Genomic DNA, 143,435 nt, shown 5'->3' on the forward strand with positions numbered 1-143,435 from the left:
ACAGCCCTGTAACACCCGCCTGGGGGAGGTGATTTACAGGCTTCCAAATCTGTAAACTGCCCAAAGCTACAAAGTACAAAACAAAACATGAGTCAACATAGCGGTGCAAGGTCTTTTTTGTCCGACAGATACTGGTTGTGTAGACCTCACTGTCCTCAGGATTAAAGTCCAGATTCCAATCATAATTTGCAAGTCTCTTCAAGATCTGGCCGCTGCTAAGGGAGGACATGTCTGTCAGAGGGTACAAACTTGCAGTTATGAGTAAGTTCTACAGATCTAGCATGCAGCGTGGCATTAATAATTAATCAGACTATATGAGATACTAGAAAGTTATTAGGAAATTTACCAGGAAATGTAACTAACAAGTTGCACTCTGACGTCATCATTTCATAATATATAAATGCGGCGAACCATCACGTTGTCATCTTAAACTTACACAGTATAATCTGTGAAATATAGCTCAGTACAGCTGCGAAAACAAAGATCTGGCTGCTGTTTTTACCTCTCAGCGCTCCCCTAGCCACCGTTCCTCTGTACCTGACACCTGGACATCAACTGTTAAACTTTTACTTAGAAAGAATTTCCAATTTAGAAACCATCGGAAAAACAAAAATAGCCCAAGAAGCACCTGTAGAGCCTCTACGCAGATACGCCTATTGTTAACATTATGCCATTGCCTTTATCATTTGGTTCTCTCTCCACATGCCCACACGTACACGTTCTGTATATACATTATACATACACATGTGCATGTACTCATGTTGTATGTCTACATCCTGTATACCACTTTATACTCGCACATGCACACTTTTCCTGAACCATGCCAGGGGGGGTTGTATACATGACGATTCTTCACTCCTCCTCTTCCATGTAGGTGAATTTCCTAAGCAGTGAATTCCCTAATTGGAGAGACATAGTCTTCCATTAACCATTAACCATGGTATGGCTTTTAGTTTCATATGTGCAACAGTGTTACAATGCTTTTTTTTTTTTTTTTTTTTTTAGGAGAGGGAGAGAGAGGAGTGCCTGGGTGGCTCAGTTGCTAAATGTCTGCCTTAGGCTCAGGTCATGATCTCAGGGTCCTGGGATCGAGTCCCGCATCGGGCTCTCTGCTCTGTGGGGTGCCTGCCTCCCCTTCCCCTACTCCCCCTGTCCCTCTCTCTTAAAATAAATAAAGTCTTTAGAAAAAAAAAAGAGGGAAAGAGAATGCTTGGAGGGGAGAGGCGGAAGGGCGGAAGGGGAGGGAGAGGAAAGGAGAAGGAGGGGGAGGGGAGAAGCAGACTCCCCGCTGAGCACGGAGCTCTTGATCTCACAACCCTGAGATCATGACCTGCGCCAGAACCCAAAGTCAGATGAGTAACTTGCTGAGCCAGCCAGGCGGCCCTACTGTCACAATACTTTAATCTACTGTCCGTATTGCAGCTTTGTCAGGTGACCCACTGATGCCCTTTAGAACATTTCTTCCTTTCCAGTATAGGAGCTGCTCAGGATCAGGTGTTGCCTGGAGTTGTTCTTTCTGTTCAGCTTGTGTTGATCTGGAACACCCCACGGCATCTTTGGGTCTCTTCTGACCTTGCTGTTTTTGGACAGATCACTTCCCCCTCCTGCCAATTTAAATATTCGCGTTTTTCTTTCCTGCCAAAATTTCTCGGCAGAATGCACCTCATGCTGTGCTTGCCTGGGGTTTCCTCATGATCAGATTGCTGCTGGCAATCTCTGCTGGCACACGGTGCAGGTAATAGGGTGTCCGATCCAGGGGCGCTTAGCCTAGATCTGTCTCTCCTTGGTGATGCTAATTTTGATCACCAGTTCAAGGTGGCATGGGAAGTCTCCACCCTATAGCTACTTTTTTTCCTCCCTTGCATATAATAAACAGTCTGTGGGGAGACACTTTTTAAGACCATCAAATATCCTGCTTCTCATTAAAGTCTCCACTGGGGGGCGCCTCGGGGGCTCAGTCAGTTAAGCATGGGACTCGAGATTTCGGCTCAGATCCTGATCTCAGGGTGGTGAGATGAAGCCCGCGTGTGGCTCTGCGCTGGTCATAGGACCTTCTTAAAGTTCTCTCTCTCCCTCTGCCCTCTCCTACCCCTGCTAATGAAATGAATGTATGAATGTATGAAACCTCCACTGGGCTTAGCATGCATAGTCTGATCCAGCCCTTACAATGATAGCTGCAAAATGACGAGTTTCCAGGGCGGCTTGGGTGGTTCAGCTGGTTGAATGTCTGACACTCTAGATTTTGATCTCAGATCGTGATCTCAGGGTCCTGGGATTGAGCCCCATTTTGAGCTCTGCGCTTAGAGTGGAGTCTGCTGAGATTCTCGCCCTCTGCCCCTGCCCCTCCCCTGCTCTCGTGTGTGCATGCTCTCAAAATAAAGTCTTCTAAAAAAATGGCAAGTCTCCTACTCCCACACTCCCTCCATCCACAGTCACCAGCTGGCCCTTGTGCTCTAGCCATTGCGAGCCACCGCCCGTTGGCCACACCTGCCAAGTACTCTCGGCTCTTATTTGTTCCTCAGCCTGGGCTGCCACAAAGGATGCCCAACTCCAGGGGCCCCAGGGGGGCGCCATTCACACTGCAGCCATGCCAAGTAGCAGCTGTGGGTCTTGATTTAGATGAAACTTCCTCCTGGAAGCTTTCCCAGATTCCCCAAGTGCTGGTCAGACAGCCGTGCTTTTTCCTCCCAAAGATCCACCTATAGACCCTCATCACACTCTATTAATCTTGTCTTTTTGCTTCTTTGCCTCCCCCATTGCGCTACACACTCCTTAAGGTATGACTTTTTCTCTCTTGTTCTCTGCTGTGCCTTGCCCAGAATATGTATTCAGCAAATGTCAGATCAGTGAATGAGTTTGGTCTCATGTTATAGTTAGTTAACTACATGTATCCATATAGCTGCCCTCTCTGGTAGAGAACAAAGTCCTTAAGGACAAGAACGACACTTAAGGGCGCCTGCGTGGCTCAGGTCAGGTCCGTTAAGCGTCTGCCTTCAGCTCAGGTCATGGTCCCAGGGTCCTGGGATCAAGTCCCAGAGTGGGCTTCTCCCTCTACTTGCTGCTTCCCCTGCTTGTGCTCGGTCTCTCTCTCTCTCTGGCAAATAAATAAATAAAATATTAAAAAAACCAAAAACAAAACCCACACTTAATTCATTTCTGTATCCTCTTCCCCTCCTCTCAGTACTTGGCACAGGGCCTGGTTCCTAGCAGGCACTCAACAAAGGCTCACTGAATAAGTCTGGATGTGTATTGCTTGGTAAGGATAAGCTCCTTGCCCTCACCTTTCTGTAGAACTGCACTAAACTTTGTTTAGGTGATACCTGGGAACCAGGCAGTATGCCGTTCGAAGCCCTGCTGTCCCGGCACAGGTGGGCTCGGCCCTGCCTGAACACAGGTAATGCAGGTGTATGAGGTCAGGGCCATGAGGGTTCCCATTACAGAGGGATGTCAAAACCTGAGTGAGTCTCCAAGGGTGACTGAAGGCTCACTGGGACCCATCCTTGAGGCTCTGAAGTTCTCCTAGATGACAGTCCCTGGCTCCTCCCATGGAACTTTCTAGGAGCCCCTGCAGAGCGGACTCTGGAAGGCTTTCTGGGGCTAGAGCACTTGGAAAGCTCACTGCTTGGGTCAGCATAAAACAGAAACAGGAGACCCAGCCCTTTGAAAAGCACAAGGCACCTCTGTTGTCTGGAGCCCAGCCTGCCAATTGGGCAGAATGAACTCCGATGCCCACCAAGCCCTGGACCTGGATTCTGCGCTGGTGTCTCGCTCCACAGCCCTGCAGGGCAGAGGCCCGTTGCCATGGCAGCACAAGTGCCTTTGGGGAGGCTAAATGCTTAGCCCAGCTCCTGGAAGGCCCTGGCTGGGGAAGTTCCCAGGAGGGCTCTTCTCAGCCCCCTAGTGATGGAGTGGGGTCCCAAGGGCAGCCCCAGGCAAAGGCCAGTGTCATAGGACTTTAGCTAGCACAGTCCTGCCTTTATACAGACTTTTTGTCTAAATAGAGGCTATTCTCCAGGCTTCCCTCTGTGTCAGAGATGCACCAAACACTCCAGAACGTTCAGCTTTTCCCAGGCACCAATGAGCCCCAGATCCATCAGGGGCAGCCTTGAAACTTACAGGCAGGGACTAGGGGAACTGGATCTAACACAGGAACCACTAACAGGAACATTTTCGTTTTTATTTCTAAAGCACGTGTACAGGGGGCGTCTGGGTGGCTCAGTGGGTTAAGCCTCTGCCTTCGGCTTTGGTCGTGATCTCTGGGATCACGTGATCCTGGGATTGAGCCCCAGGTCGGGCTCTCTGCTCAGCGGGGAGCCTGATCACCGCCCCCCCCCCCCGGCCTCTCTGCCTACTTGTGATCTCTCTCTGTGTGTCAAATAAATAAATAAAATCTTAAAAAAAAATAAAAAATATAAGCTCGTATATAGCATTGACCATAGGCCAGGCACTGTTTTAAATGCTTTGCGATCTGTTAATTCATTAATTCTCATAACCACCCTTTAAAGTAGGTCCAGTCATCATCCCCATTTGATCGTTGAAGAAACTGAGGCACAGAGAGGTTAAATAACTTGCTTCAGGTCACACAGCTGATAAATGGCAGAGTAACTCCAGCCCAGGCAGTGTGACCCCAGACTCCCATTCTCTTTACTCTTCTGTCCTGCTGCCTCCCTGGGCTTATCATCCTTGGGAGCACAGAGCAGGACAGGGAGTGACCTTTCCCTTTCCCGTTTTCCTTTCTTCTGTAGGCCCTTTTATATGAGGTACATGGGTCCAGCTTGTTCTCCAGTCACATCAGAAACAGAGAGAGGGAGAAAGAAAATGAGGACATTGGATGCTCAGATGCTTCTGGAAAAGTCAGCTCTGGTGGGGGCTGAGGTGTACCTCTGGGGTTTGGATACTCCTGCAGTTTATTTTCCGAGCCTAGATTCTGAGCTGAGTGTGCTGAGAGTCTCCCCAAAGACGAACACGGCATCAAAAGCCTTGTAACTCAGCCTCAGGCAAAAACAACCACCGAAAAGCGGCCCCAGCTAAGCTTTGGCTTGTCACCGAGCAGAAATGGGAAGAAGAGGAGTACACTGGGGTAGATGACAAGTTGTTTACAGTGAGCAAGGCCGTAGTGGCCTCATAAGTCTCAGTCCCGAGCAAGTACAGCCAGAATAGCAAGCCTGGACAGGTAACGCACTGCTGTTCCCGTGGAAATAGTAATGGGGACAGTGCCTGTGCCCAGGGCTGGGATGAGGGCAACATGTTTTTGTTTTTGTTTTGTTTTGTTTTAGATTTTATTTATTTATTAGACAGAGATCACAAGTAGGCAGAGAGGCAGCAGAGAGACTGGGGGGAGGGTGTGGGGAGGGAAAGCAGGCTCCCTGCTCAGCAGGGCTCCATCCCAGGACCCTGGGATCATGACCTGAGCCGAAGGCAGAGGCTTAAGCCACTGAGCCACCCAGGAGCCCCAAGGGCAACATATTTTGCAGCAAAAACCTTCAAGCACCGAACTTTTTTTAAAGGGATACTTGTATGGTGCTCTGCTGAGCACACAGGGACCACAAATAGGAGTAAAAATGCATAGATCCATCTGAGGAGGGCAACAGCAGTGGGAGAGAGACTGAGCAGTCACCACCAACCCCTTGGGCCGGTAAATTTGCTATCAGAGGCACATGTTACCTATGCAGACTATAAGTCAGGGGCACCCAGCTGGCTCAGTCGGAAGAGTCTGCGACTCTTGATCTCAGGATTGTGGGTTCTAACCCCATGCTGGGTGTAGAGATGTCATAAATAAATAAAACTTAAAAAAAAGTAAAGTGCCAGGGTTGGGGCGCCTGGGTGGCTCAGTCATTAAGCCTCTGCCTTCGGTTCAGGTCATGATCCCAGGGTCCTGGGATGGAGCCCCACATCAGGCTCCCTGCTCAGTGGGAGCCTGCTTCTCCCTCTCCCACTCCCCCTGCTTGTGTTCCCTTTCTCTGTGTGTCTCTCTCTGTCAAGTAAATAAAATCTTTAAAAAAATAAAATAAAGTGCCAGGGTTGTTGACAACAACGAAGGAACCAGGACGTATGGATGGAATTGACCAATTGGCCTTCCTGACTTGGGACACACTTCAGGCTTTTGCCATGGGGGTTATTTCCAAGAGGTCTTCTTACTACATCCTGGCTGAAAAAAGACACCCGTTTGCTAGTTGTTTTTCCAAACATGTCACACAAGGAGACCGATAATCTGGCAAGAACGCAGAGGCAGATGGAGCCCTGCCCAAGGCAGAAGCGAGTTTGTCCTTCCACAGGCTTTGACCGCGTCATCCGCCCTTCATGGACAAAAGTGACTCTGTGGGTGACAGCTCGTCACCTTGCAGACACGCCTCTGTCCCCAGCCTGGCCCTGGCCCTGGCTCAGAGAAGTGTTTCCCCATCGGCTCTGGCTAGCGGGCCAGGGGCCAATGCCTCCGGCGGGATGCCACAAGAATCTGCGGAGGGTCTAGCCCTAGCTGGAGAACAAGGGTCGGCTATTGGGTGGGGGCAAGGGGACAAGGCAGTCTTCTGGTGACGTGTGGTTTTTCGACCACCCTTTGGATTCCTGCCCTGAATTTCCTTCTGCACCTCACCCCAGGCCCCCAGGCTACCTTCAGGCTTGCTCTCTGCGAAGCGCATCCCACCTGCTGGGAAGTAGGTGCAAAAAAGCATGACCTTTCTGGAAGGTTTCCGGGGGTCTCTGGGCGGGGCTCAGCCCTGTGCACGCATTCTGTCTTGCAAGCGATCCTCCCGGACATGCTCCCAAGGAAAGGCTTCCAGCCGCGTGCCTTCTACGCTGAAGAAGCTCAGCCCCGCAGAACCAGCTAGAAAGTCGTGGGGACCCGTCGGAAATCAGTCCATGTGGGTACGAGCCCATCACGGCTGCGCTTAACCACTCCGGGCCGCTTTCTCTCATAAATTTAATTTTAATCTTCACCTAATCCGACTTTATTCAGGCAAGGAAAAGTGCTGCCAAAAAAATCACTTACGGTATCTTCAGGCTAAATATAGCATCTCTTGTTTGGGGCTCTACAGGCTGAGGCCTCCCCGCCCCCCAAGGGCCCGTGGGACCCAGGGTTCGCTGGGTGCCTACCATGTGGGCAGCCCAAGTCAAGGCCCTAGAAAGATCTGCTAACAGGGAAAGTTAAATTAAGCTTGTAAAATCAGTATGGAAATGAAAGCCTTAGACCAGGCCCTGGGACTCAAGATGTCAGGAACCTCCTTCTCCCCTCTCCCCCGCACCCCTCTTTTACCGCCCTGGGGGTGGGGTGGGGGGAGGGCGCTGTCTGGGGATGAACATTTGACAGCTGAAAGTAAGGCGTTTGTGGGTGGAAGCTGACTTCTAGGTCCCGCTGGGTCACGGTGGACGAATTCTAGATACCCGTTGGACGGCTTCATTCTGTGCTCCCAGTTTATTCCTGCCGGGTCTGCACCTGCAGAGAAAACACTGGGGCTCTTCTCTTCTGCGGCTTGCAGAACTGGTGAGTTCTACGTGCCAAGTAGGTTAAGGGAGGCTCAGCTAGCTGGTAAAAGGTGATTTCTGGGTGTGTCTGTGAGGGTGTCTCTGGAAGAGATTAGCGTTTGAATTGGGAGACTGAGACACCATTGGCCTCACCAGTGTGGGCTGCAGGAAAGGCACATTTGCCCTCTCCGCCCCTCCTTTTCTTTTGCTTGAGCTGGGACATCCATCTTCTACTGCCCTCAGACATTGGTGCTTCGGTTCTTGGGGTTTTGGACTTGGACCAGGACTCGTGCCATCGGCCACATGGTTCTCAGGCCTTTGGACTCGGAGTTACACCAGTATTTTCCTGAGTCTCCAGCTTATAGGTGGCTGTTCTTGTGACTTCTTGGCCTTCCTGATCTCACGAGCCAGTTCCTATAATAACTATCTCTTCTAGCGGCGCCTGGGTGGCTCAGTGGGTTATGCATCTGGCTGTGGCTCAGGTCATGATCTTGGGGTCCTGGGATCGAGTCCTGCATTGGGCTCTCTGCTCAGCAGGGGGTTTGCTTCTCCTTCTCCCTCTGCCCCTGTGCTCTCTCTCTCTCTCTGTCATGCACTCACGCTCTCTCTAATAAATAAAATCTTTTAAAAAAAACTATCTTTCTACCTTTCTATCACTGATCTATCTCTACCTCCTATTGAGAACTCTAATGCACTTGCTCTCTTGGATTTGCCTTCCTCTTCTAAAATGGCGAGGCTGGAAACCAAGAGACTTCTCTACTAATCACCTGAGACCCCCCCCTTTTTTTTTCCACATCACGTCCTCAGCTTCTTAATACTGAAATGGGGAGCCAAGCAGCCTCCCCAGCCTGGCAGCCACTGGGCCCCTATGAGGCAGCCCCACCCTTGCCAATGCAGACCAAGTGGGCCCTTCATTCAAGGCCACCTGTCAACCTTGAAGACCTCACCCCCTTCCCCTCTATCTGGATGCCCTCTCCATTCCGTGCTCACAACTCCTGCCTCTTCACCTTCCACGACTCAGGGTAAAACCCACCACCTACTACCTTGTCACTGTGTCTTCCAGGTTTTTTCTGTATCCAGTAGGTACCAGATTGCTTTACTGATGCTACGAACAGTAACAAGGATGACGGCCACCATTTATTAAGTATCATTTGCCCAGGCAATGGCTCACTGATACGTTGTCCCACTGAAACCCTATGAGGTGGTGGCTGTTAGTACTGTCCCCATTTTCCAGATGAGAAAACTGAGGTTGAGTAGCTTGTCCTAAGACATACAGTCAAGATGTGATAGAGCTGGGAGCTAGACCAGAAGCAGGGAGCCGTGCCAAGTCTGAGCACGAAGCAATGTCCCCTGGTATCAGTCAGGGCCTGCGGCTTCCCAGCACTCACCCTCGTGGCCACATCATGACTCGCACACCTCTGCTAATGAGGGCAGCGGAGGGGACTACCACCAAGGATCCTGCCTCCGCTGGCTCATTTAGGCGCCGGAGAATCTGACAAGGGAAGCTGGCCTTTTCATACCCCGCGTTTCTACGGTGACTGGACTCCCAGAGATAACATCTGCCCCCTTGTGGACTGTGCTTTTCTGACATTTTGGGAGAAGAAAAGAAAATACACGTGCCTCTCTAAAATTCCTGCGAAAATACCACAGCCCGAAAACGTGGCAGTGTCTGGGAATCAGCCACTGTGGCTTTCCTTGACCAGGCATGGCAGAAACCCCTGGGAATCTTCTGGGTTCTTCTGCTCGTCGCACTCGGTGCCCTGTTCTTCAGCGGTAAAGCCCACTTGGCAGGTCTCTGTCTCTTCCCGAGCTCATCCCTATCTCCCCACTTAGTTTGCACGCATGTACCCTGCGGTCTCCTTTTGGAAATAACAAGGCCCTTCGATCTTCCTTTCCCCATCAGCCCTTTCTCTCTGTCTCCCCTATTGCCAGCACCCGGAAACCCGCATCTGCTCCCTCTGAAGCGGTGTGAAGGTGAGGGCTCCCAACCATCCCTGCAGGTGGCAGCAGGCACTGATGCACGTTTTTGTCACTGAGACTTCAGGACAACGCTGTGAAATGGGGCTTACCATCAGAGGGGAAAATGAGACTCCGAGACGTTAGGCGACTTGTCAGAGGTCACCCGTGCAATCGCAGGCAGAGCCGGCCCTCAGACTCACAGCTCTCTTACTCCACGGTCTACACCTTTCTGCAAATGGCCACATTCGGCCACTCGCTTCACTGAATATTTGTAGAGCTCTTTCTGTGTGCTGGTTCCCGTTCTTGGTGCTGAGGATATAGGGAGGAACACGCAGGCCATGGCTCTGTCCCCACTTCTTAGAGCTTCCAATCCAGCCGGGGGGAGAGAATGTTCTCGAAAGCCGCTGCGTCCTTCTGGTTTCTGTTTGTCCGCTTGTCCTCACTCAGTGTATGGGAAACTCTGGTTTCCACTTGGCCAGATTCATTTGCTCATTTGTCGGTTCCTTCCACAAACGCTTTCTGAGGACCTACTATGTGCCGAGGACGGTGCTAGGTGTGGGACATGATAGTGAGCTAAAGCAGAGGTCTGCGGCCTCTGGCACGACCTTCCTGCCTCTGTCTAGATGCCCTGCCCTATGCCTCTTTACTGAAATCCAGTCCGATCCTCAAGGCATGGGGTGAGCCTGGCCTCCACCAGCCAAAGCCCACTGTTCTCTTTGTCACCTAGAACGCACTTTCTTCTTCAAGAAGCAGTTAGCAAGCAGCTACTGTGTATTTTAGCAAACGGAAAAAATCAAACCTTTTGTGGAGCCTCTCTGAACGCACAAAGAGCTTTCATAAATATTTGATTGCTTGATTGTTGCAAAACGCTACCGCTGCCATTTTACTTCTCAACTATAAAATGTCATTTGGGGCACCTGGCCGGCTCAGTCTCTAGAGCGTGCGACTCTTGATCTCAGGGTTGTGAGCTGGAGCCCCACGTTGGGGTGTGGAGATTACTTTTAAAAAATAAAATCTTAAAAAAATAAAAACAACTATAATAAAATATAATTTGAATTACTTGGTAGGCGAATGTATTCTCCTCGTGAAAATGCTAACGGTACAGACCCGGCTCCGGTATTCTTTGAGCACCTTGCCGCGTCCCACCCCCAGTCTAGACCCCCTCAGAGATGCCGGTGGGGAAACAGACTCAGAAAAGTGACATGGTGTGCTCAAGGTAACACAACTAGTGTGTGTGTGTGTGTGTGTGTGTGGCGGGGGGAGGATTTTCTGACTCGACATCTCTCCTTTCCGTTTTTCCACGTTGCCTCCCACGAGGGCCAGCAGCTTGTCTAGACCCGCGCCCTGCGTGCCCAGCACAGGTCTCTGTACTGAAACGTTCGGGCTCTCCCGCCGACGGGTACCCTCCACAGCGAGGCCTTGCTTCCCAGTCCCGCCCGGCTAGTGAAGGTTCAAGGCGACAACTGAGGCCGTGCAGGCATCCCGCCAGGAGCCTCTTCTGCCACCCCCGGGGCTCTCCTTCTGGAACCACTACCATGAGACCTCATAAAGACAAGTCAAGTGTTTGCGGGGCCCTCGCTCCCAGGGTGTCTGGGGCTGTGTGTGTTGGAGGGAGAGACACCTGCTATGCGACTGATGAGCCGCCCAGGTCGGCCCCGTGCATCCGCACACTGGGGGGACCAGCCAGCACACACCCAAGTTCCAAATTACTTAAGCGTAGACGACAGGTCGGAGGTTCTCGGCCGGAAGCGTTCGGCCGCAGCCGGCAGAGGGGAATTCTTGGGAGAGGTGGGCTGGCGCAATATGGGCGGGGAGCAGCCCGCGCGGAGGGCACCGCCCTCGGAGCCCGCCGGCGGCGGCGCGCAGGGGCGCAGGGGCGCAGGGGCGCGCCCTCTGCAGGCAGCCGCGAGGAGGCGCCCGGAGCCTGGCGGTCAGCCCGCAGTTGGTGGCGGGGGCTGCGCCGGGGGCTTCCTCGGCCCGCCTCTCTCATCCAGCCTGGCACTGCCAGCGGCTTTCAGTCGCCGCGAGGCCCACGACAGCGGTGTTGTCCCCCCAGGGCGCGATCAGCCTTCCCCTCGGCCAGGTACTCGCCCTCAGTTCCTCCCGTGGCAGGTGGGGGCGTTTCTCTCTGCCATTCCCCCATCGACAGCGGACACTACCGCGCAGCCAGCACGCCGAGAGCGCCCCCTGCAAAGCTTCCCTGGAAAAAGCCGGCCTCCCCACGGAGGAGGCTGGCCTGTGTGCGGCGAGAACCGGCCGGCCTTCCCCGCTGGGGCGCGCATCCTGGGCCGTGCTCTGCTCCGCGCGCCTCGCAGATACTGACTCACTTATTCCGTCCGCACTACGGTGCTGTTCTTGCCCCCATTCCACAGCTGAGCAAGCTGAGGCGCGGAGAGCTTAGGGGCTTGCCCACGGTCTCGCCGCTGGAAAGAGGCAGAGTCCCGCTCTTGATAAAGCACTATACCGAGGGCCTCTCCTCGCGGCCGACGTTGGGTCAGTCCCCAAACAGGCCGATGGCTCCCAGACTGAAGTGGTCCCCTCCCTCAGCTCTCCCTGGTCATTTCCCAGGCACCGCACTATCCTGCGCTGCTCCCCGGCCCTTTCTGACTGGCGGGGCCCCTGCTTTCAGCCACAGGGGCTCTACGTGGCTTGCCAGCTGCCTCAGTTTTCTCATCTGAGAAATGGTTATCCTAGCACTCACATCATAAAGCTGCCGAAAGCATTGAATGAGAGAATTCATACACAATTAGAAGAGCAGAGCGCCTGGTCCATCATAAAACACTCAAGACATGACAATGGGGGAGCAGCAATAGACCAAGACCCTGGTCACCCTAAGGGCTTCCCATCCACCTCGGGGAGAGAGAGAGACAGGGAGACGGAGACACAGAGACAGAGATGGAGGGAAAGAACAAACTCACTTGCTTGCAGAGCAGGTCAGTCTAGGGTTCTAACCGCTTTCAATGACCGCGCTGTCTTAGAAGCTGGGAACATCAGGCCCAGGCGCAGAAGTATGTCTGGTCTAATCAGCCCTAATAGGTCACGTGGGTGTGCAGTTGGTACAGCTCTAATGGCAGCGTCCTCAGGTGCCCCAATAACATGCCTGTTCTTCTCCCCTGGAGTGGCCTGAGTCATCTTGTGTGACAATCAGTGTTCAGCATTGTCACCATCGCAATCAGATATCCTTCGAGTATTTTCCATACGAAGGGCTCTGTGTCAGGGGCTTGTGATCGAATGGGCTGCGTGTGCTCGCTGGATAGTAGGAGCAACTGCTTTGGACTAGGTCTCTAGCATGGACAATGTAACAGTAGGACAGGATTTCCAAACTCCTGCTGTATCCAGATCCTCCCTGTAAGCCCAGGGGCTAGTTGAACAACAGATCAAGTCTGGAAGGCCCTGCATGATTCAGTACAGAATTGTCCCCAGGTAGCAAGAGGCTGGATCCAGCCCAAATTCAATCAAGCTGATGGATAAGCAAAAGAACAAATTCCACGTGTCATTCCTTCCTTCCCTCCTTCCTTCGTTCACTCATTTCTCTCTCCAGTGGACATTCGCTTTGACTTAGGTTCTGTGCTCAGTGTTAGGAACATAAAGAGGAGCAAGACAGAACCCCAAATGGAAACAGACAAGGACGCACGTGGCTACCAAAACATGAAATAAACATTGTAATTCAATCGCTCAATTCTTATTTCTTGAATACCTACTACATGCCAGGCACTGTTCTAGGCACAGGAGATACAGCCATGAATGAAACAGACAAAAATCACCGTGCTCATGGAGCTGATAGAAATAGACTACTTTAGCAGTTCAAAGAAGATGGTCGAGAGCCTAGGCGGTGGAGTCTGGGGAAGGAAGCCCCGGGGAAGAAGACATGTGATTTCAGCTGAGTCTTGAAGGACTGTGTCCTGGCCAAGAGGCAGGGGGGCGGGATAGTAAGAATATAACAAAGCCTGGAAACCTGAAAGTGGATGGGCAGAGTGACTAGAAAATGACAAGTGGTTTGGTTTGGGACTGCAGAGCATGCGCCGAAAAAAGTAGTAGCAATATCTCTCCAGATAGGTAAAACAGACCAAGGCCCAGTCAGGTCTCTGCATTTTTCTGAGACCCAACCCTGGTGAGAGGCGAAAGGGAGCCCAACACCATCTGGCCATGTGCTTGTGGTATTCGGTTTGGGCTAAGCCTAACCTAGGGCCCCATATGCCCAGCCTCTAGGCATGCAACCTTACAGGAGCTCTGCATTCTCTGCCAAGAGCCTTCATTTAGAAGGAAGGTCTGTCCTGGAAAAGTTAAGGAAACTTGAATAAAATAAAATTTAACTCGAGAGCTTTAGGTTCTCGTGATTTTTTACAGCAATAATTCTTAAATTGGCTAAAAAGAAAAATAGGGGTGCCTGGGTGGCTCAGTTGGTTAAACATCTGCCTTTGGCTCAGGTCAGGATCTCAGGATCCTGGGATCAAGCCCCACATCAGGCTCCCTGCTTAGTGGGGAGCCTGCTTCTTCTTCTCCCTCTGCTCTTTTCCCCGCATTCATGCACTCTCTCTCTCAAAAAAATAAATAAAATCTTAAAAAAATAATAAAAATAAGGAGAGAAAACAACCTGTCCTCTAAAAATGGATTCTGTAAACCATGCTTTGTTTATTAAAATTTCTCTTCAATATTTGTCATGTGGATTCTGTCTTTTGCTATTGAAACTAGCGGGCTTTCATATTTTAATATGTTTCATGACCCGCAATAAAAAATTGGACAGGTTCACCTTGTCATGCTCTTCGAAACCCCTGGCAAGTGAGACAGCTCAGAGTACATGCATTATCTTGCTTCTGCAAGCCTCAGTTTTGTCAGCTGTGAAATGGAATTAATTAGAATTCCTATCTCTCAGGCCTGAGAGGATCGGGAGAGTTAGTCCATATCCTTGTGAAGTGCTTAGCATGACATCGGGCCCAGAAGAGGTTAACACAGCCATGATCCTACCCTGATTCTGTAGTTTCTGAAAACTCCCCAGTACCTGGTTGTATCAACTATTTTAATCGCAAGAAACAGGCTTCACTTCATCCAATCTGTCTGGCTCTAGAGATTCTGACAAGGGCCACAACAAGGAAAGTTGTTTTCCAATCTTCCTGGTGGACAGACCAAAGCACTAACACATGATGACCCAAGATACAGAGAAACATGGGGCTGAAATGGAAAGACGATGTCGGTTGGCTGACTTTCAGCTTTCTCTCCTAATTGGCAAATGACATGCTTTTGTTTAGTGGCTTACACACCTGCCTTTACCCCGTGACCTTCCCTTCTAGAATAAATCCATCTCAAGTCTCAAGTTTTATAATAAAAGCACTCCTGAGCAGCGAGCTTAATGGCAAAAGTGGAAAAAGACCTCTTGCTTTCAAAGACCTTGGTATGTTTCCTCTTTTCTGTGCCTTTTTTCCCTGGGGAGTGAAGTCATAGGGTTGGGAAATCAGGCTGGGACCCCATGGATTCTGCGAAATACTATACAAGCAAAGGCAGCTCTTATGGTCACACCATGCCCAATGGGCCAGCAGTGAGTGGGGTCTGGGTGTGAGGCAGGAGGGAATTTTTCTTTTACCTTTGCTGTGCTTTATAATTATTGTTGTGAAACGAGTGCTCTGAGTTAGAGCTCAGAATTTTCCTATAAGCAATGTTCCTATTTGGTCCAGTTCAGAAGTGTCCTTTTCTTTCTTTATGATTTTCTCTGCGTGTGTGTGTGTGTGCCATTCCCTTTTTATAGCACGTGTGGCATTTTCTTGAGACTATTTTAGAAAATCTGGAGGGCAGGGATGGAACCCAGGAATAAAATGAAAAAAAAAGTAAAGTATTGTTCTAAGCCCTTTACACATATTAACCCTTTTAATCTATTCCTATGAGGTAGGGACTAGGGGTACCCACTATGCCAGCTGGGGAAACTGGGGTGCAAAGTAGTTGAGTTAGAGAGTTGTCACGCGAGAAAGCTGGGTGTTTGAAAACGAGACCTCTAGCTCAAGAGACCCACAAGTAAGTCCCGAGTGGGAAAATGGGGAACAGCAGGGTTGATTGGGTGGTAAGGAAGTCCCAGACTTGGGTAAGGCCTCTGCCCCACCTTACAGGGCTGACTGGGAATTCCTTCCACCAGCAGGAGTCAGTACTTGTTTTGTGGGGACATTAGCTTATATAATTTTGGAACCTTCTTTAAAAAACAACAACAACACAAGCGTATCTTACTTTTGAACATTCCACGAGACCATACAACCAAATCAACATGTTGCCCTGGTGCCTTCTGGGGGAAGGGTGGCTCTGAAGCCCAGAAGTTATTAGCTTGGCCAGCCACCTGTCCAGGAGATGGCTCCGCTCCCGGCCGAGCAGGGCACTGGAATATCCTTTTTATGGTAGGCTTTCCCTTTTCGCTCCCCAACACGAGGCCCTGCGGAATCCACCTGTCAACAGCAAAATACAGACTTTGCTCTCTGGTTATGGCTTTCCAGCCACGACCATCTTCAATTTGGGAGTGAAAACGTTCGAGTTGGTGAAAGGGGTCCTGCGATCGTGTTTGGCACATTCTCTTAAATCTCGAAGAGTGTTCCATTTCCTGCCTGCCTTGCAGAAGTTGCCCAAGGAAATGAAATCCCAGAATGAATGTTCACCATCAAAAACAGACCTCTCTTCTCCTGTCTCCCTCATTGACAGTCGTGGAAAAGGCATGGATTCATAGACTCTTTTAATTTAACTCAGTTTTTGTCTCTGAAGAGGGTCCAGTAAAAACAACCATTCAATCTGCCACTTGAACATTGTTTATATTTGTTGCCAGGATACCAAAGGCTCTGTTAAGCCTTTGGCTAAGAAGAGCACCATGCATCTGAACTTGTTCACCTGCACATCAAGCAAATAATGGCTGAAATGATGGAAAAGCTCCTCCAAACATTTTAAGTGGAACACAAGGCATTTTTTTTGTGCCCAGACATCGCCACATCCCAGTATTTGTTGTTCAAATAAATCTCCACCCGCATACCGAAGTGCACATTATACATAATAAGATCAGGCTTTGAAAAGACAGATATTAATCATCTGGAGGTAAATCAGCTCACCTTTGACCCAAACTCTGAGCTGTTATTTTGTTGCTCAGCTTCTTGGTCCCAAAATTAATGTAAATCTTTACATTTGTAATTTCACTTGCCAACGCCAACCTACCCACACAGTCTGAGTCAGGCACTATTTACTTACAACTGTGTTCGATATTTAAAATGTTCTCTGGAAGGATTAAATCACCTAATCATAGTCTTTTCACTGATTTGGTTTTATGTGAAAATGATGGAGCCCGAGGACATCAAAAACTGGAGGGGGACTTTACAGGACAAACCAAAGCTCTGATGTGAGACACATCTTGCCCCCAGGTTGCTCAGCAACCACAGCTAAAAAAGTAAAACCCGAAAGGAAAGTACTGGTCTGGGGTTTTCAATAATAAAGGGTCACCCTTAGAAATCAATCCTTGCTCCGAGTCCGGAAGCTACCCCTTCCCCGACGCCTCTGGCTCCAACAGCATCTGAGAGTCCTGGTAGACCCCCACTGTCTGACGCTAGTCTGAAAGAATCATGCCATTTTGAAGCCAAGCAGTCAGAATATGATTCCGATAAAAGCAAATCAGCCGCTATTAACCACATGTGTCAATTTTGGTGGGGAGAGATTTACCAGAAGCTGTTCATAATGGTTACTTTTGAGGAGGGGCACGGAGGGCAGGAGAGGGAAGACAGATTTGCTTTTGGTCTTGTAGCTCTCCTTCACTATTTGGTTTTGATTACCGTGTACAGATGTTAATGGTGTTAAAAATCTTAAAAAAAAAAAAAACCAACCCGCAAATGAGAAATACTATACGCGCGAACTTCGCAGGAGAAATGAAATTCATCCCAGTAATACTGACACTTGAAAATCTGTTACCCGGTACAGCAGTACTTTTAAAAAAATTTCTACCGAAGTCTCTATAATGACAGAGGTGGATGAATAGGTTCCCCCAGGGATCTGGGGACAGTGCCAGCCCCGGGTCCTTGGTACGCAAGAACTCTTGTCACAGCTTATGTTTTTAAAACGCATTCAATTTGTGCAAGAGACTCGCTAACATATCTGCATCTCTTTTAATACAAAAATAATGGCTTAAATGACTTACCATCCACGAAAACTGCCCCTGTGGGGAGACACCCTTGGTTTCTTTCTCCCGCGGTCCAGAGCGCCCGCTGCACACCGCCTCCGGTGACTGAGTGAAGAGGCCCCGGGAATGGAAAGCGAGGCTGTGCGCAAGCTGACCTGTACTCTCACCTGAAATCAGGCTTCACGGATTCTGTTATGCACTGGATAGTGACAAAACAACGGCATAAATTAGGGTGTTGCTAAGATTGTGTACCATCCATGTTCGCATGAACATAATGGACATAATGAATTCTATAGCACTATCCTGCACAGCTTGGAGAGATTAAAACCACTTTGTCTTTAAATTAAATTTCAAAAATCATTGAATAACAAGAATAGAAAGAACAACAACAAAAACCCCTCATCCTTGTCAGCCACCCAATTGTACCACACACCACTTCTTGCTTTCGGGTCATTAATGCCCGGTCCCAGGTTTATTTTAATAGCTACCGGATCAGTGAGTACATACATATCTATCGTAATAGCCATAAAGGGGGTTGGGGTTCCCTTGTATTGTCGTTCACGACCCTAAGCGGAGAGCCCCTTTCCCCCTTCCAGGATCAAATCCATAGCTGAAAAAGACCTAAGCTGAAGTTTATTTTATATGAATTCTGCACGCTATAATGGGTCCATTATGTCACCAGACTGGATATTATATCGTAACATTATGATATTATTAACTTTATTCCCTATGTGTTTCATAGGGAATGACTTATTTATTTTATAGCCAGAAGTTAGTCTCTCCTAATTCTTTTAACCTATTTTGCCCATCCCCACACTTGACTCCCCTCTGGCAACCACCAGTTCTCTGTATTTGACTGTGTGTGTGTGTGTGTGTGTGTGTCCGTTGGCCTGTTTGGTTTTGTTTTTCACATTCTACATGCAAACGAAATCATATGGTATTTGGCTTTCTTTGACTTCTCTCATTTTAGCATAATACCCTCCGGGTCCATCCGTGTTGTCGCAAATAGCAAGATCTCATTCTTTTTTTTATGGCTGAGTACTATTCCATTACATATACACACTACATCTTTATCCATTCATCTATCAGCAGGCCCTTCAGTTACTTCCATATCTTGACTATTGTACATAATGCTGCAATGAGTAGGAGGGCATATATGTTTTTGAATTGCTGTTTTCCCATTCTTTGGGTAAATGGCCAGCAGTGGAATTACTGGATCCTACTGGTATTTCTGTTTTGAAGTTTTTGAGAAACTTCCAACAGGGCTGCACCATTACATTCCTACCAACAGCACACGAGGCTTCTCTTTTCTCCACGTCCTCACCAATGCTTGTTTTCTCTTGTCTTTTTTTTTTTAAAGATTGCATTCATTTATTTGACCCAGAGAGAGAGAGATCACAAGTAGGCAGAGAGGCAGGCAGAGAGAGAAGGGGGGAAGCAGGCTCCCTGCTGAGCAGAAAGCCCAACGAGGGGCTCAATCCCAGGACCCCGAGACCATGACCCAACCCCAAGGCAGAGGCTTAACCCTCTGAGCCACCCAGGCGCCCCATCCTCTTGTCTTTTTGATGCTAGCCATTCTAACAGATGTGAGGTGATAGCTCATTGCGGTTTTAATTTGCATATCCCTGATGATGAGTGATGTCGAGCATCTTTTTGTGTGTCTGTTGGCTGAATTCATTTTTTAAAAAGATTTTATTTTATTTATTTGACAGACAGAGATCACAAGTATGCAGAGGGAGTGGAGGAAGCAGGCTCCCTGCTGAGCAGTGAGCCCGATGCAGGCCCAGTGTGGGCCTGCATCCCAGGCCCCCGAGATCATGACCTGAGCTGAAGGCAGAGGCTTTACCCACTGAGCCACCCAGGCGCCCCGGCTGATTTCATTCTTAAGTAGTGCTCTGCTTAGGCAAATCTGCATTGAACAAAATGGAGTGTAATTATGAAAAATTCACATTGGAGTGCTTACTTCCTAGATGCCAGATGTCATGCTCGTTCTGATGCTTTATGTTACTTGATCCTCACTCACAACACCCCTAGGAGATAGGGTTAGCGCTGTTATATGCCCATTTTATGAATGAGGAGACTGAGACTTGGGAGACTAAGGGACTTGCCCAAGGTCATACAGCTAAGTAAACAAGAGCCAGGATCCAAATTGAAGTACTTCTCTCTCTTTAGTTTTTTATTTTAGTGTGTGTATGTATGTATGCACATCTGTAAGCTCTCTGCACCCAAGGTTGGGCTTGAACTCAGAGCTCGGCAATCAAGAGTCACATGCTCGATCAACTGAGCCAGCCAGGTGCCCCTGCAACAACCTTCTGATGCAGGCATTATTATCCTCATTTTATAGGTGAAAAAACCAAGGCTTCGGGCAATCAAGTAACTTCCCTAACTGCCCAACCAAACAGCACGAGCCTGGCTTCTCTGAATATATGTATGAATATATGAATTATGAAATATATGAATTTTTCATATGGATATATGAAAACAGAGTTTTCAGCTCTCCAAAAACTTTGAGATATTGGGGCACCTGGACGGCTCAGTCATTTAAACATCTGCCTTCAGCTCAGGTCATGATCTCGGGGTTCTGGGATCAAGTCCCGCATTGGGCTCCCTACTCGGCAGCAAAGTGTGCTTCTGCCTCTCCCTCTGTGTTCTCCCCCTGCTTGTGTGCTCTAATAAACTCTCTTTTTACAAAAACAAAACCAAACCCAAAAGAACTTTGAGGTATCTTTAACATATAAAAATGGTGTAGATTTCAGATGTACGACTTGAGGCTTTGATAGAGGTATACATTGTGGAGTATTCTGAACCAAGCCATGCTGAGATCCTGGTGCTTGGCCAGGGGGCATGCCACAAGCACCTCTAAGGTCCACCAGGCACTACACCTCCCCATGCAGTCCCTGGCCGTGAGCTGCACTTCACCTTGCTGGGGCGTGTGCTGTTGCTCAGGAATGGGTTTTGCCCACATGCATGGGTCACCCATCACTTTCTACTTTCAGGGTTGCCATATGACAGCCATGGCACTTTATTCTTCATGCAAATCTTGGGTTGCAGGCAAAATCCACTGAATTTCTGAGGCCTAGCCAGGAGCTACAGAAGCAATTTTTTTTTTTAAGATTTTATTCATTTGAGAGAGAGCACGCAAGTGAGCATGAGCAGGAGTGCAGGGGGAAGGGCAGAGGGAGCAGCAGACTCCCCGTTGAGCAGGGAGCTGGATGTGGGCCTTTATCCCTGGACTCCAGGATCATGACATGACCCAAGCTGAAGGCAGACACTTAAATGACTGAGCTACCCAGGCACCCCTTAACCATTTCTCATTTAGATCCTGCTTAAGGGCTTATCCAAAAGAAACAAGTGTCCTCCAAGGACCTGGCTTATTATTAGCATGTTTGACAGAAGGCAGCAGATGCCACATTTCCTTTTTTTTGAAATCAGTGTTGAGGTGGCAGTTGTTCTACTCCCTCCCATAATTGTGACCCGCACTGCCATCTCAGCCCCGTGTACCCGGGCCAGCCCTAATCCTGCTTTGAATGGGATTAGATAAAACAGCTCGGCTCGGGCTGGGTCAAGATGGAGGACAGAAGGCAACTGGGTGAATATTCACTTACTACCTTGCATTTGAAGGGTTTCTCCTGTTTATATTAGATGAGATTCATACAATTACCATTTTAAAGTGGACAATTGTTTATATTTCTTGATTAGTAAGCACAGGACCAGGAAAGGTGGGTACATGGTCCTTTTAGGAGAAAGCTCATTCAGTTAGGACCATCCCCAGTCAACAGACCTGTGGTTCTGGATACACTGGGCCTGAATTCTGCTGTTATATTGGGAATGTCGTTGGGTCATAGGACCAAGGTATTGTCTGAGAAGTGAAGGGCTAGAGACTGGTTTGGAAAGAAAGCTTTCCCTCTCAGGAGCTACTGCAGTGTTTAAAGGACATGTAACAAACATCTACTCGAATGTAGCCCTCACCACATATGCAAATCAAGTCAAGGACAAAAACGTATTTCAGATATTTTTTATTTCTTCAAATTTATCAGGAGTGACTGAAATAAAAAATATAATTGAGTCCCATCATCGTGGAAATGGCTTTAAGAGAAAACTGCTCAGGTATTATTGCTTCCCGTTTAACCAGTGAAAGTTGCCATCGATAAAGAGACAGCCAACAGTCTGTCAAGAATGCTTAGGATATGTTCTATCATACAACATGCCTGTTCCGGGGCAGGGGGGAGGGGGAGAAGGCTTGGAAATAACTTATGTGAACTTCTTGATTTCATCATACAAGACGAGCACGAAAGCACCACCCATGCCGCGGAGAACATTGGACCACGCCCCCTTGAAAAACGCTTTGGCGCCTTCATCGCGCGCGATCTTCCTCCAGCAATCCACTGTGCCTGTGTACATGATGTCAGCTGCAAAGAATAAAGACACGGAGTCGGTGACCAAAGGCTGATGAGAGGCCTTCCCAGACTTACGGACCAAACCAGAGCCCCGCCTCCAAGAGTGCCAATGGCAGTTCCAGGAAACTCGACATTGACACATTCGCCTGGGGGATACTGAACTACTGATGCCGTGAGTAGAGAACAGGGCTATGTAGACGACCCCTTGGCCTTAAGCTCTAACACCATTTAAGCACCCTCATTCACAGGCATCCAAAGGGCCCGCTCAAAGGCAGACACCATCAACCCCATCCCACCATCAGGAACAGACTTCATTTTTAAAGCCAGGCACCGCTAGCTTGTGGCCCCAGCTTGTCCCCAGCCTGCGCGTCTTTTTATCATTTGCTCCAACGGAACTTACTCCCTTTGCGCCCAGACTGCATCATCATTCGGCGGCGAACAGTGTCAAATGGATAGGAAGTCAACCCGGCAACCGCTGTGACAGACTGTGCGATCATCCAGCTGACGAAGATGTGAGTATTCTTGGGATCTGGAAGCATTCCTGAGAACAGGGAAGAGACGCTTTTACTAGAAAGCAGAGTTTTAGGGGTCTGTTGTTTCCTACACCCCCGACTCCCCCTTCCCCCCCCAAATCTCATCCCTGCGCAGAGTTTGCCCTGGATGACCACGGCTTCCTCTAGCAATTACAGTAAATCTCTGGCTCTGGAAAATCTGGCTGGCATTAACCACCTTTCTGATGAAAGGAACACAGCTTCAAAGTAGAGAGAGCAAACTTACCCTTGGCGGTGTCATAGATACCGAAGTAGGCGGCTCGGTAGATGATAATACCCTGCACAGACACATTGAAGCCTTGGTACAGGCCCCTAATGCCATCAGATTTGTAGATCTTAACCAGGCAGTCACCGAGGCCTTTGAATTCCCTTTCAGCTCCGGCTTTGCCCACATCGGCTGCTAGGCGGGTACGGGCAAAATCAAGAGGATACACAAAGCACAAGGACGTGGCCCCAGCTGCACCACCCGATGCCAGATTCCCGGCAAAGTAGCGCCAAAACTGGGTTCTTTTGTCCACGCCACCCAGGAAGATCTGCTTGTATTTATCTTTGAAGGCAAAGTTGAGAGCCTGGGTGGGGAAGTATCTGATGACATTGGCCAGGTTACCACGCCAGAAGGACAGGACTCCCTGCTCCTTGGGGATACGAACCACGCAGTCTATAATGCCCTTGTATTGCTTATCCGCAGTGATTTGCTTGCTGGCATGCTGCACCTGATAGACAAGAGGAGGGCCGACAGGGAGAGTTACAACCACGGAGAAGGAAGACAGAAATGTTATCCTCCCTATCACTAGCTGGGCTTTCGGATTAACTACTCCCCACAGCCAGTCTTCTAGATCATACAGGATGGACCCTCCCGACCCTTGGAGGCCAGTCCCCGTGGAAGGAGTGCTCTGCAACCTTAGAAGGCAGGAAGCCTCCACCCCTTTGGGTGGGGGGGCACCCTGGGTCGGACTCGTGACCTTTAGACCTGGGAGAAAGGTCATTACCTCAGACCCAGGTTCAGAGGCATCTGGGCCTGTCCCGCCTAGGGCGCGGTCACCTCGGTGACCGTGGCCTCCGCCTCGGGGTTCCATTCCGCCCCTGCTCCTCTCCCAGAGGTGACCCACAGGCCCCCAGTCCTGCGCCCGTCCGGGGGCGCCCTCTAGGGCCGGAGCGGGGGAGTGCGCCGCGAGGCGGCCGGGACGCGGCGGCGGCTGCGCGGGGGCGGACGCAGCGGGCACACGCGCTTCCCGGCGCCGGCTTCCGGCCCAGCGAGGTGAGAGCGCGTCCACCGGCGGCGCGGCCCCCCGACGTGCCGCATGGCCTCCGCCGTGCTGTTATGTTATCTCCTTGCCGCGACCTTGAGGCCTTCGGCACGGCCAGGTGTCCCTCCCTCCAGTGCCGGCTTCCAGGCTTCGCCCTTGACCTCCAGGCCCCCGGGAGGTGGCCGCTGCTAGGCTGCCCACTCCGAGCTCGCCGCTACCCCCCCACCCCCCGGGATGCCAAGGCCCAGGCCCTCCTCGCCTCTCTCCGCCCCGACCCCTTCCTAGCTCCAGAACTTCAGGTCACCAAAGCACCTCCCCCGAGCTGGCCCTTCGGTCTGCCTCTGCGGCCACCCCTGCCCGCATCGGGCCGCTTCCCCCGACGGGACTGAAGAATTAACCCCCTCCCCTCCGGCCCCGGGGCCAGGCTTTCTGCGCGCCCCCTCCCCCACTTCCTGGTTCGACCCCCCCCCCCCCAATCCCCGGAGGTACCTGCAGCAGCAGCTTGACCCGCTCGATGGGCGCTACCGCCGTCTTGGAGATGGCCGCGGCCACTCCACCCGCCAGGAAGTCCTTGGCGAAGGACACAGCAGCATCTGTCATGTTGAAAGGAATGAGACGGGCGACTGCGGGACCGCGGTAAGAACCGGCTGGGAGTCCGGAACTCTGGGGCGGAGCGAAACAAATGGCCGATTTATATAGGGCGAGCCGGCGCCCCGGCGGCCGGCGTCGGGGGCGGGCCTGGGCGGGCACCGAGCCCCGGCGCGCGGGCCCGCGGGGTGGCTGAGTGGCTCGGCACGCGGGGGGCGGAGCCGCGGAGTCGGGCCCCGGGGCCGCCCTCCCGCGCGGCGCGGCTCGCCCCAGGCACCTGCCCAGGCCTGAGGACCTAGCGGCCCCGGGCTATACCTGGGCTTCGGCCGCTGGACTCTGGGAGGGGCCTTCGAGTGGGGAGGGCGGGTGAGGTCACGGTTGTGCCTGCATAGAAACCTCTGCAGTATTGAAGGGGACGCAAAAAAAAAAAAAAAAAAAAATCTCGGTAACTAAAATAATAAGTTAATGCAATGTTAAAAAAAAAAAAATACTGTGGGCAAACGACGGCCGGTCGCCGGTTTCTGTAAATAAAATTGAAATGGAGCCCCAGGGTTGGGATTAGGGTGAGGCATGTGAGGCAGGGTCCTGCAAGTGCGGGTTGCGATTCTGTCTTTATTTTAAATGGTGATAATTTGTTCTTCATGGATTTTGGCCTTACTTTTGACTTTTCAAAAATGGTGCACTAAAAATCATTTGTTGTGACTACTGAGCTCTTTGGTGCCCCTTAAGTTTTGTGCTAGGGCGGGAGACCTGGCACTGCTCTGGAGCTGCCCTGGGGAAACCAGGGGAAACTGGGGGGAATAGCAGGGTTGGGGCACTATCAGCGTGCCTCAGACTCTTGGTTTGCAAAAACGATTTAACAAAGATCTTCCCCGGAGTTGGCAGAGGAGAGTCCAAAGGACTCTGCTGGGGGTGGGGATATTATTTTAGCCAGAAGTCAAATAAAGAGGTTGTACTGGGAAGGTTAAGAGGCTATGTGAACTAGGTTGGCATTTAGCTCCTTGGACGGAAAGTAAAGTGCTCTTGGACTGAGTAGATTCCTGAACTCCAGAGCTTTTAGAGGAATCAATAGAATTTGATTTACAGGCTTCGTGTCAATGGACAAGTGCTTACTGAGCCCCTTAATCCCTGTGGTGGGTAAGCATTTGCCAGACAAGTCCTTAAACACCTACTTGATGGCTCGAGTGTACTCTCTTAGGTTCGGAACAGAAGCAGAGAGTATAATCCCATATCATATGTCTAAGTAGTAACAATAATATTTATAAAAATGATGATACCATTGCAAGTTGCAACTGCCGCCCAACCCGAGGTTGCCCAGCACAGTGAAGACACAGACAGGAGGCGCATCCTTCACCTTCCTTTCTTGCCCTCTCCCACCTTCTGCAGATCTAACTATTGAAGGGCCCAATTCTAGGGTTCGTGAGGTCCTTCATTTAGTTATACTTTGCAATTTGGAAGTCTTCCTAGGAACTCCAGCAGTCTGAAGTGATGAGCGCACACGGAGATGGTTCAGAGAAGAGCAGTTTGGAATCCAGCTTTGTTGATCCTGGGTAAAACCCTTACCTGATGTTCATGGGAAGCTGCTCCATTTCTCATTAGTTGATTATAACGGTGATGCAGCTGGATACAGAAATGACTTTGCTGGAGAGTTTCAGTGATGTATATTCTCCGAAAGTGATAGTCCCTCCCCTTGCCTTTGCTGGTGAGAGAATTAACAACAAAAATAAAAATCTGCAGAGCATTTTATTTAGACGGAGGTGGTTTGTAGAATGCATTTCAAAGTAGAATTGAAAACCTTTGCAGTTTGAACTTTTGACATTCTGGTTAATGCATTTTTATTGAAGTGTTAATTACTCTATGATACCCCTTGCCTGTCACTTAGGTACCCCTTTATCTGTCTTTCACTGGCCACATCTGCTACTCCCTTTGAGCATGATGTCCCTACTACTTTCTATTCCAAAAATCTTTTGCTGTCTCAAGCACTTTCACATGTACTGTTGTGTCAGATTTCTATCTCACTGGAAAAAGATGATCAAATAATTACATAGAATTTGTCCCTTCTCAGTCTTTGGGTGCCTAAGTGTAGTTTTATTAAAGATGAAATACAAGATGGTCATTTCAAAGCAACTTCATGCCATGCTTTTGCTATTTTGCTAAATCCACCATGGGCGGGAGCTTTCTTAGTTGTTTATGAGCAGGTATGTTTCAAGGAGTCAGACAGATGTTTTCAAAAGTGTCAAGGTCATAAAAGACAAAGAAGGACTGAGGAACTGTCACAAATTAAAGGAGACTAAGGAGAATGACATCTTTTTTTTTTTTAAGATTTTTATTTATTTGTCGGAGAGAGAGAGTACACACAAGCAGGGAGAGAGGCAGGCAGAGAGAAAGGAGGAAGCAGGCTCCCAGCTAAGCAAGGAGCCCGATGCAGGACTCGATCCCAGGACCCCAGGATCATGACCTGAGCGGAAGGTAGCAGCCTAACCAACTGAGCCACTCAGGCATCCGAGAATGACATCTTAATACAACGTATGATCCTGGATTGGATCCTGGACCAGAAAAAGGACATTGATGTTACTATTGCTGAAATTTGAGTATCTGTAGATTAGTTACTGGTAGTCCACCAATACTGGTCTTAGTTACAACGGTTGTGTAAGATGGTAACATTTGGAGAAGCTGAGTGAAGGAAATATAGAAATTCCTTAAAAAAAAAAAAGGTTTTATTTGACAGAGAGAGAGGGAGCAGCAGAGGCAGAGGGAGAGGGAGAAGCATACTCCCAGCTGAGCAGGGAGCCCACTGTGGGGCTCGATCCCAGGACTCCAGGATCATGACTAAAGGCAGCCTCTTAACTGACTGAGCCACCCAGGCACCCCTAGGAATTCTTTATACTTTGTGTGTGTATGCAAAATTTTTATATCTGAAAGTTAAAAAAAATTAAAAAGGAGAAAAAAAAAAGAAGAAGAAACCAGGAGCAAGAGTCCAGGAAAAATAGAGATTAATATTAATGATAATGATGATGTTGGTGGTGATATATGGCTGGTCAATTCATTGAAAGCGAATTCCTCCAGTGAAGCATTAGTGGGGGCTCTGTGTTAGTAACTATTATGTTTCTGAAGCTTTTTAGACTGCAGATATAATTAAGAAAGAGGGACTAAAGCTAAGGTAGGGCCTAGTAATTCTCAAGAAAAAACTAGGAAGAAGGTCAGAAATGATACTTGGGCCTCAGTTATCTATGTACCAACACACCCAGAATATAGGTAATAAAGTGAATGTAAAATGTTAATACAAGCAAGAAAACTCAATTTTATGGGTGTCATGCAAACTTGGTAGAGTAGGACTTCTGTCTGGAAAAGGAAGGGGAAACCTGGTTCCGGGAGATACCATGGAGGACAGCAGGGTAGTAACAATATACCAAGAAGGTATAATCAGTTATTCTTTGACTGGAGGGGGACAAGCATTCAGTGAAAATGAAAGGGAGAAATGAAAGTGATTGTGGTCATGGAAGTATACAAGGAACTGCCTGGTTAGATAACAGCTGTGAATAATACTTCATAACACAGTCACATAGGCTAGAGATGGTGATCAGAAGCATAGACCATCTGAATCCTTGCTGTAAGTCTCATTATTCTGATAGCAACACATTGGATACATTCATAACTCTCTTGGTGATAATTACAGTTCTCAGAAGACTAAAGGATCAGCGAGGTCAATTGCTAAACTGGACTTAATCCTGACAATAAATAAGGAAGATCTGGTTAGCAAAGTGAAAGTGGCAAGAATCTTGGGGAAACTGACCATGCTGTGTGGGTCTGTTAAGTAGAATGCTGGGCATGGCCAGAGAGGTTAACTAGTGTGTGTGTGGGGGCCGGGGGGAGAGGGTAGACTTCAAAAAGATTGTAGAAAATATAAATAGATGGCCTGGCCAAATACCAAAAGAGAAAGATAGCTGAAGAGGGCAAGAGATTCCAAAGATAAAATTCAAACTTGTACAATTTAGAAAAATTCAAATAAGAAACTACAAAAGGAGAGGTAAATGTAAGTGTCCTTACACATTATTCTGTGAAGAGCTCAGATTTTAAAAGTACATATGTAGATGACAGGAGGGCTGGACTTCGAAGGACAAAGACCAAAGACTATCACAAACCTCTAGGAACTGAGTCAGAAGGGCTAAAGTCTAGAATAAACCCAGGCTTATAAAATGGGATGGACCACAATAAAGGGTTCTAATGTTTTATTTATTGCAGGACAGTTAAGGATGAGGCTTTAGAGCTTAATGGTAGCGTGTATGATAAATAACTGGGGTCTTCCTTGTCCGTGAGTTGGCAATGCCAGAAATTGCTGATGAGTCTTGAGTTGGGCCAAGAGGATGGTGGTGAGCAGATCAAGGCCTCTGCTGGTCAGCCCAGAGAGATTTATGCTAACTTCTGGATGCCGTGTTTCACAGGACATCAACAAACTAGAACATATTCAAAGGAGGCATGAGGAAAGTTGAAGTGCCTGTAAATTGTGTTGTATGAGAAATGGCTGAATATTTGAATGAGAGATACTGGGAAAGAGCTTTGGGTCAAGGAGGGACATCGTAACTGTGTTCGTGGGGCACAAGGCTGGCTCAGTGGGAGAAGCATGCAACTCTTGATCTTGGCATCGTGAGTTTGAGCCCCAAGTTGGGTGTAGAGATTACTTAAATACTTAAATAAACTAAAAAAACAATCAAACAACTGTGTTCATAATTGAAGGGTTGCCAGAAGACAATTAGACATTCTATATGAATAGTCAGCACCTGCTGGTATCATGAAGGTAGACTTCAGCTGAACAAGAAATGACTTTCTAAAATACGGGCTACTTAAAGGTGGAATGGGTTGCTTTATGATGTGGGGGAACTTCTCATTGCTGGAGATGTTAAGAGCTGAGGCAGAAGGACCACTCATTAGGGACACTGTAGAGGAGATAATTGCATTGACTGGGAAGAGTTCTGTACCCTTCCAATTCTAAGATTCTGTGTATCTTATTCTTATTCTTATGAAGCAATCTGTGCCTCTTATGTATTCTTTGTATCTCTATAAATTTGAATGGCTTTGAGCATCTGAATTTGGGAATCTGGGGCCAAATAGGAAGAGAGAGGTAATTTAGCCCAGTGGTCAAGAGGGTGGGCTCTGGAGACACACTGTGGGAGTTCAAATCCTGGCTCTACCACTTGCTGTCAGGCCTTGGGTAAATTGCTTAAACCCTCCAAACGTCATTTCTTCCAGTGTAAAATGGTAGTGATAATAGTACCTATGATTCCAAGTGTTCCAGGATTTCGTTTCCTTTGGTGCCTACAGTTCTTGCTCACACCACTTGGAAGAATGAAGAGGTAGACCAGATGAAGAGTGGTGGGCAGCAAAGCCAAGTTTATTGAGTGATAGAGTACAAAGCTCCCGAAGAGGAAGGGGACCCGAGAGGATTGCCACCAGAGTTTCTAAGTCTGGGTTTTTTTGTGTGTGGTGTGGGGGGAGTGGGGGGGCTTGCAGATGGGCTGTTTTAATCTGATTAACTCTCATGCACCTGTCACCCAATCAGGTTTTTGTCACCTGCCTATCACGTGGGAAAGGGTGGCAGGCTCCTTCCAGGGTGGTGTAAAATCCTTGGAAAGGTGGTTTCCTTTTGGGGCGGGCCCCCTTGTCCCTGCCTGCCTTTTAGGGACAATTAAATGAGATAATGTATGCATAAACAGTCTGGTACATAGTGAGTGTTCCGTACACGTTAGATTTTATTAATACTAAATAAACACTGAGGCGCCTGGCTGACTCAGTCTGAAGAGCATGTGATTCTTGATCTCTGGTTTGGGAGTTCAAGCCCCACAATGGGCATAGAGCGCACTTAAAAAAAGAATAAATAAAAGATTAAAATAGTATGAAGAAAAATACTAACTTAGGTTGACCTACTCTGAGTTTTTTTTTTTTTTAAAGATTTTTATTTATTTATTTGACAGATCACAAGTAGGCAGAGATGCAGGCAGAGAGAGAGGAGGAAGCAGGCTCCCCATTGAGCAGAGAGCCCGATGTGGCCCCGATCCCAGGACCCTGGGATCATGACCTGAGCTGAAGGCAGAGGCTTTAACCCACTGAGCCACCGAGGTGCCTGACCTATTCTGAGTTTTAATGGACAAATCACTCCAACCTTGCTTAAGTAGGGCAGTAAGCCAGTTCTCAGTCCCAGGCGAGGACCCTACCTGTAATCTGGTAACTAGACCAGAGACCATTTAAGCAGGATTTGAGTGTCTAAGAGGTACCCAGAAAAAGCACTGTTGGTTTTTTGACCTGTCTTGCATTTGTGGTATGGAAGGCTGGTGTTTGCTGTGAGGTCACTGAGGAGAAAACAATGCTTATCATCTGTTGGCCAATCTTCTTATATCTAGTCTCTTGTTATTACTTCAGCTTCTGGAACAGTCTTGCTCACATCCAGGTTTTTTTTTTCCCTTAAGATTATTTATTTGAGAGAGAGAGAGAGCAGAGCAAGTGAGAATACAAATTGTGGGGAGGGGCAGAGGCAGAGAGAGAAGCAGGCTCCTCCCTGAGCAGGGAGCCTGGTGCAGGAATTGATCTCAGGATCCTGAGATTGTGACATGAGCCAAAGGCAGATGCTTAACCGATTGAGCCACCCAGGGACCCTGAAGGCATCATTTCTTACTTGGACTTTGTAAGTCTCTTCTACCTGGTCTTCCCATTCACAGCCTTTCTTCCTTCTGATCTATTATCCACACAGCAACCAGAGGGATATTTTTAAAGTGAAAATCAGATTATATTGCTTTTGTACATAAAAACCTTCAATGCCTCCTGACTGCATTTAGAATAAGGTCTAACGTTTTTGGAAAACAAAAATGATTTTATTTATTTATTTATTTATTTGAGAGAAAGAGAGAGTGTGCGCATAAGAGATAATGAGAGGGAGCATGAGTGGTGGGGAGAGGGGCAGCGGGAGAGGGAGAAGCAGGCTCCCCACTGAGCAGAGAGTCCAAGGCAGAGCTCTATCCCAGGACCACAGGATCATGACCTGAGCCAAAGGCAGATGCTTAACCCACTGAGTCACCCAGGTGCCCCCAAATCTAACTAATTATTATGGTCTCGACAGCCACATATGATCTGGCCCTCTGTGCAGCCTCATCTCACACACTCTCCCTCGCGCGCCACACTACCAGTCTTTTCCCACTACCCGTAGCCCTTTTGCACGGTCTGTTCCCTCTGCTGGAATGCTCTTCTCCCCAGCTCTTTGCACAGTTGGCTCATTGTCATCTTTCAGGTGTCATCTCTGATGTCACCTCTCAGAGCAGCTTTCCCTGACTCCCTGACTTAAAATATTTCCCTCACTCCCACATAATCCTCTGATAAACTGCCCTGTTTGTTTCTCTCATAACATTACAATTTATAATTACCTGACTCGCAGGTTACCTTATTAACTGTCATCCTTCTAGAATATAAGCTCTACGAGGGCAAAGAACTCATATACCTTCTTTTCATTTAAAACTTAGCTCAAGACTCATCACTAGCTCTTTTCGCTTATGATGATTCCTTTCTTTTTTTTTCTTTATATTTTAAGTAGGCCCCACACCCATTGTGTATCCCAGCGTGGGGCTTGAACCCACAATCCTGAGATCAAGACCTGACCTGAGATCAATAGTTGGACGCTCAACCGACTGAGCCACCCAGGCGCCCCTTTGATGATCCCTGTAATCACTGATTCGGTAGGGAGCCTCTTGTTAGTGTTATAGACAGTTGCTACTGCATTATCGTGTCTTTGCTTGTATTTGCTTTGTAATCAGACTCATTTCTTATATGTAGGGATGTTCTGTCATTAAGACTGCGCTTCTCCTGGGTAATGTTGCATCACACTTCTTTTTTTTTTTTTTTAAGATTTTATTTATTTATTTGACAGACAGAGATCACAAGTAGGCAGAGAAGTAGGCAGAGAGAGAGGAAGGGAAGCAGGCTCCCTCCCAAGCAGAGAGAGAGCCTGATGTGGGGCTCGATCCCAGGACCCTGGGATCAAGACCTGAGCTGAAGGCAGAGGCTTTAACCCACTGAGCCACCCAGGTGTCCCTGCATCATACTTCTTAATCCTCCTCCTCAAGTACTTAGTCCAGCTTGGTGTACACTGTCAGCCACAAAAGCAGAAAAGAAGAAGGCTCCCTTCACACCTCCTGAGAAAATGAAAATAAGCTGGAAGTTTATTTTTGGAACAAGACTAGAGGTTTTTTAAAAGCGATTTATTTATTTATTTATTTATGTCACCTCTACACCCAACATGGGCCTCAAACTCATGACCCTACGATTAAGAGTTGCACACTCTTCCAACTGAGCCAGCCAGGAGCCCCCTTCACCCCCCAAAACCCCAGAGTTTTAAGAGCTGTCCTAAAATTAGAAAAATGAGGGGTGCCTGGGTGGCTCAGTGGGTTAAGCCTCTGCCTTTGGCTCAGGTAATGATCCCAGGGTCTTGGAATCGAGCCTGCATTGGGCTCTCTGCTCAGCAGGGAGCCTGCTTCCCTTTCTCTCTCTCTCTGCCTGCCTCTGCCTATCCGTGATCTCTGTCTATCAAATAAATAAATAAAACCTTTTAAAAAAAAGGAAAAAAAAAGAAAAATGAGGCATTCCTTTTCCTCACTTAACTTTATTGAAAAAGCCAAAACTATAGCTCAGAAAACATTCCTGTGTGTTACAGTAGCAAGAGTGTGGCTAGCCATCTCATAACATGGGTGGAAGAATACACAGAGATATTAACATGATGTAAGTAACCTGAGGCTAGGAGTTTAGATCTAGTTAAAAAAAAAAAATATATATATATATATATATATATATATATACATATCTACAGATTTCAGAACTTTAAAAAACATTGTTCACCTCAAGGAAGATGAAGAGTTCATAAACAGGACTATTAGCGGTGGGTAAAGAATTTGCCACCCTCCCCACTGTAACAGCTTGGGCTGCAGATGAGACCTTCCTGTGTGTATTAACTGCTATTCCTTTGCTAGAACTCACCTTAGTAACAAATGACCAAACAACCTTTTTCTTTGGAAAACAAATTTAACAGGGAAAAATACGTGGAGCATCCTGAAAACCTGTGTGTGTGTGTGTGTGTGTGTGTAAATTAATGATTTACTATTACTGTGTTTTAATGCATAGGTAGGCACTATTTGAAAGTGAGGTTGTGTAAATTTGACAGGAGTTCTCAAGGTGGAACAATCCAAAATTCGATTTTTTAAAAGAGTAGAGATGATCAGCCTGAAGTGTTTTTGTTCAGTTCCATTTCTCTTTTGGATATGCATGTCAGATGTTCTATTTGATCCTTTTCTAGGCAACTGGGACATCTTGTGAGAATAACTTAAGTTGACTAAATAATTTATTTTCAGGGTAGGCTTGCAAAGCAAGTTAGAAAGGCAGAGAATTCAGGCCACGTCAACTGTACATGACTTCAATTGGAAGGAGGTCTTTTGGGGTCATTAATTAAGTGGTCACAGTAACAACTGCCTTGAAAAAAGATTCCTGAAATTTGTAAGCTTGAGATGCTTCAGGTTTAAAGCATCTCAAATTTACAGCATCTTCAGATTTAAAGAAAGAAGGATGGTTCCACCGTGAGAGAGTGAGGACTTGTAAATGTTAAAGGTTTTAATTTAGTTTCTTTTTTAAAAAAAGATTTATTTATTTATTTGAGAGAGGGAGAGCACACACAGAGGGAGAGGGAGAAGCAGGCTCCCTGCTCCTACGCGGGGCTCCATCCCAGGACCCTGAGATCATGACCTGAGCTGAGGGCTGTCGCTTAACTGACTGCACCACCCAGGTGCCCCTTTAATTTAGTTTCCAATAAGGCATAATTTACACTATAGTGTGCACACTCAGAAGTCAGCAAACATTAGGAGTTTCAGAACAAGTGTGCTGGGAAGACTTGGGTGGAATGGAGCAGCGCGAGGCCAGTGTGGGTCAGTGCAAGCTGCAACTGTGTGGCTGAGCTCCTGATGTGCTATTTGCTCAGTCGCTTCAACGACGTTTCACTTGGAGATCATGGCCATTGCCTTTCTTTGGTGTTGTGTAAGTTGCCTGTTTACAGAGTGTAAATCGCACGTTTTGCTAATGCTGGGTTTTGTGGAGCTATCTGGTGGAGTGCCACCATGCAGTGGTTGTGCTGGGAAGCTTTCCCATGGCACCAGGACGTGCGTTTGGAGCTTGGAGCTGGTATGTGGTGAAATCTTCCCATTTCCAAGAGTGGTAGACGGGAGTTTCCTCTGGTCACTCTGCGCACGCACAGTTATGAGGTTTTTATGATTGTAACACGCCTTCGGTCAGTGCACTTCTTGTTCCGGTCAGTTTTAGAGAGTTGGTTTTTTAGACTTAAGCTGTCCGGTTTTGAAGAACTTTTTAAATTCCCGCAATTCCTGGGGCTTCAAACTCTGATCCACCCCAGGGGTTAATTTATAACTCAGAGGAGACACAATGTAACCATTTTGGTAAAGACAGATCCTCTTGCAGAACTCAAAGGTGCCAAACATAACTCCAAAATACGGAACTATCTGTTTAAAAAGAAATGAAGATCATGTTAAAATCTTAAATAAGGTCAGTATATCTGCAGTCAACCTGGACTGGGGTAAACTGAGGTAAAGGCTGGGAACAACACAACATCATTCTTTTTGGAATCGGGGAAGACGGCAGAATGAAGGCTGGCACGGTTTGGGTCAGGGAAGAGGAACAGTAGCGGTTAAAGGGAATGCACTGCGGAAGCATGGCCCGGATTAATATGCCGAGCACAAGCTGACATTTGTGCAAGATTAGCCCAGGGTTCTTAACCTTTTTTGGGGAGGGGCATGAAATTCCTTGGGAATATGATGAAAACTATGCATCCTCCCCCAGAGAGATGCACACATGCCTATACCTACATGTTTTTTGCATACAATGTTAGGCTGGGAGATTATGTTCCCCTTAGAGGTCCACGAACCCCCATGTCAGGAGCCGCTACACTAAATACTCAGCTCCTCTGGGATCGGGTGTCTGGTGCCCCACCACTGCACAGGGGTCCCTCTCTCTCAGGGGTGGCCACCAGCCTGCGCTCACGGGTCTTGTGCGACTGTCAGTGCTAGATGGCGAGGGGGGCGGGGGGTGTCCCCAGGCAGCCTGCAGGGGAGCGGCAGGGGAAAGGGCTAGAAGTGGAAGAGGCAGGGAAGCGAGGGACTGATGGTCCCTCTCACCTTCAGCAAGTTGGCCGTCAGTCCATTCCAGAGCGCCAGGACCCCCTGGGCTTTGACTATCTGCCGGAAGCAGTCCGCCGCTCCTGAGAAACGCACATCTACTCCTCCATGGTGGGGAAGGTGTGGACTCTGAGCCTGGCAGGAAATACAGAAGACGGGGATGTGGTGATTGCATCACCAGGAAAGAAATGTTCTAGTCGGGGAAGCCCAGGTCTCAAGCCTGGGCACTGGTTGCTATGCATCCAGCAGAGATGCCCGCCAAGAATGGCTGCCACAGGGCCCTTGCTCAATGGGCTCACAATGAAGAGTAATGCACAGCCAAGTCAGGACAATGGGGGTGTCACCCTATTTGGGGATCACCCAATTGGGGGCTTATTTTGCTCGGAAGGAAGCACCCATTTAGGACTGTCGCTTCCCCACCTATGCCCTCTGGACATGATAAACGTTCTCCTGTGTCCTTAACCTTTTTTAAGGTTAAGGTTAAGTCCCTCCCCTGGTCTCCTTGTCTTAGCTGATGGCCCTTCCATGAAGCTGTCACGCACGGGCTGCTCATTTTCCCACATCCCGGATGTCACAGGGTGATGAGCAGAGTGATGGCAGCCTTCTTCTAGCTCCCTCTTACTGTCCCCAGACCCCAATTACTTCCCTGTCATGCCCCAAGGTCCCGGCTGGGGCTCCCATCCCTGACCACACTCCTTGTCGCCGCTCTCATCTCTTGACCTCCTGAAAGTCTTCTCTGTTCATCTGAGACCTCACCGCCTGGTGGCTCCCCCTCTTCCAGAGCCACCGACGACTTAGGGAACGGGCATCTATAAGACAACCCATCCCACACCCAGTTTCTGGACCTCAACCTCAGTGATCCTTACTTTTACGCCTCTTTGGCCACCCACAACTTCGGCCACTTCACGGACTTCATCATGACTCACATAACTATCCTGACCAATCATCAACACGCTCCAGCTCTGAAAGGAACGTTTTTGTCCTTTGGTAGAAACCAGTTTTGGGATCAGATGAAAGCACTTTTCAGTAGCCCATCTCTATATAAAACTGACATCTGTTGCCCAGGGGGAGGGGGACAGCCCCTCAGAGCTGGCTTTGAGGAATGGCGTCAGGGTCACACAAAGCCTCCCATATACTTTGGTTTGTTTCTGAAACGTCTGCTTGAGACTAGCACAGCATTCTAGGGAAGTGGAATCAGAACTTTCCACGTGGGAGGGGCGCCTGGCTGGCTCAGTCAGAATCTTAATCTCGGGGTCGTGAGTTCGAGCCCCAGGTTGGGTGTAGCAATTACTTAAAGAAACAGCAACAACAGCAATACCTTCTTGCATGTGGGAGAGGCAGTGTAGTCTAACAGTCCGGAAAGCAAAACCTCTAGAGTCAGATAAGTCAGAGTTTAGCTCTGGCTGCTTCATGTATGCACCATGGGACCCTGGGCCCTTACCTAACCCTCCTGAGCCTCAGTTTCCTTACTCACAGTACTTGCGTCCTGGGGCTGCTGTGAGAATTAATGAGATATGCATGTAAAGCAATCAGCCGTGGCAGGCACATGGTAGGGGTCAGTAGGTATGAGCTAGCATTGCTATTACTATTACATAGAAAATATGCTAAATAGGGGCACCTGGGTGGCTCAGTCATTAAGCGTCTGCCTTCAGCTCAGGTCATGATCCCCTGGGTCCTGAAATCGAGCCCTGCATCAGGCTCCCGGCTCAGCAGGGAGCCTGCTTCTTCCTCTCCCTCTGCCCTTCCCCCTCCTTGTGCACGTTCCCTCTCTCAAATAAATAAAATAAAATCTTAAAAAAAAAAGTATGCTAAATAGCAACATAGCCCCTTACCTAATGTTACTAGTCCTCCATGCCCACCTCTGAAATGCTAAACTTCTGAACCCCTGGCACCACAGTGTCCTTACCCACCGGCACCCCCCCACACTGGTTCCTATCGCTGTTAGATCATTAAGGCCCTGGGCACTTGCCCCCTCCTGTCTCCCCCAGGCCACAGTTCCCTGCTGGCTTCAGTGGCTTCCTTTTCTAATCCCTGCCCAGGTTTTTGTGCTCCTTGTCCTTCAGCTCTTCACACCCACACATCCCTTCTCTGCCCCAAGCCACTGAAGATGAATCTGCAAAGGGGCAGATCGGTACCACCAAAGCTTCGAGGTTGCCAGCCTCTGCTGGGCCTTTGTACTGTGAACCGAGTCTTCAAAGCATCCTTGCTGTTCCTCAAGGTGGCGGTGCCAAACCTTCCCACAGCCCTTGACGCCTGGCACCCTGCATCTGGTCCTCAATTCTAGGTACATCACCTGTTCTCCTGGTTCATAGAGAAAACAGACTGTACAGGGCCTCCACTTTTGCTTCTTCACATAACATCTTTTCTTCCAACCAGTGCTCTGGATCTCATACCTTTGAACTCCTCCTGGGCACCCTTCCCAAGAGACCTGACTTTCCTCTTTAGCAAATGAATAAACTCAAGTCCCTCTTGCGTCTTCAAAACAACTTCTTGTGTTGATCTTGACTTTGCCCTTCAGATATAGTCCAGCCTCTTATTCCCACATTAATATACAGTAAAATTAACAGGTTTCGGGGTCAAGAACTAGGAGTTTTGACAGATGTATTCATTTGACCACCACCACAATCAGGACACAGATCTGCTCCTTCTGCCACCACCATTCTCATGAGCTGCCCCTTTGCAGCCCAGGTGTTCTCCATTCCCAGCCCTGGGCAGCCACTGGTCTTCTCTCTGTCCCTACAGTTTTGCCTTTTGAAAATGTCATACAGATGGAAGCCAACAGCACAAAACCTTTTGAGACTGGCTTCTGAAAATATTTTTTACAAGTTTTATTTATTTAAGTAATTTCTACACCCCATGGGGGGCTTGAACTCATGACCCTGAGATCAAGAGTTGCACACTCTCCCAACTGAGCCAGCCGGGCACCTGAGACTAGCTTCTTTCTTTTTTTCTTTCTAAGACTTATTTATTTATTTGACAGAGATAGAGAGAGAGAGAGAGAGAGAGAGATAGTGAGAGAGGGAACACAAGCAGGGGCAGAGGGAGAGGGAGAAGCAAGCTCCTCATTGAGCAGGGAGCCCAATGTGGGGCTCGATCCCAGGACGCTGGGACCATGACCTGAGCCGAAGGCAGAGGCTTAACAACTGAGCCACCCAGGTGCCCCCAAGACTGGCTTCTTTCACTTGGTGTCATGCTTCCAAGATTCATCATGTTATTGTGTTCGTCAATAGTTTCTTCCTGTTTATTGCCGAGTACTATTCCATTGTGTGGATGTACCACTGTGTGCTTATCCACTTATCTGTTAGTGGACACCCGCTTCCCTTTTCGCTTGCACTTACTGAAAGAGGCTGGAACCTGACTGGACTCGGGCTGACTCCACTTCCTCTCTCCCCATCACTGCTCTCCCCATCGCAGTCTGGATCTGTGTCCGTTACTTTGCTTGCTGACTCTGGCCAGGCCTGCCTTGGATTCCCAACTTTCTTTTTTAAAATTTTTAAAAATTTCTTTTATTTTCAGAGCACTCACGGCCTTTTATCACTTGGTATAATTCACTTATTTCTTTTCTTATTTGTCTACTCCTCCCAACTAGAACTATAGCTCTGTGGGAGAGGGCATTTTTTTTTTTGCCTGTTTGGCTCACTACTGTTATCTTCAGTATCCTCAATAGGTAGTGGATATTTAAGAAATATTTGAATAAATGAAATATATTCACTCAGGGCCTCCTACCTGGAAAATCCAGTAGATGGGGTTTTTTTGGGGGGGGATATTTTTCTTATTGGATTTTTGGGGGCAGTGTTTGGCACTGATAACCAGCGACTTTTTGCCCTCCTCAATTTATACAACTTCTCTAGGAAATTCTACCATCGCATGGCTTTAAACACCATCTACAGGTAGATGACTTCTAAATCTTTCTCTTTGGCCCTGACCTCCCCCAGAATCAAGCATCCACGTGCCTACCAAGTATCTCCACCCAGAGAGCACACAGGTTCTCAAAACTTGACACATCTAGAACTGAGTGTTCCCTTTCACCTTGACCATATCAAATTTATTCTTTCTTCTGTATTTCTAGCTAGCAATACAGCTTGCTCCACACCCAGCCTGGAGCACAATGTAGGACTTGAACTCACATCTGTGAGATCAATCCCTGAGCCGAGATCAAGAGTCAGACACTTAATGAACCGAGCCACCCACGCACCCCTCTTCTGAATTTAGCTCGGTAAATGGCACCATCATTCAACCTGCTGCCCTAAGCCAGGAACCCGGGATTCCTTCATTCGCTCACTCTTACTGCCCTAGCCAATCAGTCATCAAGTACAGCAACCAATTTGATCTTCTAAATACTGCACTTCTCTGATCCATCCCCTTTCTGTGTTCTCAACTGCTTCTCTCTTGGTTCAGGCTACCACCACCTCAAGCGCGGATCACTGCAACAATCTCTTACTGGTCTCCGTGACCCACTCCTGTCCTTCCCAGTGCATTTATTTATTTATTTATTTTAAAGATTTTATTTATTTATTTGACAGAGAGAGAGATCACAAGTAGGCAGAGAGGCAGGCAGAGAGAGAGAGAGAAGCAGGCTCCCCGCCGAGCAAAGAGCCCAATGTGGGGCTCGATCCCAGGACACTGAGATCATGACCTGAGCTGAAGGCAGCAGCTTAATCCACTGAGCCACCCAGGCGCCCCCTTCCCAGTGCATTTAGAATGCATCTCCAACATTTCAGCACGGACCACTGACTCCTTCACAGACTTTCTACCACCTATAGGATGAAATCCAAGATCCTTAGAATGATACACAAGGCCCTAAATGACAATTTTCCTAGCATTGAAAGCACTATTCACCCCCTGCACTCCATAGCAATATTTCTCTACTTCTGTTACCTCCCATTATCCCCTCTGAAGACTTTTCATTCATGCAAATGTTTACTGAGTACCTAGTATATGCCAGGCCCTGAGGATACAGCAGTGAACCAAACAGACAAAAAGCCCTTGTTCCCACAGAGCTTAAATTCTAGTTGTGGGGAAGGGACAGGCAAAAGAAATAAATACTTATACCAAATACTAAAAGGCAGTGACTGGTCTGAAGAAAATCAAGGCAGGGCCAAGATACAGGGAGTGCCTGGAGGGTGCTGAAGTTTTTAGTAGGGTGGTCCCTGAAGACTCACCAAGAAGATGGCCTTTGAGTGAAGATCTGAAGGAAGTGAATGGTGCTGTTACCTGTAAGGGCCCTGGGGAAGAAGCAGGCCTGGGCTGTTAGACAATGAGGCCAGTATGGTGGGAATGGGATGAACAAAAGAGAGAGTGACCGGACAAGGCATCAGGAAAGTAGACCACGCATGACTGGACCCTGTAAGGCTGGTAGGCCGCTGTATTTTGACTTGAATTACTGAGGGAGAATGGGAGATGCTGCTGGGTTCTCAACAGAAGAGTGAAGGAGCCTAGTTTATGTTTTAATAGGACCACTCTGGCTGCTGTGTGAAGAAGACTGAAGGCTGGAGGAAAGGGTAGAAGGACTGAGGGAGACTGGTTAGGAGATTATGAGGAGGAAGTGAGGCAAGAAAGCATGGTAGCTTGGACTGGGACGCTAGTTGTGGGGGTCAATGACTCTAACGTTTCTGGCCTGAGCAACTGGGTAGATGGAAGTGCTGCTAACCAAATGGGAAAGCCCCACAGGAGAAGTAGGGGGTTTTTTGGAGGCTGGGTGGAGGAGACATCCGGAGTTCAAGTGTGTGACACCCCTTTGACATCTCAATGGCAATGGGAAGTTGGCTATGCAAGTCTGCAGCCCAGGAGAGAGGGTTAGGGCTGGGGATCTAATTTGACAATCCTCAACACTGAGATGGTATTGAAACCCAGGAGACTAGATGAGATCACTTAGGGCTTGAGCCCAAGGATACCCCAACATTTAGAAGTCAAGGCAAAGAGGAGGACTGGCCAAGAAGCCAAGTGCTGGGCAGTGAGTGTGTCACAGGAAGTGGTGAGCTCCTGATGGCCAAGGAAGATGAGAACTGAGTCCCGACCATTACATTTAGAGACTGGGAGGTCACAGCTTCTCTTAGGAAGAGAAGTTTCTGTTGAATGGTGGGGGCGAAAGTCTGACTGAAATGATTCAAGGGAGATGAGAAGAGAAAGACTGGAGACAGTGAATATGGACAGCCCTTTGCAGGAGGCCCCTTTCGCACCATAATGTAACCAGACCTGACTCACATGTCTATTTCTCCCAGGGGGCTGTGTGCTCTGTAAGGACTGGTCTTGTTCACTTCCGGATCTGCTCAGCAAATGGTTTGCTGAATAAATGCCTGAAATGCTCAGTACAGGAGTGGTCTGGAATTTTAAAAGCATTCTGACATAATGCTGTGCATGAATTATAAAAACTGGGTCAAAACCTATTTGATATGGTATAGACTCTTTTCAGAAAATGAGGATCAAACTTTGCATGATTTCTTCTCTCTTTGCAACAACAGTGTGTATATAGTTCTATCTGACCAAGAAGTGATGGCATCTGAGTACAGGATAGCCACAATAATGTTGCTACTGCTTCTCGTATACTTAGATATTTATTGACTGCTTGTATGCCTGGTCCAGGTGAGGAGACTGAGGCTGGGGGACCGGCTACGTGATTCGATCAAGGTCATCTGGCTCGGCAATAACACATTTTATTCTGTTTCATCTGATTAGTTGTTTCATGTTCTTTCCCTCAGGAGACTGTGATCCCTGGTAGCTGGGACCATGTCTTACTCAGCTTTTCTTCTTTCCAGCATCCATAAAACTCTGTAGAATGTATGAACACATCGCAACCAGAGAAGTAGCACGAAAACTCAATGTTAATCACTGAAATGCACTACCGGGAAGGTCAGGCCTTGTGGACTATAGATTTTTGTTGTCTCTATGAAGCCTGGCCCTTTCTTGCTCTCATTCTGGTCCTGGGTCTCATGACTCCAGGCCCCGACAACCCTGAATCCCCAACCACAGACTCAGATCTGAAAGGGACCTTAAGATATTCCGGTCCAATGGGTGCAGCCAACTGGCTCAGTTGGTGGAGCACAAGACTCTTGATTTTTTCTTCTGTATTTCTAGCTAGCAATACAGCTTGCTCCACACCCAGCCTGGAGCACAATGTGGGACTTGAACTCAAGTTTGTGAGATCAATCCCTGAGCCGAGATCAAGAGTCAGACACTTAATGGACCGAGCCACCCACGCACCCCTCTTCTGAATTTAGCTCGGTAAATGGCAACATCGTTCAACCTGCTGCCCCAAGCCAGGAACCCGGGATTCCTTCATTCGCTCACTCTTACTGCCCTAGCCAATCAGTCATCAAGTACAGCAACCAATTTGATCTTCTAAATACTGTACTTCTCCTATCCATCCCCTTTCTGTGTTCTCAAGTCCCGTGCTGGGGGTAGAGGTTACTTAAAAATAAAATCCTTGGGGCGCCTGGGTGGCTCAGTGGGTTAAGCCTCTACCTTCAGCTCAGGTCATGATCTCAGGGTCCTGGGATCGAGCTCCACATTGGGCTCTCTGCTCGGCAGAGAGCCTGCTTCCCCCACCGCCACCCGCTCTCTGCCTGCCTCTCTGCCTACTTGTGATCTCTCTCTCTGTCAAAAAAATAAAATCTTTATTAAAAAATCCTTTAAAAAAGATATTCCAATCCAGTGACTTTATTTACAGATAGAAACCCAAGATCTTTAGAGGAAGAGTGACCAAGAGGGACAAAAGCCAGGTGCTCTACCCTCTGGGACCCTGCATCCCAGTGACTCCCTGACCTTGGCCTCTAGGTTCAAAGACATAAAATGACAATATATGCTGCACCTGATACCTACCTAGCTTGTGTCCTCGCAGGACACCCCATCCTGCCACCTGTTGCTGACAAAAGGACAGTCGTCCTCTTCCTTGTCAGACTCTAGCCTCTGCCGTGAACCCTCACCATAAGGGCATCTGATAAACAATACAGAAAAATGTCAGTAATTCCAACATGTATGTATGTGTCTAATTTAAATTAGTGAAGCCTAGCTTATGAAGTCTTGGGAGGATATTCCATTTTATTATATGTGACTGAAACCGGATTAATGACGGGCAGCGGAGTAGAGAGACTTTCCGGGTCCTATGTTCTCATCTAGCTGAGCAATTTGTGAAAGCCTGTGTGGAGCACAAGGTCATGTGCATGGGTTTTACCATAACGCACACCTGGATTTGAACCAACCTCATCTCTTCCACTCACTAGCTCTGTGATGGAAAGCAAGTTCCTTAACTTCTCTGAACTTCCATGTCCTCATTTCAAAAATGGGGAGGATAATGCCTTCTGCTGTTTATATCATTCCTTTTCTTACTGAACCTTGGGTTGTTATTATAATTTTAGTGCCAGGCAAATTAATAAAGTTCCACAGTTCTTCATTTTATATGAAAGATCGTTGTTATCTTTCATCATTTAATCCAGCTTGAAGGATCAACATTCTTCTTTTTGAAATATTTTATTTATTTATTTTTTAGATTTTATTTGAGAGAGGGAGAGAGAAAGCGTACAAGCGGGAAGGGGCAGAGGGAGCAGCAGACTCCCCGCTGAGCAGGGAGCCCCCGTCCCAGGACCCTGAGATGATGACCTGAGCCGAAAGGAAGGCATCCTGGCACCCCTAAAGGCATCCCAGTCACCCCTAAAGATTTTATTTTTAAGTCATCTCTACACACAATGTGGGGCTTGAACTCCCAGCCCTGAGATCAAGATCACATGGCTCTACCAACTGAGGCAGCCAGGCGCCCTGTTGAAGGATCAACATTCTATGCTTCAATCATATACAGTCCTATGTCAAGGTGAAGGGTGAACCTCTGGGTTAGCCCTTCCCTTTGGGGTATAGTAACAGTCAAGTACAGATCAGAGTATGAAAAATAAAACATGAAATGGACAAGCTGAGTCTCCCAACCTGGAGTTTCAGGAGACAAAATGGCCAGGGGTCTTTGGTGAATGTCTTACTTTAAAATGTTTACCCGGACACTATTGAAACCTGGCTTCTTTTCCTTCTTACCTCGCTGATGAAGAACCATTGCCAAACAGATGTTAAAAGCTTCCTTTCCCCTTAGAAAGAATGTCTAATCATAAGACTTGAAGTTCCTCCTGCTACTGTAAGACTGACATATTGAAAAGAGATTATATTCATGCAGGAAATAAACTTTCTTATTCTGTTATGAGATCATATGATTGATTTACCTTCTGCTAGTTTCTAGTAAAACTACAAAAAACCTTGAGTTATGGGTCAAGGTAATCATTTTGTAATGCTGTGTCTACGCCCCACAACTAGAACAAAAAGACACTAAGCAAATGACATGAGTTAACAGAGCAATTATAATCAACTTGTGATGAATCAAGGGCCAGTTATGTTCAACCTTAGGACCTCAGCCATCTTCCAGATGTTTTTGCTTCACTCTACCTTCACTGCCAAGCCACCATCATTGTGAACATGGACCATTATTCAGCTACCTTTTGGTCTCCTTGGGACAGAGAGGGTTTGAGACTCCTCACCTGGCTGCTTTATAGTCCATTCTCTTTTTTAAAGAAGTTGCCGGAGAAGTTAAAAAAAAAAAATCAGATCTTTTTACTCATCTGCTTAAAATACTTTAATGGCTTTATAGAACACTTAGAATAAAATCTGCCTTTCTTACTGTTACCTGTAAGCTGTGATGGTAATGTAGTGGTAAATATTTAACAACTGATTCTCTGGGGAGGAAAAAGCCCGGAGTGGTCGCATTTGCCAATTTCAGTGATGTCAGTACTGCCACATGGTTGATTTCAAGCTACCATCTGTGAGGCCTGCCAGCTCCTGGATTGCCTGCAACTTAACAATCAGCTCTCCTAGGCCCACAGGAGCTGGCTCGAGCACACCACTGGAAGATTATAAGCCCTACACAACCTGTCCCTGCAAACCTCTTCAAAGAAATTGACACGATTGCCTTACCCATCCGCACACCTCCAGTCTCTGCCCTCTCCAGCCCACCCTCCAAACAGAAGCCGGCTGCTGTTCCAAACTCATCAGTTGCTGTCACGGCTTTGCTAAGAAACCTTTACCAACTCCCAGTTTTCTAAGAAAAGTTTTCCAAAGAGAAAACCTAAGCAAATTCAAAACTCTCTCTAGTTTGGTGCCCATCGGTCTTCCCAGTATTATTTTCCACTATCGGCCAGTGATGGTTTGTTTCATGTGTCAAGTTGGCTAGACTGTGGTACCCAGATATTTGGTCAAGCACCAGTCTAGCTGTTGCTGTAAAGGCATTTTAAAGATGAGATTAACATTTTTAATATATTTTTTTTACTTTAAGTCCTTATTTTAATTCCAGTATAGTTAACATACAGTGTAATATTAGTCTCAGGTGTACAATATAGTGATTCAACACTTCTCTGCATTACTCAGTGCTCATCCAAGTTCCCTACTTCATCCCCATCACCTGTGCCCCCTCCCGCCCCCCTCCTCCTTCTCCTCCCCCCTCCTCCCCTCTGGCAACCATCAGATTGTTCCCTAGAATTAAGATGCTGTTTCTTGCTTTGACTCTCTTTTTTCTCTTTGCTTGTTTGTTTTCTTACTTAAGTTCCATGTATGAGTGAAATCATATGGTATTTGTCTTTCTTTGAGTTATTTTGCTTAGCATCATACTCTCTAGCTCCATCCACGTTATTGCAAATGGCAAGAGTTCATTTTTTTAAAGATTTTATTTATTTATTTATTTGACAGACAGAGATCACAAGTAGGCAGAGAGGCAGGCAGAGAGAGAGAGAGAGGGAGAAGCAGGCTCCCCGCTGAGCAGAGAGCCCGATGCGGGGCTCGATCTCAGGACCCTGGGATCATGACCTGAGCTGAAGGCAGAGGCTTTAACCCACTGAGCCACCCAGGTGCCCCCCGAGTTCATTCTTTTTGATGGTGGAATAATATTCCACTGTAAATCTATACCACCTCTTCTTTATCCACTCATTCATCAATGGACACTTGGGCAGCTTCTGTAGTTTGGCTACTGTAAATTATGCTGCAATAAACACAGGTGTGCATGTATTCCTTTGAATTAGTGTTTTGTATTTTTAGGGTAAATACTCAGTAATGCAATTGCTGGATTGTAGAGTAATTCTATTTTTAGCTTTTTGAGGCACCTCCATACTGTCTTCCACAGTGGCTGCCTCAGTTTGCATTCCCACCCACAGTGCAGGAGGTTTCCCTTTCTCCACGTCCTTGCCAACACCTGTTGTTTCCTGTGTTGTTGATTTTAGCCATTCTGAAAGTCGCGAGGTGATATCTCATTGTAGTTTTTTAAAATTTTTTTAATCAAAAAATTTTTATTTATTTATTTATTTTTAAAAGATTTTACTTGTTTATTTGACACAGAGAGATCACAAGTAGACAGAGAGGCAGGCAGAGAGAGAGAGGGAAGCAGGCTCCCTGCTGAGCAGAAAGCCTGATGCGGGGCTCAATCCCAGGACCCTGAGATCATGACCCGAGCCGAAGGCAGCGACTTAACCCACTGAGCCACCCAGGCACCCCTTTTTTTTATTTTTAAAAAGATTTTATTTATTAGAGAGATGGAGAGAGAGCACAAGCAGTTGGAGCAGCAGGCAGAGGGAGTGGGGAAGCAGGCTCCCCGCTGAGCAGAGAGCCCGATGTGGGGCTCGATCCCAGGACCCCAGGATCATGACCTGAGCCGAAGGCAGAGGCTTAAACGACTGAGCCACCCAGGCGTCCCACATTGTAGTTTTTTTTTTTTTTTTTAAGATTCTATTTTTAAGTTATCTTTATCCCCAATGTGGGGCTCAAACTTACAACCGTCAGATTAAGAGTTGCATGCTCTACCCACTGAGCCAGCCAGGCGCCCCTCATTATAGTTTTGATTTGCATTTCCCTGATGATAAGTGAAAAGGAGCATCTTTTCATGTGTCTGTTGGTCAGATGAGTTAACATTTAAGTCACTAGAGTTTAGGGGCTCCTGGCTGGCTCAGTCATTAAGCATCTGCCTTCGGCTCAGGTCATGATCCTGGGGTCCTGGGATTGAGCACCACGTAGGGCTCCTTGCCTGGTGGGAAGCCTGCTTCTCGCTCTCCCACTTCCCCTGCTTGTGTTCCCTCTCTCGCTGTGTCTCTCTCTCTGTGTCAAATAAGTACATAAAACCTTAAAAAAAAAGTCATTAGAGTTTAAGCAAATTACCTTTCATAACATGGGTGAGCCTCACCTAATTCGGGTGAGGAAAGACTGGGTCCCCCCAGGAAGAGGGAATTCTGCCAGTAGTCAGCTTCTGGACTTGAACCGTGCACAGTTGTGTGTGGCAATTCCTTAAGAGAAATCTCTTTCTCTTTCTACATATATACATATGCTATGGGCTCTGGTTTTCTAGAGAACCATGACTAACAGCTCCCCTCATCCCAGGAGACCTACATCCAATCACACTTGTTATTTCCTGAACGACTTTTTCAGCTGTGCAAAATCCTAGTTACCCAGGGTCGGGTCAGTTGCCACCTCATCTTGAAACTTTTTTGGATTTTGATTGGAACTACCTGTTTCCCTGCTGTTTCTTCCTCTCTTTTGCCCTCCTTCTCTCTCTCTCTCTCTTTTTAAAAAATGATTTTTTAATGTTTGTTTGTTTACTTATTTATTTATTTAAGTAAACTCTACACCCAGCATGGGGCTTGAACTCACAACCCCGAGATCAAGAGTTGCACGCTCCCCTGACTGAGCCAGCCAGGTGCCCCCCGACTCTCTTTTTGAGAGGTGGGGAGGGATAGAGGAAGAAGAGAGAAAATCTTTAATTTTTAAAATTTTTAATAGTTTTATATATATATAAACTATATATATATATATAGAGAGAGAGAGAGAGAGAGAGACAGACAGACAGACAGACAGATAGAGACAGAGAGAGAGAGAGAATGCTTGTGCATGCACAAGCAGGGTCAGGGGGCAGAGAGAGAGGGAGAGAAAGAATCCCAAGCAGGCTCCATGCCCAGTGTGGAGCCAGACATGGGGCTCAATCTCACGACCCTGAGATCATGGCCTGAGCCGAAATCAAGAGTCAGACACTCAGCCAACTGATCCATCTCCATGGCCCCCTTACCTCTCATTAAAAAAAAAAAAAAAAAAAAAACTTCATTGTAGGGGCGCCTGGCTGGCTCCGCCAGTGGAGCATGTGACTGTTGATTTCAGAGACCAGAGTTTAAGCCCCACACTGGGCCTAGAGTTTACTTAAAAAACAAACAGCTTTGTATTGTAGAACATTTCAAACGTATACAGAAAGGGTGAAATGAACACCAAGTTCCCTTACACAGCTTCAACAATCAGCAACTCATGGCCAATCTCTTTTCATCTCTACCCCATGAGACATCATTTCAGTTCATCTGTAGATATTTAATTGTGTTTCTCTAAAATATAATGGCTTCTCCTCTAATATATAAATATATATAATCACACCATTACTGCACCTAAAAAATTACAATGCCTTAATATCATGTATCTGATCAGTGTTCCCATTTCCTTCATTGCCTTGTTAATTATTTTGTAGCTTCTTTGTTTGAGTCGAGGTTCTTTCCCTGTCTTGTGCTCTCTTTGCTATTTGTTTGGACCTCTGCTCTAGTACAGTCGACCTAGTGTGAGTTCTATGAGTACAAATCTGGGCTGGTGGCCCATTGGCCTGTGGGATCAGGCACTAGGCCTTCCTTCTGTCCTACCTCTTCAGGGTCTAACACCCTTCATCTCACATATTAGGCACTTGTCAAACGTCAAATCAAATTCCCCTCAGTGTCACCAGTAGCTTTTCCCAAATACAGCTTGTTACTTGTAATCAGTCTCAAATAAGCCACATAGATGGTAATGAAGCAAAAAAATGAGTAATGTTTCCCGAGAGCTCAGGGTCAGGCATTATACTGAGCACGTGACACCTACCATGTCATATCCTCACAAAAGCCTCGTGAAATAGGTAGTAGGATCCTCGCAGCCCTATTTTATAGATGACAAAATGGAGTCTGTGAAAGGATGACTCTCCCAAAATCACAGAACATGAGCAAAGCATCAACTTGAACTTGGGTCTCTCAGACTCAGAATCAAGCTCTATTCCACTGAGCTCCACTGTCTTCTGTTGCCCGGGACTGAGAATACTCTTAGCCCTTGACACACTTGCCGACGACAATCAGCACTGAATGTGGCTACCACAGCATGGACCCTGAATGAATTCTCTAGGCTAAGATCAGAACTCCTGGTACTTTTTTAAAAGATAGAAAAAAAAATGTTCTAAGCAGTCCCTACACCCAATGTGGGGCTTGAACCCATAACCCTGAGATCAAGAGTCACGCACTTCACCGACTGAGCCAGCCAGGTGCTCTGGAACTCATGGTATTTTTGAATAAATGCCTCTGTTGGTGTCAGACTAAATGACTATAAAGGCAAGCACGGATTCCTGGATGTCCCCCGCTATGGACAATGTTTACGGGCCCCCAACATTCATTATGGGGTATTATTACTGGTCGTGAGGATGGAGGCTTCATGAATGGGGTTGGTGCCCTTATGAGGGGAGACACCAGAGAAATGATCCCTCTCACCCCCACCGTGTGAAGCCACGACAAGAAGGTGGCTGTCCGCAGGCCAGGAAAGGGGTTTTCACCAGACATGCAGTCCGCTGGCACCTTTATCTTGGACTTCCCCAGCCTCCAGAACCGTGAGCAGTGTGTTGTTCAAGCCACTGGTGTATGGTATTCTGTGATTGCTGCCCAGATGAAGCTACCCCCACAGGAAGAAGGAATGCTAATGATCGGAGCTTCTCAACCCTCAGCTGCCTATGAGGCTTTTCAAACGGGAAGCTTTTTGAAACCATCAATGATGGGGACCCAGCCCCAGAGCCTGTGCTTTCTGGTGTGCAGACCTGGCTCCATCAGCCCACTGCTAACACGGACAGCACACGGGCTGCTCGCCAGCGCTGTGACCTGGAGCCCACACCTTGACCATTCTGAGCCCCAGTTTCCTCATCTGTGAAATGGGGATAATCAGAATATTGACCTTATTGTTGTCCATATTAAATGAAATACATGTAAAGTGCCTGGAACAGCATTCGACGTACAGCAAGTGCTACAAAAGCGACCATCATGATGAATGTCACTGTTATTGACTATCTGAACTTGGAGAAGAGATGAGGGTGTCGAAGACCAAACCAACCCACTAGACGGGCACATGAGACTTGCCCAAACTGTATCTTACTAGTAAATAGAAACAAAACATGTCAGGCTGCTGGTCACAAGGACCTGAGCTTACATCTTCCCTCCACATAAGCCCGAGCAACTGACCTCCCCGCCAATCTAGTCCAGGATGAGCATGCAGCCATGGCACCGTCTGGAAAGATCCAGAGAAGCCAGCTCTTTGGTCTGGCTCTGCCCCTCTCTGGATGACCTTGCTCAGCTCCCGAAGTTCTTTGAACCTTGGTTTTCTCACATGTCAAGTGAGAAGAGTGGAACCAGATGCCCTGAAGGCCTTTCTTGCACCTCTGATCCATGTTGCTGGTCCTCCAAGGTCCTTCCTGCCTCTAGGACTTCCAGCCTGGCCCTTCCTCTGCCTGCCTAAGTCTCCTTAGTGATCAGAATGCGCACTGCTGGACGCCTGGGTGGCTCAGTTGGTTAAGCATCTGCCTTTGGCTCAGGTCATGATCCCAGCGTCCTGGGATCGAGTCCCACATCAGGCTTCCTGCTCAGCGGAAAGTCTGCTTCTCCCTCTCCTTCTGCCCCTCCTTGCTCCTCTTGTGCTCTCTCTCTCAGATAAATAAAGTATTTAAAAAAAGAGAATACATACCCCTTCCTCAGGGACAGCTTCTCAGAGTCCCCCCGAGACTAAGTCAGGAGTCCGATAAGCACTTTTGGCCCCCCTGTACTTCCCCATCATGGCACATGACACAGTTTATCATGATTTAGTGCATAACTGTTTCTGCCACGTGTATTCCCCCAACCCTGCCTCCAGGACCAGAAATCCCAGGAGGGCAATGATCGGGTCTGTCATGTTTGTGGCTTTATCCGAAAGCCCATCAACACGCCTGGTACTCAGCATGTGCTTAATAGATATTGAAGGGAAGAGGAAACAGATCTGCAGTGCATGAAAATGAAAGGTAAATATTTCAAAACAAAGAACTTGATTATTTCTCTGAGAAAGTCCGAAGAGGCATTCTGAAAGAGGAAGGATTTTAGGTTTTTTTTTTTTTTTAAACACTGTATTTCAGATGGAAAGATTTTTTTTTAAGATTTTATTTATTTATTTGACAGACAGAGATCACAAGTAGGCAGAGAGGAACGCAGAGAGAAAGGAAGGGAAGCAGGCTCCCTGCCGAGCAGAGAGCCCGATGTGGGACTCGATCCCAGGACCCTGGGATCATGACCCGAGCCGAAGGCAGAGGCTTTAACCCACTGAGCCACCCAGGTGCCCCGGATTTTAGGTTTTTTGTTCTTCCCATGAGCCCTGACATAAGGTGACGGTGTTTCTCAAGACGTAAAACTCATATGCCCTTTGACCAAAGCAATCATATTCTAGGAATTTATTCTACAGAAACATTTGTTCATGTGGGAAACAATGTGTGTGTTATAAGGATTTATGTTGTGGCACTGTTAGTAATGGCAGAAAACTGGAATTAATCTGAATGTCCACCAACAGGGGAGGGGGCTGGTTAAAGAAAGAGCTCATGGTACCGTGGAACACTGTGTCACCCTTTAAAAATATGTGGCATCGCCAGCTGACTGATACAGTGCCATCTCCAAGATACATTGGGAGGTGAAAAAAAATGGCCTGGAAGAATCTATGTCGCTGATGATCTAAAAACAGAACATGAATGTGCATGCGTGTGTATGTCTGTCTTTGCATAGGCCATCTTTGGAAAGATTCAGCCAAGATACTGGGAAGTGCTGTCTGCAGAGAACTGAGAGGCCAGGGGACAAAGGTCCGGGAAACCTTCCTTTCCAACGTACACTCTTCGCACCTTATGGATTTTTTACCATATGCCCATGTGACCTATGCAGAAGGTAGAATAATTTAATTTTAAAAGAGAATGTGAAGACGAGCCACAAACTGGGAGAACATATCTGCAGAAGACGCATCTGATAAGGACCATTATCTGAAATATACAAGGACCTCTTAAAACTCAACAATAAGAAAACAAACAACCCAATTAAAAAATGGGCCTAAGGCCTGGACACCTCACCAGAGAAGATCTACGGGTGGTAAATGAGCATAGGAAAAGATGCTCCTTATACTCTGTCATCACAGAGACACAAGTTAAAGGGGCGATGAGATACTACTACACACCTATTAGAATGGCCAAAATCCAGGACGCTGACGCCGCCGAGCACTGCTGACATGTGGATCAATCGGAACTTTCATTCACCCCTGGTGGCAATGCCAAATGCTACAGCCACTTTGGAAGACAGTTTGGTGGTTTCGTATAAAAGTGAACATATCCTTACACATTGCTTAGTGGCCGCACTGACTAAGTCCGATCTTGGGATTTGCCTAAAGGAGTTGAAAACTTAAGTCCACACAAAAGCCTGCACATGGACTTTTAAAGAAGCTTCGTTCATAATTGCTAATGCTTGGAAGCAACAAGAGGTCCTTTGTCAGTATGGGAATGCAGACATAAGCCACATCCTGACAATGAAATATTATTTAGCATGAAAAAGAAATAAGGCATTGAGCCATGAGAAGACATGGAGGAACCTTAAATGCATCTTCCTATGTAGAAGAAGCACATCTGGAAAGTCTGGATACTTAGGGGGCGCCTGGCTACCTTGGTTGGGAGTGGATGCGACTCTTGATCTCAGGATCTTGAGTTCGAGTCCCACACAGGGAGTTCGAGTCCCACACTGGGGTAGAGTCTACTTAAACAAACAGAAAAAAGTCTATATAATACCATATGATTCCAACTATATAATATTCTGGAAAAGGCAAAACTATGGAGACAACAAAAAGATCAGTGCTTTAAGGGGCTTGGGGGCGGTCAATGAGTAGGCAGAGAAATTCTCTGTACACTAGAATGGTGGGTATACATCATTATACATTTGTCCAAACGCAGAGTGTCTGACCCCGTGAGTGAACCCCCAGGTAAAGCGTGGGCTTGGGGGGATGACGATGTGTTGGTGTGCACTCATCAGTTGTGACAGACGTAACCCTATGCTTGGGCGGGGTGTTGATAATGGGGAGACTGTGTATGTGGTGGGGCAGGGTGTGTGTGGGAAATCTCCGTACCTTTCTCTCAATTTTGCTCTGAACCTAAAACTGGTCAAAAAATCAAGTCTTGGTTTAAAAAAGAGCGTTTAAAAGGCGAGGCAAGAAGAAAGAAAAGGGGGGGGGGTCTTCCAGCTGAAGCAAACAGGTGCTCCCAGAACCTCTTGTTTGTTATTGGAAACAACTTTTATCCTCCATGGACGTGTCAGACACAGCCTGAGGACCAAGCTGTCCACGTCCCACACTGTCTGAGGGTGTATATGCTGAAGGCAGTTGTGCGGGAAGCTTTAGTTTTTGGCCCATCCCCAATAATCAAACAACAACAGGCCAATCATATTGCAGTAAAAGGACCTTCCTTCCTTTGATTTTGTCAGAGAGAGAGCACAAGTTGGGGGAACAGCAGGCAGAGGGAGAAGCAGACTCCCTGCTGAGCAGAGAGCTTGTTGTGGGACTCGATCCCAAGACCCTGAGATCATGATCTGAGCCAAAGGCAGACTGGTAACCAACTGAGCCCCCCAGGCGCCCTGTAAAAGGACGCTTCTGTCCTGGGAACCAACGTGGCCCAAGTTTCTCTTGGCAGAGCCAGACCCCCAGGAGTTGTCCTCACATAGCTGGGAAGCGCCCCTGGCTCCGTGGTGGGGGTATCTGCACAGGCGGGTGTGGGTGACAGTCCCCAGCATGGGCCACCTGTCAGCCGGCTACTCCACTCCCGCGGCCGCATGTGCCTCCCCTCTCAGCAGACCAGAGGACCAACTCACTGCCCAGAAAGACCCTGGTAGCAGTAACGTGGGGAGGTAAGCAGGTTAGAGCTATGCTTGGGGTGAGTGGGGAGAGGGAGCCAGGTGGGGTGTGCATGTGCGTGTGCCGGGTGGGGGGTGGGGGGTGGGGCGCAGCTGGGCCAGACTGGAGGAAGGGCTGGGAGGCGAGTGGAGCTACCCAGGCTGAGGTCATGGCAGCAGTAGTGGCCCCGAAGAGCCCACTAGTGTCACCCTGGTGGAGGGGGAAGCAGTTGATGGCTGAGGGAAGAGACTGCAAGAGCGTTTTCAGGAGGCTGGGAACACAGAGCTCTGCGCTGCGCTTGCACATGGGGCCTCCAGGTAAATGCCTGCCTGCCCAGCGTGCTGCACGGATGAGTAATGAACTCTCCCGCTATCCTCAGCTCCATCTAGAGAGTTCGAGGGTCCTTTGAGGTTTTGTGAGGCTGGCTAGCCCCTTTCTGTGTTTCCAGCAATCAGAGAGACAGAAGCACACCTGGCTGGCTTTTATGGTGCTCATCAGATTCTGAAGAGATGCTTCGGCAACAATAAAGCTAGCACCTCGGCCTTATCAAGTGTGGGTCATGTGCTCAGCTCTGTATCCGCGTGAACCCACTCTGGCGCTCTCTCCCGTGTATGAGTCAGGTGCGACGCTTGTCCCCATGGTTTTCAGACGAGGAGGATGAGGCCCTGAGAGGCCAGGCAGCTCAACTGGGGTCGTGGCGGGGGGGGGGGGGGTGCGGGGAGGAGGAGGGCCAGGGCCAACATCTGCAGCCCACGCCCTTGACCGCTGAGCCGGTCTGCCCGCTGGAGCTTTCAGAGGAGCCCAGCTGTCAGAACCAAAGAGGCAACAGCTCCATGGGGGAAAGGAGGAGACGACTGGCGCTGCCTGTGTTTCTGAGCTGGCTTGAGGCCAGCTTGGCGGGGGTGGGGATGGGGGGGGGATGGGGGCGTCCCCTCTGCAGGAGCTGCCATCATTCCTGGCTGACAGGAGGCCTTTCCCTTTCCCCTACCTCCTCCCTCCCAACCACTGCGGAGAGGGGATGGGTGTGGGGGGGGGGTCATCTCCCATTACGGCTGCTCTTACTGTTTCGCTGGAGCTCGGAGAAGCCTGCTTAGCCCGGGGAGGCCACTCTGCTTCCCAGACTAGATCTTGTGAAAGGAGTAAGCCAGCTCAGGTCAGGAGAGAAGGGCAGAGTAATTTTACAAGAGTGTTGTTAGGCAGACGCCTCCCTCCTCGCCGGTGCTCTGGGGACAGTCTTGTTTCCATGATCAACAACTGCGGTCCCTCAAGTATTTAGGGCACTCTCCACCTTTTGGGAAAAACAAGGGGGAGAGGTCTCCTTTCCCCACAGCCGAACAAAAATGCTCAGACAGAGCCGCCTCGCCTAAGGGATGTCCCACCCGCCAACTACCTGATTGAGACAGAGGGTAGTGCCCAGAGGGGCCAGACCCCAAATTAAGCAAGGAGACAGCAAGGAGTTGACAAGGCCAGGAGGCAGAGGTAACGTCCCCATCCTCGCCCGCGCCCCTGAGGGGTTAGAGCGCCAGTGTTTGTACTTGGGGCCAGGTGAGGCAGCTTGGCTGGGGAAATGGAGCTCTGTCCCTCCTGAGAATAGATGCTATGTCAACCAAGAAATGTTGAGCTAGGCAGAAAACCTGAAACCTGTTAGCACTTCCTAGGAGGTGTGATGGCAATTTACTTCCCCCTCCCAGGACTTTGTGCCTGCACCCTCAGGGGCTCGGAGAGCCACTGCCTCCCAACGGCCATGGTCACTTTGTGGCCAGCCAGAAGGCCACGCTGCGGAATGATCCACGCTCCGAATTCCCATCTGCTGGCTTCAAGCCTTCCATTGTCAGGTTGCCAGGGACTAAAAGTGGGCCCTGGGCAGCTCTGGTTTTCTGAAGACTGCCCCCCCCCAACTTGAGTTAACCATTTCCTGACCAAAGCCAGGCTCTTGCCTGTCTATTTCTGAGCTTGCACATCACTGTTGGTTTTTTTTTTTTTTTCCCTAACCACTCTTGCACTGAGCCTGTGAGCTCCCAATTGCCAAAGTCAGGTCTCCTTCTCTCTAGTCCTCTACTCCTGTGCCCAGGGCAAGGAATGAACAGATTACCTAGCATCTAGGAGCAAGCCTCTGGTCTTCCTTCCTGGAGGGTAAAGCATGGGCTGGAGGAAGGAGAGACAGGTGTTCAATCCCAGCTCTACTGCTTGCTGGCTGTGGGGCTGCTGGGCAAGTAACTAACACTCTCTGTGCCTCATTTCCTCATCTAGAAGATAGGAATCATACTGGCACTTATTCCACAGGGTCAACAGAGGATGAAATGGGATCATAAACTGCCTTGCGCATATTAAATGACCAGTAAATGGTAGTTACTCTGAGGTCCTTATAATTTCTCAATCCAAAGGAAGGCTTTCCTTTCATTCCCTCCGCCAGACATATTTTGTCCCCACCCTTACTCGTGACGAAAGCATCCCCATTGCAAGAGAGCACAGATTTAGACCCCATTCATTTACCTCGGGTCCCCTTTGCTGAAATCAACAAACAAACAAATACAAATTCCTCGTACGAGGCTGTGATGTGTTGCGCACTTCCAGGCACCGTACAAGGCAGCGGGAAGTTGCCGTGAAGAGGGGCTGGACATCAGAACGGTGTCAGAATGGTTTTCCTTTGTCCTTTGCGCCTATCTGCCCATGTTGAAATGCGCACAGCTGTTTGGGCTGCGGGACACAAAGCCTGACTGCTAAGGTAGGCGACTGAAGATCGCGTGGTGTCAGAGCGAGGATGAGAGAGGTTTGCCTAGGGCAGCGGGCTGGCGAAGGGGAAAGCTCTTCTCACCTCCAGCATGGCTAGGAACGAGCACCTGACTTGGAGCTCGACCCGAGGCAGCTAAGGTTCATTTCTGTGCTCAGAGACAGTGAGCTCTCCTAAGCAGCCTTGAACTTCATTCATTTTTTAACGAGTATCAAGTGCCTGCTCCACGAGCCAGCGTGCTGTGGGGATACACAAAGGGGTAAGCCACGCTTCCCAAAGGCGAAGAGCTTGCAGCGTCAAGGGAATCATGGCACCGAGGACTGTGACAGAAGGAAGCATGGGACATGAGCCAGGAGAGAACCACAGTGTGAGTGAGCTACAGGTGTTCAGAAGCGGGCGGCGCTGACGGGGTGAGACAATGGTGTGGACAAGGGTGAAGGTGGGGCACATGGGGAAAGGCTAAGGAAATTCGGCCGGCTGGCTCAGAGGGCACTTGTAGACGAACGGGCAGAATTTAAGAGGGATTACTCACCCACAAAACTCTTGGAACAAAATAACTATACCCTGGGTGGGGTGGGGGGGGGCTGTGAAAACCAAGCATCCACAGTCGTTAGAGCACACTGTGAGTTAACTGGGCTTCTCCAGCCCCCCAGTGGAATGCCCTGGAATGCTCCTCCTGGAATACCCCCACTGTGGTTCTGCAAGGGCAAGACACCCGCCTTCATCCATCAAGACAGGAAAGTTGTTTGGAGGTGGGGAAAAAGCCGATTCATTTACCAAACAAAACCAACAGATACGCACTACCCTCTGCCAGAAGAGCCAGGCACCACTGAAGCAAATCTCAGGGGAGCCTTTAAGATGAAGACAGATGCTCCAGGCGGAGGTGACAGGAATGTGAAATACACTCGTTTATTCTTTAGGGCGCTGGGGGGAGGGGACCAAGATCCCTTTGGAGGAACTGGAGGCTTGAATAGAGAAGAGTTTATAAAAAGGTGTGTTTTAGTTAGCCCACGTGCGATTCGACAATTTGTATTTGCCAACACTTGAGAAATTGGGAGATTTTACAGAAAAATTGGGATTTTCATCTCCCTAGAAAAACTGGGTCCACGTTTCAAAACGGCATAAAACCCTTGAAGAAGAGGCGCTGGTCTTGGCCTCCACTGGCCGGCTTTATCCCCCCCACCCCATCGGTATTTAGATGCTAATCACATTTTGCCAGCACAGAACAAGTTAGCTCTCCAGAATGCTTTGCAAGCTGAAAGCCTGTGATGACTGAGAACCCCTTTGAAATCTGTCTTTGGTGGGTGAGTGCATGTCATGTGGATTTCCCCGCTTTTTTTTTTTATTTTTTTTCTTCATGTTACTGCCAAGTTCTTGTTGGCATTTGACTTTGCAACTCCTAATACAGGATCCCTGTGCGATGAGAGTGGCAAAGTGGGTAAAGGGCCACATGAGAGGCCAAGGGGCTCGGCCTCAGCTTTTACTCTCTTGGGGCAATAAGGAAGGACAGAACACAGGAAGATCTTAAGAGACCTGGTCTGGCAGGAGCCACGGGCCGGGGCTGGAGGGACTGAAGTGAGTGCCGGCCTTGGAGACAAGCTACCCGGTCTTAAATCTCGGCTCAGTTACGGGGCGGGTGGACTTGGGCAGGCTACACACCTTTTCAGTGCCTCTGTTTTCTCATCTGCAAAATGGGCCTGATAGAAATGGTACCTGCCTTATAGGGCTGTTTTAAGGTGTCAGTAAGATGATAATAAGATAATGGACGTATTTCTTTAGCACTCCATGCTTATGGTCATTTTTAGAATTAAACCTGGAGAACAATGAGAGGAGTTGACAAGGTCCTAGATTAGGGCAGGGACAAAGCCAAAAAGAAAGACCAGTGTGGGAGGACTAGGCACCAGGAACCAACTGGGCTCAAGGATACCTGCGGGAGGGGCAAGACAAAGAGTCAAAGACAACTTCTGGACTTCCAGCCTGTGTGACTCGGTGCTGGGGTGATGGCACTGAAAAGGAAAACGCTGGGCAGCAAGTTTTGGGGGAAGAAGAGTTCAGTCTGACACACATTAAGTCAGAGTTGACAGCGTGGAGGCGCTCGCCAAAACGGCACTGTGCAGCCGGTCTTGAGAAGCGTGGGCTGGGGCTGAGGACAGGGACTTGACCGTGAGAAACCACGAGGGCGCCCAGTTTGGTGCGGGCAGCCCGAGGTGTTAAGCATCTCGGGCAGGTTCAGCATCTCTGTTTGAACAGGGCTGGGGCCTCTCTTCGCTCGGGGACCGTGTGTGTTCTGCTCGGTCAGCTGTGCCACTTGGATACTACCTTTGTCCTTCAGTTTATGTACTTTCAGTTGCAATGCTGACCTGGCCTAATCCTGCTCGCCTTGTGAGCCTTGATGGGGTCAAAGTCCCCTGGGGTAGCGAGCAACAGGAGGACACTTGGTTTTATATTTGATGAAACGGAGACACCTAACATGGGCTGTAGGGGAGAGGGACAGAGTTGCGGGGGGTGAGGAGAGGGGACCAGGCTTGTGCCTCGTGCCTCCCACACGATCGATCGTCTGAGGGCCCACCGGGGGCTCCAAGGCTCCCATGTTCTCGGCTGCTCCCTGGAGTTTCAGGGCCGCTTTTCTCCCTCGCTCTTCCACGTATGCCTGTCTAGAGAACCCTTTGCTCAGGACGCCCTGGTCCTTAGTCAGGGCCCGCAGATTAATCAGACCAATTAAGCTCCATCAACGTTTTACCTTTCCCACTTTTCTCTGAATACAGTAAGTGCTGCCAGCCATTTCAGGCCCACGCTCCGGGCCAGGCGTGGGAGATAATGAGTATGAACAGGTCAGGTCATACCCAAAAGAGCTTGAGCCACGAGGCCCCGAAGTGCAGTGAAGGTGATTTTCAGGCAGGATGAAAAGCACACTGGGTTGGGGGAGGGGCACCTCATTCCGTTTGTGCAGGGCTGACCTATCCCTCATTTCCCACCCAAAACTGTTGCCTCAAAACACGCACATACATAATTTATTTACCTCCCCATTCTCTAGCATGCCAGTCAGGAGCCAGTGCAAGAAAAAGAGAAAGGAATAAAATGAGTGGAAGCATGGTGAAGGAAGGGCTCAGCTGGTTCAGGAAGACTTCTGATTATTGTCGTTAATGTTCAAGAGAGTTCCAACCTGATGCAGCACTAAACGGGCAGATTGATTGTGTGTGTGTGTGTGTGTGTGTGTGTGTGTCTGGACAAAAGCATATTAGGAGAATGAGACATTCAGACAAAGTGGCTAGTTGGTGCGAGAGCTGGGAAAAATTCCCTGTCCAGCTGGTTATCTAACAGACATCCGACGCTGGTTTGCTTCCTGAAGGGCAGTGCAAGGAGGAAAGCCAGGGGAATGCAAATATTACCATAAAGTGTGCTCAGTTTGGAGCAGCTTGGCTGCCCTACACAGTTCCCTCGTTATAAATTCTGCTGTTAAACCTTGCGTTATGGGGAGACTGCTACTGACGCTCTCTAGGAGAAGCTGCATCGTGGCTTTGCAGGGAAAAAACCCCACAGCAGAATTTGGGTTATTTTGTTGTTTCCAGGCTACTCGTCCTCCAAACTGAAGGTGTATTTGGAGAAGGGATTAGGAGCTTGTTAGCTGGACAGAGATCACTGGCGGCAGGGCTATCACTGGCGGCAGCGCTCTAAAACGCTCCATTTACTGCAGCGACATCTAATGGCCAGAGGAAGCACTGCATGTTCTCATTGAAAATGCAGCCTGTGGTTCTATCTAATGAGTTCCTTTTATTTTTTATTTTTTAAAAGATCTTATTTATTTATTTGACAGAGAGAGATCACAAGTAGGTAGAGCGGCAGGCAGAGGGAGAGGGAAAAGCAGGCTCTCCGTTGAGCAGGGAACCTGATTTGGGACTCGATCCCAGGACCCTGGGATCATGACCTGAGCTGAAGGCAGCCACTTAACCGACTGAGCCACCCAGGCACCTGAGTTACTTTTTTTTTTTTTTAAAGTAGGGTGGACAAGGTATTATTATATTTATTAATGCCTGTAAAATCACACTTGGCCACCACCCTAAGAATTCACTTCCTATCACCCTTTGGATGATATTTATGATGTTATTCATAATTGGATGCTGATCATATTTTATGAAAACCATGTAATTAGCTCTTTGGGATTTTTAAAAAAAGATTTTATTTATTTATTTGACAGAGAGGGACACAGTGAGAGAGGGAACAGAAGTAGGGGGAGTGGGAGAGGGAGAAGCAGGCTCCCTGCCAAGCAGGGAGCCCAATTCGGGGCTCGATCCCAGGACCCTGGGATTATGACCTGAGCTGAAGGCAGATGCTTAATGACTGAGCCACCCAGATGCCCCAGGATTTTTTTTATAACCATCATGACTTTGCATTTATTTTAAAGCTTGTTGTTGAAGCTATGAGTATCTATTTCAAGAAGGTTTCCATACCAGGGAAGAGATGATCAAGTTTACTCCCAAATACTCACTTCTAGGGTATCTTACTCCAGTTTATAGTAGAATGTTGTGGTTAAAAAAAATTGAAAAGTGATATTAATCAATTGCTGATGATTGCTGAGGAGATGAATCACTCCCTCACAGATGGTGCAAGTATAAACTTACAGCCTTTCTGGGGTGCACAGTTCATTGAGAGCCTCAGAATTATATTTATCTTTTTTAAAATTTATTTTAAGTGGGTTCCATGCAGGGTGAACTCATACCCTGAGATGAAGACCTGAGCTGGGATCAAGAGTCAGATGCTTCGGGGCGCCTGGATGGCTCAGTCGGTTAAGGGGCTGCCTTTGGCTCAGGTCATGATTCTGTAGTCCCAGATTGAGCCCCGCAATGGGCTGCTTCTCCCTGTGACCTTCCCTGCTCTTGTGCTCTCTCACACATACTCTCTCTCAAATAAATAAATAAAATCTTAAAAAAAAAAAAGATGCTTAAGTGACTGAGTCATCCAGGTGTCCCAGAACTCTTTTTATCTTGTGACCTCTAAGTCCATTTGTAGGAATAGAGCTGAAGGGTGCCATCACAGATGTGAAAAAAAATATACAAGGGTTTTCACTGCTATGTTATCATACTGATGAATCAGAAATAGCCTAAATATTTAAAAACTGAAAAATTGTTATTTACGGCACAGTGGAGGCAGAGATGGATGTTATGCAGCCACAAACCGAGGAATGCTTAGGGCAACTAGAAGCTGGCAGAGACAATGAAGCAACCTCCCCTACAGACATTCAAATGGGGCACGGCCCTGCTAACCCTAACCCGTGTTAAAATTCAAGGCAGCAGCACTTTGTGAGAAGAAATCATTGTTTTTTGTTTTTTTTTTAAATACCCATGGGAGAGCCATACTGCGGACTATTACGTGAAAATCTAAAAAGGTATTCTCAATACTTGACAGCCTGGGGCAATAATGGAAATAAATAGGATACTAATTTATATACGGTGGGAACACAGTTTTGAAAACAACAAACCCTTCCATAGACATGTATCTCACATATTCATGCACATACATGTGTACCTGTTCACACATACAAACATGCAGAGAAACTATTAATCATGGTGCGTAGGTGTTGGGTTTATAAGTAATTTTTTTAAAGATTTTTTATTTATTTACTTGACAGACAGAGATCACAAGTAGGCAGAGAGGCAGGCAGAGAGTAGGAAGCAGGCTCCCCGCTGAGCAGAGAGCCCGATGTGGGGCTCGATCCCAGGACCCTGAGATCATGACCTAAGCCAAAGGCCAAGGCTTAACTCACTGAGCCACCCAGATGCCCCAATTATTTTCTTTTTTATACCTTTCTGTGTGTCCCAAATTTTCTATAATCTATGTGCATTACTTCTTTTTATTGTGGTAAAACATTCATACTGCACTTGATATTAGCCAAAAGGCCCAGAAGTGATTGTGGTAAAACATTCGTAACATAAAACTGACCATTTTAAGGGTAAGCACATTACTTTTAACATTAGGAATAATGGGGGCGCCTGGGTTGCTCAGTACATTAAGCTCCTGCCTTTGTGGTGCTCAGGTCATGATCCCAGGGTCCTGGGATGGAGCCCCACATGGGACTCTGCTCAGTGGGGAGCCTGCTTCTCCCTCTCCCTCTGCCCCTTCCCGCCCATCATGCTGTCTCACGGTATCTCTCTCTCTCAAGTAAATAAAATCTTAAAAAATTGGGAATAATGGTTTTTGTGAATAGATGTGCACTAAGCAGGCGCTAAACTTACATCTACATTATAATTACAATAATGTGACCATCGTTTGTTTGGACCAAATACAACCTGGAGAGATGAAGTGAGATGGATGGGGAGAGGGCAGAAGAGTTGGGGGGTCATTGTGATGTGTTCATTGTTCTGAAAGCAGTTTTTCTTTATAGGTTGGGATCAGCCCTTTCAGACTGTTCAGTGCTGAGGAAGGGGAGGCCCAAATCTAGCCAAGAAAGCTGCACGGAGAAGCCGGGGGTAACCGAGCCAGCAGAGAGACAAGTTAGAGAGTTAGAGTCTCTTTCACTGAGGCAGCTTTAAGGAAGAGAGGAAAGAAAAGTGGGCTTCATCTGGAGGCTTCATCAAAGACCTAAAAAAAGCAGAGTATGGGAACAGGGAGGCCGCCTGGGCTGGAGCCAGCAGCCTCGGGTTTAGAAGCAGAAATGCCAATGGAGTGTGAGTGTATGTGTGTGTGTGTGTGTGTGTGTGTGTGTGTGTATTGGGGATGGTTTGCATCGTATTTGTGTGAGCTTTCACGAGCTCCCTGGAAACCTGGCATCATCCAGGGTCACTGTACTTTGCAGCTGCTACCGCCCCCAAGCACAGCAAGGCATCCCTCCTACCTGATGTCCCCTGCTCCCCGAAATAACTCCCTACCTGCATCTTTCTCTTCACTGTGTCGAAAGGAAAGGAGAGCGTCTGGGTTACAGCAGCGGCCAGGCAGACATTGACGAAGTTCTGGAGGGGTGAGAACCGATCTCGGGGTCCATTCCAGAGTTTCTCCAGGTTCATGTAAACCAGAAGGGAGCCAGCAGAGAAGGGCAGAGCACCTGCAAAAAGAAGGCCAGGAAGAGGCTGCTGCTGTCTCCAGTGCCGCTGGCTTGAGAGCACAAATGCCTGTGGGGAATCCCAGGCAAGTAAACAGGACTGGCTCCCGCTCATTAAAAGCACTCCAGCCAGAACTGCCCGAAGCAATTTTTCTTCGGTGACAATAATGTGCTCCCTTTCAATAGGGGGTGTGTTATCTGTCAAAATGCATCAAACAGTTCATTCAAGGTTGGCACACTTTGCTGTATGCAAATTTTACTTTACAAAGAACTGCAAACAAGTATCGAACTCTAGTTCGGGAGACACATGTTGAACGGTGGAGGGGTGGAGGGCACTGATGGAGAGCACTGATGCAAATTACGTGGAAGTCATCCAGAAATATGTAAGATGGACCAATGAATGGCCAGAGGGATGAACATGTACATGATAAAGCCATGTGTTGATTGGAGCGTCCGGATGGTGGGCGTACGGGTGTTTTTGATTCTTGTAACTTTTCTGAGTTACAAGATTCTTGTAACATTTCTGAGTGTAGTGTCAGAAATTTTTTTAAAAAAATAAAATCTTGGGCAGGGGGAGATCACTCTCATAGAGGAAACAGGGAGTGGCACTTCACCAGGTTTCCAAGGCTAGGAGGGACTGGCCTCTGGCTGAGGAGGAGACAGCCTGTGCGAACTAGAAAGCGAGACTGTCCTGGTGAGCGAGGGCACTTGACCTTGCTTTGGGGTATGATGTGGCCATATCAGGGTCCAGGAAAAGATGTCAAGTAGGTAGTGCAGTTTTCAAGAAACTTCCAGAAACTTTGGGAGCTATCTTAAGTTTACAGAGGAGCTTCATTTGTCTGTCAAAATAAGATTTAAAAGAGAGGCTAGCATCAGCTAACTTTATCTTGAGGAAAAGGCAGTTATCTATTTAATAAACACTTTGCAAATGAAGTACCCACCCCCCTGTTTTCCTTCATTCAGAAAACATTTGTGGAGTTTATGTGATGTGCTCGGCCCTATGCTGGGTGCTGGGAATACAAAGAGGCATAGGCTGATTCCTGGAGGAGACAGACAGCTGATATGTGCGCTAACTGGCCAGGGTGGGGTGGCGGTACAAAGTGCTTTAAGCACACGAGGACCAGAGGGATTAATTTTACCTAGAGCATCAGGAAGGACTTCACAGAAGAGAAAAATTGCCCACTGGGTCTTGAGGATTGAGCAGGAGTTCACCAGACATTGGGAGAGCGGACAGGCAGTCCAGGCAGAGGGAACAGCAGGTGCAAAGGGAGTGGTGTTTCCAGGAAATTGCAAGTGTTTCTGGGTGGCTGGGGCACGAGTGCTGGTGGAGGGTCGGCAGGAGGTGAGTGGGACCGGGCCGACCGGGGCCAGGTGTGAAGGATCAAATGGTGTGTCATAAGGAATCTGGGCCTTTCCCTGTATCTCAGGAGTCAGGGAGGGCTGGAACAGAGGACGGAGGAATGAGGGTGGTGAAATGACCGCCTTTGGTTTCAGAAGGTCACCAGGCCCTGGCAGCAGTGCCTGGGACTGGGATCCTGTAGAGACCTCTTGTAAGTGTCTGTGGGAAGCATGAGGACGAGGGCAGAGGGAGGTGGGGAAGGAGGAGGGCGACAGATGAAGAGTGCAGAGGTCAAACTGACAGTACTTGGTGCCGGAAGCCGGAAGCCACAGCGGAGAGAGGAGAGGAGCTGAAGCAGTTCTAGGTTTCTTCCGGCTTGGCCCACTGGGTGAAAGGCAGGTGGTCGCATTCTTTAGGGAACCCAGGAGGAGCAGGTGTGAGCCTAACGAGGACGCTGGGTTTAGTCTCGAGCTGGATGTGCCCCGGGAGCAGCAGGTGAAGGTGTCCAATAGCAGGTACTCGTCCTGCCACTGGGAATTGGTAGCAGTCAGTGGTTAAGACAGAGGGCTCTGGGGTTACATCGCTAGGTTCTTCTGCTTCCTACCTATGGGATCTCGGGCAAGTCTCAGTCCTCAGTCCCTGAGCATCTACTTCCTTGTCTGTAAGCTGAGGCTTCAGTGAGAAACTGTACGCCAGGCGTTCAGCACGGTGTGGGGCACAAAGAGAGCACCAATAAATGGTAGTCACTGTTGTTACAGAGGCCGGGAGTCCTTAGAGTATCCTGATGCTTGGTTAAGCCACGAGCTTAGCTGAGGCCACCTGGGGTGGGGATGGAGGGTGAAAAGAAAGCCAAGGAAGGAGCCCCGAGATGACAGTGACACGTGGGGAGCTAGCTGGAAGTCAGGCTTCCAGGAGAAGGGGTAGTCAGTCGCATTACATGCTGCAACAAAGGTCCGATATCAGGTGAGAGTCTGCCGGGTTTGGCAATTGGGGAACTCCGGTGACTCGTGCACATGTGGTCTTGGCAAAGGTTCCAGAGACCACGGAAGGTATGCTTGCTACCTGGTTGTGCTCACATATGTCTGTATGCACGCCGAGTCTCTTTCCCGCAGTCAGATGGGGTGTGTGGGATTATCTTCCTATCAGTTTGGGCTGAGCCACCTTCACTCTCCCTTCCTCCCCTCCCTGGGATGTGACTGGCCAAAGTTAGGAGCGGGGTAGAGGGTGTGTGGCTAAGGAATAGAATGAAGCTAACTGGCTCCACATGGCTTGAATCCATAGGACCTTGCCCTTGAAAAACTGCATTTAACCGGTTACAAACAAAGATATACAATATTCATCTATACCAAAGAACACAACCTTTCCTTGGACAAGGTGAAAAGTTCCATCTTACCTAGAACAGTAAGGGAAACCCCTCGATACAGGGCTAGGAACCCTTCCTGTTGATAAACAGTAGAAAAAGCATGGAGGATCCCTCTGTAAGATGGTTCCAGCAAGTTCTGCACAATCAACCGGGTTTTGATGAGGTCTGTAGGGTACGTCACAATGGTGGAAACCATGCCTGCAAGACTCCCAGCCATGATGGAGCTCCACTGGGAAATATGGCCCAGGTCATCCGTGAAGAGTATGACAAACCTAGGAGAAAAAAGGAAGAAAAACCCAAGAGAATCAGCTCTGGATTGTGCCTGAGTGTTCTATACCACTTCTTACAATATCTCCCAGCATTTGGAAATGTTTTACAAAGTGAAAGTTACTATATCAATGTATTAGGATTCACGAATAGCACATTCAATTCTACTATCTTAATAGAATTTTGTGAGCTATAAGGAGATGACTTTGTTCTTTATGTCTACCTTAAGTTCTTCCCACTTCATTTTGAGCATTTTCCCCTTTATCTGTGTAACTGTCAATCCTGGCTTGCCGGTGGGGTATAAATGAATAGGAGTACTTGGTAAATACTGAACTAGAATGTGCTCCTTTGGTTCTCTTGAATTTAAAAGAAATGAAAGTGCATGAAATGATGACTTTAAGCATCCTCAGTAACTAAGATTTCTTTTTGTTTGTTTGTTTTAAAACCTCTATGTCCAACGTGGGGCTTGAACTCACGTCCCGAGACCAAGAGTCTCATGCTCTACCGACTGAGCCAGCCAGGGGTCATGTCCCTCCCTTCCCTCCCAGTAACTGAGTTTATTTATTTTTATCTTTTAACATTTTATTTATTTATTTGATAGAGAGAGAGAGAGAGAGAGAGAGAGTATGAGAGAGAGCACGAGATGGGAGAGGTCAGAGGGAGGAGACTCCCCATGGAGTAGGGAGCCCAATGTGGGGCTAGATCCCAGGACTCTAGGAACATGACCCGAGCTGAAGGCAGACACTCAACCAACTGAGCGCCACCGAGCGCCCCCCCACCCCGCCCCAATAATTGAGTTAAAAAAAAAATCTTGGTTTGGATGCCTGGGTGGCTCAGTCAGTTAAGCATTGGATTTCGGTTCAGGTCATGATCCCAGGGTCCCACTGAGCCTGCGTAGGAGTCCCTGCTCAGCAGGGACTCTGCTTCTCCCTCTCCTCCTTGCTCTGCCCCTCCCCCTGTTTGTGCTCTTTCTCTCTCTCAAATAAATAAATAACATCTTTTAAAATATGGACTGGTTGGGGCGCCTGGGTGGCTCAGTGGGTTAAAGCCTCTGCCTTTAGCTCAGGTCCTGATCTCAGGGTCTTGGGATAGAGCCCCACATTGGGCTCTCTGCTCAGCAGGGAGCCTGCTTCCTCCTCTCTCTGACTGCCTCTCTGTCTACTTGTAATTTCTGTCAAATAAATAAATAAAATCTTAAAAAAAAATATGGATAAGGGAAGATGTGGCACCCCTGCTAGTTCCCTGGGAAATGACCAGTACAAACAAGATCCCACTTCTCACCCAGTAGACTGGCAAAGATGAAAAAGTCTGATGGCATCAAGTGATGGGCAGGACATGTGGAGATGGGAGTGTGCCCATCTCCGCTGGCAGAAATGTCAATTGGTCCAGCCCCTTTGTACTATCTAGCACAACTGAAAGAATACCTCCTTTCACCCCAGACATTCCATTTCTAGGTACACATCCTAGAGAAGCTCTTGCCCACGCACACATGCAGACAATACAACATAGTGTGTTCGTGTGAAAAGTCGAACAACCTAAAAGTTCATTCATAGGGGAATGGGTAAATTAGAGCAATCGTACAACTATAGCTGCAATGAGCTTGAGGCTAGGTATTCATACGGATAATCCTAAAAGCATAAAGTTGAGCATAAAGTCACTGCAGGGTGACCTACAGTGTATGACAACCATCTATTTAAATGAAGAAACACACCCATAAAAGAATATCTTGTATTATTCATGGATGGATATAGCTACATATTTTATTTTTTTATTTTTAAATTTTATTTATTTATTTGACAGAGAGGGATGACAAGCAGGCAGAGAGGCAGTCAGAGAGGCAGGCAGAGAGAGAGGAGGAAGCAGGCTCCCCGACGAGCAGAGAGCCCGATGCGGGGCTCGATCCCAGGACCCTGAGATCATGACCTGAGCTGAAGGCAGAGGCTCAACCCACTGAGCCACCCAGGCGCCCCATAGCTACATATTTTAAAAAGTGTCAACAGGGACGCCTGGATGGCTCAGTTGGTGAAGTGTCTACCTTTGGCTCAGATCATGGTCCCAGGGTCCTGGGATCGAGCCCCTCAGCGGGTTCCCTGCTCAGTGGGGAGTCTGCTTCTCCTTCTGCCTCTCACTCTGCTCTTGTGCTTTCTCAAATAAATAAATAAAATCTTAAAAAAAATAGAGAAGTATTAAATAGGCCCCCGGGAAGGTGGAGGGGGTAAGGGAATCGGAATGAACGGGACTTCTTTCTCTGGAACCTTTTATTTCTTTGTATTAAAAAAAGATACTTGAGGGGCGCCTGTGTGGCTCAATGGGTTAAAGCCTTTGCCTTTGGCTCGGGTCATGATCCCAGGGTCATGGGATTGAGCCCTGCATTGGGCTCTCTGCTTAGCAGGGAGCCTGCTTCCTCTTCTCTCTCTGCCTGCCTCTCTGCCTACTTAATGATCCTTATCTGTCAAATAAATAAAATCTTTTAAAAAACTGTTTTTTTAAAAAAAAAGATACTTGAAGTATCTTTTATGCTGTCTTTCATGCTGTCACTTCAGGATGGTGGGTACATGGGCACTCTTCCTTGTGCTTCTTTACAGCGTTATAATGTGGCCAAAAATGGCTTTGGGTGGACTTTTCCAAACGCAAGCCAGGAAGACTGTTGCGGTCCCTCTTTCTGGAAGCAGTCAGGACCAATCTCGGCAGAAATTGTTCAAAGGGCACTTTCACATGGTACACATTCCCTGCCCAGGAGGCAAAGGAATTTTACTCCTTGCTGATGAGGACAAAACCAAGAAGGGCTTGGAAACCAGGAAAAATAGTATTTTCTACTAGAGAATGGGATAGGGGAGAGGGAGAGGAATAGTGGGGGTTTGAGTAAAAGGAAAATGAACAGGGCTAGGCTAAAAAAAAGTATATCTTTTTCAAGATTTTATTTATTTGAGAGAGTGGGAGAGCACACACAAGTTGGGGGGGAAGGGTAGAGGGAGAGGGAGAAGCAGACTCCCCGCCGAGCAGGGAGCCGGATGTGGGGCTCCATCCCAGGACCCTGGGCTCATGATCTGAGCCAAAGACAGAAACTTAAAGACTGAGCCACCCAGGCACGCTGTATCTTTTCAGACCATCCCCGGTTCTCTGGTTCTCAAGTCTCCCATAAAGAGGCGCATGTCCTGTTCCTTCAGCCTGGCAGCAAGCCGGGGCCCTCTGTGTGATAAGTAAGACACGTGGGTATTCAGGTGAAATCATTTGAGGAGTCCTAGGACCAACCCTTTGCTCCCGAGTAAACACTCAATGATCACAAGCATCCCTTTCAGGGGGTACCTGGGCGGCTCAGTTAAGCGTCTGCCTTCAGCTCAGGTCATGATCCCAGGGTCCTTGGATCAAGTCGTGCGTCAGGTTCCCCACTCAGCAGGGAGTCTGCTTCTCCCTCTCCCTCTGCCACTGCCCCTGCCCGTTCACACTCCCTCTCTCCAATAACTAAAATCTTAAAAAAAAAAAAAAAGATAAAAGCATCTCTTTCAAGCTCTAGGAAAGTCTTCATTTTGTCAAACTATTGTTGACTACTGTTAACTGCACTAATTGAAACAGTCATAAAAAAAAAAAAAACCAGTCATGAGTTAAGCAGCTACTTCTGAAAGATGCAGGTCACTCAAGCTGGCCCTCGCCAATGGGCCATTGGCCTGTCTCACTGCCTGCTCACTTCCTTGTTCCTGCTTTTTCTCTCCCCCAGGGCCAGTCGAGTTGGAGGGGAGCCTGAGGAGGGGCAGGGGAGACAGAGGAAATGGACATGCTTGACCGGCCGGACGGTCTGCAGCCAGTTGGAACAATCCAGATGACGGTGGGAGCCTGAAATGCCAAAGAAACACTGTTCCTTCTCATCGCCTCATCCTCTTCCCTATCCCACTTGGCCACTTCCAGACTCATTTATCGAACTTCTACTATGCACTATGCACCAGACAACTGTGCTCGCACTCACCAAAGGTCCTAACGGAGCTCTACAGTCCTGCGAAAGCAGTTGGTGGAGAGGGGCAATGGGAGAGGAACTAAGCCCTGGGTTCTCGGAACAACCTGATGGACGAGGAATAGGAACCCTGTCTCACAGCAGGTTGGTTTATAAAGTCAGGTCTTACTATCAAATAGACAAAATTCCAAAGAACCAAAGCAAGTCCTTTCTTCTCAGACTCTTATCATCCGGTAGAGACAAGGACCATCAACCCTTCCCCTGGGAACTGCAGAGTCAAGGCAGGTGACCCTAATAGGCCATCAGTGATGTCATCCTGCCCCACCCCCGCCCTTTCAGCTCTTGTCTGATTGGCTGGGGCAGAAGTGTTCCCCTTTCTGCTCTTCCCCGCCACCCCCCCCCCCATGCACCGAAGCTTTTTCCAGAAACACTGGCTCAGCTGGTGAACAGCAGTAACCCCTTCTTTCAGCCACAGGCTATCACACACACCCCGCCCAACCCCCACCCACCCCAGGTATCTGGAGTTAGAACTGCCACCCAGCTGAACATGAGCTCCTGGACTGGTTATACAGTAAGAAAGTGGGGCTAGTTCCGAACTATTCCAGAGCTGCAGGGACACCAACCAACGTTTATACAGCTCGACAAGCAGTTGTCCAGTAAAGCTGGAGGAAGATCCACTGGTCGATGGATCTGACAGCCAGCCGCTGTGTTCCGCACTATTTATTGCCAGGGCCCAGCTCCTAATAGACTCTACCCAGTGGACTTTTGATCATAAATCCAAGGGAGCAGACGTATCAGCATCACAATGGTGGGCAGAGCCCTGGACTAAAAAGCTAGGAGACCTGTTTCCAGTTCCAGCTCTGCCATTAATTCTCTTTGGGGACAAGTCAGTTAATCCCTCCATTTCCTGAACATTCTCCATGTTTACGCTTCATTCAAACCCCCGATCCTAGGCTGTATACCATTACCCTCAGCCACCTGTTTCTGCAAACTCATAGCCAGGAAAGAGTAGAGATGAGTTAGTATAAGTGATGAGGGAGCAGGAGGCTGGCTGAGGACAAAGCAAAAGCTGGCACCTCACCTAGGTTCTAGAACTTCATCATATGGCACCCAACGTGGGGCTGTGAGTCTTTACATTTGGACTCTGAGCTTCGGTGCAAAATTGGTGAGTACTTTCTTTCCATTTACTCTGATTTCAGGGGCTTTTCAAGGAGTATGGTCTTATTGGAACACTTGCATGTCAATTGCTCAGGCTGTAATCCTCTAGCCCGTGGCTATTCTATGGGGAGGAGAGCGTCTGCCTTTTGGCTGTAAGCTAGTACCCTGGCCGGAATGGCAATAAGACCCAGAAACTTGATGGCCTCACTCTATTCCTGTTCTTATAGAAAGTTGTCTCTCTTGGGCACAGGACAGCCAACTAAGTCACCAGGACGGCTGCCAATCTTAAGACTCCCGTGTGAGGTTTCCTCCTGATTGATCTAATGTGATCCCCTCCACATGCCCTGTCTAGCCACTTCTGGCTGCGAGACCTCCACTGGGAGCCGGCCGAAACCAGTACCCGATTGAATTAAAACGCAACCGGGGACCGTTTCCTAGGGAAGTTGGCTGTAAGGACCACATGTGTTGGAATGTCACATAGACCATGATGGATTTCAATCTTTACTGTTTCTCGTCAGTGTCTTCTGCAAACCGCCTAACCTATGAAATTGGGTAATTTCCCCTTGCCAAACTTTTCTAGTATTTCCATGGGTTAATATGACAGAACAGTATGCAGTCTTCAGGACATACGATAGCATGGCACCAAACCTCACCTAGGTTCTAGAACTTCATCATAAGGATGGACTAAAGGTATCTTCTCTGTGTAGGAAGGCTAGCACCATGATTAGCCAACCACTTTGCTTTCTATGCCTTGCCATTCACTGAAATACTCCCTTTTAGTTTCCAGGAGGAAAACAATCTCACAGGAAACATTATTAGCAAACTTAGACCTGGGAACTCTCTCTTTTTTCCTTTCCCGGTCACCAGCCACCAGTCTGTGTCAGGTGCCCGCAGCTGCCACATGGACCAGTGCAACAGGTTCCTAACTGGCCCAGCCACCCCTAGTCTTCCTCCTCTCTAGTCATCATACCCTGCCACCAAGTGACGGTAATTCCTGTTGAGTTGCTCTAAACATCACCTCCCCACCACCACCACCTCCTCAAAAATCTCCCACAGCTAACATTGGCCACACTGAACCAAGTCCAAAGTCCTTAACCCGGCCCTCTGAGATCGCATTCCAACCTGCTTTTCTGGCTGGACTTCCCAATGCTGCTGTAGACACACCCTGTGTTCTAGTCCTGCCGCATGCCTGCCCACCTCTGTGCCTTGGCTCATGACGTTACCTATAATCTTTCTATCTTTCTCTCCATCTGTGCCCAGCAAACTCCTATGCATTCTCCCCAGACCAAATCCAGGTGGTTTTTCTCCTCTGTGAGGTCCTCACATCTTCTCCTCCTCATCAGAAGCGTGAATCTGTTTTCTTTAAAAGATTTCATTTCTGGGGCACCTTGGTGGCTCAAGTTGGTTGGGCGTCTGCCTTTCAGTTCTGGTCATGATCCCGGAGTCCCAGGATTGAGCATGGCATTGGGCTCCCTGCTCAGCGGGGAGTCTGCTTCTCCCTCTGCCTCTCACCCCACTTGTGTTCTCTCTCTCCCTCTCTCAAATAAATGAATCAAATCTTTTTAAAAAAAAATAAAAATTTCATTTTTAAGTAATCTCTACACCTAATGTGGGGCTCGAACTCACAACTGCAAGATCAAGAGCTGCGGGGCACCTGGGTGGCTCAGTGGGTTAAGCCGCTGCCTTCGGCTCAGGTCTCGATCTCAGGGTCCTGGGATCGAGTCCCACATCGGGCTCTCTGCTCAGCAGGGAGCCTGCTTCCCCTCCCCCGCCTGCCTCTCTGCCTACTTGTGATCTCTCTCTGTCAAATAAATAAATAAAATCTTAAAAAAAAAAAAGAGCTGCATGCTGTACTGATTGAGCCGGCAACAGGTGGATTTCTGTAGCACTCAGCCACATGCTATGGACACAATAATCTTCCGTTCTTCTGTTCCTCTGTAAGCACTGGGGCCCCGGGAACATGCCTCTTTTGTCCCAGCAGGTACTTAAGGAGGCCTGGCTGTATTAGTTCCAAATGAACACAGAAAGAAACGCAGCAGGGTGTAGTAGTTATGGATTTGGAGGCAGAAGGTCGGCTTATGGGGCTCTCAGCCCTATAGGGAGGAATGGTGGGGCCAGTCTGAGCCCAATTCTGTATCTGGAAAATGGGCACGATACTTCCCACCCGATGGGCCTTACCAAAATCCAATGATGTGCACACACCTAGCCAAGGGTAACTAAGCGGTCATGGCTATGCTGATCAGCTTGATTGCTGTGATCATTTCACCATGTGTATGCACATCAAACATCAAATTTTACCCCTTAAATATATATATACTTTTTATAGGTCAAGGGTATCTCAATTAGGCTGTTAACAAAACCGAATGATGTATATATACTAGGCGGTGTCGGGGCCAAGGGCAGGCCTCCCCATGATGGGCAACAATAGTGTGGTGGAGATTATCCTGAGCAGAAAACAATCAAGGCCCAAGACTCCGGCAGAAACTCTGACCTTCCCTGCAACAGCTTGAAAAGCCTTTAGAAGACCTGCTCCAGGAACACAATGATGGCCATCAATAAGACAAGAATTAGGGGTGGTAGGGAGGAGTTTAGCAAAGAAGGTTCAAATTCCTCTCTGTTCCATGTTTCCCAGTGGCCCAGCCAACACTTACCAAACATTTGCTCTCTTTCATCCTGCTGTGATTTGCATTCCTTCCCTTTGAAGTCCCAGACCCCTACCTCCTCCTCCTTTGCTCGGAAGGACACCTATACTTCCTTTTGCCTGTCTTGGGAAACTCGTGTGTGGGGTGTGTGTGTGTGTGTGTGTGTGTGTGTGTGTGTATTGCCCACGCTGAGGAAATAAAGTTTGATTTTCTCCCAGGAGCCTGTCTCAACGTCCATTGAATTCTTCGTCCGACTAGAAGAAGAATCTCGGACAGAGGAAAAGATCTTCCTCTCAGGCGGGGGATTACCCGACCAGCCACAATACTGAAACAAACCAGCCTGTAAAGTTGGGTCTCCTAATCCTCGGCCTACATTCCAAAGGCAGATTTCCATACCATCTTGTGGAGAGAACTGTTTACAGACATCAAGCCAGCTGTTGCTGAGGAGGAAAGAGAGTCTGGAGACAAATGCCTGAGGATCTCCCTACCTTTCCTCCTCAGGGGCAGAGAAGGGAACTCCTCCCCAGCCTAGGTGAAATGTGGGCTGGCCAAGAGGACTCAAGTGAGAAGGAAAATTCCATCCAGCTTGTCAGCTGCCTGGTGAGCCTTCCAGCACCAATGGTGAGAATCCTGACTGAGCCTCCAAGGGTTCAACTAGGTGGTGAAGACCGTGAGCTGTCTAATTCAAAGCCAAGGCCAGTCCTCAGAGTTGGCACTGTGCCCACGGAACGAGGCACACGGGGACCCTCCCCTCAAGTCAGAAACATCCTCTCTTCCTGAAGCTCCATCAGTACCATTTCATTCTTCTAGGCTTGTTTTAGTGAAAATGCAAATATCTCTGAGCTCTGAGGGACCTTTGAAGACTCATCTGCATTTGCATGTTTAGATAGCTTCGGAAGAAGCAGCTGCTGTTGGGGGAAGGTGAAAAATGGGCAAAGAATGAGGCCAGTCGGCAGAGGGTGGGGTGAGGCAGTAAGTTGGGGGACCTCTGTTGGGCCCTAAAGGCCAAGCTTCATTGGTGGGAGGGGAGCTGAAATCTGTGGCCTTTCGTGGCCATGGGTTGCCCCCCCCCGCCCCCCTCCCGTCAAGCACTTTCCTCTCGAAGGCACAATTGCACACACACACCTTCCGAACGGTCTCTCTCCTGAGCCAGCCAAGGCAACATTTCCAAGTTAGTGGAGGGTGGGAATGGGCAGGAAGCCGTCCCTCCTGGCAGGTCTTCATTCCTTCCCTCCCCCAATCTGTTTTTGCCCCATTCCCCCTCCTCGCCGGTCCAACTCCGGGAGCCTCTCTGCGCCGGGGACTGCGCTCCGCAAAACGGCACCTGGCGGCCCGGGGAGGCTCCGCAGTGCACCCCAGGGCCTGCGCAGGTGCCGCGTCCTGGCCCGATTGCCCCGAGGGGCTCCCGCGCGATCCGGAAGGAGGCCGCGGCTCGCCGCGAGGCGCCCCCCACCCCGAGGCGGAGCCCGGGAAGCAGGGCGGTGTCGCCCCCTCCCCGCGGCGCCCCCTCCCCTCCCGGGCCCGCCCCGCCGCGCCGCGCCCGGCTCTTACTTGCGGTAGGCGGCGAGCTGCACGGCGCTGCAGGGGAAGAGGCGCAGGCACGCCACCGCGTTCCCCTTCCACAGGGCCCGGGGCCCCTCGGCGCGCCACACCCGGAGCCCCGCGGCCCACGGGCCCCGGGCCTGGCCCCGCGCGGCGCCGACCTGGGCCAGCACGGTGGCGAGCTCGAGCGGCGCGGTGAGGCTGAGGCTGAGCGCCCCCGCCACGCCCGCGCACAGCAGCCGCTGGCCGCCCGTCAGCCGGCCGTCCCGCCGCCACGTCGCCATCGCGGCCCGGACGCCAGGGCCCGGCACCCCCCCTCCCCACCCCGACCCCGGGGGACCGCGTGGCTCGGGACTGCGGCTCCCGGCGGGCTCCCGGCGGACGGCCCGGCCCGGCCCGGCCCGGCGCGGCGCGCGGCTCGGGGCCCCGCCCGGCGTGGGGCGGGCCGCGGCCGGATCGGGAAGCCGGCTGCTCGCCCGCGCGCGGGCCTCGGGGTTGGGGCTGGGGCTGGGGAGGCCGCCCCGGGGCCGAGGCCGCGCCCTTCCCCTGGGCTCTGCGGCGGGCGGCGTTCTCTGTGCCCTGGAGAATTCCAAGCCTCGCAGGCTCTGCTTCTGGCTTCCCGCGTCTTCCGCGCCCCCCCCCCCCCAGCCGCCTCCCCTCTCTTGTTTACCACCCTCTCTCCTTCCACATTCCACCCCTGGCCTGGGCTGTCCTCCCTCGGATCTCTTAGGTTCTGCGCCAAGAAGTGGCCCAGCCGCGCCAAGTGCGCAGGGCAGGAGGGGAAAAGAAACCTCTCACGCCGCGGCACCTGTCACACTTGTCCAGCATTGGGCTTCCCGTGCGTGAGCTCACTGAATCCTCAAGAGAGCCCTTAATGGGCATGACCTCAGCTACTGCCCTCGGTTGGAGAGGCTCTGGAGGTGGTCTGGACCCTGGAACGTGCCTTGGCATCTTGGCAGCTCACCAGCTGTGTGACCTTGGGGGAGGTCACTCCAACCCCTCTCTGTGCCTCAGTTGCTTCATCTATAGTTTCTTCTTCTAGGGGTTGTTGGGAGGATTAAATGAACAGTGACACAGGTCAGCCCCAGCAAGAATTTCCGGCCCCCTTGCAGGGCCTTCTAGACTGATGAAGAATCAGATTGACAGGAGGCAGATGAACAGGAGAAAATCAAATGGAATTTTATACACACGGGGAATCCACACAGACAGTGGACATTTCAAAGACAAGCGGGCAGAACAAGGTATCCGGGTCATCCCAAACTAAAGGACAGGTGGGGAGGGGTTTGGGACTTCACAGAGGAATGCACTTCCCGGAACAATGAAAAGCAGAGCAGATGTCTGGCGCTGAGATGTGCGTCCTGCCAGACAGATGTGTCACTCAGATAAAATTGATCTCTGGTCATAACCCTTATTCTGGAAAAGACCCCCAGTATAGATTCTTCTGTGCAGTTAAGGGAGGGGCAAACCGGCCCGTGGCCCCTCCAGCACTCTGTCCGTAGCTCTGATTAGATACTGAAGAGGAAGGCAAGACAAGAGAGCTTGGCTGACCGTAGGTCACAGCTGCAAGGGGCAGTCGAGATTCAAATCTAGGTTGATTTTACACCAACCAGCGGCTGCGCTACACATCCCCTGTGACTGCAGAATGTAACTCAAGCAGGGACCTTCTCAGTGGCCCTCCTCTCAGCTTAAGGGGACAATGGAGGCAAAGAAGGGCTGAGAGTGATTTGGCCAGAGTCCAAGAAGAATTTTGTTAAGTGAAACAGAATTCCAAGTGTCTCCCTGTCTCTGTTTTTGAAAAACCACCTTGATAGTAACAGTGCAAGGGAAAGGGGCCGTGAGCAGTCTGTGAGGGCGAGACCCCCCAGGCGCATGGTTGCTTTGAGGCTTATCTGGTTATTTCCTCCAATTGACTAACACACAGAACGATAGAGGAACCTTCTCTAGAAGGCGTCCCAGGGCCCAGATTCACAGGGCTGGTTCTGACTCCGGATGCCTGGCTCTGCTTTCAAACATTGGAGAATGCTGACTTTTCATACTTGGTGACTTCTGTCCTGCTGTCAGCGGACTTCCCAGCTGAGGGAGGTTGGAGAAAGGAGGCTTGTGACTGTGGACTTGAAGAGGCCTTGAACTGGAACCTGGGGCCAACAATAACAGGACCTTCAGGTAGCACTTGGTCCTAAAGCTCCTTTTGCCCTGAGAATGGAAGGAGTTGATGCAGCCATTACCTTGTATGGAGATTGGCTCAAGTCCCATGTTTTCCTTTTGTTGCAAGGCAGCCTGTGTGAGGGAGTTCACGGCCCCCATCCTGGGGACCGGGTCTGGACATGCTTTTCCTTAGCAATGCTATTCTTTTCTGTCCCGCATGAATAAGATTGTTCCAGTGAACCAGAGGCAAGAACCATTTTTACTTTTCACAGCTGTGGGTCAGGAGAAATCAGGAGCTGGTGATTTAACGTGAAAATGTATATATTTGTTTCCCTATAGGTTCAACAGTTAAAATGCGTAACAGGGAAGTGTATAGTTCTTGCCTTCTGTCTTTTCGTAGCAGGGTGCCAACGGAATAAGGTGTGTTCCTATTCTCAGCGAGAGCCTCATTTATTTGCTAACCATAGAGAACATCATGTATATTGATCTTAATCATAAATCACTTCCTGTGCATGTCCCGTATTTAGACGATGCTTTAGGGACTCAGGCTAAGTTTAACTGCTTCTTTTGCACACTTGGTGAAAGTCGGTGAAGAAACACAGCAGGTTAAGGACCCACAACTTTGAAAAAGGCACATGATGTGAAACTGGGGTGCTCTGTTAAAAATAAATGTATGAGGGGCTCGTGGGTGGCTCAGTCAGTTAACTGTCTGCCTTCTGCTCAGGTCGTGATCCCAGAGTCCTGGCATCAGGTTCCATGTCAGGCTCCCTGCTCAGTGGGGAGTCTGCTTCTCCCTCTCCCTCTGCCCCCCACTCGGGCTCTCTCTCTCAAATAAATAAATAATATCTTAAAAAAATAAATGTATGCGGGCGCCTGGGTGGCTCAGTGGGTTAAGCCGCTGCCTTCGGCTCAGGACATGATCTCGGGGTCCTGGGATCGAGTCCCGCATCGGGCTCTCTGCTCAGCAGGAGCCTGCTTCCTCCTCTCTCTCTCTCTGCCTGCCTCTCTGCCTATTCGTGATCTCTCTCTGTCAAATAAATAAATAAAATCTTTAAAAATAAATAAATAAATAAATAAATAAATGTATGATTACTTTAAGAAAAGGATGCAGGGGCGCCTGGGTGGCTCAGATGGTTAAGCCTTTGCCTTCGGCTCAGGTCATGACCTTGGGGTCCTGGGATCAAGCCCCCACATTGGGCTCCCTGCTCAGCAGGAAGCCTGCTTCTCCCTCTCCCACTCCCCCTGCTCGTGTTCTTTCTCTCTTGCTGTCTTTCTCTCTCTGTCAAATAAACAAATAAAATCTTAAAAAAAATACATTAATTTATTAAAAAAAGATGTGGAGGGTAACTTCCTGGTTGGTAGAGCACTAACTCCCGATCCGGGGAGGTGGGAGGTTGTAAGTTCGAGCCCCATGTTGGGTGTAGAGATTATTTTAAAATAAAAATTTTAAAAGGAGGCAGTTAATAAAACAAACAAGCTGAGTAGTAATTTAACAGAAGGAGAAAGGTGGCTGGCTGACTGAAAGCACGAGGCCTCCTGTCACCCTGGTCCCGCCTTAGGAGATGCTAACAGTTTTAAATTCAACTGTCATTCTTCACTTTCTCTTCTAAGTGATATCTTTTCTCCACTGTACTGTTAAAAAAAAAATCAAATAATCTTGAAGATCTAATTGGCTTTCTTTCTTTTCTTTTTTTGGGGGGGGAGGGGGAGAGAACATACATGACAGTGTAAGCAGCTCCCAGCAGTGGGAGAGAGAGAGAAAGGGAGGAGGCAGCAGGCTCCCCGCTGAGCAGAGAGCCCGATGCGGGGCTCGATTTCAGGACCCTGGGAGCATGACCTGAGCCGAAGGCAGACGCTTAACCCACTGACCCACCCAGGTGCCCCTCTTAAGTGATTCTTTAAAAAAAACATTGACTTATTTGAGAGAGAGGGCACCAGCAGGGGAAGGGGCAGAGGGAGAAACAGGCTCCCCGCCGAGCCAAGAGCCCAAAGGGGGGATCAGGGATGGTGACCGGAGCTGAAGGCAACGATGCTTAACCGACTGAGCCAACCAAGCACCTCTCTTTTAGGCGATTCTGGAATAGGGCTGCACTCCTTGTGGCAAGTAGAGAGGCTCATAGGAGGAATTCTATGGAAGAAGGTTGTTCTGGGCAGGAGGGTGGTGTGTGGCAAAAAGTTATTAGCAAAAGAAAAGAAAGGATTTAGGCTAGGACAGCTGCTTTTGGCTGGAAGGGAATGGTGGGGTGTTTATCATGCAGATTACATTACTAGTGCTGCTAAGGACTTTCCAGATTGTTAAAAAAGTCACATTCCTGGGAGAGGTGGAAACTCATTAAATTTTGGCTGGCGGTCCTGGAGTTGGGGGGCACTCCAATTTGCGCTTGCTTTTCTTTTCATTTCCTTTATTTTTTTTAAACATTGCATTGGCTTACTTCGACTTGCTGATGTTCCTCAGGTTTTAGTTTATCTTGCTATAATTATACCAATGTTGGTGGATTCCTGCTTTTTTAATTTGTCTTTTATTCTTTTTTAAAATATTTTATTTATTTGACAGAGAGAGAGAAATCACAAGAGAGGCAGGCAGAGAGAGAGAGAGAGAGAGAGGAGGAAGCAGGCTCCCCGCAGAGCAGAGAGCCCGACATGGGGCTCGATCCCTGGACCCTGGGATCATGACCTGAGCCGAAGGCAGAGGCTTTAACCCACTGAGCCACCCAGGCGCCCATAATTTGTCTTTTATTCGTAAGCCTTACGGAATTTTGCAAATTACAAAAGGAGTAAATAGCTGTCGACACCAAGACAGATGGTACAGAAGTGTGTTCGAGAGAGAGTTAGGTGCCTCTGCACGTGCTGTGGAGTGATCAGTGGGTAGGACTTGGCGGGCCATTTTCTTCCTGCTCAAATTCTCGTTTATATGGGGTTTCCCCCTCACTCCCTCCTGCTTTCCCTCCCTCCCTTCGTTCCTTCCTTCTCTTAAAAATGGAGTCACTTATGCTAAACCCCACCAGAACCTGGGACCTAATCTCACTGCAGCTTCCCCGATTCTTCCAGAAATGTGATCTTTAACCAGACAGCCTGGAATTTTTCTGGTCAGCTGCATTAGGGAGTAATCCGCCGCCCATGGACCCTTCCATTCCCCTTAGGAGGGCTGCCTTGCCTAAAACAATGCGTTCTTTGCTAATAATACCACCCTACTCACCTCTGCCTTGAAAACTTTTCTTTTTCTTTTTTTAAAAAAATATTTATTTATTTATCTGACAGACAGAGATCACAGCAGGCAGAGAGAGAGAGAGAGAGGAGGAAGCGGGCTCCCCGCAGAGCAGAGAGCCCAATGTGGGGCTCGATCCCAGGACCCTGGGATCATGACCTGAGCCGAAGGCAGAGGCTTAACCCACTGAGCCACCCAGGTGCCCCGAAAACCCTTTTCTTTTCGGCAGCTCAGTGGAGCTCCTTACTATTTGCCAGATGGGATGCTGCCCAGTTTAGGAATTGTTGTATAAAGCAATTTGATCTTTAAATTTACTCTGCTGAATTTTCATTATTGAATCTTCCCTGCTTTTATTATTGAAGCTTCTCTCCTTCCCTTCCCCTCTTTCTCTTCTTTTCTTTCTTTCTTTCTCTCTTTCTGCCTTTCTTTCAAACAAAAATGAGATAATGCCTGGGGAGAGCTCTCCGAAAAGCTGTTAATCAGGTTATCTCTAGAAAAGGAGACTGGGAGACCTAGGAACAGAGGTCCAAGGGAGATTGCCTTTTGATGGTGTCCCTTTGTGTTATACCGCCCCCAAGACATGTCCCTTTGGCCAGAAGATTATGCTGAGCTAAAAACAATCAAGGCCCAGAGGATTCTGGAAGAAACTTTGACCTTCCCCCCAAAACTGCTTAAAAGAATTTAGATTAGGGGCCTGCCCCTGAAAGGGAGTGATCACCCTGGACACCTACATTATACTATGAACTTGGTGTGGTGGACAGGAAGGAATTCAGCAAGGCCTGTTTGCTCAAAATTCTCTCTGTCCCATTGTTTCTGGAGGGTAAACATTTGTTTACCAAACCTTTGCTCTTTTTCGTGAAGTCTCAGGCCCCATTCCTTGTCCCCTTAGTTCAGGATGATCTCATGTTGCCTAACTGTCTTTGGAATCTCATGGGTGTGTGGATTCCCTGTGCACACGAAATTAAATTTGATTTTCTCCCGTCAATTTGTCTCATGTCAATTTGATTCTTCGTCCAGCTAGAAGAATGCCAGAGGGCAGAGGTAATTTTTCCTTCCCCACAGTACTGTTGGCTTCCCCGCTCTTTTCTTTCTCCAGGTTAAAAAAAATTTCTTTATCAATAATAGTTTAAAAAAAGAAAACAACAAAAAACCGTCTTGTCCATCATCAATTTCCTCTGAAGCATTCCCATTAGGTACAGTGTTTTCTGAAACATTTGCTTTGTCATGGGGAGGGTGGGTTTTTGAAATGTTGAACAGTTCTCGGTGAGGTTCAGAATGAAACCAAATCGGACCTACTTTCTCTTTACATGATACTTGCACCCCTTGGAAAATTCTTTGTACAGAAACACTGTGCAAGAAATGTCTTAAGAGTTAGGCAGAGTTAAATTCTCAGCTCCGATAATTATTAACAGCTTTCCACCTACACACGGGTCTGGTTGGGTCTATGAAAGTCACAAAGGACGCAGGACATTCTAAAGCATTGCAGATGTGCACCATCTCTGGCGTCTGCCCACTAAATGCCAGCAGAGTACCCCAATCATTGTGGCATCCCCTCCCCCGATTTTCAGAATGCCCCCTGGAAGGCAAGGCCGTTCCTCTTGGGAACCACGGTGCTAGCTGCTGCTCGGCGCTTGGACAGTTCTTTCCCCAGATGTTTGCAGAACTGGTTCCTTCTTGTCACTTGGAGCGCTGCTGAAATGTTTCCGCCTACAGAGGCCCTGTTCACTCTGCCACATTGCCCTGTTTCAATTCTCTGTAGAGCATTTATCTCTATCTCCTGCTTTTCTTTTCTTCCCCTGTGCCTGGAATGCTGCTTGACACGTAGTTCTCTGCAAGCATTAGTCACAGGAAGGGAAAACGGAAGAGAGGGGCGGGATCTCTTTCTCGGTTGTCCAATTTGGCACAGACTAACACAATGTCTTCATGAAATGTTTTAGGTCAGGTGTGATAAATAGCCGAAGATCAGCTCACTTCCCAAGATCAGTGGATTCCTCAGTTTGCAGTGAGTAATATTCAGCTTTGTCACAATCGGCAATTTGCCCTTTTACGTTGAGAGCCACGTCTGTAATTCTCGAGTGAACTGGTATCTGACAGAGCCTCTTGCTTTCTCCCCAGCCTTGATTTCCACCATGTCTTCAGCAGCCGTTTGGGCAAGTGTGTCAAGGGTGAATGACGTCAGCATCTATCTCTAACATTTGCAGTGAAATAGAAACACCAGAGGGGCACCTGGCTGGTTCAGTCCGTGGACCATGTGACTCTTGATCTTGGGATTGTGGGTTCAAGCCCCGTGTTGGGTGTAGAGATGACTTAAATAAATAAACTTTAAAAAAAAAATAGGGCCCCCGCGGGTGGTGCTGTTAATTGGGTGTCTGACTCTTGGTTTTGGCTCAGGTCATGGTCTCAGGGTAGTGAGATCAAGCCCCACTTCGGGCTCCGTGCTCAGCATGGGGTTGGCTTGGATTCTCTCTCCTTCTCCCCGTGCCCCTCCTGCTCATGCTCTCTCTCCAATGAATAAATAAATCTAAAACAAATAAGTAAATGCGCCATGGAATGTGGCTTCCATGGCTTTTACATTTTTATCCCTTGGCACATGGTATTTAACTTCAGGTGATACTCAAATATCCTTCCATTCTGTGTCAAAAGTCTTGATGATGCTTGAAGCAGGAAGGTTTCATATTGAAATATGTGAGTCTTTTTGTTCATTCCTTCAATCACTCATTTATTTGTTCCACAAATTTATCCAATACTTACTCTATCTCAGGAACTATGCTGTCACATAATGGAATTTAATTAGCTCCCATTACCAAGCCATAGTAATCCAAATTCAACATTTTTTTTTTTTAATGGTAGTCCCGTGATCCTTTTAGTTCCCTGGCTGCTGGTGTTTTTACAGCTCTAAGAGATGGTCCAGGTGATAGAGTGATAATACATCTCTAGTGCCTATTTGAAGACCTAGTGTCAGCGCAAAAAGCCTGTGTCTCGGCCCTTAGCACAGGCCTAATAAAGGATTAGAGATCAGTGCCCTAGTGAAAGCTGAAAACAGCTTTATTAAGGACAGTGCACTCTCAAGGTGGGAGAGCAAGAGTGCCAGGCCCAGAGGGGTGGTAATTGGCCTGAGGCTACAGCGGTCCTTCCCTTTTATGTGAGCCTCTAATGGAGGCTACAGCCAGTCACTTGAGGGACCCCTCCCACAGGTGGGGAGGGGGAGTTTTTGACCCTGCAAGGTTTGTATGGAACATCGTGGCAGGCTTTCCCGATGGAGGGGAGCTATAACCACAGTGCAAATGCATTATAATGAGTCTGGGGGTCACCCTGGGGCAGCAGTGGGAGAGGAAAGCACATGCTCTGCACCTGTGGCTCTTGGTCCTTTAGCCCTGAGTCTTGGAAGTCACAAGGTCAAGATGTTCTGCCCTTGGACTTCTAAGAGTAGCTTATTGATCACTGTCCTTGCCTTTAGCTCATGTCTAACCATCTGCCTACACTAAACTCATCACATTTTTTAGAAGGTTTTTAAAAAAGATTTTATTTATTTATTTGACAGAGAGAGAAAGAGAGAGAGCACACAAGCAGGGGAGTGGGAGAGGGAGTAGCAGGCTCCCCGCAGAGCAGGGATCCCGATATTGGGCTTGATCCCAGGACTCTGGGATCATGACCTGAGCCAAAGGCAGATGCTTAACCCACTGAGACACCCAGGCGCCCCTGAGACTGGCTACTTTCAACTCGGTGTGATGCTTCTCTGATTCATTCATGTTGTGTTCGCCAATAGTTTCTTCCTGTTTATTGCTGAGTACTATTCCATCGTGTGGATGTACCAGTGTGTGTTCATTCATTTGTCCATTGGTGGAGATTTGGGCTGATTCCAGTTTGGAGCTATTATGAATAAAGCTTCCAGGAATATGTGTGTATAGGTATTTGTATGAAAATATCTCCCTTTATTACATAAAAGGTAACATTCTATAGATACAATCTTTGGCACTTGGCTTTTGCTATATGAAGCACAAGACTAATTCCTAATAAAAATGCTACACGCCTTTATACGCTTCCTGTACTAAAGGTTGACCAGCTTCTGGAAATCATGTGTTGATGTACCAATGAAATGAATGCATTGAGGTATATGGGTCTTCAAGATACAAGGCCTCATACTGGCACTCCATGCTGGGCTTTCGAAGTGCTTCCCAAAATGGCTGTGGTCATTGGCAATGGGCAGATTTGGGAAACAAGAAGCCAGGGTGCTGGATGGTTGACCAGATGGACGTTGAAATCACTGAAAAGACGGGAGAAGTGGAGTCAAAGAGGACAGACAGTGAGCCTGGGACTAAAGCCTTCAGGAATGAGGGCAGTGACCAGGAGGGTGACAAGACTACCGCCAGGATGGGAAAGAGCTAAAAGCATGGGATGGTGGGAGCCAAGGAGGAGCCAGAGGTTTTTCAAGAGTGAGGACGTGAGGCTCCTGTGTGGCTCAGTCATTGGGCGTCTGGCTTTGGCTTGGGTTGTAATCCAAGGGTCCTGGGGTTGAGCCCTTGCATCAGGCTCCCTGCTCAGTGGGAAGCCTACTCCTCCCTTTCCTTCTCCCTCTCCCACTGCTTGTGTTCCCTGTCTCTGTGTCTCTGTCAATTAAATAAATAAAATCTTTAAAAATAAAAGAGTGGGGGGAGGGAGCAAAGACCTAAGGTGGCTTTGAGGAGCAAGGAGAGCCCCAGCTCCATGTCATGCACTGAGCTGTGAGGTGATGAGAGAATAGAAAGCCTGCACTTCAGCAGGTCAGCAGACAGCCACGGTTTCAGTTACAGCAGGATGTGGAGGGACCATCCCCAGGAGAGGTTCAAGGCTCTAGGGACTTAGCGCATCACAGATGGGGAGTTCTAACCTTAACCTAGCCCTAACCCTAACTTAACCCGCATCCTCACTCTCACCTTCTGGTAAGGTCCCGCTGTAGTAGTGTAAAATGTCCCTTCACCTCCAGGCAGCTGGTGTTGGTGGCAACAGTGAAGGTAGCAGCTAGCCATCATGAGCCATGTGGCCCTGTGCTACTGGGGCACTGGGAATGGCTTTCATGGTCTCTTCTGGGTGTTCTCTAAGATTGGGGCCCGATGGCTTAGTGCGGATTCATAGGGCTGAGCTCCTCCTGCAAGTCGGACATGCTTGGTTCTGATGTTTAATGTCCCAACTAGAGACTAGCCCGGTCTATCACCGTAATTGCCAGGCTGCTGCTATTTTGGCACGTAGTTTGCATGAGGTTTGCTGCCCTTAAAAGATGCCCTGGGGGCGCCTGGGTGGCTCAGTGGGTTAAAGCCTCTGCCTTCAGCTCAGGTCATGATCTCAGGGTCCTGGGATCGAGTCCCGCATCGGGCTCTCTGCTCAGCAGGGAGCCTGCTTCCTCCTCTCTCTGCCTTCCTCTCTGCCTACTTCTGATCTGTCTCTGTCAAAGAAATAAATAAAATCTTAAAAAAAAAAATCTTAAAAGATGTCCTGGTACTGCCACTGTGCTCGGTCATGTGTCTCTCTCTCTGTCAAAAAAATAAATAAAATTTTTAGAAAAAAAAAAAAGATGTCAAAGAGAAAGACTGAAAGTGATGTAGAAAGTATGAAGCACGTTGGAGCTCTGGTCAACCCAACTGGAGGGCCCATTTCCCATACTCAATATGCTACACCAAAAGCAGAGTCTGTTATGGTGGAGATGAAGCACTGACACCTGTGTGCTCCTGTTTCTTTCCCAACTTCCCTTTTAGCCAGGTGGGGCCACGTGGTTTCATTTGGGTCAATGGCATGTGGGGTGGAATTGAAAACTGCCACTTCCGGGCTGCACCCGTGCAATAGCCCTCATAATTTTCCATGCTGAGACCCTGTTGGGGCAGCTGCAAGCAAAAGACTCTAAAATGGCGAACTGAAATGTGAGGAACCTGGGTCCTTGAAATTGCCACTTGGAGGAAGCCTACCTGGGGGTACTGTTCACAGAGGAACCAACTCCTGGGACTTGGTGTGTGTGAGCAATCAGTCTTTGTGCTATGCCGCTGGTGTTTTAGAGTTTGTTTGTTTGTTTAAAGATATTTTATTTATTTATTTGAGAGAAAGAGAAAACAGGAGCATGAGTAGGGAGGGGATGGGCAGACGCAGAGGGAGAAGCAGACTCGCCACTGAGCAGGAAGGCAGATGCAGGGCTCTATCCCAGGACCCCGGGATCATGACCTGAGCTGAAGGCAGACGCTTAACTGACTGAACCACCCAGGCGCCCCTCAGGGTTATTTGTGACCACAGCAGAGTCTGATCTGCCCTAACAGCAACACACAGTTGTTCCCAGAGAAGCCCTCTCCACCCAAGCTACCTGTGAAGATAAACGGGGAAGCACTTAATCCCTGTCAGTCACGTTAAGAGTTTTTCTCCCCTCAGCTTTATGAAGAGATGGGCAATGACTCTAAATTACTGCGTTTGCACTGATTTTTCTAAGGAAATGTCGCTTAACTCTTTGAGCTTTAGGAAAAATCTGTGTCTTTTGGAGGGAGGGAGCTTCTTTGATTTGAATGACCATAGGCATGAGGATGACTGACTTTGAACAACCCCAGGTGACGACAAGCTTCATGAGTGCCGTGCCACACAGGAGAAACAGAATGCTAGGGTGGCAAAAGCCGTAACCTTAGCACGTACGCCTTACTGAAGCTGAGGAGTTTGGGGTGTGGAATGGTTTTCATGGTCTGAATTAACCTAGTTTTGAATTCAACTGAGGAACTTGCTGCGAACATTTTGATCTTAATGAAGAGACTCTCAAAATGCTTGATTAAGGGTCTTCTACAGAATTTCTTCAAAGTGGATGGCAGTGGTGAGTGGCTAATTGTGCCAATTTGGGTCCTCCAGGAAGCAGATGCTAATATGGACTTAGGAATGCAAGATGTTGACTTGGGACAATGCTTGTAAAAGATATGAGGTCAGAGAGCAAGAACGGGCAGGGAAAACCCTTAGACCCTAATGCAGATCTACCCCACGTGCAAGGGACCAGGAGGAAGGGAAATGGGCAGAATTGCCTTACACTGCAAAGTAGATGGGACAAAGCCTTGGTCAACCCAATGAGGAGTTCTGGGGAAAAGACCACCTTTTAGAAGAGTCCCATGTTGGGCAGAAGCAGCTCAGCCCTGGTACTGCCACTGTGCTCGGTCATGGGCTAGAACCTTTCAGAAGAACACATGGTCTTGTCAGGAACATGGCAGCTGATCTTTCCAGGTGCCACAGTAGGAGGCTGTCAGTGAACAGTGTCCCTCAGAGATACATGGCAAACTCTTTCCTGAAGGGAGGTCCAGCGTGCAGCTCCATTCCTGCACCATCCTCCCTTGGTGCTGCATGGACTCACTTCTCCAAACCCGTTCGATGTTCCTGTGGACTTCTCTTCCTGAGGAAGAACCCGGAAGAGGTGAGTGCAAAGTGCTAAACCTTGCTGTAGCTGCCCTCAGTGCAGGCACTGGTTCTCATCTTCTCCTTTCTCAAATATGTTTTTGATACCTGTACTGATTTTCTGTCTACTTGACCTACAGTTACCGACCAAAGGGTGTTGAGGTCTCCAGTTTACAATGGTTGATGTGTTTATTTTTCCTTGTAGTTCTGTCAGTGTTTCTCATTTATTTTGACGCACTGTTGTTAGGTACAGATACATTCAGCATCGTTAAGAATTCTCCGTTGTTGGGGGCTCCTGGGTGGCTCAGTCGGTTGGGTGTCTCGCTCCTGATTTTGGTCCAGGTCTTGATCCTCGGGGTCCTGGGATCGATCCCCGTGTCTGCACTCTGTGGGGAGTCTGCTTGAGTTTCTCCCTTTCCTTCTTCCCCTCACCCCATGCTCTCTCTAAAATGAATAAATAAATAAACAAATAAACATTTTAAAAAAGCAAATTTTCAATTGTTGAGAATTGACCCTTTATCATCAGGTAATGCTCCTCTTCCCCCCCCACCCCTTTTTTAAAGAAGCCATTCTTCTTCTTCTTCTTTTTTAAGATTTTATTTTTGAGTAATTTCCACACCTAACATGGGGCTTCAAGCTACAACCCTGAGATCAAGATCCAATGCTCCACGGGCTGACCCAGCCAGGTGCCCCCTTTTTTTTTTCTGGGTGTGTTTGTAAGGGTGTTTCTGCATGTAGTTAATCTTTTGGGGGGTCTTTAAGTAGTTTTTGCCTTAATTCCAGTATAGTTAACATATGGTGTTATATTAGTTTCAGGTGTACAGTCTAGTGATTCAACAACTCCACGAAATACCCTGTGCTCATCGGGACGTGCCCTCCTTCATCCCCCTCCCCTGAGCCTCCTCCCCGCTGGTAACCATCAGTGTGTTCTGTAGAGTTAAGAGTCTGTTTCTTTGTCTGTCTCTCTTTTCCCCACTTTCCTCCATTGTTTTGTTTCTTAAATTCCACATATGAGTGAAATCATGTGGTATTTGTCTTTCTCGGACTCATTTTTCATTATATTCTCTAGCTCCATTGATGTTGTTGCAAATGGCAAGACTTCATTCTTTTTTGTGGCTGAATAATGTTCCATTGCGTATATAGATACCATGTCTTCTTTATCTGTTCATCAGTTGATGGACACTTGGGCTGCTTCCATATCTTGGCTACTGTAAATAATGCTGCAATAAACTTAGGGAGGGATGTATCCCTTTGAATTAGTGTTTTTGTATTCTTTGGGTAAATACCCAGTAGTGTGATTGCTGGATCATAGGGTAGTTCTATTTTTAGATTTTAAGGAATCTCCACACTGTTTTCCATAGTGGATGCACTAGTGTGCATTTCTACCAAGAGTGCAAGAGGGTTCCCCTTTAGGGTTCCCCTTGTTTAGCATCCTCGCCAACACCTGTTGTTTCTTGTGTTGTTGACGTTAGTCATTCTGACAGGTGTGAAGTGATAGCCCATTGTGGTTTTGATTTGTGTTTCCCTGAAGATGAGTGATGATGACCATCTTTTCATGTGTCTGTTGGCCATCTGGATGTCTTCTTTGGAGAAATATCTGTTTGTGTCTTCTGCCCATTTTTAAATTTTAATTCTCAGTTGTTGAGAATTGACCCTTTACTGTTAGGTAATGCTCCTTATTTCTGGTAGTATTCCTTGTTCTAAAGCCTACATTGATACTAACACAGCCACTCTAGTTGTCTCTTGGTTAATGTTTTCCTGCCATTTGAATTTTTAACCTATCTGTGTCTTTGCATTTAAAGTGGGTTTCTTATAGACAACCTATATTTGGGTCTGTTTTCTTTTTTTTAATTTACTCCAACAATCTCTTTTATCTATTTTTTTAAGATTTTATTTATTTATTTGCCAGACAAGTAGGCAGAGAGGTAGGCAGAGAGAGAGGAGGAGGCAAGCTCCCTGCTGAGCAGAGAGCCTGATGCGGGGCTCAATCCCAGGACCCTGAGATCATGACCTGAGCCTAAGGCAGAGGTTTTAACCCACTGAACCACCCAGGTGCCCCTCTGTGTTTTATTTTTTAAAAAGATTTTATTTATCTATTTGATAAATAGAGAGCACAGCTCTCTGTGAGAGAGCACAGAAGGGGAGGGGTAGAAGGAAAGGGAGAAGCAGGCTCCCTGCTAAGCAGAGAGCCCGATGTGGGATTTGATCCCAGGACCCTGAGATCATGACCTGAGCCAAAGGCAGATACTTAACGACTGAGCCACCCAGGCGCCCCAATATCTGTCTTTTAATTGCTGCATTCAGGTCATTCTCATTTAAAGTGATTATTGAGATAGTTAGGTTAATATCCGCATCTTTGTAACTGTTCTCTATTTATTGCATTTGTTCTCCCACGCTCTTTTTCTGTCTTTTTATGGTTGCAGTTGAGCTTTTTTTTTTTTCTTAAGGTTTTATTTTTAAGTCATCTCTACACCCAACGTGGGGCTCTAACTTACAAAAGAGATCAAGAGTTGCATGCTCTACTGACCGAGCCGGCCAGGCACTCATATGGCATACATTTTTTTTAAAAGATTTTATTTATTTATTTGACAGAGAGACACACAGTGAGAGAGGGAACACAAACAGGGGGGGGGGTGGGAGAAGGAGAAGCAGGCTTCCTGCTGAGTAGGGAGCCCAATGCAGGGCTCGATCCCAGGACCCCGGGACCATGACCTGAGCTGAAGGCAGACTCCTAACGACTGGGCCACCCAGGCACCCATGGCATACATTTTAAATGAATCTAAGTCTCCCTCCAAATAATATTGTGCCACTTAATGTGTAGAGCAGGTACCTTGTAACAGAGTCTTTTTGATTCCTACCCGCATCCCTCCGGCCTCCCCAGGGCCCTGATGGCAGCTGTAGCTTATAGTTCAAAGTGACTCCTGCTGTGCCCCTGGCGGGAGTGTGTCCCCTTTGGGAGCAAGTGTGTCTTACACTGCAGATCTCAAAATACTGGGGACTGAAAGTACAGTATTGCCTTCCTAGGAAGCTGTTGGGAATGAATGTATATGGAGTCACTTCTGCGTCCACCCCTTGGTCCCTGCACCCACGTGATTTTCCCCTTGGGGCGGAGGTGTCCTATAGAGGTCTCTATAGGTTAGGTCCTATATAGGTCTCTATAAGTTAGCATTCACGCTGGGTCCTGGAGGACAGTAGCCCATCCTGGCAGCATTTGGCTTCTCAGCTGCTGTTTTAGCTGCATCTTCGGCAGGCCACTCCATTGCTTTATCGAGTCAGCCACTTCTGAGTTGTGTGGCAGGTGCCATGCCCAGAGTGTCCTGGGGTCACAGGCACACTCCCACACTTCCTTTGCTTTGAAGTGAGTTCCTGGTCAGATGCTGGGTCAGATTCCAGGGTGTAGATTGGGCATTCCTTAAGTCCCTGAACAGTGGCTGTGGCTGAGGTCCTGCACGCAGGAGAGGCAAACCATACCTGGCATAAGTGCCCATTTCCATGAGAGCGAAGGGCTGCTCCTTCCTGGATGGAAGAAGTCCCATTATCCCTGTTGCTAGTCCTGAGCCTGGCTCTGTGATTGCCTCTACCGCCACCTGCCCTGACCCGCAGAGGAGGGGCACAGGAACTGCTCAGTGCTGTTGGTGCCCTTCTCACCAGCACATTGCCGATGGCCTTGGTGAACAGTGGGTTTGGGATAGTCGCATCCTCCAGCGCGTGTTCTGGCCTCATATAACTTATCTACTCCAGCATGCCCACTTCTTTGAGCCTTCTGATCACTGCCTGTCCTAACAGTTCAGGCATTTCTACCCAGCTGAGTGTCAGCCAACATGTCTTCCTTGCTTCTAGGAGCCATCCTAGTCATGGGTTTCTGTCACTGTTCAGGATTCTTGCCAGGGTGTCAGATTCCTCTGTATCCCAGGGGAATATTCCTATACTTACAGACTATCTTTTATCCAACTTTATGTTCTACCTCCCCATTTCATACCTGGAACCCCTTGCTCGAGAGACACTTTGGATCTCTGGTCATTCAAGTCCTATCGTCATCTAATGTCCCCCCTCTCCCCAGTGTAGAAGTCACCCAAGTAATGGTCATAAGTCCTGGCAGGGAGGAACTTGAAGTATTTTTTTAAATTTTAATTCCAGTATAATTAACAGTGTCATATTTGTTTCAGGTGTATAATACAGTGATTCAACAATTCTATACATTCCTCGGTGCTCATCATGATTAAGTGTGCTCCTAATCCCCATCACCTGTTTCCCCTGTCCCCTACCCACCTTCCCTCTGGTAACCATCAGTCCGTCCTCTATAGGTAAAGAGTCTGTTTTGGGGTTCGTTTCTTTTTCTCTTCGTTTATTTTCTTAAATTCCACATATGAGTGGAATCATACGGCATTTGTCTTTCTTGGACTTATTTTGCTTAGCATTACACTCTCTAGCTCCACCCATGTTGTTTCTTGTGTTTTTGGTTTTACCTATTCTGACAGGTATGAGGTGATATGTCATTGTGGTTTTGATTTCCATTGTTCTTTTTTTTTTTTAAGATTTTACTTATTTATTCGACAGGCAGAGATCACAAGTAGGCAGAGAGGCAGACATAGAGAGAAGAGGAAGCAGGCTCCCTGCTGAGCAGAAAGCCCGATGTGGGGCTTGATCCCAGGATCCCGGGATCATGACCCAAGCCGAAGGCAGATGCTTAAGATTGAGAGTGGCATGCTGTTCTGACTGGACCAGTCAGGTGCTCCCAGGTTTCTTCTTCTTCTTCTTTTTTTAAAGATTGGTTTATTTATTTTGGGGGGACAGAGGGAGAAGAGAATCCCAAGTGGACTCCACTTTGAGTGTGGAGCCCAATGTAGGGCTCGATCCCATGACCCTGAGATCATGACCTGAGTCAAAACCAAGAGTCGGATGCCCAACTGACTGTGCCACCCTGGCACCCCCAGGTTTTTTTTCTTTTGAGGGTTGTGAGAGAGAATCTTTCCACGCCTCTCTCCTAGCTTCTGGTGCTTTGCTGGCAATCTTCAGTGTTCTTGGCTTGTAGACATCTTTGCCTTCATCCTCACCTGGAGTTCTCCCTAGGTCTCTGGCTGTGTGTCCAAATTTCCCCTCTTTAAAGGATGCCAGTTACGTTGGATTAGGGCCCACCATCGTGACCTCATTTTATTGTGATTACCTCTGTAAAGACCCTCTCTCCAAATAAGGTCTTACTCTGAGGGACAGGGGGCTAGGACTTCAACATCTGTTTTTTGGGGGGCTTTCCCTCAACCTATAACACTAACCCTTTTGAGGAGAGAGATAAAAATATTAGAATATATATTCATTTTGTAAGCCAAAAAGTAAGGTATTATATTTAATATGTATATTGCCATCAGGGGCATGCTCACTTAGTCCTATGTGTGACAGTTGGCAGAAGCAGGATGCAGGGTATCCTGAGGGAAATGCAGAAGGTCCCCACACGGCAGGGCTGGCAGTGCTGCTGTATTCTTCGTTTTCCAACATATTATAAGATTTTGCCACTTACTATGCCAAGTTAAGTGAATTCGTGGATAATATGATCTTGCTTCAATTAAACAACCCTTATAAAAGTACATGTGGATTAAAAAGTTTCCTGCAAAAACAAAGAAATAAATTCCCCCTGCTCAGTGCTCCCCCCAACAAACCCAGCCATAGAATGAAAATAACACTAATCTTGCAAGCTTAGATAAATAGCGAATGAAGGAAAAAAAAATGAAAGGGTAAATAGAAAGCATGAATCAAGGCGGTAGGAAGAAATCCCATAAACCAGCCATGAAAATGTAAACAGATAAAACTTATATAAGTTCAACAACGTATATCGACAAATTGTGTTTTTAAAAAATCCAGGTGTAAACCATTTGTAAGAGAGACACCTGAACTCTTAAGGACACAGAAAGTCTGAAAGTAAAAAGAAAGAAAAAATATATGCCCAGGAAATAGAACCAAAAGAAAACTGGTACCACAGTATTAATATCAGACAAATGAGACTTTAAGGTAGAAAACATGATTAGGCCTCAATGTGGGCACTACATCATGATGAAAGGAGCAAGCCATCAAGAAAGTATAGAAATTAGGGGCGCCTGGGTGGCTCAGTGGATTAAGCCGCTGCCTTCGGCTCAGGTCATGATCTCAGGGTCCTGGGATCGAGTCCCACATCGGGCTCTCTGCTCAGCAGGGAGCTTGCTTCCCTCTCTCTCTCTGGCTGCCTCTCTGTCTACTTGTGATTTCTCTCTGTCAAATAAATAAATCTTTAAAAAAAAAAAAGTATAGAAATTATAGGGCGCCTATGTGGCTCAATCGGTGGAGCATCAGCCTTAGGCTCAGGTCATGATCCCAGGGTCCTGGGATCGAGGCCCACATTGGGCTCCTGGCTTAGCAGAGAACCTGCTTCTCCCTCTGCCACTCCCCCTGCTTGTGTCCTCTCTCTCTCTGTCAAATAGATAAATAAAATCTGAAAAAAAAATGACAAATAAGAGGGTAATTTTAAAGTCTCATATAGGGCTCCTGGCTGGCTTAGTCAGTGGAGCATGTGACTTTTGATCTTGGGACTACAAGTTTGAGCCCCATGTTGGGTGTAGAGATTACCTAGGTAAATAAAAACATTTAAAAAAAAGTAAGGCGACATATACTTGGATGTTTATAATCACATAGTATGGGGGTCAAAGAAGAAATTGCACTGGAAACTAGAAAATATTTAGAACTAAATGGTAATGTTTATGATGATACAGCTAAGGCGGTAATTAGGAAGAAATACATAGCTTTAAATTCTTATATTAGAAAAGGTGAAATGCTAAAAAGTAACTAAAGAAATTAGTAATAAAGTGACACAAAAGTAGAAGGAAAGAAATTAATGAAATAGAATGCCAAGCCACATTAAGAAGAACAACAAAATGAAAGACTAGTTTTTATATGAATATAAAGATGACAAATATACATGCGAGATATGTCAGGACAGGCTTGATCTCACATACTTACCTCTTATGTTAACAGATAATTGTTGTTAATGTTTGTATTTCGTCTCATGTAATTTTATTCTTTCTGATGAATGTTGATTAAATAGGGAATAAAATGTGACATAGCCTTTTTAAGTCCCTCCTGTAAGTGCATTCACAAATCAGACAAAAAAAAAAATACAAGAAAACCTCATTGTTTGAAAAAGATGAATAGAGCAGACTGCTCTCTGGCTAGATGAATAATGGGGACAACTCTGACAGAAAAGGCAAGAAGGCACAGATAAACAAGAAGAATGAGAATAGGTGTAAAGTGATACAGTAAATAGGATATTGAAACAATAATAAGAGAACTTTATGAACGTCTTTATGTCAACAAATGTGAAAACTTAAATGACATGGTTAATTTCATATGAAACTGCAATTTTTAAAAAATGATCTTTTTTTTAAAAAAAGATTTTATTTATTTGACACAGAGAGAGAAATCACAAGTAGGCAGAGAGGCAGGCAGAGAGAGGGGAGGAAGCAGCTCCCTGCAGAGCAGAGAGCCCGATGCGGGGCTCAATCCCAGGACCCTGGGATCATGACCTGAGCCGAAGGCAGAGGCTTTAACCCACTGAACCACCCAGGCTCCCCTGAAACTGCAATTTACCAAAACTGACTCAAGAAGAAATGGGGAAACTGAGCAGACTTATGATTACTAGTGAAATTGAAGCAGTAGTTAAAATCTACCAACCAATCAACCAACCGACCAACAAGCAAATATGCAATTTACCATACACCCCCTCGAGGGCTGGTTATACAACTTAGTCTATCAGACATTCAAGGAACAGATAATCTTAATACTACATAAACTATCACAATAAATCCCTTTCAATTTATTTTTACGTAATCTCTACACCCAACATGGGGCTTGAACTCACAACTGGAAGATCAAGAGTCACTTGCTCTATCAACTGAGCCAGCCAGGCATGCCCTCCCAACTCATTTTATAAGGCTAATATAAACTTGATGCCAAATGAAGCAAAGCTAGTATGAGAAATGACAACTACAGGCTAACTTCACTTATGAACATGCATGCACAAATACAAAACAAAATACAAGCAATAAGAAACAATAATGTGTCAAATACATTATGGCCAAGTTGTATTTATCTCTGTAACATGAAAAAAATTTTTTAAGGATTTATTTATTTATTAGAGAGAAGGCACAGGCAGGGGGGGCAGGGGGAAGGGAATCTGAAGCAGACTTGGAGCTGTGCACAGAACCCTATATGGGGCTCGATCTCACGACCCTGAGATCACGACCTGAGCTGAAACCAAGAGTCAGATGCTTAACCAACTGTGCTACCCAGGTACCCCCGTAATGTGAATGTTTTTAACGTTAGAAAAATCTATTGAGGGGCACCTGGGTGGCTCAGTGGGTTAAGAGTCTGCCTTGGGCTTCGGTCATGATCTCAGGGTCCTGGGATCGAGCCCAGCATCAGGCTCTCTGCTCAGCAGGGAGTCTGCTTCTCCCTCTCCCTCGGTGCTCTCTTCCTCTTCCTCTGTGCACTCATGCACATGCTCTCTCTCAAATAAATAAATAAATACATACATAAATAAAATCTTTAAAAAAGGAAAAACTATTGAATCACCGCAATAATAAAGGAGCAAAACTATCAGTTCTATTCAGTGTTGCACTGTAGGTCCCAATCAGTATAGTAAGAAAAGGAAAGTAAATAAAAAAGTAAGGCTTGAAAAAGGAGAAACAAAGGTTATTATTAGCAGGTGGCACGCTTGTCTGTATAAAAATACAAGAGAGTATACAAATTTTTGAAAAATTAGGACCAGTTAGCAAGGTTTGAGGAGATCAGAGTAATCTGGAAAAGTCAGTAGTGCAATAATTAGTTTACAGTAGCCACAAACACTGCAAGTCACCCGAGAATAAATCTAACAAAAGATGCAGAAGACCTGTCTGCAGAAAAGTATACATATTTATTGAATGACATTAAAGGAAACCTAAGTTAATGGAGGGATGAAATATGTTTATCTATAGGAAAACTTAATAAGTAATCATATCGAGTCCCTTTAAATTCACTTAGGGATTTCAGGCAATTCCAATTAAAATTCTAAATAGGACCTAGAATAGCCAAGACAATATTAAAGCAGCACAATATACCCTAGCAGATGTCAACACTTTTTATAAGTGGTAGTAATTCAGACAGTGCAGGAAAAAAATAGACCAGTGGAACAACATAGCCCAGAAGCAGACCCACACGTAAATGGAAACTTGATACACGACCAGTGCAGAGAGGAGGAGGAAAATTTATTGTTTTGAATTTATTTTTTTTCTTTTAAAAATTTAAATTCAATTAATTAACATACAATGTATTACCAGTTGGCAGAGGTAGAGTTTAGTGATTTATTATTTGCAAATAACACCCAGTGCTCATCGGTGAGCTCATCACATGCCTTCCTTAATGCCCATCCCCCAATTACCCCAGCCCCCCACCTCCCACCCCTCCGTGTTTCCTAAAGTTAAGAGTCTCTCATGGTTTGTCTCCCTCTCCGATTTTATCTTGTTTTATTGTTCCCTCCCTTGCCCTATGATCAGGAGGAATGATTTAATAATAATGTTGCTGGAACCATTGGTTATCCCTACAGAAAAAAAATAACATTACATCCTGACTGCACACTGTATACAAAAACAAATTCAAAGTGGTTTTAGGACCAACAGTAACAAGTACTTGAGAACTTTTGAAAGATAAGATAGGCAAATGTCTTTATGTTCTTGTGGTAGGGAAGGGTTTCTTAAACAAAATGTAAATAGAGAAACCCTAAGTGAAATCTATATGAATTTTCCTATACTGAAAATTTGAAGTTTATGTACAAGCAAATCATGAACAAAATGAAAAAAATAAGCCACAGTCGAGGAAGAGGTGTTTGTGACATCCTTGTCCCTACCTCAGACCCTTGGCACCTGGTCCTCCTCTGCCTGGTACAGTCTTTGTCTAAATACACATTTGGCTCTCCCCTTCAGGTCAGTAATGTCTCTGTCCAAATGTCGCCTCTTCAGAGAGGCCTTCCCAACCTTCTTATTGAAAAGAATGTCTCCATCACTTCCTCTTCTGTTTTCCCTTCATACCACTTACCACTGCCTGACATTCTGTATCTGCTCATTTATTTATTGCCCACTTCTCCACTAGAATTCAAGCTCCTTGAGGACAGGGACATTGTTTTCTTGGCTGCCATATTTCTTGGCCCGCAACCCATGTCTAGCACCCGGTATGTACTAATAAGTACTTAGTGAATGAATAAATGATTATCAATGATAAAGGATTGGTATTCAGAATATGCAAGGATCTACAGATCAATTAGAAGCCTTTGAACAAATGGCTCAAGAGGAAAATTGTCAAGTACAGGTTGCAAAACAGGGAACCGAAGGGACAATAAAACTATGGAAAGATAGGGATGCCTGGGTGGCTCAGTCGGTTAAGTGTCTGCCTTTGGCTCAGGTCATGGTCCCAGGGTCCTGGGATCAAGTCCTGCTTTAGGCTCCTTACTCGGAGGGGAGCCTGTTTCTCTCTGCCTGCTGCTCCCCTGCTTGTGCTATCTCTTTGACAAATAAATAAAATATTTTAAAAAAGATACGGAAAGATATTTACTATCATTTCCAATCAAGATATTGCAAAATTAAATGATAATGAAGCACCATGTCACCCTGCAGAGATTGGCAAAATGTCTGATAATGCCAGTTGTTGGGAAGGATTGAGGAAAAGGGAACTCTGTTTACTGTTGGTTGGAGTATAAATTGGCACAACCATTTTGCAGAAGTGTTTGGTAATATCTAATAAAGATAAACACGCACATACCCTAAGACCCAGAAATTCTACTCCCAGGTAAATACACTAGAGGTAATTTTCACATCGGAGTCAAGACACAAGAATATTCATAGCAGCATTGTTTTATTTTTAGAATTCTTTTTTTTCCCCAAAAGATCCTATTTATTTATTTGACAGAGAGATTGAGAGAGAGAAGCTTAAGCAGAGGGAGTGGCAGGGGGAGAGAGAGAAGCAGGCTCCCCACTGAGCAAGGAACCTGATATGGGACTTGATCCCAGGACCCCGGGATCACGACCTGAGCTGAAGGCAGATGCTTAACTGACTGAGCCTCTCAGGCACTCCTATTTTTTATTTTTAAGTTTTTAAGGGCGCCTGGGTGGCTGAGTTGTTAAGCGTCTGCCTTCAGCTCAGGTCATGATCTCGGGGTCCTGGGATCAAGCCCCACGTAAGGCTCCCTGCTCAGTGGGAAGCCTGCTTCTCCCTCTCCACTCCCCCTGCTTGTGTTCCCTCTCTCGCTGTCCCTCTCTTTGTCAAATAATAAATAAAATCTTAAAAAAATTTTTTTTTAGACATTTTACTTTTAAGTAATTTCTATACCCAACATGGGGCTTGAACTTACAACCCTGAGATCAAGAGTCACATGCTCTACTGACTGATGCCCCAGCAGCATTTTTTTAATAGCAAACAGTTGGGTATAACCCAAATGTGTATCACAGGGAGAATAGACGAAGGGTGGTATATTCCTACAACAGAATACTATACGGCAATAAAAATGAACAAATTGTAACAACACACATTCGTGTGGATGAATCTCATAAATACACAAAAACGAAAGATGCAAATTGCAGAATACATGCTGAATAATTTCATTTACATAAAGTTGAAGGCATGATAAACGGGGCCGTGTGTTGTCTAGGGAATGTGTGGTCACAGGGTAGTGGTTAACCTCTGGAGTGGGAGGGAGTGGTGTGGGAGTAGAGAAAGATACAACAGGGAGCTTCAGCTGTATCTGTTTGTTACTTAAAATTTTTTATTCTATTTAAATTAAATTTAATTTATTTTAATATAATTTAACTTTTAAATAAACTCTATGTCTAACGTGGGGCCCGAACTCACAACCTGGAGATCAGGAGTTGCACTCTCCACGGACCAAGCTAGCCAGGCACCCCTGTTTTGCTCCTTAGAAAGAAGCAAATATGTGAAGATTTGACCAAGTTGGGTGGTGATGATGTCATGAAATGATGTAATTATTTTATTATTCCCCTAGCGTGTGCTTGAAATGATTTCTTTGAAGAAAGTGCTATTAATTTCAGGATCTTCTGTTTTCCTGTATGCTTGAGTTAAGTGCTTAACTGCTTTGTAGTGCTACCATTTCCTCAGCCTCGTGGCTGCTTCTTGCTGCTACACTGCCCCCAGCTTTACAGTTCTTTGCTGAACAGGGATCACACAGTTATTGAACGTGAAACTCAGCTTCATCTGGAGCAGGGATCAGCCAACTTTTTTCTGTCAAGGGCCAGATTGTCAATGTTTTCAGCTTTGTGGGCCACGTGAGGTCTCCTGCAGGTCCTCACCTCTGCCGTAGTAGGTGGAGAGCAACACGGCAGGCAGAATTCAGGGGTGGTCCTCAAGATTCCTGGCCCCTGATCTACGCACATTTTATTGCAGGTGCTCAATTAGACCCTAATCGAGGTGCTGCTGGGACTATCCTTGGTAGACTTCCCCTAATCAGGCGAACCTTTATTATTTTTTAAGATTTTTTATTTTTTCATTTGAGAGAGAGAGAGAACACAAGCAGGGAGAGAGGGAGAGGGAGAAGCAGACTCTCTGCTGAAATGGGAACATGACATGGGGCTTGATCCCAGCAACCCTGGATCATAACATGAGCTGAAGGCAGGCACTTAACCAAGTGAGCCACCCAGGTGAACTTTGCGAACTTTTGAAAGGAATGAGACTCTTCCCAGTGAGAGAGATTCTAAGTGCTGGAGCCCCGGCACTTGTTGACTCGCCATGTTGCACACCTGAAACTAATGTAAAACTGTGTGTCAATTATACTTCAATAAAAAATAAAATATTAAAAAAATTAGAAAAATTTTAAAAATTAGAAAATTAAAATATTAAAAAATTAGTACTTGTTCTGCTTAATCGGTAGAGCATGTGACTCTTGATCTCAGGGTTGTGAGTTTGAGCCCCACATTGGACATAGAGTTTTCTTAATAAAAAATATATTATTTAAAACATATTAGAGTAACTATGGGGAGCCTGGGGGCTCAGTTAAGCATCTGCCTTCGGCTCAGGTCACAATGTCAGGGTCCTGGGATGGAGCCCTGCATTAGGTTCCTTGCCTCATGGGGAGACTGCTTCTCCCTCTCCCTCTCCACCTGCTTGTGCTCTCTCACTCACTCACTCTCTCTCAAATAAATAAGTAGAGTCCTAAAAAAAATAAAGTATATTATATTAAAAAAAATTAGAGTTCTAAAAAAGCTCATTCTTAACTCATGGACTGAAACCAGGGGTGAGATGAATTTGGGTTGTGGGTTATTGTTGGGAACCCCTGATCTGGGAATTGGTGCATTTTTATTTTTATTTTTTTTAAAGATTTTATTTATTTATTTGACAGAGATCACAGGTAGGCAGAGAGGCAGGCAGAGAGAGAGGAGGAAGCAGGCTCCCTGCTGAGCAGAGAGCCCGATGCGGGGCTCAATCCCAGGACCCTGGGATCATGACCTGAGCCTAAGGCAGAGGCTTTAACCCACTGAGCCACCCAGGTGCCCCTTGGTGCATTTTTAAATCAAATCCTCTGAACTTTTAAGAACTTTTCAGATCTCATAGAAATATGGAAATGGGTCTCTAAAACATTCTTTGAGATTCGAAATGAGTTACTGTTCATTTTCTTCACACAGCCTCATAAGCATCATAGCATTTTTCAGACATTTGGCATGTTTTAAAACCATTTTCTCTAATGGCCTACATCTTCTAAATATCAAATCTAAACTATAAAACCATTTAATTTATACATCAATTTCTAACACTCAAATCGGTTTAAAGGAGCATTGCCAACTATCTAATGAAAATATTGTAGTTATTTATTTATTTTGTGTCCCCAAGGAAGCGCTCTTTATTCTTTCGATTGTATGATTCTAATTAGTTGCTAAACATGCATGGCCTTTCTTAAGACATGATAATTAGTACGGCTGTTGCTATAACAATCTTCTTGCAATTTACATTTTCTGAATATCTGGTATATCATGCATTAATTTTTATCATTTAATGAAATTACTAAATCAGGAACTTAGAATGCTGTGTGTAAGCTGCCTTTAATTAGAAATGGAGATATGTAAGCAATCAGGACCCTGGGAAATCACAGTTTGATAGTGGAAGCCAGACATGATTCGAGGAAAACTTTCTGAATTAGTTCCATAGGGCCATTGTAACAAAGTGCCACAAACCGGGGGGCTTAAAGCAACAGAAATTGATTCTCTTACAGTTTTGGAGGCTAAAAGTCTGAAATTAAGGTGTCAGCAGGGCCTTGCTCCTTTGGAAACCTTTCGGGAGAAAGCATCCTTCTCTGTCTCTCAAAGCTTCTGTTGTTTGCTGACAGTTGGCTGGTGTTCCTTGGCTTTTAGATGTTGCTACAGTCTGTTTCTTTTCTTTCTTTTTAAGATTTATTTATATATTTGAGAGAGAGAAAGAGAGGGCACTAGGGAGCATGGGGGGAGCATCAGAGTGAGGGGGAGAGAGCATCTCAAGCAGGCTCCGAGCTCAGCGTGGATCCTGACATGGGGCTCGATCTCATGACCCTGAAATCACTACCTGAGCCAAAACCAAGTTGGTTGCTTAACTGACTGAGCCACCCAGGCAAACCACCAGTCTCTGCTTCTATTACCACATGGCTGTCTTTTCCCTGTGTGTTTTTCTTTCTTTCCTGTTTTATTAAACAAAAGCATTATGTATATTTTTAAAAGATTTTAAGTAAACTCGACAACCAATGTGGGGCTCGAGCTTACAACCCAGGGCCTGAGTTGCATGCTCTACAGACCAAGCCAGCCAGGCACTCTGCTGACCAAGCCAGCCAGGCATCCCAACAAAAGCATATATTAAGCCATTTTATTAGAAACATTAAAAGTTTATGGTTTCCTTGAGGTTATACTTTTTGACTGCTATTAGTACTATTTCAGATAAAAGCATATGGACCAAGCCTGCCTTCCAGATGCCCTGGTGTGGGTTCTATACTCATGAAAGGATAAAGTACACTATATTTAACAATTGGTATCTTTCCTTTCAGCTCATTAATCAAAATTCAAGAAACAGCATGGTTTTATATACATATTACAGTATTAATACAAATTCATTAATATCTATTAGGAAGTTTCTTTTATGAGTAAAGAATAGAAGATAAATTTTGCAGGCTGCTATAAAATACTTAAGAATGTCTCATAATGCTTTAAATTGCTATCAAATGCCCCAGAAGTCAGAAAAATAAGACTAGAGTCTTTACTAAAGGCTATTTTCTTAGTTTGGGAAAATTTCAGGGTAGAAATGCTACTTCATCATACTATGATGACATCATCAGACTATGTCTGTTTGTATGATATCAAGTTCTTTGATGATTTTTAGAAGTATTTTGGGTCACATTATCTGCACGTGAATGTTATTTGATGCTTTACACAGTTGTTTCTAAAAGCATGATTTTGAGTGTAAAAATGGAATGTGACACTTATTTTATGTGCCTGTTAACCTATTTTTCATATCTAAATGTTTCCCTGGATGTTTCCAAATGTCTGCTATTCTCCTTACAAGGACACCACTCATATTGGATTAGGGCTGACCCTAATGACCTCCTCTAATGAGATTACATCTGTAATTATTTCCTTTTTAAAAAAATTTTTAAAAAGATTTTATTCATTTATTTGTCAGAGAGAGAGAGTGTGTGTAAGCGCAAGCAGGAGGAACAACAGGCAGAGGGAGAAGCAGACTCCCTGCTGAGCGAGGAGCCCGATGACCCTGGGATCATGACTGAGTGGAAGGCAGACACTTAGCTGACTGAGCCACCTAGGTGTCTCTCCTTTTTTTTTTTTTAAATATTTTATTTATTTATTTGACAGAGAGTGAGAGAGCACAAGCAGGGGAAGCAGCAGAGGGAGAGGGAGAAGAAGGCTCTCTGCCAAGCAGGGAGCCCCATGTAGGGTTTGATCCTGGGACGCCGGGATCATGACCAGAGCAGAAGGCAGACGCTTAACTGACTGAGCCACCCAGTAATTATTTCCAAATAAGGTCACGTTTACATGCGCCAGGAGCTAGGACTCCAACATATCATTTGGGGGACACAATTCAACCCATAACACTTTCCTAGAGAAAAAGACAAGAATGTAAGAGAACCAGAATGTTAGAATAAGCGTGACCTTAATATTTTTCTACAATAACCATTTGGTTTTACATTTGGAGAAACTGAGGCATAGAACGATCAGGAGACTGGCCCAAGGTCATGTAACTAGACAAGGACAGAGTTGGGACTGGAAATCAGTAATGATGGGGAAAGTACAAAGCATTCAAGTGCATTCTGGGTAAATGCCTAAAATACTCAAGGTCAGTCCTAGGAAAAAAAGTGAGAATCAAGCAAACTTTATCTGAGCCCTTGTCAGTGCTCTCTTTCATTTCTCTTTTCCTCCCCATTGGAACCTCCTGAGCCATACTCTCTCCTCTAGAAACAGGTGATATTTCCTAAGTGCTTCCTCTGGGCTAGGCATTGTGCTAAGTCTTCTGTTATACTCTCTCATTCAATTCTTATAATGTAGCCGTAAGTGTTATTATGATCCCATTTTACGAATGAGGAAACTGAGGCTCAGAGAGGTTAATTAACTTGCCCAGAGTCTTGCAGTTTATAAGTGGCTTGGCCGAGAGGCAAACACAGATGGAACCCTCCTCCTCCTTCTTCTTCTTTTAATTTGTATTTATTCATTTATTTGAGAGAAAGAGAGTGGGAGCCAGAATCTGAAGCAGACTCCATACTGAGTGCAGAACGCAACGTGAGGCTCGATCCCACAATGGCAAGATCATGACCTGAGCCAAAACCAAGAATCAGATGCTCAACTGAGCGAACGAGGCACCCCCAGAACCCACATTCTTAACCACTTTGCCACTCTGCATCTTCGTTCTTGCCAGTGACCCTTCCTTACAGCCATATGCTTGTGCACCCTTTACACATTGCTGCGGGACCCTCCTGGAGGAATTTCCTTAAGCCTGCCTTTCTGGAGAGGATCCTACATTTCAGGATCATCTGTTGGACTCTGCCTGTTGCCATCATGAGGTGGTAAAGAAAGAAACCAGCTGGCTGTATGAGCAGGGCCTCTCAGGGGCCTAGGGTCTGTTTCTGAAAGGGTCTAGTGTCTGTTCCTCAAATCTGAAGATTCAGAAACTTTGTTTTGTTGGCTTTCCCAGGAGCATTCCGGTTTAGGGTCGGAATTGCCCTATCTAAATTTACGAGTGATCGATTGCTAATCCAGAACAGCAGTTTGAGAATTTACACTGAAAAAATCTGCCTGCCAAGTGTTGCAAGTATTGCCAAGAGAGCGTTATTGGGAAGGGAGAGCTGCTCAGACAGGGCCTTGCCAGCGGTCCCTTAATGAGATCCTCGTGCCCGTATTCTGGGTCCTGGTCTCCCCCCCAGCAAAGGGACTAGGGCAGATGGGTGGGGGTGGGGTAGGGAAAGTACCTGGAACAGGCTTGACTTTTGGGTAGCAGTGTCCCAGGGGCTGGCTTCTCTCAGGCCTTTCCAGCAGTCTGGGGCAGAGAGCACTACGTGGAGAAGAGCCAAGATTTTAACAGGAAAGCCAACATCATGCATTGAGTCCAAAGGATGTGGGCGGACAGAAAGGGGAATGTAAGGAGGGAATTTAGTGGTTCAGATAGATGGAGGCAGGCAAGCCAAGGAGAGACACAGCCCCAGATTCTTGGCTCCATCTGGATCTTGCCTCTGGCTCTTTGGATTTGGTCCTGCCCCAGGTCCTCCTGGTGATCAGACCTATGCTTTTTCCCAAGGGCTTTGGCTTGACCTGCTATTTGTGTTCTTGGCGGCTTACACTGCTTCTGGTAGAAGCCTCACCCTCTGGGTCTGGCCCCATGAGACCCATCTTCCCCAAAATGGAAGGATTCAGCTCTATGGTTCCTGAGGTCCCCAGCGCTGCCATGGCAATACCCTGCCCCTCTCTGCCCCCTGAGTCTGTGATGGCACAGAAGGAAAATGCAGAGCTCCATGGGTGGGTTTTCACTCCGGCAGCCTGGAAAGTATAAGCAAGGGAAGAATTCTGTCCATTGTCACTTCTAAGAGCTAGAAAGGCTCGAGGCAGAAGTTTTATAAGAGACATGTTGGATTTTCCAACGTTGCTTGCTTTTCTCTTTTTATATCATTAGTTTCAAAATTTCTACTTCTCAGGGGCACCTGGCTAGCTCAGTCTGAGGAGCAGGCTGCTCTTGATCTCAGGGTTGTGAGTTCGAGCCCCACACTGGGTGTAGAGATGACAAATAAATAAAAAATACTTTAAAAAAATTTCAGCTTCTGTCCTGTTCTCTTCAACTCTTGGACATTCTTGACATAGGCCTTCAGTTCTTCTGTTCTTAGTAGCTGTTCATCAGACACAACTGATTAAGGCCCCAACTGTTCTGGCTGCTCGGGCCCTTCAGGCTGGCTGTCAGTTTTAGCAACCACCGCCTGAGTGACCTGCGAGCCACCAAGCACCCAGTGTCAGGCACCTAGCCGGGACTTCAGACCTATTAGTTGAATGAATGAAGAAATGAGCATGTGGGTAAATGGAGCGCCGTCCACTCATTAGTAAAGTGCTTGTGGTCCAGTTTGTCCAAACGTTTACAAGAAAGCAGGCTGTAACTGCTCGTGCAGTAACGTTAGAAACTACTTTTTAAAAAGTTACATGGGGGGGGGGGGTGCCTGGGTGGCTCAGTAGGTTAAGCCTCTGCCTTCAGCTCAGGTCATGATCTCAGGGTCTTGGGATCGAGTCCCGCATCGTGCTCTCTGCTCAGCAGGGAGCCTGTGTCCCCCCACCTCCACCTGCCTCTCTGCCTATTTGTGATCTCTGTCTGTCAAATAAATAAATAAAATCTTAAAAAAAAAAGTTACATGGGTAGGAAGCTCCTGGCTGGCTCAGTTGGTAGAGCGTGTGACCCTTAGTCTCACGAATTCAAGCCACATGGTGGACGTGTAGGCTTCTTAAAACAAACAAAAGAAAGTTTTTAAAGTTACACAGGCAGCACGAATACATTCTCATCCTAAAAGATTCAAACATTTGGGGCGCCTGGGTGGCTCCATCAGGTGGTAGTCTGCCTTTGGCTCAGGTCATGATCCCCGAGTCCTGGGATGGAGCCCCGTGTCTGGTTCCCTGCTCGACGGGGAGTCTGCTTCTCCCTCTCCCTCTTCCTGTTGCTCCCCCTGCTTGTGCTCTCTTACTGTCTCTGTCAAATAAATAAATAAAATCTTTTAAAAAATTAAAAAAAAAAAGATTCAAACTTTCTAGAAGCATATAGAACAAAAGTCCTTATCACCCTTCCTCCCACCATCTGAATCCCAGTGCCCTCCTTGGAGGTAACCACTGTGATCAGTTCAATGTGATCAGTTACAATTTCCATGTAACCCCTATGCATTACATGCATGTATTATATGTGTGTTCAGATATACATGTGTGTTTCCTTCATAAATGGGATTCTGTTATGTTCATTGTTTTGCAACTTGTTTTCTTTGGGTTTAGCAATACATGATGGATGCCTTTCCATGTCAGCAACTCCACTTCATTACTTTTTAAAAGTTTTTTTTAGTTATTTAAGGAACCTCTACATCCAATGTGGGGCTTGAGCTCATGAACCTGAGATTGACAGCCTCATGCTCCGCCGGACTGAGCCAGCCAGGCAGCCCTCTACTTCATTATTTTTTAATGACTGCTTAGTACTCCATAATGTAGATGAACCATATTACTTTTAACTAGTCCTCTATTGGTAGGTATTTCAGTGGTCTGTGGTTTGTCTCTAAAACAAATATTGAGGCAAGAAATGCTCTTGCTATTTATCTATTTTGTATATGCTGTAGTATTTAGTAAGACTAGTCTCTTCTGCCCCATTATTCTCCCTTTTCAGTTTTCTCTTTTTTAAAAATTATTTATTTATTTGACAGGTAAAGATCACAAGCAGGCAGAGAGAGAGAGAGAGAGAGAGAGAGAGAGGAGGCAGGCTTCTCACTGAGCAGAGAGCCCGATGCGGCATTTGATCCCAGGACCCTGAGATCATGACCTGGGCTGAAGGCAGAGGCTTAACCCACTGAGCCACCTAGGCTCCCCTCCCTTTTCAGTTTTCTGATTACTCTTCCTTGCTTATTTTTCCATATGGTCATTAGATAAGCTTCTCTAAACCCCCAAAGTAGGCAGTTTTACTGAGATCATATTAAAGCTATAAATTAACTTAGAAAGAATTGATATATTTTATTTTTTTAAAAGACTTTATTTATTTATTTGTCAGACAGAGATTACAAGTAGACAGAGAGGTAGGCAGAGAGAGGAAGGGAAGTAGGCTCCCTGCTGAGCAGAGAGCCTGATGTGGGGCTCGATCCCAGGACCCTGAGATCATGATCTGAGCCGAAGGCAGAGGCTTTAACCCACTGAGCCACCTAGGTGCCCCGAAATATTTTATTTTTAAAAAAATTTTAAAGATTTTATTTATTTGAGGGAGAGAAAGAGAGAGGAAGGGAACTGAGGAGAGTGGGAAGGAGAAGCAGACTCCCCACTGAGTGGAGAGCCCCATGTGGGACTTGATCCCAGGACCCTGAGATCCTGACCTGAGCTGAAGGCAGAATGAACTACCCATGCACCCAAATTGGTATATTTTAATGTGTTTTCCTATCCAAAAACATGGTATGTCTTTCCATTTTTGTCAGATATTTCTCAAAATACTTCATTTAAAAATTATTACAAAAGTAAGAAATGTCTTGTAGAAACTATGTCACTGGGGTACCTGGGTGGCTCAGTGGGTTAAAGCCTCTGCTTTCAGCTCAGGTCATGATCTCAGGGTCCTGGGATCGAGCCCCGAGTCAGTCTCTCTGCTCAGCGGGGATCCTGCTTCTCCCCCTCCCCCGCCTGTCTCTCTGCCTAGTTGGGATCTCTGTCTGTCAAATAAATGAATAAAATCTTAAAAAAAAGAAACTATGTCACTTAGAACTGTATAGGGTAAAAAGTGAAAGCTTCCTGACCTCCTTTCCTGCTCCATTCCCACCGCCCTTAGGAAACCGCGGTCATCTCATCGGCTCATGGTACTTCAGTCTCCTCCCTCTCTCTTCTTAAAAAAATAAGATCCTCTTTTTCCTGTGATTTGCAACTTGCTTTTTCCATTTAAAATATCACCTGAGTAACCTTCTGTGTCGGCACACACAGTCCTGCCCCAGTCTTTGTAAATTGCTGCAGCATATTACACATCTATTAAATAGATGGTATTTTAAAAAAAATTCGGTGCCCTGTGATAGATATTTGCATGTGTCCAAATTTTACTACTAGAAACTATCTTCCAGGATGCCTGGGTGGCTCAGTCATTAAGCGGCTGCCTTCAGCTCAGGTCATGATCTCGGCGTCCTGGGATTGATCATCTGCTCTCAAGACTTTAAATACCACCCAGAGGCAAATGACCTCAAATTTTTATTTCCAGCCCTGATCTCTCATGAAATTCAGAGCCACACATCCACTGACCACATCCCCTCCACTCTGATGTACAAAGGGCCACTCAGGTTCAACAGGTCCAAAACCCAAGTCCCAGTCTTCTCTCAAAATTTGTGAGCCCTGAAGTTTTCCCCATAACAGTAAATGCCAAGCCTACCTCTCAGTTGCTTAAGCTAACATCTTAGGCCTCATTCTTGATGGCCCTCTTTTATTCGCATCCGTTGGCAAATCCTGTTGACTCTACGATCAAAATAGCTCTAGAATCTGCCAGTTCTCCCCATGTCCACTACCACGACCCTAGCCTAAGCTTTTTGGAAGTCACCTTCACTTCTCCTTTGGCTTAGCACAGAAATTGGTGTTCCTGCATTGCCCCTCACTCCCCGTAATATACTCTCAACACAGCGCACAGAGTGAGAGGTTTGTTGCAAATGCAAAACATCAAATCTCTTCTCTGCACGAAATCCTCTGATGGTTTTTTCATCTCTCCTGCATAAAAGATCAAGTCATCACAGTGTCTTACAAGGCCCCGTGCCATCTGCCACAGACCGCTCCCCTGGAAATATAGTTCCACCTGTTCTTCCGGGGCTCCTCCCAGCAGCCCTCCCCACCTGGACCCCTGGCCCACGCTCGCTCCACTCCAGTCACAACTGCTCCCTTGCTGTTCCTTTAATAGGTCAGCCACCCTCCACAGCCACTCGGAGCCTTTGCCGTCCTCACTGTTCTTTCCAATTCAGAGGTTCTCATTTGGGGGCCGTTTTGCTTCCCATGTGCTATTTGGTGATGTTTGGAGAACTTTTTTTTTTTTTTTAAAGATTTTATTTATTTGACAGACAGAGATCACAAGTAGGCAGAGAGGCAGGCAGAGAGAGGAAGGGAAGCAGGCTCTCTGCCAAGCAGAGAGCCTGATGTGGGGCTCGATCCCAGGACCCTGGGATCATGACCTGAGCCGAAGGCAAAGGCTTTAACCCACTGAGCCACCCAGGCGCCCTTGGAGAACTTTTTTTTTAATTATTTTTTTTTTTAAGTTGGCTCTATACCCAACGTGAGGCTCAAACACATGACCTGAGATCAATAGTCACACACTCCACTGACTCAGCCAGCCAGGTGTCCCTGGAGACATTTTTGATGGTCACAGCCTGGGGGAGGATGCTTTTGGTGTCCAGTGGGTAGAGGCTAGGGAGCACCGCTAACATGCTACAATGCACACGATAGCCTTCCCTCCAGCAAAGAATGATCTCTCCCCAACTGTCAATGTTGCCCAGGTTGAGAAACCCTGATCTACTCTTTTTCCAGAAGCCTGCATGGCCCCTGATTTCACCTCTTGATCTTTGCTGAAATGTCACCCTCTCAGAGATGACCACTTGTTTCAAATCCCAATTCCTCTAAGTCCCATCTCTCTTTCCTGCCTGACTTTTCTTGATAGCATTGATGACTGTCTGATGTCCTATGTATTTTATTTATTGCATTTTTTTCCTCCATGAAAATTTAAACTCTAAAAACAGAAATTTTGAGTGTTGCATGTCTACATCATATGTGGCTCAGTAAATATTTGTTAAATGGATGGATGAATGTCAACTTTACCATAAAGTACTACATTCTCCTAAATATTTGAGTCTATTTCTGATAGACTGATCCTATAAACTGCCAATTTCTGTATCACTCTCTTTTCATTAGGGTGGCTTATAATATCCTTCACTATCTGGTAGGCTTGATCCCTGCTTATTACCCTCCTTTTCTAGATTTTAACATATTTTGTTATAATTTTGTCAAGTTCCCCATCTGTCCCTTGAGTGAATTTCTTTCTAGAATTTTCATTATGTGAGAGTTTGATTTCTAGATTAATTTATGGAGAACTCACATTGTTATAATGTTGAGTCTTCCTGTTTAAGGATAAAATGTATCTCGGTTTATTGAAGTTTTATTTTATGTCCTATAAGAGTTTTGTCATTTTCTTTCGAGAGGCCCTCCTGCTAATTTTTTTTAGTCCTAGATATTGTATGGGTTTTATTACTATTGTGGGATAATTTCTTCTTCTTTTTTTAAAGATTTTATTTATTTATTTGACAGACGGAGATCACAAGCAGGCAGAGAAGCAGGCAGAGAGAGAGGAGGAAGCAAGCTCCCTGCTGAGCAGAAAGCCCGATGTGGGGCTCGATCCCAGGACCCTGGGATCATGACCTGAGCCGAAGGCAGAGGCTTTAACCCACTGAGCCACCCAGGCGCTCTGGGATAATTTCTTCTATGATAAAGTCTGATTATTGATTTTGAATGATAATCTCATAAGCAACCGTCTCGGATCAGTCTGAGGAAAGTATTTAAAATAGAGAATGTTCTTTTAGAATGATCTTCTTCCTGCTTTTGCTCCTCGGGCAGAAATGCTTGAGGGACCTGTTTCTGCATTCTGATATTTTAACAGCTTCACAGTTTCTGGTGATCTGAAAGATTCTGTAAGCTTTTTTTTTTTTGTAGTAATTGAAGTCCAAGTGCTCTATTTAGTTTTTCTTTCTTTGGACACTTACTGAATTCACAATTTACCTCTAAAACACTTGGGATACTTCGGGAAAGAAACAAGATTGAGAGATCTTTATTCTGTGTGTAGCTGACAGCCTTTTGGGGGGTTGATCTGTTAATCATTAAGAAAATTGCTGTAACAATTTAGTTCATACTGAAACTTTTTGTCAGCTTTCAGGTTTAAAGATAGTTCAACTTGCTAAAGATAGGACTACACTGGGACCCAGCAATTGCACTGCCAGGTATTTACCCAAAGGATACAAAAGCCCGAATTGAAGGGGCACATGCAGCCCGATGTTTATAGCAGCATTATCTACCATAGCCAAACTATGGAAAGAGCCCAAATGTCCACTGACTGAAGAATGGCCAATGAAGAGGTGGTGTGTATATACACAATGGAATATTACTCAGCCGTCAAACGGCATGGACTCTTGGCATTTGCAGAGATGTGGATAGAACTAGAGTGTATTATGCTAAGCAAAATAAGTCAGAGAAAGACGAATACCATATGGTTTCACTCTTATGTGGAATTTAATACACAAAACAGGAGTGCCGGGGTGGTTCAGTCCATTAAGCATCTGCCTTTGGCTCAGGTCCTGATTCTGGGGTCCTGGGATTGAGCCCTGCATCGGGCTCCTCGCTCAGTGGAGAGCCTGCTTCTCCCTCTCCCTCTGCTTGCCGCTCTTTCTACTTGTGCTCTCTAGCTCTCTGTCAAATAAATTAAAAAAAACAAACAAACTTAAAAAAAAAAGTACTTTGGGGGCACCTGGGTGGCTCAGTCAGTTAAGCATCCAACTCATGGTTTCGGCTCAGGTCATGATCTCAGGGTTGTGAGATAGAGCTCTGCATCCTGCCTGAGAGAGAGTCTTTCTGCCCCTCCCCCTCGCTTGCACACACTCTCTCAGTCAAATAAATAAAATAAAATCTTTAAAAAAATATTTTGAAATGGAATTATTTTATTTCAAGTCTGCTTTATAAATAGAATGAACTGAAATGCATTCAAAGCTAGAAAACGGCATTATTACCATTTTATGTAATTTGCATGCTGCAAATGTTATATTTTACAAAAGGGCTGAAAAAGCCCATAATAGGCTGTCTTACTCATGTCTGTTCTCGTGTTTGTTAGAGAAAGCACATGGTCCTATTAGCCCCTGGGCATTGTGAGGCCAAATACACAGACGCATTCATCCAGTACACAGAAGTCTCAATTAGGCGGTAGTTTTTGCCAATAATATAAAGAGAAACGTCTTGATTAAGGTTGGGGGTGGGGAGGGGCAATTTTGTCCCCATTGCAGATGTCTGATTAGCTATGAAAAGAGAACGTGTTCTCTCTAAGCTTTGGGTTAATAATCTTAAAATCTATTTCTGCGGCTCTGGTTAAAAAACGATCAGCTGTGATATGGAAAGCAGCAACCATTAAAAGAAAACAATGAAAGCTTAGACCACATAGAAAAAACACAAACGATATAAAAACCCCATAAATTACATCTCGAGTCAAACAACATTTTGGGGAAAATATTTGCCATGTATATGAACATGTTACTAACAAATGGATTAGAATAAAAAGAGGACACACGCTCAGATAGGAGAATGGACAAAGGTCCCCACAGTGACACAAAAGAAGAAAATCAAATGGAAATAAACACAAAAAGCTTTTCTACTTTACTGGTGATCAAAGATATGCAAAATAAAATTACATTGCTATTTTAAAAACCTGTCAGAGTGGTGAGATAGAAAGGTTATTAGTATCCAGTGCTTTAAATGATGTGGGGAAAGGGCAGTTCTCATATTATTACTGATGAGAAGGTCAATTGAGGGCAGTTTGACAGCATGCGTCAAAACTGGAAATGTGCACACTCCATTTAGCGATGTCAGAATTCAGAAATCTATTTTAGAGGCATATTTTGCAAGTGTGGAAAAACGTTATGTTCAAAGAGATTCACTGCAGCATTATTTATAATCGCCACATAAATGTCCATCAAAGGGGAATTGGGCAAATACAATAATCCTGACATTAAATTTTTTAAGATTTAAAAAAAATTTTTTTAAAGTAATCTCTACACCCAGTATGGGATTCGAACTCACAACCCTGAGATCAAGCGTCTCTCGCTCCACGGACTGAGCTGGTCAGGAGCCCAAGCAGTAAACAACTTTTAAAAATAATCGAGTAGGGGCACCTGGGTGGTTCAGTGGGTTAAAGCCTCTGCCTTCAGCTCAGGTCATGATCCCAGTGTCCTGGGGTCGAGACCCGCATCAGGCTCTCTGCTCAGCAGGGAGCCTGCTTCCCTTCCTTTCTCTCTGCCTGCCTCTCTGCCTACTTGTGATCTCTGTCTGTCAAATAAATAAATAAAATCTTTAAAAAAATAATCAAGTAGATCTGTATGTGCTGATAGGGAACAAGCCCAAGGGCAGGTCTTCGAACACCAAGTATGACCGGTGTCTGTAATTCAGCTCCTTGCATTTTCTTGACTCATTCTGGGCAACTCTTGGTAAGTTCTCCATCATCTTTGACTGCACTGATGTGAACATTCAGTCTCGGGTCTAATGTTTCATTCAGTCCTCCTGTGACTTCCTTGAAAGATCCGAACACTCCTTCCACTTTGCGTGTCATCCTTGTGCAGGGGCCATGCTAATCTTCTCTGTATCGTTCCAATTTTAGTATATGTGCTGCCGAAGTGAGCACTCCTTCCACTTTGAAACACTGTTTTCACTTGGCGTCCAGGTCCCCATACTCTCCTGCTTTACTCTCTGCCCCACTGGCTTCTTTCTCAGTTTCCTTATTCATCAGTGTCTCCAATGCTGGAGTTTCCCAGGGCTCCGTCTTGGTCCACCTCTGGTAGCTCTCTCTTTTCCCACCCCATATCCCATCTCAAGGCTTCAGATATAGTCCCTGTGCTGTCATCTCCCTAACCTACCTTCCCCATGAACTCCGCACTCCCGTCTCTGCTTACTTGGTCGCTCCCCTTAGCTGTCTGAAGGACATCTTCAGCTTCTCCTGTCCCAGACCAAACTTCTGATTCCCACCTGAGAACTTCTCTTTATCTTCTGTAGCTCAGTAACCGGCAACACCGCAACCCCAGTTGGCTCAAGCCCCAAACCCAGCCATCATCCCCGACTCCTCCCTTTCCCTCATGCTCCCCATCTAGTTCCACATTCACCGGAAAGTTCACGAAGCTTAAACATCAGAGCTCCTCCTTCGTGGCGGCTGCTCACGAGGCCCTAACAGTGGGATGACATGACTACATATTTTTGTAAAATTTGCCAGAGTGAAATATTTTTAAATTTAACAATAATAATTAATTGCAATCGGTTCAGATAGCTGTCTCTTTCCACTCCAGCTTAGCCTCTGTCGTTTTTGCCTCCGTGGCCGGGTTGGCACTGGGTGGATGTGGATACTTGGAAGTCATTCAAAGGGGAAGTTGAGAGGCAGGCACCTGGGTGGCTCAGTGGGTTAAAGCCTCTGCCTTCGGCTCTGGTCATGATCCCAGGGTCCTGGGATCGAGCCCCACATCGGGCTCTCTGCTCAGCGGAGAGCCTACTTCCTACTCTCTCTCTGCCTGCCTCTCTGCCTACTTGTGATCTCTGTCTGTCAAATAAATAAATAAAATTTAAAAGGGGGGAAGTTGGGCACCTGGGTGGCTCAGTGGGTTAAGCCGCTGCCTTTGGCTCAGGTCATAATCCCAGGGTCCTGGGATCGAGTCCCGCATCGGGCTCTCTGCTTAGTGGGGAGCCTGCTTTCCTCTCTCTCTCTGCCTGCCTCTCTGTCTACTTGTGATTTCTCTCTGTCAAATAAATAAATAAAATCTTTAAAAAAAGGGGGGGGGAGTTGAACGAGGCTTACATTTATCTGGGGTTTGATCAGTTGTATTTACAAGGCTTGCGGTCACTTGTAGGTCATCCCAGCATAGGAGTGGTTTCTAGGAACACTCTTATCTCGCACTGGGCTCACGCATGGTGTAGGGCCACAGGTCCTGTCTTGGTACTAATGTATCCCTACAGCACTTGGTACTGGAAATACAGATGGTTGAGGAGAAATGAGGTTTGGAACGTACAGAGCCAGAAACTAGCTTGTGAAAAATTGTGCCACTCGTCAGCCATGTAAAACTGCGTATGGAGGATCCAGCATTGCCTTGTCAAAATGGGAATTCTTGTCTGTTGCTAATATACTCAGTAATGCAGCTTTCCCTGCTATAAATGCGCCATCCAGTTTCTACATTGTGGTACAAATGCTTACTATAAGGCTCTACCCTCTTCGTAAAGGTTTAAGTGTACAATGCGTTATTGTTGACGATCAGTACTATGTCCTATGGAAGGTCTCTAGAACTGATCTGTCTTGCATAACTGAAACTTTATATGCTTGGAAGACGGTCTCCCCATGACCCCCTCTCCCCAGCCCCTGGCAGCAGCCTTTTGACTCTCTGCTTCTGAGTTCAAGTATTTCAGATGCCTTGTATACATTGACACATGCGGTATTTGTCTTTTCGTGATTGACTTATTTCACTTGGCATGATGTACTCAAGGTTCTTGGATGTTGTAGCCCATGAAAGGATTTCCTTCTCCAAGGCTGAGTAATATTCCTTCGTGCGTCTCTATCACATTTTGCTTATCCATCCAGCCGTGGACACTTAGCTTGTTTCCATATCTTGGTTATTGTAGATAATATTGCGATGAACATGAGAGCGCAGAGATTTCTTGGAGCTCCTGATTTCAATTCTATTGGACGTACTCCTAGGAGTGGGATTGCTAAATCACGTGCTAGTTCTATTTTTAAGCTTTTGAGGACATGCCATACTGTTTTCTGTAGAGGCCATAGCACATTTCTATGGGAATCTTTTGAACTAGAATTTATCAAACATCCCATGTTTGCAGAACAGAAGCCTGTGATTTTCTCCATGTATGAATTTGCGTGTTTTTTGCTTCTTGACATATGGGATCATGTTTTGGTGTATCTGATTGATCGGTTCTGTTGAAGCCTGGCGGTTTCAGAGGGAATGGCACACTCAAGTGTCATGAACATAGCGAACTAGCTTGATGAAACAAGTGTTCTAGTCATAGAAAGCCTAAACATGTATATGTATCTTTAAAGATTTTATTTATGGTATGCCTGGGGGGCTCAGTGGGTTAAGCAACTGCCTTCAGCTCAGGTCACGATCCTCAAGTCCTGGGATTGAGTCCCGTGTTGGGCTCCCTGCTCAGTGGGCAGTCTGCTTTCTCCCTCTGACTTCTCCCCTCTCATGCTCTCTTCCAAATAAATAAATAAAATCTTAAAAAAAATATTTTATTTATTCATTTGAGAGAAAGTAGTCAAAAGAGAGAGTACAAGCAGGTGCCTAACCCATTGAGCCCACCAGGTGCCCCAAAGCTTAAACATATTAATCAATAAATCAATTAATCAATAATTAACCAATAACCAATTAATCAATAAATCAATGTATGCAATATTAAGAGTATTTGACTCTACAGTTACATAATATAATGCAGTGCCGATTTTTTAAAAGTTTTTATTTTAAGCCTGGGACTCAAAGCCCCAACCCCGAGGCTGAGTTGCACACCGCTGACTGAGCTAGCCAGGCACCCCAAGCCTTTAAACACATTCTAATTGCCTGTATAAATGCTTCATTTTCAGATCACTTTTGTATGTTTTCGACAATTTTTTAAAAAGATTTTATTTATTTATTTGAGAGAGAGACAGTGAGAGAGAGCATGAGCAAGGAGAAGGTCAGAGAGAGAAGCAGACTCCGCATGGAGCTGGGAGCCCGAGGCGGGACCTGATCCCAGGACTCCGGGATCATGACCTGAGCCGAAGGCAGTCGTCCAACCAACTGAGCCACCCAGGCATCCCTGTTTTCGGCAATTTTTAATGCAGAAGAATTTATATGTGATAGGAAGGAAGCGACATCTATAAACTGAGAGGAAGACCAGCCTGTCAAAGCCTGTCTTATTATCCCAATGACAGTTAAATACTCTATCAATGATAAAAATGAACTTGAAGTATCAGTAATAAAATACAAATTTTGATCAACTATGTGAGAGGAGAGAATTTTCCTTCTATTCTTTTATAGACAAGATTGCAAAATCATCACATGGACAGGTGACTAAATGGTACACAACTGGCAATATAGGAAAAAGACCTTGGAGGGGTGTGGCGGGAGGTTAGTATTTTCTATGTTTTCTGATGTTTGTAGTACTTGTCAGCTCTTTAAAAAAAAAAAAAGATTTATTTATTTTAGAGAGGGAGAGACAGAGCAGAGGAAGTGGGAGAGAGAGTCCCAAGCAGACTCCATGCTAAGGACAGAGCCCTATGTGGGGCTGGATCTCAGGACCCTGAAATCATCACCTGAGCTGAAATGGAGAGTCAGTCAGTTAACCAACTGTGCCACCCAGGCACCTGTTGTCAACTTTTAAAAATTTGTAATATATTGGGATTTCTTTTCTTGTTTGAAATAAAGATTCGCTTTTGTACCTAATTTTGTACTTTAAAAAAAAAAAAGATTTTATTTATTTGACAGACAGAGATTACAAATAGGCAGAGAAGCAGGAAGCAGGCTCCCTGCCCAGCAGAGCCCAATGCCGGGGCTCGATCCCAGGACACTGAGATCATGACCTGAGCTGAAGGCAGAGGCTTAACCCACTGAGCCACCCAGGTGCCACAGTTTTGTACCTTCTTCTTAACAGAGCACCCCGACCCCAAGTTAGAGAAGCTTTTGGCTACACAAAGCCTATATCTTCCCTTGCCTATGTCTAGTCCTGTGAATGCCATTGGCTCTGCCTTCTAGATAAGTCCAGAATCTGAGCACTTAATCACCATCTTCACGGCCACCATCCCTGTCTCAGTCACTATCTCTTCCACCTGGATTATGACAATTGCTTAATTTTTCTCCTCACTTCGTGCCTTGCTCTCTTTCAGTCTAATCTCAACGCAGCAGCCAGTGTGATTTAAAAAAAAAACCAAATTAATATCAGCACACTCCTCTGCTCAAACTCTCGCGAGATTTCCATCCTCCTTCCAAGTAAAATCCAAAAGTCCTTCCGGGCGCCTTCAGAGACCCACGTGACTGGTGCCCTTCTGAGCCTCTCTGACGTCCTTTCCTATCCTATCCCCTCATTGACTCTACTCCAGCCACCCTGGCTTTTTTGTCGTTCCTTGAACACATCGAACCTCTCTCTGCCCTGGGACCTTGGCCTTGGCTAATCCTGCTGCCTGGAATGCTCTTCTTTCCAATCCTCACTCAAATGTCCCCTAATCGGCGAGGGCTTCCTTGTAGAAAATCACAATGTCTTTGTCACTCAGTTTCTCCCTTCTCTGCCTTATCGTTTTCCAGATCATTTATCACTATCTCACATAATACATACTCCCCTGTTTGTTTATTGGCTCTCTCCCCCATTGGAAGGAAGCTCCGCGCCAGGGAAAAGACATTGTTTTGTTCGCTAAGTATTCTCGGCACCTAGACACGTGCTTGGAGTATAGCAGGCCTTGAGTAAATATCCGCCCAGTGACGAATGAATGAATGAATGAATGATCCTCTCTGCTAACTTCCACCATAAGTAAAGTAAGTAGGGGGTGATCCTCCCTTTCTTCTTCTTTTTTTTTAAAGTTTGTTTTCATTCCAGTGGGTTAACACACAGTATAACAGTTAGTTGCGGGTGTACAGTATGTGTACAATATAGTGATTCAGCGCTCCCATACGTCACCCAGTTCCCATCAGGACAAGTGCTCTCTCATACCCCGGCCTCCTCCCCCCACCCTGTAACCACCCCCCCCCCTTCTTTTTTTTAATGGTTTATTTTTTTAATTATAAAATATGTGTAACATGCAATTTGCCATTTTTACTATTTCTAAGTGTACCTTTGATTGGCATCAAGTACATTCATACTGCTATGTGACGATCACAGCCATCTAGCTGCAGAATGTTTTTCATCTTGGAAAGCTGCAACCCTGTCTCCCCTGCCTCCTTTTTGCCCTAGGTCCATGCCTGAATTTCGTTTATTATTATAATGCTAAAAGGCTGTTTCCATTTTCAGGAACAGACTTATGGGAAATTTACATTCATTTTATAAAACAATAATTGAAAAATGACTGTGTTCCTATTCCTTGAACAGATTAAGTGGGAAGCTGTCCGGCTTTAAAAATGATTCATTAATGTGGTCCTCTGGGAGCTTGAATATTCAATGCCAGCTGTTTTCCTCATTAATATTTGAATTTAATATTTTACCTTAGGAAACCTGATACCAAAGGAATAGTAAATATTTGACTGCTGATGGTCTTATGTTAATTTAACATTTTTTTCTTTACCTAGAGTTTAATCAACAAAACTGTTGCAGATGCGCAACACCTTTCCCTAAAGGGGGGGTGCCTGGCTGGCTCAGGCGGGAGAGCGTGCGACTCTTCATATGGGCATCATGAGTTTGAGACCCATGTTGGGTGTGGACCTTACTTAAATAGAAAAGAAATACAGGGAAAGGAGAGAGGAAAAGTGCTGAGAGCCTACTTGGTGTCAGGCACTTTGTGGACATGTAAAGAGGCCCCCATGTCCTCAGACCCCCCTCACTTGTCACTTGCGTGGACCGGAGGCTTGGCACTGTCTCCATTTTGTGGAAATGCTCCTGACGAGATTGCAAGCTCCTGCCATGTCACTAATTCCAACAGACACCTTTCAGTCCTCGGTAGCTTGACCTCCTAGCAACAGTCAGCACAGATGACCACACTCTTATCAAAACCCCTTCTACTGTTGTTCCATCATCAGAGTTTCCCGAGTCTCCTTCCTGAACTTCTCTCTCTCTCTCTCTCTGTCCCCCCATGTCCACTGGCACTGCCCAATTTATTCTGAGATCATCATCTCTTACCTGGCCTGCTCCAGAAGCCTCTTACTGGTGTCTCTGCCTCCAGTCCTCAAGCCTCACCCCCGCTCCCACCCCACTGCCACAGCGAGCCGTCTCCTCTATGACAGCCAATGATGGCCAATGATGGCGCCGAACTAGGCTCACACCGCTCCCCTGCTTAATAACTCTTCAGTGGATTTTCCTTGCTCTGAAGTCCAATATCCTCATTTTGGTCCATGGAGTCCTTCCCCCTCTGGTTCCTGTCTGCTTTGCCTGACTCAGCTGGAGCCAGAGAGAGAGAGTACAAGCAGGGGGAGAAGCAGTGGGAGAAGGAGAAGCAGACTCCCCGCTGAGCAGGCAGGCTGACTCAGGGCTTGATCTCAGGACTCCAGGATCATGAGCCGAAGGCAGATGCTTACCAACTGAGCTACCCAGGTATCCCTGCCACTCTCCTGGTTTGATCTTTCTCCTTAAGACTTAGAATTGCTGGGGTGCCTGGGTGGCTCAGTAGGTTAAAGCCTCTGCCTTCAGCTCAGGTCATGATCTCAGGGTACTGGGATAGAGCCCCACATTGGGCTCTCTGCTCAGTGGAGAGCCTGCTTCCCCCTCTCTCTCTCTGCCTGCCTCTCTGCATACTTGTGATCTCTGTCTGTCAAATAAATTAAAAAATATTTAAAAAAAACCTTAAAATTCTTTGAATAAGCCACACACCCCTTTTCATCTCTGGATCTTTGCACACACTCTTCCTCTGCCTGGATCACTCCTGATTCATTGATTCATTCATTCAACAAATATTGAACGCCTACTAGGTACCAGGCACTATTCTAAGTACCGAGGATACAGCGGTGAGTATAATAAAGACAAACTGTGCCTGTGAGCTCACATTCTAGAAGGAGCAGACCACCCCTTCAAGAAGGGGGTGTACAGGACAGTAAGGTAATTTGAGAGAGCCCACATGCATACAACTTTTATGACGGTGTATTATAATAGTTCTATTTTAATATTAGCTACATAGTTAACTCCTTACTCTGCCTAATTTCTAAACTAAACTTTACCATAGGCGTGTATATATAGGAAAAACCTAGAATTGACTAACTGACCGGTCAGGGCCGCCCCTGTAGAGAGCTACCCCTCCCCATCTTACAGACTACCTTTTATAGAGCAAAAGCTTGGCCACACATAGGTGGCCAGTGAGATTGTAACACACAGAGAAAGTTGCATAGTCATGTTAGGTCACACGCAGGTGGCCAATTGAATTATAATTTACCCTGTAGTAGCTGTTTGAACTAACCTATTACTCTGGTCAGAATTGGCACTCAAGTTTGGCGCCTAAAAGGCAGAGTTTACATTCTTTGGTGGTTAGGGAGACAGTATGTGTACTTTTACTGATTGGATGTCTCCACCTGGCCTGACTCGTCCTAGTATTCTGGGCTCTGTTATCAGGAACTGGCTGACCTGGCCTTGTATTCTGGGCTCTGTTATTAGGAACTGGCCGACCATATTTTACTGGTTTCCCAGACTTAGTTTTAAGTAAGTTTCTCGGAGGGGGGGGGCAGGGTCAATTTAAGTTTTACTGCACAAACAACAAAATGGCTTTTAACCAAGATGGAGTCGCTCTGGCTAAATAGGCCCTTACAAGGGTATCAAGATACAAATGCTTTACCCACAGTCTTTGTCCCAACTAGACCAGAGCCTTGTGGCCAGGGACAGTGGTACCTGCCCCTCTGTCCCCAGTGGTGTCTCCTGGGAAGCATCACACTTAAGTGCGCAGGGATGTATTTCCTGATTTATCAGGGATGGGCGGGGTTGGCTGGTCAGATGGTCTGAACCTCGCAGAGACCCTCAGGGCACCTCTGCTCACTTGGTCTGTGGCCGGTAGATTCAGCTTCCTCTGTCAAGTTGCCCCCGGAGCTGGATGGACAAGAAACAAGCTCAGGTTCGTTACAAGCTCAGGTTCTTTTCAAGCTCAGGTTCGAGGTCAGGAGATCTCAGTTCTCGTTCTGGCTCTTCCATTTACTAGCAGGAACTTGGGCAAGCTGGTTAGCCACTCTGAGAAAATAACAGGGGGTTTCCATGTCTAGGCTTGAGATGGGACAACAGGGTCCAGATGGACCCTTCTGCATGAGGCAAGAAGTATAAACAGACACAAATACACGAGACCGTGGTTTTGCAGATTTTGCAGACACTGAACATCAGATGCTGAAGGACAGCGACCGCAGGGAGAGGGGAAGCACAGATGGGGAGCTCGAGAATCACCTCAGCCTATTTTCTTCGGAGAGCTTTAGGCTACAGTGTAGCGGGGAGAGCTGAGGTGGAGCTCGGTGGACCCCTGAGTTCAGGAGATGGAGCTAAGAGTCCAGGGAGACCGCGGAAGGACAGGATGCCGGAGAGAAAAGAGTTGCGCTGTGTGGAGACAGGCTCTACCGAGCAGCACACACTTGAGGGGACAATACCGGAGGCTACGGAATGAACCATCTGGAACGATGAGAGGGAGATAATGCTTGTTCCCCCAGGCCGAATGGAAAAACTCATAATTCATGGGGCATTGACCAGAGTACTCAGGAAGGTTGAGGAACTGATACATTTTATTTCGTTTTGTTTAAAATAAAATGGATAGCTCTTCATGATAAAAATTCAAACAGCATGGAAGAATTAACTTTTTTTTTTAAAAGATTTTATTTATTTATTTGACAGAGAGAGATCACAAGTAGGCAGAGAGGCAGGCAGAGAGAGAGAGAGAGGAGGAAGCAGGCTCCCTGCTGAGCAGAGAGCCCGATGCGGGACTCGATCCCAGGACCCTGAGACCATGACCTGAGCCGAAGGCAGCGGCTTAACCCACTGAGCCACCCAGGCGCCCCAAGAATTAACTTTTTTTTTTTTAATTTTTTATTTTTTATAAACATATATTTTTATCCCCAGGGGTACAGGTCTGTGAATCACCAGGTTTACACACTTCACAGCACTCACCAAATCACATACCCTCCCCAATGTCCATAATCCCACCCCCTTCTCCCAAACCCCCTCCCCCCAGCAACCCTCAGTTTGTTTTGTGAGATTAAGAGTCACTTATGGTTTGTCTCCCTCCCAATCCCATCTTGTTTCATTTATTCTTCTTCTACCCACTTAAGCCTCCATGTTGCATCACCACTTCCTCATATCAGGGAGATCATATGATAGTTGTCTTTCTCTGCTTGACTTATTTCGCTAAGCATGATACGCTCTAGTTCCATCCATGTTGTTGCAAATGGCAAGATTTGATTTCTTTTGATGGCTGCATAGTATTCCATTGTGTATATATACCACATCTTCTGGATGAAGGACCTCAATGTACGAAAGGAATCCATCAAAATCCTTGAGGAGAACACGGGCAGCAACCTCTTCGACCTCTGCCGCAGCAACATCTTCCTAGGAACAACGCAAAAGGCAAGGGAAGCAAGGGAAAAAATGAACTATTGGGATTTTATCAAGATCAAAAGCTTTTGCACAGGAAAGGAAACAGTTAACAAAATCAAAAGACAACTGACAGAATGGGAGAAGATATTTGCAAACGACATATCAGATAAAGGACTAGTGTCCAGAATCTATAAAGAACTTAGCAAACTCAACACCCAAAGAACAAATAATCCAATCAAGAAATGGGCAGAGGACATGAACAGACATTTCTGCAAAGAAGACATCCAGATGGCCAACAGACACATGAAAAAGTGCTCCATATCACTCGGCATCAGGGAAATACAAATCAAGAATTAACTTTTTTTAAAAAAAAAATTTGAAACAAGATTTTATTTACTTATTTGACAGAGAGGGAGAGAGAGAGCACGTGAGCGAGTGCACAAGCAGGGGGAGCAGCAGGCAGAGGGAGAAGGAGAAGCAGGCTCTCTGTTGAGCAGAGAGCCCGATGTGGGGTTCGATCCCAGGACCCTGCAATCATGACCTGAGCTGAAGGCAGAGGCTTAACCATCTGAGCCACCCAGGTGCCCCCAAAATGGATTTTTTAAATAAATGATTCTAGATATATGGACTAGCTATCTGGAAAGATACAAAAGTGAGGTCCAACCTTCACATTGTACACAGGAGTAAATTTTCAATGAATCAAAGATCCAATGTAAGCTCTGAAACCTTACAGATATTAGAAGAAAACATGGGCACAATCCCTGTTCCCTTTAAAAACATTTACTTATTTATGCAATCTCTGTGCCCAACATGGGGCTCAAACCCCAAGATCAAGAGCCACACTCTCCTCTGATTGAGCTGGCTGGGAACACCCAACATGCTCCACTTTAATCTTGCCTTAAAGAAAGGCTCTTTAACCCTGATTCAAAAGCTAACAGCAGTGGAAGAAAACAAAGGATCAAACTGATTGGGTAATCTCCCTCTCTGGCTGGCACAGGCTGGCACTTTGGCCCCAGTCTGAGTTCCGCAGCCCAGCATGCCGCTCTGGGGTCTCCAGCAGGCTGGGCTGGGTTGGGCTGTGGCGTGCCAAAAGTCATCCCTGTCCAGAGCACCTCCTCAGTGGGAGTCGCAGAGAGACCCACACCGTGCTTTTTGAGGTATGCAGTTGGTATCAGTTGGGTGAAAGATACATCCGTCTCTTTCAAGTAAACCACAGGTTCTCAGGGACCATGCTGCTTGAATCCATATGGAAGGAAAGAAATTTGTCCCTTACTTCCCCAGCTCACAGAGGGGACGGTGCTCACATACTTATGCAGACAAGTGCATTTCCAGGGCGTGAGAAAGGGACCGGAGTAATCAGCGCCATGCCCAAGAGTTAGCTGCTGCTTACTGTAGGCCAGGCTTCACGTGTTCTCCATGAGGCCCCCTAACAACCCTGTGAGGGGGAGATTCCATTTCCCATCCAAAAGATTTTCAGCAGTCCAGGCTGAAAAGACTGGTGATCACTGGTAAGGAGGAGAAAGGGATTTAAAGGATTTCTGTGACTCCAGAAAGTTCTTCTGTAGTTCCGATTCTAAGTGGGGGAGGCAAGAGTTGAACCCAAATGGTGCAACTCAGGAACCTGAGCTTCTAGGATCTTTTCTTTAAATTAAATTAAATTTTTAAAAAGTGGGCTCTATGCTCCATGCAGGGCTCAAACTCATGGCCCCAAGATCAAGAGGCACATGTTCTACCCACTGAGCCAGCCAGGCACCCCGGGAGCTCCCAATATCTTCAGGTCCTGATAAGGGCCGCCACTTACCTACGGGGAGGACTGGCTTGGGAATTCCCGTTCGGTATTGCTTTCAATGACCAGATGAGGCCCTGAAGGGCTATTCTCATCATGGACACATTTCTAAGACTGTCTAGACTTACAGCACAGGAGACACGGCTGGGATTTTGGTGTTTTGGTTTTAGCATTTCTTCCTCTGGATCAAAGCAGAGGATCTGGAGTCATTTTGGGGTAAACCTGCCGTTTCTCCAGGAGAGACCACTTCACTGAGCCCTCTTAGCCATCCACATATCAGCCAAGCCCCTGGCAGTGCTTTTGGGGGAAGCCTTAAATGCTGGGGGAAAATGGAAACACAGATGCTTTGGACTGAGGTTTTATGTGTTCTATATAGGGACGCTTTCACTGTGTTTTGCTTCAGCTGGCTGGGTCTAAGGTTAAGGTGAAAAGAGCATCGTCTTTGGACAACATTTTTGCAACATTGAATCCCAAGGGTGTAGGGTGCAGGGTGGAGTGTTGGGTTGTGTTGAGACCAGCTGGGTCTAGTAAGGAATTTGTCCCTTTCTGAAAGTCAAGGTGAATACACATGGAAAAGGAGAAGCTAGACATGAGGGTGACAGGGTTCGCAATCTCTGGGAATGTGATGGGGCCCAGGGAGTGGCTCTAAATCTGTAATGGGGCCATGTGAGTAGACACTGTAGGAGGAGAGTGAGGTAAGATTGTTGGCAGATGTGGATGTCCCATGGGCCTTCTTGGGAGACCCTAGAATGCTTCTATTTAGTGACAAAGCTCTTTTTTTACTGTTGAATCTCTGTAGGTCTGCTGTGTACAGTTGTGCAGATTTTTCACTGCACAAAGGGAATCTGACCAAGAAGACCTGTGGGAATTGAAATTCAGCCTTCGCTATACTCACCAAGTCATGCATCCTGGGACCAAGATGTCTGTCTGAAGGAGTGCCGTTTTTCAAATTTTCTCAAGGGTACCACATGGCCTGTGGGAAGCCAGGACTCTCTCAACCAGCACAGTGCCTGGTGCATAGGTGACATTTATTGACTGAAGGCAAAGGGTTGTGAGGCAGCTACTTGGTATGAGGCAGAATGCCGGGATCACTATGAAAAGGAGGTGTTCTAGGAGCTGAGCACATAGTGTCATAAGCGAATCTGGCTTTGAGGATGTGTATGGCGCAGTCATCTTGTTGGGATAAGGTAGGTGGTAACCAGAAACCTCTTCCAGAGTCTGGTTTATATGTTCTTTTTGGCTGTTGTCCAGTTAGCTTGTGGTGGGCAGTGGGCAGGGGGTTTTGGACCTGGTGCATTGGAGGAGTGCTTTCTAGAACGTATGTGCAAAAAGGGGTCCCCAGATAAAGTTAAGCTATCTGTGGAGGTACAACACCTCTGTCACTGAAGAATAAAGTAGAGACGACTGGGGCAGAAAGTGGCCCTGCTGAAGAAAGAAAGTGGCCCATTCTCATGAAGACATTGACCTCAATTTTTGTTCTTATATTTAACGAATATAGAATTGTAGGTTCAAAGTAATTTTCCCTCAAACTTTACAGATATTATTCTAGTGGGTTTTTGTTTTTGTTTTTTTGCATCTAAGTGTTGTCAATGAGGATTCTTATTTCTTTGTAGATAGACCTTTTTTCCCCTCTAGAAGCTTTTTAAAAAATTATTTTTTATTTTCTATAAACATATAATGTATTTTTATCCCCAGGGGTACAGGTGTGTGAATCGCCAGGTTTACACACTTCACAGCACTCACCATAGCACATACCCTCCCCAATGTCCATAACCCCACCCCCCTCTCCCAACTCCCCCCCCAGCAACCCTCAGTTTGTTTTGTGAGATTAAGAGTCACTTATGGTTTTTCTCCCTCCCAATCCCATCTGGTTTCATTCATTCTTCTCCTACCCCCTTTAACCCCCCATGTTGCATCTCCCCTCTAGAAGCTTTAAAGATCTTCTCTTTATTCTCAGTATCGTAACACTTCACATGGATGTATTATTAGAGACAAGTCTTCTTTTCTTTCACTCTACTTGTGCCTCAGTGGTCTTTTCAAACTAAAATCTTCCAATGATGAGAAATTTTTTTCTTCTTTTATTTTCTTATTCCTTCTTCCCCTCTCTTGTTTTTCTTTCTTTCTGGACTTCCATATAAATGGATGTTGACTCTCCTGGGTTGCTACTTTATGTGTTTTTTAATTTTTCTCCCAGTTTCCCTGCGGTCAAGGCTGGGTGCAGACACACTAGCATGGAAGATATGCTTTGGAAAGAAAGGCCGAAGCTGTGATTGTAAACATGGGGAGCCCAAGTTTGAGGTGGACATAGATGGATGTCTCTACCAGCAAGGTTGTCACTGTAGTCTTTCTATGAAATTATACCTCAGCATGACCATAAACTTGATGATTGGAAGTTTTTCTTTATAGAAGTACTCCAGCTAATGAGTGAAGATGGAATTGATAGAATATCACCATTTGGAATCCTGAATGAAACAATGGGTCTAGGTGATTCCTCACTAATGTCTGTGAACATCACAAGAAGAGAGACAATCAGATATTGCATATTTCTGATGAAAGTACACAGTATCATCACCTATGAAATCGTCTTGCCAAAAAACCAAACCTGGATTTTCATGTCTCTAGATCTAACTATCAGTTTATTTAAGAAACACTATTGGGCTATAATCACCAAAATCCATGGACACTGGGAGACTCTACAGAAAAACAAGCTAACATTGATAAACTCAGTGGGGGAAAAAAGAAATGCTGGGGGGATCTATAGATCAAAAGGGACTCAAAAGTTATATCAATCAATTGCAGTATGGGGATACTGACATGAACAAAAAAATCTGTAAAAATACATGAAATTCTCAGGGATATTTAGATACCGACTGAATCTTTGACAATTTTGAGGTCTTACTGTTAGTATTTTTGTTGTGATAACAATATTGTGGTTATGCTTTAAAAAATCCTTTTAGAGAAATATACTGAAGTATTTATGAAATAAAATAATATGGTATCTAGGGTTTGCTTCAGAATATGTGGTGGAGGAGAAGCAAGTGTGGGTATAGATGGAAAGGGATTGGTTTGCACTGATAGTTGTTCAAACTGAGGGAAAAGTACATGGGGGTTCTTGCTCTACTTTTTTTTAAGGGGGCTGGGGAGAGAGTTGGGAGGGGCAGAGGGAGAGAGAATCTTAAGCAGACTCCACACCCAGCACGGAGCCCGATGTGGGGTTCCATCTCAGACCCGAGATCATGACCTGCGCTGAACTCAAGAATCAGATGCTTACCCACCTGAGCCACCCAGGAGCCCCTATTGCTCTACTTTCATCTGTGTTTGAAATTTTTCAGAATAGAAAGTTTAAAGTGAAAAAATTTAGGGCAGCCAAGTCAAAGAACCTAGATGTAAATTCGACTCTAACTCCATGCTCTCGATTACATTGTTAAGGTCTCTGTGGCTCTGTTTCTTCGTTGACAGTAATGGCCCCTACATCCCAGGGGGGTGGTGAGGGTTCTATGGGGTTTTCTCTCTGAAGCCCTTTCAACACTGCCTGGCCCATGGTCCATGCTCAGTAAAGGCTAGCCCTTTTACTGTTATTTACTTATTTATTTTGGTGGTCCTGTCTTCAGGGGATGGTCCTAGGTGGGTCCTAGGTGAATATTGCAGTAGTGTCTCCTATATGTTCCTGGCCTTGCCGTTACATCGGGGTACTCCTGGAAGCACATGACCCTCTCAGGGTTGTGAGTTCAAGCCCCACATTGGGCTCCGAGCTTACTTGAAAAGAATACTACACTAACATGGTGCAATAAATGTAGCCTACACTCCAAATAAAAGGCAGAAGTTGCCAGACTGACCAAAAAAAAAAAAAAAAAAAAAAAAAAAGAAGAAGACTGCCTATAAGAAACTTAGGTTAAAGGATAAAAAAATACATACTACAGTAACACTAATCGTAAGAAATCTATATTATTTTAGCTATATACTATATATATATCTGAATATAGTATTTATATTATATATAACATGGTTATACATAACACATGTTATATGTTATATATGTATATATGTTACATATATTATAATAACATTATTATATATAATATATAGTATATAGATATTAACATCTGATAAAGTAGATTTAATACAAGGAGCATTGCCAGAGATATAGAGGGATATTTTGTAATGACGAAAAGGTCAGTGCATAAGGAGGCATAACTCTAAGTGTGTATGTACCATAGAGCTGCAAAATATGAAGTGAAGCAAAAACTGGTAGAATTTAAAGGAGAAGTAGACAAAACCACAATTATATTTGGAGACTTTTTTTTTCCTTTGAAAACTTTATTTATTTGACAGATTGAGAGAGAGCACAAGCAGGGGGAGCAGCAGGCAGAAGGTGAGGGAGAAGCAGACTCCCCACTGAGCAGGGAGCCCAATGCAGGGCTCGATCCCAGGACCCTGGGATCATGGTCTGAACCGAAAGCAGCCGGTTAACCGACTGAGCCACCCGGGCGCCCCTATATTTGGAGACTTTAACACTCCTTCCTCAGTGATCAGTAGAGGAAGTAGCTAATTGTTCAGACACCATTCATCAACTTGTCCTAACGGAAATGGAGAGCTCTCTCCCCCAGCAACAGCAGAATATGATTTGTTTTAAAGTGTGGAGCATTCGCCCTAGGGTTTCTAGGCTGGACCATAAAGAAGGTGCCAATACATTTAAGAGGATGAAAATAACACAGAGTAGGTTCACGACTATAAAGGAATTAGATCAGCAATCAATAATTAGCTCTCTGGGAGATTCCCAAAATGCAGGGAAATTAAACCAAATGTACGGCTACCTGGGCACTTTTTTTTTTTTAAAGATTTCATTTATTTATTTATTGGACAGACAGAGAGAGACAGCCAGAGAGGGAACACAAGCGGGGGAGTGGGAGAAGAAGAAGCAGGCTTCCCGCTGAGCAGGGAGCCTGATGTGGGGCTCAATCCCAAGATTCCAGGATCACGACCTGAGCCAAAGGCAGATGTTTAACTGACTGAGTCACCCAGGTGCCCCATACCTGGGCACTTTTGAATGACTTCCCTGGAGGCCTGTCGCTATGAAAGTTTATAGTGTCTGTTTCTCTTCTTCCTTCCTCTCCCCAAACACCTCAGTGTCTGTCTGCATCCATTCATATCTGTAGGGTCATTTGCTTTTTCCTGATGAGAGAAGAAGAGTTTTCAGTGGTGAGAAGTGCTAGAAAAAGATAAGAGGAGGGGCGCCTGGGATGGAGCACCGCGTTGAGCTCCCTGCTGGGTTGAGAGTCTGCTTCTCTCTCTGCCTCTGCCTGCTTCTCCCCCTGCTTGTGCGCTCTCTCTCTCTGTCAGATAAATAAAAAAAATAAAAATCTTAAAAAAAAAAAAAAAAGATAAGAGAAGCTCAGGAAGGATCATAATGGCATCGAGTCTTTTTCCAGACCTGGAACTTCTGTGGTTGAGCAAAGGAGAAACTTGAGTCGCTGGACCTGCCTAAGGGAGGCTGCGAGAAACTGAACAAAAGCAGACCTATTTCAAAACCCAGGTGCCAGAGTCCGGCACAGACCGGGGAGGGCACCCCGGGATCGCCAGCTTCAGGAGGAGCTACAGAAAGGACTGTTAGCATGGACAGGGGTGTTTCATTAGGGACACGGAGCAACTGGATTTCTGTAAGTAGCTTTGCAAGTGGAAGATGGGGAGAAGTGGAAGCTGGATCGGAAAATAGGGCAGGGCTCTATTTTCTATAATATTTTAAATAGGAAAATAGGGCAGGGCTCCCAGAAATCAATGGTAGGGGGCAGGGCACTTGAAAATGTGGTTACACAGAGGCTTAACTAAGAAACGTATACGCCTGACTAAGAACAACAGGTGGAATAGTTTTGTTTTTGTTTTTTTTTTTAAGAAAGGATCTTTCGACTAACATCTTTTTTTAACTTTTAATTCATTTAATTAACATGTAGTATATTATTAGATTCAGAGGTAGAATTTAGTGATTCATCAGTTGCATTTCACACCCAGTGCTCATTCCATCACGTGCCTCCTTAATGTCCATCATCCCGTTACCCCAGCCCCCCCTACAGATCTGTGATCCATCAGTCATACACAATACACAGTGCTCACCATAGCATCTACCCTTTCCAATGTCTACCACCCAACCCACTCCATCTCCCCTACTCCCCTCCCCTCCAGCACCCCTCAGTTTGTTTGCTATGATTAAGAGTCTCTTATGGTTTGTCTCCCTCTCTGGTTTCATCTTGTTTTATTTTTCCCTCCCTTCCCCATGCTCTTCTCTTTCATTTCTTAACTTCCTCATATCGGGGAGATCATATGATAATTATCTTTCTCTGATTGACTTATTTTGCTCAGCATAATCTCCTCCAGTTCCATCCACATTGTTGCAAATGGCAAGATTTTTTTGATGGCTGCATAGTATTCCAGTGTGTGTGCGTGTGTTTGTGTATGTGTAAAGAAGATGTGGTGTGTGTGTGTATATATATACGTGTGTGTGTATATATATATACATTCATCTGTTGATGGACATCTGGTTTCTTTCCATAGTTTGGCTATTGTGGACGTTGCTGCTATAAACATTAAGGTGAAGGTGCCCCTTTGGATCACTACATTGGTATCTTTGGGATAAATACCTAATAGTGCGATTGCTGGGTCCTAGGGTAGCTCTATTTTCAACTTTTTGAGGAACCTTTCATACTGCTTTCCAGAGTGGCTGCACCAGCTTGCATTCCCACCAATTGTTTAGGAGGGTGGGATAGTCTCCTTTTCTGGAATAAATAGCAAGATCCTCTGGGGACCAGTCTTAGGTCTTAGACTCTTTTGACAATCGGGGGTTGCTTGAGGGTTTACACAGAAAAAGAAATACAGCAACTCCTTCTGACTGGTCTGTGGCCTGGATTCCAACAGATTTTTCTATACAGGGAAGTATTGTGCTTTGTAGTTTCTTGATGAAGAAGCATCCTTTACCTTCAGTTCTTAGCAGGTTATATTTGGAAAGGAACATGTAAGGCCATGAGAAACACCGGAGGCTGGTATAGATCTGCATGAACAGGATTCAGAAGACTTCACACTACATACGATGAGCACCATAAAGAACTTTTTAGGAGTTCTGTCAAGAGCAAGACTACAATGGAGAAAAGCATACAAATGACCATGACATAGTGATAAGGGTAGACCAGAACTCCTCTGCTCTCACTTGGTCTCTGTATTTTCTGTCAAGGGGAAGTTTTCATATTGACCAGTCTAACCCAGTGCTCTTCAAACTTCACCAGGCATATGCATCACCTAAGGATTTTGTTAAGATGGAGATTCTTTTGAAAAGAAAAATATGGAATTGCTTCATGAATTTCTGTGTCATCCTTGCAGTGGGCCACACGAATCTCCGTGTCATTCCCAGTTTCAGTCCATGTGCTGCCAAAGTGAGCGCTTAAAATGGAGATTCTGGGGGCAACTGGGTGGCTTGGTCAGTGAAGCATCTGCCTTTGGCTCAGGTCATGGTCTCGGGGTCCTGGGATCGAGCCATGCATCTGGGCTTTCTGCTCAGTGGGAAAGCTGCTTTTTCCTCTCCCTCTGCCCCTCCCCCCATTCACATGCTGTTTTTCTCTCTCAAATAAATAAATAAAATCATAAAAAGAAAAGAGTAGGGGTGCCTGGGTGGCTCAGTGGGTTAAAACCTCTGCCTTCGGGTCAGGTCATGATACTGGGATCCTGGGATCGAGCCCCGCATAGGGCTCTCTGTTCAGCAAGGAGCCTGCTTCGTCCCTTCTCTCTGCCTACTTGTGATCTCTGTCAAATAAATAAATAAAATCTTTGAAGAAAAAAAGAAAAGAGTATTTCACTGCTTTAACCAAGTTCAAGTCTTTGGTCTAGACAAATGCCATCTCTCAGACTGCTGACAGTGCCTGCAAATGAGACCTTGAAACCACTCGTTGGGATACTCTTGTTTCCATCAATGTGGAGAGTTGGAGAGGGTCTATAAGCCTCTGGAAGAGAGGCAGTTGTGCTCCCGGGTTTCAAAACAGGAAAGAAGCGCCAGTGGAAATGGACAGATTGGCCAGCTTGATGTTGATGCCAGGAGACAATCTGCAGTGGATTCTTTTCCAAGAGGGTTTTCTGCTCACTGGACCCAGTATGATTTCCCTGAGAACAAATCCCACCAGACTACTTTCATTATCTATGATAGGTTTACTAGAAAGATTGTTCAGGGCAGCTGCAGTAGATGGAGGGCGAGTGAAATCTGGCACAACACGAGCTGAAGACTTTCAAGATATCATTTGTGCAAAGCGGCACTGTAAGTGAGTGAGGAGGATGCGGAAGTGCTTGACCCAGTCTGCCCAGGAGGCCCTGACGAATGAGTACCAGCCCCCAGAGGAGAGCGTCCAGGCCCCCTGTAAGACTCCATCCTTGGCCTCATCAGTTGCAGCAACTCTATCACTGGCTAGCTCCGTGGTTCGCAAATCTTCAGGCACCTATGGGAACAGGGGATTCTTGTTGAAATAGAAGTTCTGGGGGCGCCTGGGTGGCTCAGTGGGTTAAGCCTCTGCCTTCGGCTCAGGTCATGGTCTCGGGGTCCTGGGATCGAGCCCCGCTTCAGGCTCTCTGCTCAGCAGGGAGCCTGCTTGTCCCCCCCCCCCTCTGCCTGCCTCTCTGTCTACTTGTGATCTCTCTGTGTCAAATAAATAAATAAATAAAATCTTTAAAAAAAAAGAAATAGAAGTATTATAGAGGGCATGGATTGCATGGAGCACTGGGTGTGGTGAAAAAATAATGCATACTCTTATGCTGAAAATAAATAAAAAATAAATTAAAAAATAAAAGAAGTTCTGAGGCTCCAATCCTGGGCTCTGGTTCAGCATCTCCATGGGACCCCGAGGAAGGTGCTCTGTGGAGCTTCACTTGAAAAAAAAATCCTCTGAGTAAGAAGGAACAAAATAAGTAAAATCTTAAAAAAAAGAAAATAAAAAGAGGGAAGCTAGGTACCACAAACACTCTTTGGCAGATGTGTATTTGGGGTTTTCCCGACCAAATGAGGGATAATAAAGCCAAGGCTAATATTGCCTCAGACAACTATCCTTGAGCCCCAAAGCTTCCCATTTTCTCAATTCTGCAGGAGACTGAGAGTGGGAAAGTATTTTTACCTTTGGCCTATATTGTTCGAATTCATGATTTAAAAAAAAGTCAAGGACGTCTGTTTTCTTTTTTTTAAGGTTTTATTTACGTATTTGACAGACAGAGATCACAAGTAGGTAGAGAAGCAGGCAGAGAGAGAGCGGAAGGGAAGCAGGCTCCCTGCCAAGCAGAGAGCCCGATGCGGGGCTCGATCCCAGGACACTGAGATCATGACCTGAGCTGAAGGCAGAGGCTTTAACCCACTGAGCCACCCAGGAGCCCCAAGGACATCTGCTTTCTAGAAGAGTTTCTGCTATTTCTCTGATGAAGTACAGCTCAAAGCCCTTGACATTGTAGATAAAGCAAGGATACAGGGGCACCTGGCTGGCTCCCTCAGAAGAGCAGGCCGCTCTTGGTCTCTGGGTCCTGACTTCAAGCCCCAGGCTAGGTGTAGAGATTGAACAAACAACATAAAATAACAATAAACATGAAAGCATATGAAGACTCTTAAAGGTGCAGAGAACAAGGGAGATGGTTTAGGGATCTTCAGATTTGAGGGCCAATACTGTGGTGAGTTCCCTGGGCTTCTTTTGGCCTCACATACCACACACTTGTTGCTGTAGCAGGTGGTAAGCTGGAAGTGTGGAGGCCTGCAACCTGGAAGAGACAACAGGGCAGACAAAAAAAAAAAAAAAAAAAAAAAGAGGGGGGGCAAGAAAAAGCTTGCTTTCTTTAGCCAAAATCCGGAAAAGAAACAGCCGACAATGACAGAAAACATGCAGACAATAACGCTTTTCTCCAGCCAAGCACTACAGAGAAATCGTGGCACCACCCCCCACTTACACCAGCAAAGGCCAAGGGAGGAGCCTAGATTTCTGTCCTCATAAGGTTGTAATGAGGCACCCCAAACCTCCTGCCTTGGGGGCTGGCATCAGAGGAGGCTTGGAGGACAGTTAGGACATTCAGCACTGCCTCCCAGTAAAGGGGCCACCTCCCCTCACGGTGTCAGTAGAACCGATGTGGAGACAAGTAACAGGGCCCCCACACCTCTCAGCCAGGGAGGGATCAGCAGAGCCCAAGGGGCGCCTGGGTGCCTCAGTGGGTTAAGCCTCTGCCTTTGTCTCAGGTCATGGTCTTGGGGTCCTGCCATCCTGCCCCGCATCGGGCTCTCTGCTCAGTGGAGAGCCTGCTTCCCCCTCTCTCTCTGCCTGCCTCTCTGCCTTCTTGTGATCTCTCTCTCTCTCTGTCAAATAAATAAATAAAATCTTAAAAAACAAGAAAGAACAAAAACAAAAAGTTTAACAAGTAAGTTATTTAAAAAAAAAAAAACAGAACCAATTATAGTCTATAAGGAAATCATTTCCAATATAATGACAACCAAGGTGAAAATAAAAGGATAGAGATATATTATGCAAACATTAACCAAAAGAAAACAGAAGTGGCTCTATTCATATCAGCTAAAATAGACTTCAGAGTAAAGAAAATGACCAGTGACAGAGAGGGATGTGATGATTTATATAATAATAAAAATGTCAAAATTCACCAGAAAGACATAGCAATCCTGAATGCATATACACCAAAAAAAAAAAAAAAAAAAAGCTACAAAATATGTGAAACAAAAGAGATAGTTAAGCCCCACAACTGTAGCTGGACACTTCAATAACCTTTTCCCAACAGCTCATAGATCAACTAGACAGAAAATAAGCAAGGACGTACAACTCAACAACGTCATCCGACAAGACCTAATAGACATTTCTAGGACACTCCAGCCAACAACAGCAGCATATGCATTCTTTTCAAGTGCCCACAAAACATGCACAAAGATAGAACATATTCTGGTCCATAAAACAAATCTGGAAAAATTTTAAATAATTGTGTTCTCTGATGTCAATGGAGTCGGAGTAGAAATCAATAAACAGAAAGATGACAGGACAATCTCCAAACACTTGGAAACTCAGAACATGCTTCTAAATAACCCATGGGTCAAAGAGGAAGTCTCAAAGGACATTAAAACAAATACATTAAACTGAATGAGAAAAGGGGCACCTGGATGTCTCAGTGGGTTAAGTCTCTGCCTGCCTTCAGCTCAGGTCATGATCTCAGGGTCCTGGGATCGAGCCCTGCTTCGGGCTCCCTGCTGAGCAGGGAGCATGCTTCCCGCTTTCTCTCTGCCTGCCTCTCTGCCTACTTGTGATCCCTCTCTGTCAAATAAATAAATAAAATCTTTTAAACTGAATGAGAATGAAAATGCTACGTATCAAAACCTGTGGCATGTTGCTAAAGCAGCGCTGGGAGGGAAATTTGCAGCACTAAGTATACATGTTAGAAAAGAGGAAAATGTCAAGTCAGTAATCTCAGCTTCCAGCTCCAGAACTTGCAAAAACAAGAGCAAAATAAGCCCAAAGTTAAGCAGAAGGAAGAAAACAATAATTGCTCAAAGCAGAAATCAATGAAGGCAGGAACGGAAAACCAATAAGGAAAAACAATGAAACAAAGTACCAGTTCTTTGAAAAGATCAATAGCAAAACTTCCACTGTCAGTGATAAAAGAGAGAGGAGTGCTTGGCTGGCCCTTGATCAAACATGGGACTGTGGATCTTGGGGTCCTGAATTCAAGCCCCACATTGGGTGCAGAGATGATGTAAATAAATAAACTTAAAAAAAGACAGAGAGAAAAGACACACATTATCAATATCCAGACTCAAACAGGGGATAGCACTACAGACTCTGCAGGCATCCAAAGGATAATAACACAATAAAAACCTCCTCACATGTAAATTTGACAACTTAGATGGAATGGACCAATTGCCTGAAAAACACGAACTGCCACAACTCACCAAATATGAAATAGAGTATTTGAATAACCTTATAACTTCAAGAAATTGAATTTATAATGTAAAAACTCTCCAAAAAGAAATCCCCATGCCCTAATAGCTATACTGGAGAATTACATGAATTATGTGAAAAGGGATCTATACCAATTCTACCAATCACTTCCAGAAAATAGAAGAGGAGAAAATACAGTTGACCCTAAATGACACTGGAGTTAGGAGTGCTGACTGTCCCCCCCCGCCCCACCCCGCACAGTCAAAAATCCATTAATAACTTTTAACTCCCCCCAAACTTAACGGATAATAACCTACCATTGACCAGAAGCCTTATGATAACATCAACCATTGATTAATACACATTTTGCATGTTTATGTATTATGTCCTGTATTCTTGCAAAGTAAGCTAGAGGAAGGAAAATGGTATTAAAATCTTAAGGAGGAGAAAATACATTTATAGTATTGTACTATTCAAAATCTGCAGAGAAGTCCAAACCCATGTTGTTCAAAGACCAGCTGTACTTCCCAATTCACATTATGAACTTGTATTAACTTGATATCAAAATCAGACAGAAATCACACAACAAAACTATATATACACACCGATAACCCTCATGAATGCAGATGCAAAAATCCACAAGATAGTAGCAAGTAGGGGGCGCCTGGCTGGCTCATTTCAAAGGGCATTTAACTCTGGATCTTGGGGTTGTGAGTTCGAGCCCCACTTTGGGTGGAGAGGTTGCTTAACAAAAAAAGATAATAGCAAGTAGATTTCAGCAATGTATAAAAGGAATCACATACCATGTCCAAGTGGGGTTCATTTTGGAGATACAATACTTCAATATTCAAAGATAATCAACGTAATCTGCCGTATTAACAGGCTACAGAAGAAAACTTAAACAATTGTATCAATTGATGCAGAAGAAGCTTTTTGATAAAGTGTCACATCCATTCAGAATCGAAGCTCTCAATTCACTAGGAATATAGGAGAGCTTCCTCGACTCAGCAGAGAGTGTGTACAAAAAAAACCCCTGGAACTTACGAGTATGTAATCTGTCATGGAAAAAAGACTTGGCAGATATCATTAAATTAAGGAACCTGATGTGAAAAGATTATTCTGGATTTTCCAAGTGTGTCATTATCATCATGGGGTCCTTACAAGAGGGAGACGAGAGGGTCAGAGTCAGGAGAGGGAGGTATGAGGATAGAAGCAGAATTTGGGGCGATGTGCTCTCCAGATGGAGTAGGGGGTCACAAGCCAAGGAATGCAGGCGGCCTCTGGAAGGTGGAAAAGGCAAGGGAACAGACCCCTTCTAGAGCCTTGGGAAGGAACGCTGCCCTGCTGGCCCTGGGAGTCTAGGACTTCTGACCTCCAGAACTATAAGATAATAAATCTTCTGGTGGCATTTTGAGCCATAAAGTTGTTTTAAATCCCCCCAGTTTGCAGTCATTTTTGACAGTAGCAATAGGAAACATTCAGAGGTAATGGCCATTGCTAGCACAAAGTTCAAAAAAGGCTCTCTGGCAGGGGCACCTGGCTGGCTCGGTTGGTAGAGCGTGCAACTCTCCATCTCAGGGTCATGTGTTCATGCCCCATACTGGGTGCAGAGATTACGTAGATAAAGGAATGAGATTGGGGTGCCTCGGTGGCTAAGTCAACGAAGGGTCTGCCTTCGGCTCAGGTCATGATCCTGGAATCCTGGGATTGAGCCCCACGTCGGGCTCCCCGCTCAGCAAGGAGTCTGCTTCTCCCTCTGCCTTCCCCTAACCCTCCAACCCCTGGCTCCTGCTTATGCTCTCTTTCTCTCTCTCTCTCACTCATTCTCTCTCTCAAGTGAATAAACAAAAATCTAAAAAAAAAAAATCACTTACAAATAAAAAGACTCTCTGGGTGGCTCAGTGGGTTAAACTGCTGCCTTCGGCTCAGGTCATGATCTCAGGGTCCTGGGATCGAGTCCCGAATCGGGCTCTCTGCTCAGCAGGGAGCCTGCTTCCTCCTCTCTCTCTCTGCCTGCTTCTCTGCCTACTTGTGATCTCTGTCTGTGAAATAAATAAATAAAATCTTAAAAAAAAATAAAAAGACTCTTTGGCAAAGCCCTTGGCTCCTGCCTGGGCTGTCGATCCTTGGAAGTTGGGAGCAGCACAGGTCTGAATTCATAATGTATATTCTGTATTGTTCTTGTGGCTCTTAGCATGTTTCTCTGCATTAACATAAATGATACTATTAGACTGATGTATGCGGGCAAGTCGAGTCTGTACCTCACAGAGAACCTGTTTGCTTAACAGGCAGGCAGTAACAGTGCTGTGCAATTAAATAATATGTTGGAGTTTCTGAAAGGTTTTCATGTATGACATAAGGGTCAACATAGATTGAAAATATGAGGGCAGGGGGGTGCCTCGGTGGCTCAGTCGGTTAAGCGTCTGACTCTTGATTTCGGCTCAGGACATGATCTCAGGGTTATGAGATCAAACCGTGTGCCGGGCTCCATGTTAAGATTCTCTTAAGAGATTAAGCTTCTGTCTCTCCCTCTCCCTCTGCCCCACATCCCCCCACATTAAAAAAAAAAGAAAGAAAGAAAATCTGACGGCAGGGATCATAGGAGGTCTCCGGAGGAGGCTGTCAGAGTGTCACTGAGGGAAGAAAGGAAGAGAGACAATTCTCAGGGAAAGGTAATGAGCTCTCCTTCCCCTGGAAAAATTAGTGAAGGCCTGCAGCCTTTAAACCTTAGCTTGAAAGACGTGGCCATCTTGGGGGGGCATTGTTTTGTCTGCCATGACTTCCGGTCTCTCTCCTCTGGAGGGACCATTTCTCTCAATCATCCACTGACATCACCGGCTGTGGGATCTCCCAGAAGGCACGGCTCTGAGCTTCCTGTTACTATTCACTGTACACTCAGAAAAGAGACTCATGGCTTTTGAATTTGTTGTTTTCCTATTTTCTTTTTAGTCAGATGCGCCACCAGATGAGAGGAACCGTCTCAGTCTTCACCATTATTGTTCTCTATCCCTGAATGGAAGCCCGCGGACCCTAGGAGGGCTGCATTCAGACCCTCAATATCTGGGTCTAATTCACAACAGAATTTAAGGAATGAAGCTGTCAGGTGTTGTGAAGTGGCTTGTCACTGGGAGCTCACACAAGTCAGTCAGGCCCTCTGTCTCTGCCACCTCAGCCTGCCCCTCCCAGAGCAAACCACCCCATCTTGGCAAACAGCAAGTCCATTCTTCCAGTTTCTCATGCAAAAACTTGCCTCTCACATCCAGCAATTCCTGTGGATTGCCTGCAACATATATTCTGAACTTGACTGCTTCTTATATCTCTACTGCTAAGACCCTGACCTGAGCCACCAGCACCTTTCTCCCCAGTCATTGCATCCATATCCAATTTGCTCTTCCTTCTTCTAAGCCTTCCTTTAATTTCTTTTCTTTATTAAGTCATCTCTATGTCCCACGTGGGGCTTAAACTCATGACCCCCGAGATCAAGAGTCATGTGCTCTTCTTACTGAGCCCTACAGGCGCCTCCCCCCACCACGGGTTATTTTCAACACAGCAGCCACCTCGACACTCTTAAAATGTACTTCAGATCATGTCAGTCGTCTTCTTACAACTCTCTAGTGAGTCCCCATCTTGTTCTGAGGATTCATGGCCCAAAAGCCACTCCTTGCTCCCCCTTACCAGGATACCTCAGGTCCCCGCACTTACTGTTCCCTCTGCGAGAATGCTCTGCCTCCAGATATCTGCCTGGCTCTTCTCTTACATCCTTCAGATTCTTACTTAAAAATGTTTCCTTCTCGATGAGTCTTTTGCACCATTTTGAAAATTACAACGCCCCCTTCAACCCGTCACCCCCCCCACTTTCCTGCTGAATTTCCTCCGTGGCTGTATGTGCCATCTCATATAATCCATTTTTCTATCCATCTATCAAATTACATATAATATATGATTATATATATGCCATATATAATTATATATATAGTTTAAAATGTTAATTGTCTGCCTTACCCCTCTGCTATAAATTCCCAAGGGCAGAGATTTTTCTCTGTTTTGTTCATTGGTGAATCCCCCAGTGCTGTGACCAGTGCTGGTCACAGAGTAAATGCCAATAAACCTTTACCAGATGGATGAAGAAATGAAATTTACATGTTCTGCACAGCCCAGGCCCCCCTCATTAACTATTCCCTCACCCAATTTCAGCATCACAAACTTCCACCCCCTCCATTGAGACTTGAGTACATTTTGCGTCTTAAAAATG

General features: G+C 46.5%; 2 protein-coding genes and 1 long non-coding RNA gene across 3 annotated transcripts; 1 reads left to right on the plus strand and 2 right to left on the minus strand.

Moving 5' to 3' along the window:
* Window positions 1–21,546: 21,546 nt before the first annotated feature.
* On the minus strand, window positions 21,547–24,493 carry SLC25A5 (solute carrier family 25 member 5). Its single transcript, XM_082716329.1, has 4 exons — window positions 24,230–24,493; window positions 22,720–23,206; window positions 22,343–22,483; window positions 21,547–21,954 (listed from the first exon to the last, which is right to left on the minus strand). The coding sequence occupies exons 1-4, from the start codon at window positions 24,338–24,340 to the stop codon at window positions 21,797–21,799; spliced, it is 897 nt and encodes a 298-aa protein (XP_082572455.1). The 5' UTR covers window positions 24,341–24,493; the 3' UTR covers window positions 21,547–21,796.
* Window positions 24,494–32,953: 8,460 nt separating this feature from the next.
* On the minus strand, window positions 32,954–77,165 carry SLC25A43 (solute carrier family 25 member 43). Its single transcript, XM_082716328.1, has 5 exons — window positions 76,541–77,165; window positions 67,007–67,248; window positions 64,105–64,277; window positions 35,539–35,673; window positions 32,954–34,866 (listed from the first exon to the last, which is right to left on the minus strand). Exons 1-5 carry the CDS (start codon window positions 76,813–76,815, stop codon window positions 34,666–34,668), a joined length of 1,026 nt encoding a protein of 341 aa, XP_082572454.1. The 5' UTR covers window positions 76,816–77,165; the 3' UTR covers window positions 32,954–34,665.
* On the plus strand, window positions 70,963–74,185 carry LOC309855757. The gene is made up of 2 exons (XR_014306977.1): window positions 70,963–71,333; window positions 73,215–74,185. It is a non-coding gene; the product is annotated as an uncharacterized lncRNA (long non-coding RNA).
* Window positions 77,166–143,435: the final 66,270 nt, after the last annotated feature.

Source organism: Mustela nivalis (genome assembly GCF_964662115.1).
Source record: "Mustela nivalis genome assembly, chromosome: X".
NCBI classification, from domain to species: Eukaryota; Metazoa; Chordata; class Mammalia; order Carnivora; family Mustelidae; genus Mustela; species Mustela nivalis.

Excerpts from the sequence above, each read along its gene's own strand:
- SLC25A5 (XM_082716329.1), bottom strand. The coding sequence starts at position 24,340 with ATGACAGATGCTGCTGTGTCCTTCGCCAAGGACTTCCTGGCGGGTGGA. Across the intron at positions 23,207-24,229 it reads GGGTCAAGCTGCTGCTGCAG|GTGCAGCATGCCAGCAAGCA; the intron begins GTACCTCCGGGG and ends CTTGTCTATCAG. Across the intron at positions 21,955-22,342 it reads GCAGTCTGGGCGCAAAGGGA|CTGACATCATGTACACAGGC; the intron begins GTAAGTTCCGTT and ends TATTCTTTGCAG.
- SLC25A43 (XM_082716328.1), bottom strand. The coding sequence starts at position 76,815 with ATGGCGACGTGGCGGCGGGACGGCCGGCTGACGGGCGGCCAGCGGCTG. Across the intron at positions 64,278-67,006 it reads GGTTTCCCTTACTGTTCTAG|GTGCTCTGCCCTTCTCTGCT; the intron begins GTAAGATGGAAC and ends TTCTTTTTGCAG. Across the intron at positions 35,674-64,104 it reads CAGTGAAGAGAAAGATGCAG|GCTCAGAGTCCACACCTTCC; the intron begins GTAGGGAGTTAT and ends ATTTCCTGCCAG.